Source organism: Pelodiscus sinensis, unplaced genomic scaffold, assembly GCF_049634645.1.
Source record: "Pelodiscus sinensis isolate JC-2024 unplaced genomic scaffold, ASM4963464v1 ctg39, whole genome shotgun sequence".
Taxonomy (NCBI): Eukaryota; Metazoa; Chordata; order Testudines; family Trionychidae; genus Pelodiscus; species Pelodiscus sinensis.
This window is the reverse complement of record NW_027466048.1, coordinates 1,332,100-1,472,579: the sequence shown is the minus strand read 5'-3', so window position 1 is coordinate 1,472,579 and position 140,480 is coordinate 1,332,100. Positions and strand designations below refer to the sequence as shown.

Sequence of the window (140,480 nt, the reverse complement as noted above, 5' to 3'; positions counted from 1 at the left end):
GTGAGGGGTGGTCACTGACGGGTCCCCCAGCTCAGAAGTCAATGCCGCCCCAGCAGCAGCGCAGAGGCAGGGTGGCCTGGCATGTTGTTGCCACCGTTCCTTCCGCACTGCTGCTGGCAGGGCTGCCTTCTCCGCTGGGGACCACAGAGCAGGGGCCACAGGGGAGGTGCCCAGCTCGGAGGGCAGCTCCGCTCCCAGCAGCAGCGCAGAAGGAAGGGAGAGTGGCTGCCATTGCATCCTTCCCTCTTCCCCCTGCTGGGGGCATCGCTCCCTTCCAAGCTGGGTGGCCAGAGCGAGCGGGATCCCAGTGGGGTCAGTGCCAGCAGCAGCAGCAGCGCAGGAGAAGTGGAGGCAGCGATGCCGTTGCCACCCGTCCGTCTGCGCCGCTGCTGGCCAGGTTGGGGGCAGAGAGCAGCTGCCCCTCCAGCCGCCCAGCTGGGGAGGCCAGGAGAGATCAGGGACATTTCTTCTCATTTCCAAACTCCGCCGGGATGGGGACCTGGGGACTGAACACGAGGCCACGGCTGGGAAAGCCCAAACGTCCGGTGCCCCCGTGAGCGACCCTCCTGCTCTCGCCTTGCCGCCCCCTTCTGGGCAGGGACCCCCAGGGGGAGAAACGCTGCACTAGGGGATTCCTCTACGACCCCGAGGGCCCCCACGGCCAGGAGTTCCCGGCAGCCCCTTTCCCACCACTTCCACGGAGGAGGCGGCAGGTTCTCAGGGGAGGTTTCCCCGACTCAGAGATCTGCCTGGATGGAGAGTGGAGGAGCAAAGGGAGGGCCTGGCCAGGAACGCCCAGGGCCAGGGCAGGGCTCACACGGCAGCACCCGCAGCAGGGAACCTGTTGCTCAGCCAGGCCCAGAACTCTGTGTCTCCCGGCCACTGGGGCCAGCCCAGATGTATCCAGCCTCCTGATGACTTGAGAGTCCCAGCTGCCTCTTCCTGTGTAGCCTGGAAGAAGAAAAGCGACTCGAGACCTCCAAGAGATGCTCCCTCGATGCCAAAATCTCCACCCAGCTCAGGGGTAGCATCAGCAGGAGCCAAATAAAAAATTGTGAGATTGGTTTCAAATAAATACATTACAGAGAAATACACAAATTATGTTTTTATGAGCTTTGCTTTCTGGGCCCTAAGCGCACGCTTGGGTCCGTCTCAGCCATTCCCTGCAAACCGGAGGACTTGAAACACTTTTCCCATGACAGCCGAGGGGGCGGCTACACCCCAGGGCCTGTGGGGACAGAGCGGTGCCAGCAGAGCCCCCTCACTGGGATGCAGCCCACAGGCACAGCGGGGGTGTTTCTGTTGCCACGACAACAGCTCCTCCCCAGGGAAAGCCCTCCCAGACTTCTGGCTGGAGCAGTCATGCCTAGCAGTCAGAGCAGGGGCTGTGGGTCAGAGCTGGGCTCAGGAGTCCCTCAGCAGCTGAAAGGCCGGTCTCCCGGGCTCAGACTTGAAGGGCCGAAGGGACCATCATGAGCACCTGGTCTGACCCCTTGCACCTTGCAGACCCCAGAACCTCACCCACCCCTCCGGTCCAGCCCCACTCTCCCTGGCTGTGTTACTGACGCCCTCACGTCACGGCTCAGCGGTGGCAAGGGACGGAAAATCCCCCATTGACACAACTTGATCCCAGCCTGGGACCCTGCCCCACACTGCAGAGGGAGGCAGCCTCGTCCACCCTGCCCCCACGGGCTCTGCACATCTCCCCCTTGACAGTCCCTTCCCACCCCTAGACACGGGATCAGTCGGCGCAGGCGTGTTCTGGCCGGAGCCCCCAGCCACACGGCGGGGAAAGAATTGTCTGGAGCCGCTCAGCACGGGGAGCCCACGTTTCCCTCTGCGGAGTGCGGGGCAGCCGGTGCAATTCCTCCCACTCACGTGAGTTCAAGGGCTGCGGATGGGAGCTGGGCAGCACAAACGCTCACACTGACTCCCAGTTGCCTGAGCCCCCGTGTCGGGGGCACAGCCGGGGGGTGGCTACCCCTCGAGATGAGCCCTTCCAAGGGCGTTGTGCTGCCTTTACTCCAAGGCCGTGCCCTTTCCCCACACTCAGTGTTAACCTGGCTGGTCAGCCACGTCTCGAGGGGTGTCTGCTAACACCTATGTGACTCCGCGGCCTGGCACCCAGAGGGGTCCCCTCGGTTAGAGGCTCCCAGGCCCAGAGGCCTCGTTGAGAAGTGAGTCTCCTCTCCCTCCTGAGACATATGGCCAAGAGGTCCAGTCCATAGGTCCAGTCCCTTCTATCAGGAGCAATAGGGCCTAGCTCAGAGGTGAGTGCAAACTTCCAGAGAACTCTCTTGCTTCGGGTAGTGGGGTTATCTAGACCTGGGCCCTCCCGCTACCCTGGGTCCAAGTCCCGGGCCCTGTTGGCCGTGGAGCAGGGACTCCGACTCCGACTGCAGCACGCTGAGCTCTCAAGGAACAATCCCAGCTCTGGTGCATCTCTCCTGTCGTGCAGTCTCTGGGCAGCATCCCGTCCGAGGGCTTCCGTGGCTGCTGCTGGAGTCTCCTGCCACCTCCTGTTACACAGAAATCCCGCCTGGCTGCAGATGAGCATTCATGGCTTCCCCCTCCTGAAATAGCATTTTCCAAGGACCCTTTGTGGAACCCTCCCCATCTCCAGGGTGAAATCAGATTTCAAGTGTGTTCCAGCACCAGCTGACGGGGTCCCATGTCTCTGTGCCACAGCTAGGGCTTCCAGGGAAAACACAAAGCCATTTCCAGATTAGTGCTCTGAGCACTGGGCCGGCAAGGTCCTTACTCACCATGAATGGCTGTGTCTACAAGACCCAGATTAATAACACAGGTATTGGGGGAGTGGGAGCCGTGTCAGTCTGTGTCTATAAAAACAATGAGGGCTCCAGTGGCACCTCAGACTAATGGATTTATCTGAGCATCAATTTTTATGGGCAAACCCCACGTCCTTGTTACTTTCCTACGTGTCTCCAGCGTCCATCCAGGACCCATCACATGCTCCATGTCCAACGCCAAGCCCTGAGACACACCCACACGGGCTCCACTCTGTCAGGGTATGTCTACACTACCCTCCTAGTTCGAACTAGCGGGGTAATGTAGGCATACCACACTTGCAAATGAAGCCCGGGATTTGAATTTCCCGGGCTTCATTTGCATAAGCGGGGAGCCGCCATTTTTAAAACCCCGCTGGTTCGAACCTCGTGCAGCGTGGCTACACGAGGCATGAACTAGGTAGTTCGAACTAGGCTTCCTAGCTCGAACTACCATTACGCCTTGTGAAATGAGCACTTGAGGTGTGGATGCTCCACCGGTTTTTGCACAAAAATTGCAGAAGAAAATTGACAGAACAGAGGACTTTTGCTGGTAGAGTTATTCCTCTCCCCACAAGGAAAAGGAAGTTACTCACTTCGTGCAGTAACGAATGTTCTTCGAGGTGTGTCCCCGTGGGTTCTCCACTTCTGGTGTCGGGCTGGTCCCGGCGCCGCAAATCGGAGCTTTACAGAGCTGTGTGTGTGTGGTCGGGCAGCGCGCGTGCACTCTCGTTTCGCGCCTTTCATCTACCGCGCGCTGCCTGGCTCCCGCCAGTTCGTCTCACCGCCTATCTGAAAGACAGAAAGACAAGATTCCGAAGCAGGGAGGAGGGCGGGTCGTGGAGCACCCACGGGGACACACCTCGAAGAACGATCGTTACTGCACGAAGTGAGTAACTTCCTTTTCTTCTTCGGGTAGTCCCCGTGGGTGCTCCACTTCTGGTGACTCCGAAGCAGTAATCTCGGCTAAACGTGTGTTTCGGAATCGGTATTCTGAGCAGCAGGCAACACTGCCAAGGCTACTGCTGAGTCAGAGGCGAAGTGCTGAACAATTGCATAATGTCTTGAGAAGGTAGAATTTGAAGACCAAGTCGCAGCACGGCAGATGTCACGAAGAGGGACACCTTTCACGAAAGCTGTAGACGCAGCAACTGCTCGTGTTGAGTGAGCTCTAGGTTGCGAGGTGAGAGACTTCTTACGAATAGTATAGCACGTCGTGATACAAGAGACAACCAGTTTGGAAATGCGCTGGGCGGATAAGAACTTGCCCCTAGAAGGCCCCGATGTTGAAATGAAGAGGCGGTCTGTCTTACGTAAAGCACGGGTTCTGTCTATATAGAAAGCCAGAGCTCTACGGACATCAAGCGTATGCAGGAGAGCGTCTCGCTGAGATGCATGCGGTTTTGGGTAGAAACATGGCAGAACGATTGGTTCGTTTATGTGAAATTCCGTACAGACTTTAGGTAGAAAGGCTGGATGAGACCTCAGTATCACTGATTCCGGGTTGAAGACTGTATAGGGAGGTGTTGACATTAGTGCGGATAACTCGCTCACCCTGTGTGCTGATGTTATGGCCAGAAGAAAGAGTACCTTCATTGTAAGCATCGGTAGTGGTACCATGGCCAACGGTTCAAACGGTGGCCTAGTGAGGACATCAAGTACCAGGTCAAGACTCCATGCAGGTGGCGGAGGCCTCCGTGGTGGGTTGAGGTTAGCCAATCCTCTGAGAAATCTAGCCATCATGGGGTGAGAAAAAACCGACTTGCCTTCAACGGGGTGAACTATCCCTATAAAAACTCCTATCCTTGTCCCAAGAAAACTGTTCTGATACCTGGACTTAAACTGCATCAGTTCCATTGAGACTTCTTCATCTCCTGTCTGATCGTGCTGGGGGCTCTGTCCTGCTTTTCTCCTGCCCTCTGGACCCCCGGCTACCATCATCATCTGGGAACCCCGATCAGTGCAAGCTCCGTGGAGTGGTGAGGTCTCTCTCTCTCTCTCTTTCTCTCTCTCTCTCAACTATCTCTCTAAGCATAGCCTCCTGACCCTGCCCTGTGTAAACTGTTATATGGTTACCTAACATTTGTAATCAGCTTCAATTTAGATTTAATATTGTAATTGTTAGATTTAATATTGTAACTGTTTGATATCTATTCAATACTCAGAAATAAATCACTTTCATTGTTAAACTGGTTGCTTCTCTCTCTTTCTTTCTCTTTTGCTCACTCTTCCTTAAGGGGTGTTGTTTTGGCTTCCCCATTCGCTCTGCAACAACACTTCTTGTACCCAAGCAAAAGATCCCTGTAGTGCCCAAAATCCTGTGGGGTTTGCTCATCGTGTGGTTTACCTGAGAATGACTGTGGTGTGAAAGTGGGGATAGGGGGTGCTGAACCTGGGGGCTTATGAGGATAGCAGCTTAAAGTGCTGTTTAACCCAGCCCATGGAGTCCAAAGGCACATGAGGGTGCAGTGTGGCATTGCTGTGAAACCCAGCCAGCTGAGTCCAGGGACATATGAGGGGGTCAGCTTGTGAGTGCTGAGTACCCAGTCCTCTCAGACGTGCTCTGTTAGTGGGTATGAGTGTCTGTGTGTGTTGCTAAGGTGGGAAGAACCCCATCCTGAGGAACCTAGTTCCTGCAGGAGAGCTCCAGTGGGAGGGGGAATTGGCAGCAGGGAGAATTCAGCTCCATATGAGAGCCCAAGTAAGCACCAACAGCACACTGATAGAACTGTTAACCTCCCCCCAGTCCCATAAGGGTAACCCTGATAAATGAGCATACCCCAGAGTATTGGGAAAATCTGGTAACAAATTGGTGGAGGAACGTGGGCAGCACGTGATCCTGATCACGGGGTACTTGCTGAGTAGTTGCTGCAAAGTGGGGAAACTGAGGCACAAGACTGAGCCAGGTTTGTTTGTTTGTTTCCTCTTTTCTCTTTCCTGTTTTTGTTGTTGTTGTTTGTTTTTATTGAGCTGCTTCTAGCATTTCTATAGACTACAGTTCTGAGTAGTTGCTGCAGAGTGGGGAAACTGAGGCACAGGTTTTTTTTTGTTTCCCCTTTTCTCTTTTCTTTTTGTTGTTGTCTTTTAGTGAGCTGCTTCTATCATTTCTATAGACTACTTGGTGAAGTTCTGAGTAGTTGCTCCAGAGTGGGGAAACTGAGGCAGCGGCCTGAGTCAGGTTTTTTTTTCTATCTTTATTTATTTTATTTTTTTAAGCCTTTTATTAAGCTCCTTCTATCATTCACATAGAATACTTAAAGTTCTGAACTATGCTTGGAATTATTGTAGCTGAACTGTGCTTGGAATTAATGTGGTAACTGGTCAGAATTGTGCTTGGAATTATTGTAGAATTATTGCAGAGCTGTGCAAATAGGACTTAATGTGGTAAAGATTCTGAATTATGCTTGGAATTATTGTAGAACTGTGCATGTAGGAATTAATGTGGTAAAAGTTTCTGAATTGTGCTTGGAATTTTTGTAGAACTGTGCGAATAGGAATTAATGTGGTAACAGTTCTGAATTGTGCTTGGAATTTTTGTAGCTGAACTATGCTTGGAATTATTGTAGTACTGTGCATTTAGGAATTATTGTAGAACTGGAACTAGGAATTAATGTGGTAACAGTTCTGAATTGTGCTTGGAATTTTTGTAGCTGAACTATGCTTGGAATTATTGTAGTACTGTGCATTTAGGAATTATTGTAGAACTGGAACTAGGAATTAATGTGGTAACAGTTCTGAATTGTGCTTGGAATTTTTGTAGAACTGTGCGAATAGGAATTAATGTGGTAAAGTTCTGAATTGTGCTTGGAATTATTGTGGGACTGTGCAATTGAAAGTTAAATATTGGGCTTGAAAGTAAATGTTTTAGAGTTATATTGACTGCAGGTAAAAGATAACTAGTGAAATAAGGAAAGTAGAAATGTCTGAGAGAACCCCTTTGGCTGCTCGCTTGAGACAGGAGAAAACCAATAGGTTAGAGAGATGGGTAATGAAGAAGGGGAAATGTCCCTGGGAAAGAGGATGTTTTAAGGGTGTGGATCCCCTGCTTGAAGCAAGTTTGAGCTTTGAACAATACTGCACAACCATTAAACCACGAGGTAGTGCAAAAGATGCAGCTGCTGCATGGGCATTGTTTTATGCATGTCTGGACATGGCCGAAATGGTAAAGGGAAGGCAGGAATTGGAGCTGGAGAAAAAGCAGTTACAACAGTGTTTGGACAAATGTGAGATGGATGGATGTGAATTTATAGCAGAAAAGCTTAAAATGGTGACTTTACTTAGAAATATGCAAGAGGAAAGGGACAAGGCCAATATGGCTGCAGAACAGTATAGAAAAGAGTTGTCTCACACTAAAATGTTGTTAGAGGAAGCACGAGCAGCAACTCGCATTCTAGCAGATGAAAACAAGGCAGCTAGCCATCAGAAGTGTGAGGCAGAGATCAGTAAACTGCATGCCCAACTTAGTGCCCATAAGGGGGTGGTAGCAGCTGTAAGGTTAAGAGAGGACTGTGATTGGGAACCCCCTACAAAAATAGAAATACTCCCTGATACTGAACCCCAAGCCCCATTTAACCCCCAGTGGTCCCACAGGCACAATGTTGCCCCTGTTTCCACAAGGGAAGTTAAACACATAGTTGCAGGAGCTGACCTTCCCACAACAGAGCTAGTCACCTATGTAACAAGGTGGTCTCCTAGCCAGGCCAAGGCTATTGCTGAGAGGCTGGGACCACTGAACCGTGACACGGCTGTGGCATGGATGGCTCGCATTTGGCAAATGTATCCCTCTGTTGATGGCATGGACCTTACCCAGTTGGCCCAGTTATGTGCTTCTCCTGGTGATGCAGATGCTCTGGACATAGGCATAGGTTCATGGGAGCGGACTGCCCCTGGGCCCCGGGAATGGATGATAAGTGCTCTCAAAATATTACTGCCTGCTTCTTCCCTTAAAAAACTCTATATTCTGGAAGAGCAGAAACCTGGAGAGGCCCCTGAAGCTTACCTAATTCGCAAAAAGATGCTGGCAGCTCTCTCTGATTCATTGCCCCAGACAGAAGAGAACGGAATTATCACTTACCATTATCAGGGACATGAATTGGTACAGAGCACATATGCAGGTCTAAATTCCCAGACAAAAATGACCATGGGGGCTGTGGATTTGGAACACCTCACATGGAATGAGCTAGTGGCAAAAATTAAACAGGTAGGAGATTTGTTGAGAGAGACTGGTGTTTTAAAAAAACAGATCAGCAAAAAGACTAACTGTGAGCCTGTACAGGCTATTACTTTTGCAAATAATGGTCCCCATTCTGCCAGTCGCACTCCCAGTGGTAGTCCCCCTACTTCCCACCGTATTGGGCAGCGCCGACCCAAGGAGACCCTTAGGAATGTGATCTGGATGGAGCTAGTAAAGTTAGGGGAAGACATGAGGAAATATGATCGCCAGCCCCTCAGCACTCTAATTAATGCTTTGTCTCAGGTTACGCGGAGAACAGAGTTGATGGAGGGAGCCCCACCTCGGCCCACTGCTCCAGTGAGGAGTGAGTCCCCAACACTCACTCCCTGTCAAAACCAGAATCCTGCCTCCTCTTCTGAGTGCAGGCTTTCAAGGGAGTCAGCTGATCAATAGGGGTGCCCTGTTCCCCGTGGGCCTCCCCAGCTGATTGCAAGACTTCATTGTGACAGGTGGGGGAGACCAACTGTAAGGGCTACAGTGGGGAATCCAGGGACGTTAGCCCAGCTGCTAGTGGACACAGGAGCCTCAGTAAACATTCTGAGTCCTCGGTGGATCTCGGGAGGGAGACCCACCACTAAACAGGCTCAGCTCAGTGGGTGTGGGGGAGAAATCCAGGAAGCACCTGTTTGGCAGGATGGTCCCTTGCTAGTAGACAGACTACAGGGACAAGTAGAATGCTGTGCTCAGGAGGGAATTGACATGGAAAGAACTGGAGACACTTGGGTGATTCACACCAAGGGGCATCAGAAAAATCCCTCAGAGGAAGCACACTGGAACAACAGAGCTGATGCCTTAGCCAAAGCTGCTGCTATCAGTGACCATACCAAAGACACAGACCAGGTGGAACAAACAGAGGCCGTAACTACTCAGGGAAAACCTTTAGGCCACGGAATAGATGCCTTAGAGTTAGGTACTTTTCAAGATGGGGATACAGAAATTCAGTCCTTAGCCAGGAAAAGGAAAGATCACACAGGAAAATCCAGGATGGAGCAGGTTGAAGATGTCTGGTGGGCAGAGGGTGCAGGCAGTGAAAGGCACTGGATAGTCCCCAACCAGATACAGGGGGACCTGATTCAATTTGTGCATGATCAGGGACATAAAGGGAAACAAGACAAAAAAGTACATTGGGGAAAACCTCTGGTAATATGGGAATTAGGCCAACCAGTAATGTACAGAAAGTTTTCAGCAAAACAGCATTCTCTGACACACACCTTCTGCATGATTGTGAATTGGGCTAGCCCTAGGGTTGACCAGGTAGAAATCCTGAATAGGAAAAATGGGAAACTCTGTCAGAAATGGTTTCATTCTTCACAAATCAAAGAGTGGAAAGATAAACCACCTGACCTGCAAGGAATAGCATAACTGACTTCTCCATCCTGCCACCCACCCTTCTTGATTAGCAAGAAGGAACAGCTTGGGGCTGTTAAAAAAAAAAATACATGTCAGCTAGGCTTGTCAGTGCCTACCCTGATGCTGAAGCAGGAACAGGCCCAAGAAGTACTGGACTTATTATGGCCATTCTTATATAGGCCACTATTTCATGTTCACTCTGTAATAATAATTCCCGATTCTCCCCGTATATACGGGGGGAGTGTGGAGTTTGTTTTCTCTTTTCTGCCCTTTCACAGATCCTGAACAAGAGCCATGACAGCCCACTGTTGCCCCAGCACTCTGCTGGCCCTAAGTATCTGGAGTCTGATGCTACACAAGCTCTATGCTGGACCTGTGATCCCCCTGAACCTATGGAGGTGCCTGCCTGCTGAAATGGGAGCAACCCCCTGGCCCTGCAGTGTCACTATCAATTCCATGCTATTGGCAACTCCTCAGGGTACTCCTGGGAAAGTATGGCCAATTGTACACAGGTTGCCACCGGAAAGTCACTCAAGTTTTGCTATGAAACTAAGACCACACCGGACTCCATCCCCTTACTCTGTAAGCCGTTGTGGTCTCGAAAGGGACACCTACCATCTGATGCCACTAATGACAGCCATCCAGGTGGTGAAAGGTACTGAATAATTCTGGTTTCTTCAGAAGTTTGGGTACCAGCCATGCCCTTGCATGTCATCATTGTCACTGGCATCCAGACACCTCCATTACCTGCAATGGAGCTGCAGCGGTCTCTAATCACACCCACTGGCAAGAATATCACACGGTCCCTTGTAAACTGGGAACCACTGAACTGGACTGTAGCGGGGCATGACCTGATTCAGCAAGGTCCCCCAAACGGGGTTGTGGAGACCAAGCATTGGAGGAACATGATTGTTTCTTCCCACAACTGGGAAATAAAATCTCACTGTTCCTTTGATGTTATCTAGAAAGATGGGTTTGTTATTGTCTATTGTTAAAGCATGTGTGCGTGTAAAAACAAGATTGTACTAATTACATTTGTAATTATTGTACTATTGTATTAATTAATGGACATTGGATCCAACTCATGGTGCCTTACATTAATCGCAATTTCTGTGATATAACTACAATTGTTAGATATAACCACAATTGTTAGCTGCGATAGCAAGTTTACTGTGCCTATATGGACTGTACAGCATCTCAAAGCCTACCCTGAGTTATACAAAGAGCTCTCTCCCATTGCACTGGGAATGGGTCTCAATGTTATTAAGGTACTATTAAATCATCCCTCCTTACAACATGAGCTTCAGAAGCTCCAAACTCTGGAGATCTCTAGGCTAGCAACTACAGCTGCAGACACAGGCCATCACTCCTGGTGGGAGACATTGCTTGGGTGGAGCCCCAGTGCAACTGGTCTTTTAAATATTATGCTTCATCCCATTGTGGTGATCATTGGTTTCCAAATTATACTAGTAATTGGTCTGATTCTACTGGTTTGCTGGATCCAACGACTGATGCGACAACTACAATGGATTGAAGACCAGACTCACTACCATGGACTAAGGATGTGATGGGGATACTTGCTCAGCGCAAGCACCCCATCAACGGGGGGACTTGTTACCCACCAACTCTGTGATTCTTGGGGAACCAGAACATGGTCGCCTGTCAGCCTTGTGCTCTTGGGGAGTCAGGGAGTGACATTCATGGAAAATCATCCCCCTCCCTCAGGCCTCTGCTAGAATCAAAGACAAAGCAAAGAAAAGGCCAGGGAAGACACACCTAAACTGCTTCAGACAAGGGTGATACAATTAAGGAAACACCCCAGCCTCATTTACATTAAAGATGGAACAGAGGGACATCTCATTAGCATACAGAATGGAGAGCAGCTCTTCCAAGGCAGGAACCACACTGAACTATGGGACACCGAAAGCAGAGAAGCACTGCCTGATGGGAAATCCCTGCTCCAGATGCTAATGAACCTAGGCCTGCTCACACCCAAATTAGTCATTATCAGACCAATTCTAGTAACGATCCTATTGACATCCAAAATACTGAAACTGCCTAGTTGCATTGTGAGCTCGTTCAAGGAACATCACCCATAACCAGGTGTGATCAGTCTCTATTGTCTCTCCTCTTTCTCTTTGAACTATCCGTATAAAAACTCCTATCCTTGTCCCAAGAAAACTGTTCTGATACCTGGACTTAAACTGCATCAGTTCCATTGAGACTTCTTCATCTCCTGTCTGATCGTGCTGGGGGCTCTGTCCTGCTTTTCTCCTGCCCTCTGGACCCCCGGCTACCATCATCATCTGGGAACCCCGATCAGTGCAAGCTCCGTGGAGTGGTGAGGTCTCTCTCTCTCTCTCTTTCTCTCTCTCTCTCAACTATCTCTCTAAGCATAGCCTCCTGACCCTGCCCTGTGTAAACTGTTATATGGTTACCTAACATTTGTAATCAGCTTCAATTTAGATTTAATATTGTAATTGTTAGATTTAATATTGTAACTGTTTGATATCTATTCAATACTCAGAAATAAATCACTTTCATTGTTAAACTGGTTGCTTCTCTCTCTTTCTTTCTCTTTTGCTCACTCTTCCTTAAGGGGTGTTGTTTTGGCTTCCCCATTCGCTCTGCAACAACGCTTCTTGTACCCAAGCAAAAGATCCCTGTAGTGCCCAAAATCCTGTGGGGTTTGCTCATCGTGTGGTTTACCTGTGAATGACTGTGGTGTGAAAGTGGGGATAGGGGGTGCTGAACCTGGGGGCTTATGAGGATAGCAGCTTAAAGTGCTGTTTAACCCAGCCCACGGAGTCCAAAGGCACATGAGGGTGCAGTGTGGCATTGCTGTGAAACCCAGCCAGCTGAGTCCAGGGACATATGAGGGGGTCAGCTTGTGAGTGCTGAGTACCCAGTCCTCTCAGACATGCTCTGTTAGTGGGTATGAGTGTCTGTGTGTGTTGCTAAGGTGGGAAGAACCCCGTCCTGAGGAACCTAGTTCCTGCAGGAGAGCTCCAGTGGGAGGGGGAATTGGCGACTACCATGTGCTGAGCCTCTAACTGGGTGCGTGCCTTGATGAGGCAATCGTCGAGGTAGGGGAAGATAACGACTCCTATCCTTCGAAGATGGGCAGCCACTACCGCTAGTGTCTTGGAGAACACCCTTGAGGCCGAAAGGCAGGACCCTGTATTGAAAATGGTCGTCGCCCACTACGAATCTGAGAAAACGCCTGTGCGCTATGTGAATTGTTACATGGAAATATGCGTCTTGCAAATCCAGGACTGCGAACCAATCTCCTTTGTTTAGTGCTGGCATGATCTTGGCCAGGGTGGTCATTTTGAAGCGCTGCTTTCGGATAAAACGGTTCAGACCCCTCAGATCGAGGATGGGTCTCCACCCCCCGGACTTTTTGGGAACCAGGAAATACCTGGAGTAGAACCCTTTGCCTCGAAATTTGTCGGGTACTCTCTCTATGGCTCCAATCTCGAGTAGGTGAAGAACCTCTTCTCGAAGAGCGGCCCCATGAGACGGGTCCCTGAGAAGGGATGGGGTGGGAGGAGTGGTAGGAGGGATTGATGCGAACGGGATTGTCAGGCCCGATGATATGACCTCTAGGACCCATCGGTCCGAGGTAATGGTGGCCCATTGATGAAGAAATGGCCTCAGGCGGTGGTGGAATAAGGTGGTGGTGGTGATTGCAGGCTTTAGAGTGTTGACCGGTGGAGACATGTTCGCGTCCTCCGCACGGGAGTCAAACCTGCTGCTTCTGGGAAGGCCGAGCAGCAGAGCGGTTCTGTTGTTGACGTTTGCGCTGAGGGCGCTGTCTGAATCTAGGCTGGTCGGATCCACGCTGCTGTTGCTGCTGCTGCTGCTGCTGCTGCTGCTGCTGCTGCTGCTTATAGGGGAAAAAATCATATCTCCTCTGGAAGGGGTAGTATCGTCTGCGTTTAAAAGGTGACGTGTACATCCCCAGAGAACGGAGGGTCATACGAGAGTCCTTGCCAGAATGGAGGATCTCATCGGTAGTAGAAGCAAACAACTTCTGGCAATCAAAGGGTAAATCTTCCACTTTGGAGTTCAACTCCTTAGGGGCTCCCGCTGACAATAGCCAGGAAGCTCTCCTCATCGCAATGCCTGTTGCCATCGCTCGAGCGGCTGTGTCGGCAATGTCCGCGGCTATCTGAAGGGCTGTCCTACATGCGGTGAAACCTTCCTGGACAACCGATCTAAGGAGAGACTTCTTACTGTCAGGGAGGTGCTGCATAAGTTCCGGTAACTTAGAGTAATTATCAAAGTTATGGTTCGATAGCAGAGCAGCATAATTGGCAACCCTCAGTAGCAAGGTTGAGGAGGAGTAAACTTTCCGACCAAAGTGGTCCAATTTCTTTGTCTCCCTATCTGGTAGGGAATTCTTAAATTGGGGCATTTTGTTCTTGTGATGAACCGCATCCACTATCAGGGAATTCGGCTGGGGGTGATTGAAAAGAAAATCCAGACCTTTGGATGAGACAAAATACTTCTTATCAATTTTCTTATTAGTGGGCGGTATCGATGTTGGCGTCTGCCAGATATCCTGTGCCACTTCTAAGATGGCTTCATCTACCGGGAGTGCAATATTTCTCTGTTGTTTAGGGTGCAGATTCTTAAACAACTTATGCTGTTTAGCTTGAGACTCAGTGAGCTGCACTTCCTGGGATTGCGCTACACGTTTAAACAGGTCTTGGAATTCCTTAAGATCGTCCGGTGGTGACTTCTCGCCCATAGACAACGGTTCATCCCTAGAGGGCTGTGGTGAACTGGTATTAGGGGACATATCCTGATCAGCTTCCGAGAGTTGCCCTTCCTCTAGGTCTGACATTTGTGAACAATGCGTGGGGGAACGAGAAGATACGGGGCGTCGTAGCGGAGAACGTTTGGAGATCTCCGAGCGGCCAGAGCATGGACTAACTGACCTACAGGAACATGGAGACCTGCGATGAGATCGAGAGTGACTGCGATGAGATGATTCAATATAGTCCGGTCTATAACGATGGGTATAGTGCCGGCCAGACCTTGCAGGGGACAAGCGTCTAGAAGATCTAGTGCTGTCATACCTGACGTAATATGCACTTCTAGATGAATGAGTTGGTGATCGTGAGCGTCTCGCAGGAGAAGGAGATCTGGAATATCTCTGGTGTGAACAGCTACGCTCTCTATCATAATAGTGACGAGATGAGAGACTGCGGTGGTAATAACGCCCATGGTCTCTTGCGTGGTGCGTAGAGGCACAACGGTAAGGGGATGGCTCGTGGTAAGACCTTGGCGAGGTACTCTGGGAGATTCCCTGGGCATTTGATTTTTGTACTGTGACGTAGTGGGGGTACTTGCTGGGCTGTGGTGACCCCTGCTGTCTGGAGCAAGACCCAGCAGGGAAAACCTCGATAGGCAGAGGTAATGCCAAACTTGTTGAACCAGTGGCCAGACACCCCCCATGGAGAGGAACAAAGGAAGGTGGAATGCTGCCCTGACTGGGGGGCAGGGCTGCAAGGGAATTGAGTTAGTTCTGTCGGAGAGCATGGAGGAGAGCCTAGGAGAAGGGGCTGGAGTTTAGGGGCCCAGTCTCCCCCATCTCAAGGGGGCCTGAGGCATCCTAGCCCAGCTCTGTGACCAGACTACATCTGTGCTGTGCTGTATCCTGGAGAGGCAATAAACTTCCTCTATTCCACCGGCTGGTGAAGTCTGTTTGTGCCATTTCGGGGTGCAGGAGACGGGGAACCCCCAACGCGCCGTCACACTGGTGTCAGAAGTGGGATGCACTGCACCCCGTGGATGGAGCTTCCAGCGGCAAGTGACAAGGCGCAGTAGAAGCAAGAGCCCTGGAGCCAGGCGTGCTGGAGACAGAGCGAAGCGGTTCCTGGGGATCGTGGGGCGCTGCAGCACTAGACTGGTGAGTCTGCACCAAGGGGACCAGCGGGCAGATGGCCTACGCCCGACTCTTGAAGGCAGAGCTGGTGGGGCTGTGCAGAGAGAGGGGCTTGCCTGTGCAGAAAGCAACCAAGGCCCAGCTGATTACCCAGCTGGAAGATAATGACCAGCCACAGGGCCAGGATGTTGTCCCCAGGGGAAGCAGCCAGATCCCCCCTGAGAGTGTGTCAGGCTCAGAGAGGGGGAGGAGCGCTGGAACCCAACGGAGAGATGAGACAGCGTCTCCCGGGAGGCCTGCAAGCCGTAGCCCATCTAGGGCAGGGGCCAGCCCAGCGGAGCTGCGGCGGCTGGAGATCCAGCTGCGGATCAGGGAATTGGAAGTAGAGGACCGAGAGAAGGACCGCCAGGACCGAGAGAGGGAGCGCCAAGATCGAGAGAAGGAGCGCCAAGATCGAGAGAGGCAGCGACAGCATGAGCTGGCCATGGCAGAGTGGAGAACCGGCGGGGCACCGGCTGCGCCAAGTGCGGATGGGCCCCAGGGTCCCAGGACTGCCAGATGCTTGGAGAGGCTCGTGGTGGCCCAACTGAAGGACATGGGTGACATAGACGGGTTCCTCAGTGCCTTTGAGAGGGCCTGTGGACTGCAACGGGTCCCCCCGGCTGACTGGCTGCAGGAGCTCATCCCCGCACTGAACCAGGAGGCGGCCGGAGTGCTCAGTCAGCTGGAGGACCTACAGCCAGGGGATTACAACCGAGTCAAGGAGGCCCTGCTGCACAAGTTCGGGCTGACCCCCGAGATGTACAGGAAGAAGTTCCGGGGGGTACAGAAAGGGCCACGGGAGACCTATGTGGACCTGGCTTCCCGCCTGGCGCAATACTGCCGCAAGTGGGTGTCTGGAGTCGGGGCCCAGACTGCAGAGGAGCTGCTCAAGCTGGTCATGATGGAGCAGTTCTATGAAGTGTGCCCACCCAAACTGAGGCTGTGGCTCAAGGACCGGAGACCAGAGAACCCCCAAGAGGCCGGGAGACTGGCGGATGAGTTCACGGAGAGCCGGTCCGGGTGTGAACGGGAGTCCCGGAGAGAAAGGGAACCGCGCAGAGACCGGATCTCGGCTGAGCGACGGAGGGAGTCAACTACGGGGCGAGAACAAGGAACAGGTCGTCTGCGCCCCAGAGAACCAGCCAGGGCCTGGACACAGACAGCCCAAAGCCTAACTTGCCATCGCTGTGGGCAAAAAGGCCACAAGAGGGCTCAGTGCACCAGGTCCCAGGACCGGGGACTTTCCAGGGTTAACTGGCTGGGGCCGGAGGAAGGGCAGGCTGCCCCAGAGGCAGGGGCTGGCAGGCAAACCTCAGCTCAGAGAGAGGGGAAGGATGCTCAGTGCACCTCCCCTGGGAGGTCTGATTCTCAGGAGGCGGATTTCTCCGTGTACCGGGTGGGGGCAGGACGGCCCCTGCGGAGCGAGTGCCTCATACCCCTGGAGGTGGATGGTAGGAAGGTGACGGGCTTCTGGGACACGGGGGCGGAGGTGACTCTGGCCCGATCCGACATAGTGGCCCCGGAGCGGATACTACCCCACGCGCAGCTGACCCTGAAGGGCATAGACGGGTCCCCGTTTAAGGTGCCTGTAGCCAGGGTGCATCTGAAATGGGGGGCCAAGGAGGGCCTCAAGGAAGTGGGGGTGCACCCGCACTTGCCCACCGAGGTGCTGATGGGGAATGACCTAGAGGAGTGGCCCCATGAATCCCAGCGGGCTCTAGTCACTACCCGGAGCCAGAGCCAGCGGGGGGCTGACAACGTGGGTCCAGGGAAGGACTCCTGGCAGCGTCCTCAGGGTCCCATCCCAGTGGACACGGGGTCCAGCCAGGCTGGGACTCCGGACCTAGGCAGAGGTGGGGGACAGGTCCCGATCCCTGCCTCAGCAGCTGAATTCCAGGCTGAGGTGCAGGCAGACCCCTCCTTGCAGAGGCTGAGGGACCAGGCTGGCCTCCATGCAGCTCAGCCCCGGGGGAGAGGTGGCCAGGAGAGATTCCTGCGGGAGCGTGGGCTCCTGTTCCGTGAGTGGCTCCCCCCCAGGAAGGCGAGGGCATGGGGGGTCCAGCGGCAGCTGGTCGTCCCCCAAAAGTATCGCCTCAAGCTGCTGTATTTGGCCCACGATGTCCCCGTTGGGGGCCACCGGGGGATCCGGAGCACCCGGCTGAAGTTGCTCCAGCACTTCTATTGGCCGGGAATCTTTACAGCCGTGCAGCGGTACTGCCGGTCCTGTGACTCCTGCCAGAGGGGCGGGAAGGCCCAAGACAGGAGGAAAGCGGCTTGGGGGTCTCTACCCCAGATAGACCCTCTGGGCTTGCTGAGAGAGTTATGGGAGGGGAAGACCTCCCTGGATGGAGCTTCGGGGGTGGAAGCCGCCCTGGTTGTCCAGAGAAGGCTCGCTGGGGTCATGGCCCCGGCCCGAGAGACCCTGGCCAGAGATCAAGGCCAGCGGAAGGGTGGGTGTGACCCCCGAGGACAGGCCTGCGCCAGTCGCCCTGGAGCGGGGTGGCGAGTGGACAGAGGGAAGCCAGCTCATGTGGGGCCTTGCCACGGCCGGCCTGAGTCAAGGGGAGCACCCATGTCCCCGGGGCGGGTTCCCACGCAGAGGACCCGAACTTCCCTAGGTCACGAGCGGAGTGACCCTGCTCAGTTCGCTCTCGGAGGGGGGAGAACTGTGACGTAGTGGGGGTACTTGCTGGGCTGTGGTGACCCCTGCTGTCTGGAGTAAGACCCAGCAGGGAAAACCTCGATAGGCAGAGGTAATGCCAAACTTGTTGAACCAGTGGCCAGACATCCCCCATGGAGAGGAACAAAGGAAGGTGGAATGCTGCCCTGACTGGGGGGCAGGGCTGGAAGGGAATTTAGTTAGTTACGGTGGGAGAGCATGGAGGAGAGCCTAGGAGAAGGGGCTGGAGTTTAGGGGCCCAGTCTCCCCCATCTCAAGGGGGCCTGAGGCATCCTAGCCCAGCTCTGTGACCAGACTACATCTGTGCTGTGCTGTATCCTGGAGAGGCAATAAACTTCCTCTATTCCACCGGCTGGTGAAGTCTGTTTGTGCCATTTCGGGGTGCAGGAGATGGGGAACCCCCAACGCGCCGTCACAATTGATGCTGCTGGCTGTGTAGAGCCTGGAGAGTGAAGGGTTAAGGGCTGTGAAGCAGACATCTGAGTATGGGCAGGCTGATCCCCTGCCGGTGCTGAGGACAGCTCCCTGTGAGGGGCCGTGGTTAAAAGCCCTTCAGCAGCCGGCACTGATACAACTGGAGCCGCTGCGTCTGTCTCTTTAAGAAGTCCCGGTGCCGGGTGAGGATCCCGAGCAGGGGGCTGTCGAGACTCTGAAGTGCAGGCCGGCTTATTGACTGACGGAGCGCGGGTTACCCTCGAACGAGAAGTGCCCGGCTTGTCACCTGCGCTTGCCCGCGACTGCGGAGCAGCTGGCAGGGAGTGAGCAGGAGAGGCTTTCCTCTTTTTTGGAAGGAGCCTTCCGCTTATCAGTGGTGGGGTCCGAGGCAGAGGATCCTGAGGCAGTGGAAGGCATGAGAGCCTTGTCAAACAGGATCTCCTTCAAGTGACGTTCCCGCTCCTTGTGGGCTCTAGTCGTCAGGCTGGCACAGTGGGTGCACTACTGGGGGATGTGAGTCTCCCCAAGGCAGCGAATGCAAGCCGAGTGCCCATCTGCATTGCTTCAGCACAGCCTTCACATTGTTTGAAGCCGGGGGAGCCCGGCATTTTGAATTGTGGGGACTGAACGTTACCGCCGGCTAAGTGCAGCCGCTTGTATGCGTCCCCAGCTTCTCTGAGTTACTTTCCTTCTGTTTACTCTATTTAAATTTTATTTCCTTTCTCTTTTTTTTTTTGGTAACCAAAGCAGGCAACAGAAAAAAACGCCAACACTATATATGTAGCACTGCTCTTACTCGTTTTTTTTTTAAACCGCGTCTGCCAACGGGGCTAGACGCGCTATGTATTTCAATATTTAAAGCTATGAAATTTCCCCACGGCAAGCAGCCGAAGGGAAGAAAGGGGAAATTTTGAGGAGAAAGTGGGGAAGCTCCGTCTGCGACCCAAGGCGGATGAGAAGAACTGGCGGGAGCTGGGCAGCGCGCGGTAGATGAAAGGCGCGAAACGAGAGTGCACGCGCGCTGCCCGACCACACACACACAGCTCTGTAAAGCTCCGATTTGCGGCGCCGGGACCAGCCCGACACCAGAAGTGGAGCACCCACGGGGACTACCCGAAGAAGAATAACTCCTTTTTTGCACGACAGCTCTTGCACAAAAAGGCAGGTGTAAATGCTCTGCAGGGGTTTTTGCACAAAGCAGAAGTTCTCTAATGCCCATTTTGTGAATGGCAGTCAGAGCTTTCTTGTGCAAAAGTGTCCATGCAGTGTGGACACTCCCTTGTGCAAAAGCACATTACATTTGCAATGCACTTTGACATCTGGATGCGCGTTTGCACAAGAAGTGTTTGCATGAGAACTCTTCCACAAAAGGCTTCTTGTGCAAAAACCCTGCAGTGTAGACTAAGCAAGGGGATTGAGCTGTCATTGATTGCCACTCTTGGGTTAAACCAAAGGGGAGTGAACTATCTCTCTCACCCACACAAACACAGACTGTGATGGGACTGGGCTTATGGACATGAATATACATAACTCAAAGGTGGTTTGAGCAAATGGTTTCATCTAACCTGTCCATCTTCATGTCATGATCCACTGGTTCTGTTTATCTTACTCTGTTGTATGTATCTGCGACGGCGCGTTGGGGGTCCCCCGTCTCCTGCACCCCGAAATGGCACAAACAGACTGCACCAGCCGGGGGAATAGAGGAAGTTTATTGCCTCTCCAGGATACAGCACAGCACAGATGTAATCTGGTCACAGAGCTGGGCTAGGATGCCTCAGGCCCCCTTGAGATGGGGGAGACTGGGCCCCTAAACTCCAGCCCCTCTCCCTAGGCTGTCTCCTCCATGCTCCCAGCCAGCCAGCAACTAACTAACTCCCTTCCAGCCCTGCCCCCCAGCCAGGGCAGCATTCCACCTTCCTTTGTTCCTCTCCATGGGGGGTGTCTGGCCACTGGTTTGCATAGTGACTCATCCTGTTTTGCTGGGTCGTGGTACCCACGGCAGCCAGTGGGGGTTACCCCAGAGCCAGCAGCATAGAAACCAGCCAGGTACCCCCACTACGTCACAGTATCATTTGAATGTATAAAATTAGACAGGTGGAGTGGGGAATACTTTGTGAGTTTCAAGTGTGCGAATGGGAGACGTGGAGGGGGTTACCTGAAACTTCTTGATGAGCCACTGTAAAACAATCTTTTGTCCTTAAGTCTGAGCAGTGGTTGGAAGGGAGCGGCCTCAACTCCTTAACAAAAAGAGTAGGAAAGCAAAGGGTCTTTTGGCTGGGCTGTACCTGAAGGAAGAAGCCAGGCTCCATGGTGTGGATGAGAGCCCTGGTTTAGAGTGGCAACTGGAAAAGAGGTTTTAGGGTGAGTTTGTGCTGAGGCGTCAGTGTAGAAATAGCCAAGCATTTTTGTTTCTTTTGATTGTAACTTACTTTGCTCTGCCCTTTGTAATTTACTTTGCTCACTTATTACAGCTTAAATCCTACTGCTTCCACTTAATACAATAATTTTTGTTTTCTATCAAACCCGGTGTAAGCAATTGTTACCTGGGGGGAACAACCAGTGTGCACATTCCCACCCTACCCCCACCACGAACAGTGTAGCATGCTGGGGAAACTGAGGCAGACACCATCTTCCTGGAAACTATTACAGCAAATTCTCACCCCCACCACGAACAGTGCAGCATGGTGGGGAAACTGAGACACACCGTGCCTGGAAACTATCACAGAAAATTCAAGCCTGGAAGCCACCTTCTGTGCCTCAGGTCCCAGGGCAGCCATCACATTGGCAACACCCCGTGCCCAGGCAGCGCGTGGGGAAGGGCTGGTCCCAGGACTGACCTTGCCAGGCCCCTCTGGGAGACACTGGCAGGTCCTGCATACTGGGGAGAAAAGGGCTGAACAGCATCCTCCATGCGCCCCCACCCATGCCTGGTCCCTGGACCTCCGGGACTCCAGTTCCTCTTGCCGATGGAGTCTATTGCGCCTCCGTCAGGTTTGGCACAAGCCAGGGCCCCGTGTGCAGCAGCAATGGCCCCAGCTGCTGATGCAGAACAGACAACGCCCACACCTGGGCCCCTCCTGCCCAGCTGGGTCCTGACCCCCTGGGTCCTGTTACCAGTGGGGCCGGGACCCCCTGCACTTCCCGTCCCAAACTGCTGTGCCATGTGTCTAGGAGGTGGCTGCCGTGCTGCACCCCAGCTACAGCTGCATTTGGCACCAGGCCAGGAAGTCCCTGCACCAACCGCCCCGCCCTGCCCCAGCGGTGGCTGCATCTCTGTCCCAGGTGAGCAACGCTAGCTAAAAAGCCCCACACCTGCGCCCATGGGATGGCTGCCTCTCAGTGCTGGGCGAGGGGCCCCTGTACCAACAGCCCGACCTCTTCCCCAGAGGTGGCTGCATCTCCGCGTGCAGGTTGTGGGGAGCAGCTGGCAGCCGATGGAGGCCTGAGTCACAGCAGGCTCTGGGGTGGAGGGGAGGGAGGGCGGGCGAGTGTCCAGAGGGGTCAGGGGCAGGAATGGGAGGGGAGTGAGAGGGCAGGTGCAATGAGTGTCTTTGGCCACCAGGTGGCGGCAGGACCCTGGGAGGGTGGGTCAGGCTGGAGTTCGGGGCTTGTGACTGATTTTGCTGCCTGCTTGGAGACCCCCACACCCCCAGCTGGCTGGGCACAGGGAGGGGGCACAGTTAGGCTAAGGGCCTGGCTGTCCGGCCCCCAATGACATGCTCACTGCTGCAATGAGTGCGTCTGTTCTAAGCACCCCGGTGGGTGGGTGGGCGTGGACCAGAGACGGGCGGACGTCCTGCTTCCTGCAGGCAGGGCTCCATGGGAGCGGAACGTGGGCAGTGTGATGAGTACCCCACCCCGTTCTGGGGCTGCAGGGGTTCAACCTGGCTCCCTGAGCGAGGGTCCCCGCCTGAGATCCCTATTGGCCATGCTCCAGCGGAAGGCAGCTATAAAAGCAGGGGGAGGGGGAGCAGCTCAGTGGGGCTGGTGTTGGCTGGACTTTGTGTCCGGGAAGAGCTCTCGGGGGGGAAGACGGGGGGGTCTGCCAGAGGAGTCGGTACCAGAGGCGGCCGCTTGCTTTTCTCTCGCCTCTCACAAGCTCTTTGGGGGACACAGAGCTTGGGGTGCCCCAGGGTTGGTTTCCATTGTCTGCCCCACTTGTGGGTTCCAAGCACTTGATGGAGGCAGCGGGTCCCCCAAAATGTGGGTATTGGGATTTGGGGAAGCCTGCAGAGGCAGGGTTTGGGGTGCTCTTGCTGGCCCCCAACTTCTGCATTTATTGTGCCAAAGTGGGGCATAGCCCTGACAGGGGCTCCTGGAGGTGGGGCTAATCTGGGGCTGCCAGATCTGTTAGCTCCCGGGGGAGGGTCACCCCTTGACGGGCGGTGTCCCCTCCTGTCGCTATCTCGTGTCCCGGGATGGGGTTGGAGGTGCTGAAGCTGGAGCACTGTGGAGGGCTGGACGTGCTTGCCCAGGGCTGGGGGGTGCGGATGTCATAGGCTCCTTCCCCACTCTGGCATGATAAATGCGGAAGTGGGGCCTGCAAAAGTACCCAGAACCTGATCTCTCCAGGCTGTGGTAAAAACTTCCCCTCAAAAACTTAACCTAGATTTGGGGGACAAAATCCGCTGCCACCACCCAAGTGATGAGAAAAAAAACCTGGGGGAGAGCACTTGGGAAATCTCCCCCCTAAGGAAAAAACCAGGACACAACAATTAACCGATGCCAGGTTAATACAAAGAAACGAGAAAGAACGTTTATTATGGTGACGGCGTGTGGGGGTTCCCGATTCTGCCCCCCGTAGCAGTGGGAACAGGCTCCGCCAGCCAGTAGAACAGGGGGGCTTATTGCTTCTCCAGGGTACAGCCCAGCACAGACGTGATGTGGCTACAGGAGTCAGGGCCAGGCAGCCTCAGACCCCTTGGGGTGGGGGGTCAATCGTCCCTGGACCCTCGCCCTCAGCTTCGGTTGTTCCCTTCATGTTTCCCAGCCAGCAACTGCCCCTTCCCCCCAAAACCTCCCTCCTTTGTCCCCTCCCTGCCCTCCACCGGTCGGACAGGTTGGGTCTTGGCCTAGGAAGGTGACCGTAGGCAGCCGTCCTGCTGGGCCGTGCTACCGACACCGGCCAGTAGGGGTCACCCCCAGCCCACACCGCCACCAGTGGATGTCCCAAGGGTACGGCTGCCCAGTGCACCACAGTCATCACCACAAGACTCCTGTTGCAAGCAGAGCGACCAGCTAGAAAAGTCCCCCAGTGATGTCCCCATGGAGGGACCCGCCCCGGGCCAGGGCTGGGTTACAAAGGCGAGCGCGGAGCTTTGGCGCTGAGCAGGCTGGAGCGAGGGGAGAGTCCAGAGCCCGGCAGGAGGTTCAGTCGGGACCCTCCGCGGCTGCAGGGCCCACGGCTCCGTCAGACATTAGGAACTGGGCAGGGAGAGGCAGGGTCAGGCGGGCAGGGCCGGTCACACTGTACGGCTCACGGGTGCTCAGGGGAGGGGGGGCTCTGACCGGGGCCCACGTGGAGGGGAACGGACCCCGCAAGCCGGTCACCCACCACCGCGCTGTAGCCACCCTGCTCCCGGTGCCGGCGCCATCTCCCGTCCGAGCCAGACACGCCCCCACCACCACCCCATAGCCTCTCCTGCCTGGGACCCGCCAGTCTCTGGCCCTGACCCCCCCCGGTCCCTCGTGCCAGCATCCCTCTGCCCCAGGGTGGGTGTGAGGCTGCCCCAGGTGAGAGGCTGCACTGAGCCCTGAGGTGTGGGGCGACGCAGGGAGGTGGCGGAAGTCGGGGGAGTTACACATGGGGCTGGTACCTGCTCCCTGGGCTAAGACCCTGCACCACCCCAAGACTGGGCACATGGGGTGGGGCTTTCAGAAGCACCTTGGGGACTCAGGAGCCCAAACCCCAGTAAATCAGTGGGGCTGAGGCTCCTGCCTCCCTCCCCCTCGGTGTAGGACACGTCCCACCAGTCCCCAGCCACAAGGCCAGGAGCCAGGCTAGACACAAGCCAGACACCCCCAGAGCCACAGCTGGCCAGATGCAGCCGACGGGAGGGGCGGGGGGCAGACTGCTGAGCCCCAGAGCGCACAGTGAGCCGCACAGGGATGGGGGAACGACTCAGCACTTACCTGCGGCTTGTCTGCGGCAACCTCTCTACTTCCCTGCGGAGGGAGACAAGGCAGAGCAGTGAGTGCGGGGAGTCTGGGGAGTCCCACCCCGCAGCGTCATCCCCAGGGCGCAGGGAGCCGGGGGCAGGTCCGGGTGCCACGGAACAGACAACAAAGCCTGTCCAGCCATCCTGCTTTGGGGGGTCCTGTCTGTGGGGCTGGGCCCAGCTCCCCGCTCTGAGCCCTGCGACTGGGCACAGCAGGGAGAGGAGAAGGAGCCTGAAGCAGGAGCCTGTCGCGAGGCCTGAACCCAAGTGAGCAGTAATTGTGCTAGGAGCAGGAAGTCGGCGCCTGGGACGTGAACTCGGCCCTAGCCCGGCTAAACCGCACAGACGTGCAATTGCCTCCCGCCAAGAAGGGCCCCATGAGGGAGAGGAAACGCTGCTGGGGTGTCTCCCCTGGGCCTACAGCTTCTCCCCAGGGAGTCCTGGGCCAGTGCTGGGGACGTTGCTGTGGGCTCAGTCCCTGGCCCGACTGCAGAGCTTGGTGGGAAGGAACACGCCAGGGCCTCCTGCCACTCCTGCATCTGCAGCCACTTTGTTGCGGAAAACGTGTTTCCCAAACATAGCCCATGTACACGGGGCCAAAGTTTGGGAAAACCTGTTCTGTTGGAGGGGTGAAACCAGGCACAGCAGCTCCCCTCCCGCAGTCCCTCTGAGCCCCTCACAACCTCCTCCATGGGCGCCGCGCCCTCGGTCTGGTCCCAAGTTCACACCCCCAGCCCCACCGGGAGTCCATTTGAGCCCTCTCCTAGCCTTGCACGCAGCCCCTCTGCACAGCTGGTGTTCCACTCAGACCCCCCGCTTGAATGCCCCGCACTCACCCCCGCTCTGGCTGAGGGGCTTACCCCCGGTCTTTCGGTCACTGTCCACTTTGGGCTTCTGCTGGAAGAGTTTGCAGATCCCTGTGTCGAGAATGCAGGGGGGTATCAGGAAGGCAAAAGCACAATTGGAAGTGCAGCTAGCAAGGGATGTGAAGGGGAACAAGAAAGGTTTCGACAGGCATGTCAGCAAGAAGAGGGGGATCAGAGAGGGGATGGGCCCTTCCTGGATGAGGGAGGAAACCTAGTGACAGACGATGTGTGGAAAGCAGAAGTACTCAAGGCTTCCTTTGCCTCTGTCTTCTCAGACAAGGTCAGCTCCCAGATGAATGCACTAGGCTAAGCAGTATGGGAAGGCGGAGGACGGCGCTCGGTGGGGAAAGAACAGGTCAGGAACTATTCAGAAAAGCTAAACGTACACAAATCCATGCGCCCGGATTTAATGCATCCGAGGGTACTAAGGGAGTTGGCAAACGTCATGGCGGAGCCTTTGCCCGTTATCTTTGAAACGTTGTGGAGATCGGGAGAGATCCCGGACGACTGGAAAAAGTCAGATGTAGCGCCCATCTTTAAAAAAGGGAAGAAGGACGATCCAGGGAACTACAGGACTTCCGCTTCCAGCCCGGCAGGCAGCCGTGCCCTGAGCCCAGTGTGTTGCTTCCCAAGCCCCAGGGCTGTTTGCGCCATTTCTGGGAACTATTTGGGCTTGTCCCCCCTAGGGAGCGACTTTGGACCCAGGGAAGTTTGCCCCCAGCAGCAGCTCAGGCGGGGGGCTGCTGACAGACCCCAGGTCCCGCACGTCCCCTGCCAGGAGTGCACCAGCAGCGCAGGAGGCAGGGGAGAGGTGCCAGGTAGCCGCAGCGGGCGCCGTTTTGCCTGAGCCGCCATCACCCCTCCCGCACGAGCTCTGCTCTGTCGGAGGGACTGTGGGGGAAGAGGAGCAGCCCAGCCCCAAAGGGCCATGTCCCTGGTCCAGCTGCAACGCGCGGCTCTGCTCTCACCTGCGCTCTCCAGAGCATTCAGGAACAGCTCCATGTCTTCAGGTGACCAGCTGATCTCCCCCGCTCTAGGCTGCCTGCACAGGAGCTCTGCCGTGGCCTTGCGTTAGGCTGAACGGAGACGGGGGGGTCAGAGCCACCTGCTGCAGGACCCTGCATCCCTTCTCCCCCCTTCCCACCCCGCCCCCAACATCGCCCCCTGCACCGCCTGGGCTACAGAAGGGAACCCGGCAGAGCCTGGAATCCCAAGACCAGCTGTTCGGCGCACACGGACCCGCCCCCTGCTTCCACCGGGCCCCGCCCCCCGAAGAGCCATTGAACACTGATTGGGGGAGAAATTTGGAGGGTAGGACCAGACCTCCTCCCGCCCAGGCCTGGCTCCCCACGCCCCTCCCCCCAGCAGTGCCCTCGCCAGGCACAGGAGCTGGTCCCAGCCACTAATGCCCAAGCAATTAACACCCTGCTGGGGCTCCCCCCACTCACCCACCGCCCGGCGCATTTAATGTGTGGGCAAGGGCCCCATGGTCCTGTCTGTGCCCGTTCCGGAGACCTGCCACCCCCGTGTGGTCACTGCCCCCCACACCCAGAGGCAGGGAAAGACCCCAGGAATCCTGGCTCCCAGCCCCCTGCTCTAACCACTGGCCCCCACTCCCCTCCCAGAGCCGGGGGAGACCCCAGGAGTCCCGCTCCCACCCGGCAGACAGCCATGCCCAGACCCCAGCATTTGGCTTCCCAAACCCCAGGGCTGCTGGCGCCATTTCGGGGAACTATTTGGGCTGGTCTCTCCGGGGGGTGGCTCGGGACCCGGGGCAGTTTGCCCTGAGCAGCAGCTCAGGCTGGGGGGATGCGGGTCCCAGGCTCTGTCTGCCCTGCAGACTTTCTCCAGGGGGGTCTCTGCTGTGTCCAGGGAATGCAGCTGCCCCCCACTTGCCGGGGAAGGTGCGGGGGGGTCGGGTGACCTCTGAGCGAGGGGTGTCCCAGACAGGGAAACCAGGGGAGGTGGGCCAGACACGGACCAGTTGGGGTATGTCTACACTACAAAGTTAGTTCGAACTAACTTTAATAGGCGCTACACTAGCGCTCCGCTAGTTCGAATTTGAATCGAACTAGCGGAGTGCTTAGTTCGAACTAGGAAAACCTTATTTTACGAGGATTAAGCCTAGTTCGAACTAGTGGGAGGCTAAGGCTTCCCAGGTTTCCCTGGTGGCCACTCTGGCCAACACCAGGAAAACTCTATGCCCCCCTCCCGGCCCCGGACCTCTTAAAGGGGCACGGGCTGGCTACGGTGCCCGTGCCAGGTGCAAGCCTGCCAGCACCCAGCCAGCAGACCCTGCACCTGGCACGGCACAGAGCCACGCACCCGATGTCCCCCAGCCCACCCCCTCTTCCCGGGACCAGGCTGGCGGCTCCCGGGAGCTTGCCCTGGACCGCAAAAGGCGGGCACCTTCCTGGGCTAGTGCGGACATCGTGGACCTCATCCACGATCTCCGCACTAGGCACAGGAAAGTGGCCGGCTAGGGCAGGAGAGCTGCCAGCCTGGCCAGCCAGGAGCAGGTGTGCATGAAAATCAAGGGGGTCCACTGAGACCCCCGACCCTGAGCCATGAGCTTACAATGGCCGTCCTGGGTCAGACCATCTAGCCCAGTAGCCTGTCTGCCGACAGCGGCCAACCCTAGGGACCCTGGAGGGGATGGACCGAAGACAGTGACCAAGCCATTTGTCTCGTGCCATCCCTCTCCAGCCTTCCACAAACTTTGGGCAGGGACACCACTCCTACCCCCTGGCTAAGACTACTCCATGGACCCAACCTCCTTGACTTGATCTCACTTCCCTTTCAACTCTGTTCTAGTTGTAGCCTTCACAGCCTCCTGCAGCAAGGAGTTCCGCAGGTTAACTATTTGCTTTGGCAACAACAACAACAACAACTTTCTCTTACTAGTTTCAAGCCTGCTACCCATTCCTTTCCTTTGGTGTCCTCTAGTCCTTCTTTATGGGAACTCAGGAAGAACTTTTCTGAATGCACCCTCTCCACCCAACCCCTGCTTTTAGAGACCTCTATCCTGTCCCCCCTCCGTCTCCTCTTTTCCAAGCTGAAAAGTCCCAGTCTCTGTAGCCTTTCTTCATCGGGGACCTGTTCCCAACCCCTGATCATGTTAGTTGCCCTCCCCTCTCCCAGCCTTTCTCTTCCCCTCTCCCACCTCCTTTTCCCAGTCTCCCCCAGTTTTGTTCAATAAAGACAGAGTCAATGTTGGAAGAAACATTATCTTTATTTTGTACATCAATAAGAAGGGGGGCTAGGGAAGGGTAAGTGGAAGGATGTGAGGGAGGTATGGGGTACGAGCCCCCGATGGGGAGGACTGGGCTGGCTCTGCGGGCTTCTGGGGGTGGAAGCTCTCCTGCAGCCCCCCAATTACCCCCTCTCCCCAGATGGCAGCCTGCGGCAAGTGCAGGTGGTCTGATGGCCGAGTGCTGTGATGTGCCCAGTGTGGGCAGTCCGGGAACTCCAAGCCAGGACTGCTTTGCAAGCGGGGCACCCCTGAGAACTGTCTGTCCGGGGTGGGGGTCGGGACCCTTTAAGCGCAGCTCTCGGCTAGCCTGAGACAGCATCTCCACGCTCTAAGTCCTCCTCTGATGCCCTGCCGGCACTGCTTCCGGCCAGCCTTAAGCGCTGTTCAGAGTCCACTCAATGTGGACTTGCTAGTTCGAATTAGCAAAACGCTAATTCGAACTAGTTTTTAGTTCTAGACGCGTTAGTTCGAATTAGCTTAGTTCGAATTAACTAATTCGAACTAAGTTAGTTGGAACTAGCGCTGTCGTGTAGACGTACCCTTTGGTAGTGCGGGGGACTCTCTACTGTGTACGATGGGCCCACATGCCAGAGATGGCCCAGGGCACCGCTGGGGGAGAGTCTGGCAGTGCGGGGGTGAGGACACACCCACCCCACGGCCCCCACCCGGCTAGAACTGGAAGGCGCCGAGTGGCATCGAGCCCAAGGCCCTGGTGTGGGCAAGGGCAGGATTGGGGCCTTACAGCCCTGGGGGAGGGGAGATTTCCAGAAAGGGCCCCGTGAGGCAGAGGGGACACTGGGGCATCTGCCCTGGGCCAGATGGGCCTGGATCCCGGCAGGAGGGTCCAGGGGACAAGTCCCAGACCGGAGGAAAAGGACCAGGCAGGTCTGTGGCCTGGTAAGCACAGAGCCCCCCCCGCCCCACTGCCCTCCTCCCCTGCCTGCCTGGGGAGGGAAGAGGGAGCAGCCATTTGCTGGGACGCACTTCCACTGCCGGGCAATGGGCGCAGCCGGAGGGGGGAGTGACGGTGACTCGCCGGGGGGGGGGGGGGGGGACTGGAAAGTGGCCAGGCCTTAAAGGCCATTTCCCTGTTCCTCCCCCCTCCCCGGGCCTGCTCTCACCCCCGCTCTGGCCGAGCCGCTCCCACAGCTCCTCCAGGGTGTGCTCGTTGTCCAGGGACTTCAGGACCGAGGCGACAGCCTTCAGGGTGGCTTCGTCCGGCAGCGGGAAGATGAACTGGAACTGGGGTTGCTGCTCCCCACGCTGCTCCGCTCCGCCCTCCCCACCAGCAGGCCGCCGGCACAGACAGCCCGGCTTGAGCATCACTGGAGAGAGATGGGGGGGTCAGAGTTACCGGCCCCCCACGTCCCTTCCCCCTGCACCTCACGTCCCTCCCCGCGCTGCCCTGACTCACCAGCGTAGCCCCCCCGCAGCGCCAGGGCCATGTGGCTGCCAGCACCAGACGCTCGTAGCTGGCAGGCCCATGAACGCTGATTGGGGGAGAAAGTTGGAGGGCAGGGATGAATCCCCCCCTCCAGCCGCTGGCTCCCCACAGCCTCCCCCCAGCCCTGCCCTGGCCAGGTACAGGAGTGGCAGCCTGGCACAGCCATTAACATCCAAGCAATTAATGCCCTGCCTGGCCTCCCCTCCCCCCCAACCGGTGGATTTTCTGTGTGGGCAGGGGCCCATGGTCTTTTTTGTGTCCCGCCGTCCCCATACTGGACACCTGCCACCCGTGTGATCACTGTCCCTCTGCCCCAGAGCCAGAGGAAGAACGCAGAGGAGTTCCTATCCCAGCTCCCCTGCTCTAACCACTGGCCCACACTCCCCTCCCAGAGCCAGGGGGAGACCCCAGGAGTCCCATTCCCACCCGGCAGGCAGCCGTGCCCTGACCCCAGTATTTTGCTTCCCAAGCCCCAGGGCTGTTTGCGCCATTTCTGGGAAGTGTTTAGGCTGGTCCCCCCTGGAGAGCAGCCGGCCCCGCCGGCGAGGGGAGAGGACCAAGCCCGGGCAGGTTTGGCAGGACGGGGGGGGGGGGGGGGAGGTCCTTCCCATTGGCACGATGGGCCCACGCACCAGAGCTGGCCCAGGGCACCGCTGGGGGAGAGTCCGGCAGCACAGGGGTGAGGACGCACCTGCCACACGGCCCCCACCCGGCCAGATCCGGAAGGGACTGAGCCCAGGGCCCAGGAGCAGCTGGGGCAGGATTTGGGATCTTACAGTCCTGGGGGAGCGGAGGGGAGGCTGCTGGGGGGGGGGGGCTGCTAAGAAGGGCCCCGTGATGCAGAGGGAAGGCTGAGGCCTCTCCCCCGGGCCAGATGGGCCTGGATCCAGGTGCGAGGGCCCAGGGGACACGTCCCAGGTTGGAGGAGAAGGACCAGGCAGGGCTGGGGCCTGGTGAACACAGACACCCCCCTCCTGTTTCCCCCTCCGCCCGCTTGGGGAGGGAGTTGGGAAAGCGTCCGGACCCCAAAGTCAATTTCCCTGCCCCACCTCCCCGCGCCCCCCGGGGCTGCTCTCCTCTGCGCTCTGGCAGAACTGCTCACCCGTCTCCTTCACCGTGCTCTCGGGGCACTGGACCTCTTGATCCGCAGGCAGCCTGTACAGGGATCCTGGCTTGAGCGTCACTGGAGGGGGGGGGTCAGAGTCACCGGCTCCGGGACCCCACGTCCTTTCCCCCCGCACCTCACGTCCCTCCCTGCGCTGCCCCGACTCACCGGCGTAGCCCCCCTGCAGCGCCAGGGCTGTGTGGCTGCCAGCACCAGACGCTCGCCGGATCCCCCCAATGCTGCCCTGGCCAGGCACAGGGGAGGCAGCCTGGCACAGTCATTAACGCCCAAGCAATGAACACCCTGCCCAGCCTGCCCCCGCATCCCCGGCCTGTGTATTTACTGGGTGGGCAGGGGCCCCACGGACCCTTCTGCGCCCTGCCCCCCATATGGTGGGGCTGCGGCTGGGCACCAGCCCCCCCCCCCCCAGGTCTGGGGAGAAAAGGGAAAAATCTGCTTGCTGGGATGTGCTTCTGCTGCTGGGCAGTGCACCCACAGCTGGCAGGGAGGGGAGGGGGAGGGGGAGAGGGAGGAGCCGGGCCTCAAAGGGCCGCATCCCTGTTCCCGCTGCCCCCACCCCCCGGACCTGCACTCACCCGAGTCTTGGTTGAAGGACTCGTGCTGGGGCTGCAGGACCCATTTCGCCTCTGGGCCACTCCAAGATGCGATTGCTAGCAAATAATCCACTTGGATTTACTTAGTAAATGCTGCAAGCCATAGTTTCAGCTTGTCTGCCACTGTTATTACTTGACAATGTCCGACTGCGATAGCTTTCTTTGATGGGATAACGAGTCTTGTGGATAAGGGAGAGGCGGTGGACGTGTTATGTCTAGACTTTAGTAAGGCGTTTGATATGGTCTTGCGTGATATTCTTATCAATAAACTAGGGAAATACAACTTAGCTGGGGCTACTATAAGGTGGGTGCAGAACTGGCTGGATAACCGTAGTCAGGAAGTAGTTATTAATGCTTCTCAATCCTGCTCGAAAGGTATAATAAGTGGGATTCCGCAGGGGTCTGTTTTCGGACTGCTTCCCTTCAATATCTTCATCAGCGATTTAGATATTGGCATAGAGACGATTCTTATTAAGTTTGCAGCTGATCCCAAGCTGGGAGGGGTTGCAACTGCTCTGCAGGATAGGGTCAGAATTCAAAATGATTTGGACACACTGGAGAAATGGTCTGAGGTAAATAGGATGAAGTTTTATAAAGACAAATGCACTTAGGAAGGAACAATCAGTTTCACACATGCAGAATGGAAAATGACTGTCTAGGAAGGAGTACGGCAGAAAAGGATCTAGGGGTTATAGCGGACCACAAGCTAAATAGGAGTCAACAGTGTCATACTGTTACAGAAAAAGCAAACATGTTTCTGGGCTGCATGAACAGGAGTGTTGTGCGCAAGACACGAGAAGTCATTCTTCCGCTCTACCCTGAGCTGATTAGGCCTCAGTTGGAGTATTTTGTCCAGTTCTGGGCACCGCATTTCAAGAAAGATGTGGAGAAATTGGAGAGGGTCCAGAGAAGAGTAGCAAGAATGATTAAAGGTCTAGAGAACATGAGCTATGAAGGAAGGCTGAAGGAATTGGGTTTGTTTAGTTTGGAATAGAGAAGAGAGCAGTTTTCAGGTATCTAAAAAGGTGTCATAAGGAGGAGGAGGGAGAAAACTTTTTCATCTTGGCCTCTGAGGACACGACAAGAAGCAACGGAGTTAAACTGCAGCGAGGGAGTTTTAGGTTGGACATTAGAAGAAAGTTCCTACCTGTCAGGGTGGCTAAGCACTGGAATAAGTTGCCCAGGGAGGTTGTGGAATCCCCATCTCTGGAGATATTTAAGAGTAGGTTAGATAAATGCCTATCATGGATGGTCTAGACAGTATTTGGTCCTGCCATGAGGGCAGGGGACTGGACTTGACCTCTCGAGGTCCCTTCCAGTCCTAGTGTTCTATGATTCTATGATTCTTAACCCGTGAGCTGAGATTTGACATAGATTCCTCTAAGATCTCTTCCTGTGTTGCCTGGGTAGGGAGGGAAGTCAACAGACAGGATGGGAGGCTTTCCTCCTTGCAAAGCATGCTAATCCAGGCTGCCCTGCTGCCCTGGGGATGAGAGCCTGTGTTGCTCCCCAGTACTGAGGAGTTGGGGAGCAGCAGAGGGCCCAGCAGGGCTGGATTTGGAAGGAGGCCTGCAGAGCTGGGAAAACATGATGTCCGGGGGGGCTTGGTCTGGGGTGACCATTAAACAGTCTTTCCATGCCTCCTCAAAACCTCCTCGCACACAGCCTGGGTGCACTCTTCCCTCGGGGGATCCAGTACTTGACTGAGCACAAGGAGCTGACCTCAGACTTGGGAGAGATCGCCAGGTTCCTCTACAAGGGAGAGGGCCTGAACAAGACAGGCACTGGGGATTATCTGGGGGAAAGGTGAGCAGGGGTGTAGTGAGGATGTTACGTGCCCAAGGGCAAAGAAAACATTTAGGCACCCCCCTCCCCCCGCGCGCCATGTGACACGGCCCTGAATCTGGTGCACAGCTGAGGAGAACTTCTACTGCATCTTCCCCCACCCTCTACAGCAGTGGTTTCCAACCTTTTTATACCCAAGATCACTTTTTAAATGACAGACCAAGCCAAGAGCTACTGCCCCGCCCCTTCCTTGAAGCCCCGCCCTCTCTATTCTCCTCCTCTCCATCACTTGCTATTCCCAATCCTTATACTGCTACTTTAAAAAAAATTCCCACCATTCCTCGCAGCTACTCACCTGTGCTGTTGCTCGGTGAGTAGCTGCTCCTCAAATGAGGAAATCTAATGTAAATGTACTGCGCAGGCGCACAGTTCAGAGAGGGCTCAGGAGCTACTCTTAGAGCCTCCGAGATCTACCGGTAGATCGCGATCTACTGGTTGGTGACCACGGCTCTACAGTTTGAGGCCGGGCTCCCCCATGCACTAACCAGCCAGTGGAGATGGAGGAGGGTCGGGCTTAGAGCAAAGAGGCAGGGAGGAGGCTCCAGGTGCCAGTGGCAGGCGGAGTAGGAGCACGTGAACTCAGGGACGACAGGGGGAGCAGAATGGGATTAAATTGGTACCTCCCTAGCATGGTGCCCAGGGACAACTGACCCCTCTGGCCCCCCCTCTACGCCACTGTCCCCACCCCCTGCAGATCTATCATCTTATGCATGTGCAAGATCTGTGAGAGCGTCCCCTGAATCTGCAGTTAGTGTCTGTGGCGCCTGCTTCTGGGTGGTGTCTCAATGCTGCCACATTCACCTCCAAAGAGGGGGCTTCCCAAAGCAGGCCCTTGCTGCTGACCCCCAAGGCATCCACAGGTCCAGTCTCCTTTCAATGGGCCCACTTCCCAGGGCTCATTGATCTTGGATCTGGCTTCCATCCCCTCTCCAACCTTTGCAACTGCCCAGAGGTGCTCACCTTCTGCCTTATCCCTTCCCACCTCATTCACCCCACAGGGACAGTCTTTGCCTCACTTGTCTTGTCCTAGGGACTATTCTACCAAGACGTAATACAGAGTTTCCATGTAAAAGTACTCCCTGCAAAGCTAAACATTTCAATGAGAGAATGATTAATACAGAGATGTGTCTACATCTGCCACAGGGAGACACCTCTGCCTGCCTCCACCCCTCTTCCCCCAGAGTCTACAGCCCCATTGCAAAGCAGGGGAGGGGAAGGAAAGAGGCTGAGGCCCATCAATGACACTGAAGCAGTCACAAGCAAGCCATGCCGGGAGCCATTCTCCTGTTCATTGTACATCAAGAAGAGGGGCTAGGGAAGGGTAAGTGGAAGGAGGTGAGGGAGGAATGGGGCACGAGCCCCCGATGGGGAGGACTGGGCTGGCTCTGTGGACTTCTGGGGGAGGAAGCTCTCCTGCAGCCCCCCAATTGCCCCCTTTCCCCAGATGGAAGCCTGCGGCAAGTGCAGCCGGTCTAATGGCCACGTTGTGTGATGTGCCCAGTGTGGGCACTCCGGGCAATCCAAGCCGGGACTGCTTTGCAAGCGGGGCAACCCTGAGAACTGTCTGTCTGGGGAGGGGGTCAGGACCCTTTAAGCACAGCCCTCGGCTAGCCTGAGACAGCATCTCCACGCTCTAAGTCCTCCTCTGATGCCCTGCCGGCACTGCTTCCGGCCATCCTTAAGCCCTGTTCAGGGTCCACTCAATGTAGACATGCTAGTTCGAATTAGCAAAATACTAATTCAAACTAGTTTTTTAGTCTGGATCCGTTAGTTCGAATTAGCTTAGTTCGAATTAACTAATTCGAACTAAGTTAATTCGAACTAACGTTGTAGTGTAGACATACCCGGAGGAAGGCTGGCTCGCCCTCTCCACATATGTTCCATGAGTCACTGCTTAGCACCTGCCAGTTTCATGGAAAAAGTCTTTGTAAGACTCTCTACCCAGCCCAAGTGGTTACCCCTGCAAGGTGGCCTGGAGGGCAAGAGAGAGCAGGTGTGAGTCCCAGGATCTCTCTCTCTCACACACACACACACACACACACACACCCCTCATTGCTGCATTGTGCAGACTCAGGAGGAACTGGAGTCCTTCTGGTGCCTCTCTGGTACATTTCCTCCTTTCTCCCTGCGTTACCTTTCTCACCCCCCTTTCCTCAGCCTCTCCCTCCCTCGCCATCCCCGTGTGCCTGGCTCCATCCTCTCAGCAGAGAGGGACGGCAGGTTTATGGGGCCGGTGAGGCTCTCCCGGGGGGAGGGGAAGCAGAGGTGCACTGCTCTGAGGAAGTTGTTGTGGGAGCTGCCCCTCCCCCCACCCCGCCGCCTGCCCCGGCCTGTGACGGCGATTGCCCCACCCAGGGCCCGCCCCGTGCTTCGGGCAGGGCCACTATCAACGGAGGCGCCGCCGCTCATCTTAGGGTGCAGCTTGGACAAGTGCATCTGTGTGCAGTGATGGGGCAAAGTAGGAGGACTTGGGGGGTGGCAGGAGGAGGGCATATAAGAGGTTTCTGAGGGGGGCAGGCTGGGAGCCGGGACTACTGGGGTCTCTCCCGGGTCGGGGAGGAGAGTGAGGGCCAATGTTTAGAGCAGGGGGGCACTGGGAGCCAGTACTCCTGGGTTCTCTCCCGGCTCAGTGCGGGGAGTGAGGGCCAGTGGTTAGAGCAGGGGGGCACTGGGAGCCAGTACTCCTGGGTTCTCTCCCGGCTCAGTGCGGGGAGTGAGGGCCAGTGGTTAGAGCAGGGGGGCACTGGGAGCCAGTACTCCTGGGTTCTCTCCCGGCTCAGTGCAGGGAGTGAGGGCCAGTGGTTAGAGCAGGGGGGCACTGGGAGCCAGTACTCCTGGGTTCTCTCCCGGCTCAGTGCGGGGAGTGAGGGCCAGTGGTTAGAGCAGGGGGGCACTGGGAGCCAGTACTCCTGGGTTCTCTCCCGGCTCAGTGCGGGGAGTGAGGGCCAGTGGTTAGAGCAGGGGGGCACTGGGAGCCAGTACTCCTGGGTTCTCTCCCAGCTCAGTGCAGGGAGTGAGGGCCAGTGGTTAGAGCCGGGGGGCTTGGAGCTTCCCGGCCAGTGGTGGCCAAGGGGATCCCGTGTGATTTCAGCCTATTGTCCCTTCCCTGCAGGCACCAGCAACAGCGGCAAAATCATTGGCAGCATCATTGGCAGCAGCAACACCCACAACACCATCGTGGTCCTGGCGGCGCCATGCCCCAGCTGTGAGCAGTGGGGGGCGGGGAGGTGATGGGGGTGTCTCCGGCGGCGCCGCTGACTCCCCGGCTCTCCGCAGTGTTCCTGGGCTCTTCCCACCCGGGGCTGACGGCCGACCCGGAGCAACTTGCCTCTTGGAGCGGCCCAGAGGAGACATGGGTCCTGCAGCCCCAGTCCCGCAACCAAGACTCTGGTGATTGCAGGTTCTGGGGGGCGGCAGCTGCAACAGGGACATGGCCCTTTGAGGCCCGGCTGCCTCCCCACAGACAGAGCAGCGAGTGTGTGGGCAGGGGCTCTGCTCCGCTGCCTAACGTCACTTGCCCCCCCCCCCCCCCGCCCCACAGTGGCGCACTGCCCGGCAGCAGAAGCTTCCTCTTCTCTCCCCTGGCGCGGGGGGTGTGTGTGTCTGTGCTCACCTGGACGCCCAGCCACACCCCCGGCTCCTCCTCTGCCCTGTGACATTTCCCCTCCCCCCCTCCCCCAACCTGGACCCAGGCCCAACTGGCCTGGGGGGAGATGCCTCAGTGTTCCCTCTGCCTCACGGGGCCCTTGGCAGCCCAGCCTCCCCTCCCCCCCAGGGCTGTAAGGTCCTCTTTCCTGCTCCCAGGCCCTGCACTCGGTGCCCCTCAATCCCTCCGGGTTCCAGCCGGGTGGGGGCTGTGGGACGGGGGCGTCCCCACCCCCGCGCTGCCGGACTCTCCCCAGGCGGTGCCCTGGGCCAGCTCTGGCATGTGGGCCGCTCGTGCCGGGGTGAGGTGGCCCCCACCCTGCGGACCCCACCCATGCCTGGCCCCTGCCCTCACCAGCTGGGCCGGCTGCTGCCCAGGTTGGGACAACCCTCGCTCAGCAGGCCCCTGGCCCTGCCCCTCCCCTGGCAAGTGGGGGGCAGCCACGTTCCCTGGCCATGGCAGAGACCCCCCGGAGAAAGTCTGCAGGGCAGACGGAGCCTGGGACCCGCATCCCCCGGCCTGAGCTGCCGCTGGGGGCAAACTGCCCCTGGACTCAGAGCCACCTCTCAGGGGGGACCAGCCAAAATAGTTCCCAGAAATGCCGCAAACAGCCCTGGGGTTTGGGAAGCAAAACACTGAGGTCAGGGCAGGGCTGCCTGCCGGGTGGGAGCGGGACTCCTGGGGTCTCCCCCTGGCTCTGGGAGGGAAGTGGGGGCCAGTGGGGTGGGGGGACAGTGATCACATGGCTGGGAGGTGTCCAGCATGGGGGCATTGGGACACAGAAAGGCCTGTGGGGCCCCTGCCCACACAGAAAATCCACCGCTTTCTGGGGGTGAGGGGAAGCCGGGCAGGGCATTAATTGCTTGGATGTTAATGGCTGTGCCAGGCTGCCACCCCTGTACCTGGCCAGGGCAGGGCTGGGGAGAGGCTGTGGGGAGCCAGTGACTGGAGGGGGGATTCATCCCTGCCCTCCAACTTTCTACCCCAATCAGCGTTCATGGGCCTGCCAGCTGCGAGCGTCTGGTGCTGGCAGCCACATGGCCCTGGCGCTACGGGGGTGTGACGGCGAGTTGGGGTCCCCCGTCTCCTGCACCCCGAAATGGCACAAACAGACTGCACCAGCCGGTGGAATAGAGGAAGTTTATTGCCTCTCCAGGATACAGCACAGCACAGATGTAGTCTGGTCACAGAGCTGGGCTAGGATGCCTCAGGCCCCCTTGAGATGGGGGAGACTGGGCCCCTAAACTCCAGCCCCTTTCCCTAGGCTGTCTCCTCCATGCTCCCAGCCAGCCAGCAACTAACTAACTCCCTTCCAGCCCTGCCCCCCAGCCAGGGCAGCATTCCACCTTCCTTTGTTCCTCTCCATGGGGGGTGTCTGGCCATACTGGTTTGCATAGTGACTCATCCTGTTTTGCTGGGTCGTGGTACCCACGGCAGCCAGTGGGGGTTACCCCAGAGCCAGCAGCATAGAAACCAGCCAGGTACCCCCACTACGTCACAGGGGGGGCTACGCTGGTGAGTCGGGGCAGCGCGGGGAGGGACGTGAGGTGCAGGGGGAAGGGACGTGGGGGGCCGGTGACTCTGACCCCCCCCCTCCAGTGATGCTCAAGCCGGGCTGTCTGTGCCGGCGGACTGCTGGTGGGGAGGGCGGAGCGGAGCAGCGTGGGGAGCAGCAACCCCAGTTGCAGTTCATCTTCCCGCTGCCGGACGAAGCCACCCTGAAGGCTGTCGCCTCGGTCCTGAAGTCCCTGGACAACGAGCACACCCTGGAGGAGCTGTGGGAGCGGCTCGGCCAGAGCGGGGGTGAGAGCAGGCCCGGGGGGAGGGGAGGTTGGGGTGCAGGTGGAACAGGGAAATGGCCTTTGAAGCCCCGCCTGGTCCTTCTCCTCTGGCCTGGGACGTGTCCCCTGGACCCTCGTGCCTGGATCCAGGCCCATCTGGTCTGAGGGAGATGCCCCAGTGTCCCCTCTGCCTCACGGGGCCCTTTCTGGAAATCTCCCCTCCCCCACGGCTGTAAGGCCCCAATCCAGCCCCTGCCCACACCAGGGCCCTGGCCTTGGTGCCGCTCGGTCCCTTCCAATTCTAGCTGGGTGGGGGCCGTGGGGCAGGTGCGTCCTCACCCCTGCACTGCCGGACTCTCCCCCCAGCAGTGCCCTGGGCCAGCTCTGGTGCGTGGACCCCTCGTGCTGGGGGGGAGTGGTCCCCCGCCCTGCTGAACCCACCCGTGCCTGGCCCCTTCCCCTCTCCAGCGGGGCCGGCTGCTCCCCACGCTTGATCAGAGGACACCCAGCCCCCCCTTCCCCCGGCAAGTCGGGGGCAGCCGCATTCCCTGGACACGGCAGAGACCCCCTGGAGAAAGTCTGCAGGGCAGACGGAGTCTTGGAGACCCGCGTCCCCCCCCCAGGGCCCCAGAGCCGCCTCCCAGGGGGGACCAGCCCAAATAGTTCCCCGAAATGGCACCAACAGCCCTGGGGTTTGGGAAGCCAAACACTGGGCTCTGGGCATGGCTGTCTGCCAGGTGGGAGCGGGACTCCTGGGGTCTCCCCCGGCTATGGGAGGGGAGTGGGGGCCAGTGGTTAGAGCAGGGGGCTTTGAGCCAGGATTCCTGGGGTCTTTCCCTGCCTCTGGGTGTGGGGGGCAGTGACCACACGGGGGTGGCAGGTCTCCAGACTGGGCACAGACAGGACCATGGGGCCCCTGCCCACACACTAAATGCGCCGGGCGGTGGGTGAGTGGAGGGAGCCCCAGCAGGGTGTTAATTGCTTGGGCATTAGTGGCTGGGACCAGCTCCTGTGCCTGGTGAGGGCACTGCTGGGGGGAGGGGCGTGGGGAGCCAGTGGCTGGGAGTGGGGAGGTCCAGCCCTGCCCTCCAACTTTCTCCCCCAATCAGTGTTCAATGGCTGCTTGGGGGCGGGGCCCGGTGGAAGCAGGGGGCGGGTCCGTGTGCGCCGAACAGCTGGTCTTGGGATTCTAGGCTCTGCCGGGTTCCCTTCGGGGCCTGTGCTGAGACCAGGTCTGTAGCCCAGGCGGTGCAGGGGGTGATGTCGGGGGCAGGGTGGGAAGGGGGGGAAGGATGCGGGGGCTTGGTGTTGGTGGCTCTGACCCCCCCGTCTCCCTTCAGCCAAACGCAAGGCCGAGGCAGAGCTCCTGTGCAGGCAGCATAGAGCCGGGGAGATCAGCTGGTCACCTGAAGACATGGAGCTCTTCCTGGGTGCACTGGAGAGCGCAGGTGAGAGCAGAGCCACGGGATGTAGCTGGACCAGGGACATGGCCCTTTCCGGCTGAACTGCACCCTCTGCCCCCCCTCCACCAGACGGAGCAGAGCGCTTGGAGGCGGGGTGATGGCGGCTCAGGCAAAATGGCGCCTGCTGCAGCTGCCTGGCACCTCCCCTCCCCCCCGGCCCCTCCGCGCTTGCTGGTGCAGTCCCAGCAGGGGATGCACAGGACCTGGGGTCTGTCAGCAGCCCCCACACCTGAGCTGCCGCACGGGGCAAAGTGTCCCAGGCCCAGAGTTGCCCCCAAGGGGGACCAGACCAAATAGTTCCCAGGAATGGCGCAAACAGCCGTGGGGATTGGGAAGCAACACACTGGGCTCAGGACATGGCTGCCTGCCGGGTTGGGAGCGGGACTCCTGCGGACTAGTGGTTAGAGCAGGGGGGCTGGGAACCAGGATTCATGGGGTCTTTCCCTGCCGCTGGGTGAGGGGAGCAGTGACCACGGGGTGGGGGACAGGTTTCCGGCCCGGGATCAGCAGGGCACAGACAGGACCACAGGGCCCGTCCCGCTGAGTGACACTGAGTGGGGGGTTGGTCAGTAACACCCTGCAGGCTGCTCCCTCGGCTGCTCCGAGTCTGTCACTGAAAGGGGCTGAAGGTGGTGGGGGGGCCCGGTCCAGCCCTGCCCTCAAACTTTCTCCCCCAATCAGCATTCATGGGCTTCCCGGCTGCCAGCTGTGAGCGTCTGGTGCTGGCAGCCACATGGCCCTGGTGGTACAAGGGGCTTCTTGCCTACAAGGGCGCCCTGCTGACCCAGTTTCTCAGATCCAGTTTTTCATCTCGTGAAATCCCCAGGGTCTGTTCTGCAGAACTTATCCCATCGGTCCCCGGCCTGTAGCAATGCTTGGGAATCTTACTCCCCATGGGCTGGACTCTGCACTTGTTTCACCTCATCAGATTTCTTGTGGCCCAATCCTCTAATCTGTCCAGGTCACTCTGGACTCTATCCCTGCCCTCCAGCATATCTACCTCTCCCCAGATTAGTGTCACTCCGCTAGAAACCGACTCCCAAGCTGACATCGAGCCGTTGATCACTACCCGCTGGGCCCGACAGTGTAGGCAGCTTTCTATCCATTTTACCGTCCATTTATCCAAACCACATTCCCTTAACTTCCTGGCAAGTATATTTCGGGAGACCGTATAAAAAACCTTGCTAATGTCAAGGTATATCACATCCGCTGACTTTCCCATGTCTACAGAGCCAGGTACCTCATCATAGAAGCAATCAGATTGATCAGGCAGGACTTGCCCTTGGTGAATCCATGCTGACTATTCCTAATCACTTTCCCCTCTTCCAAGTGCCTCAAAATGGATTCCTTGAGGATCCCTTGCATGAGTTTTCCTGGGACTGAGGTGAGGCTGACCGGTCTGTAGTTCCCTGCATTGTCCTTCTTCCCTTTTTTAAAGATCCAGTCATCCAGGATCTCTCCCAATCTCCACCACTTTTCACAGATAACAGCCAAAGGCTCCGCCATGACATTTTCCAACTCCTTCAGTACCCTCGGATGCATTAAATCTGGGCCCACGGATTTCTGTATGTTTAGCTTTTCTAAATAGTTTCTAACTTGTTCTTTCCCCACCAAGGGCCATCCACCTCCTTCCCATACTGCTTAGCCTAGTGCATTTATCTGGGAGCTGACCTTGTCTGAGAAGACAGAGGCAAAGGAAGCCTTGAGTACTTCTGCTTTCCTCACATCATCTGTCACTAGGTTTCCTCCCTCATCCAGGAAGGGCCCATCCCCTCTCTGATCCCCCTCTTCTTGCTGACATGCCTGTCGAAACCTTTCTTGTTCCCCTTCACATCCCTTGCTAGCTGCACTTCCAATTGTGCTTTTGCCTTCCTGATACCCCCCTGCATTCTCGACACAGGGATCTGCAAACTCTTCCAGCAGAAGCCCAAAGTGGACAGTGACCCAAAGACAGGGGTTAAGCTCCTCAGCCAGAGTGCAGGTGAGTGCGGGGCCTTCGAGCGGGGGGTCTGAATGGGGCACCGGCTGTGCAGGGGGGCTACATCAGGGCTAGCAGAGGCTCAAAGGGACCCCCAGTGGGTGGGGTGGGGGGGTGTGGTGGTGTGAATGTGGAACCGGACCGAGGGCGCGGTGCCCATGGGGGAGGTTGTGAGGGGCTCAGAGAGGCTGGGAGAGGGGATGTGAGGTGCCTGGTCTTAGCCCTCCAAGAGAGCAAGTTTTCTCAAACTTTGGCACCGTGTACATGGGCTACGTTTGGGAAACACGCGTCCCTTCCCACCGAGCTCTGCAGTCGGTTCAGGGCCTGAGCCCGCAGCAACGTCCCCAGCACTGGCCCAGGACTCCCTGGGGAGAAGTTGTAGATTCAGGGGAGACACCCCGGCATTTCCTCTCCCTCACGGGGCCCTTCTTGGCCGGAGGCGTTTGCACATCCGCGTGGTTTAGCCAGGCTAGGGCCGAGTTCACGTGCCAGGGGCTGAATTCCTGCTCCTGGCCCAATTCCTGCTCACTTGGGTTCAGGCCTCAGGCCTCACCCCAGTCCCCTGCTTCAGGCTCTTTCTCCTCTCCCTGCTGTGCCCAGTCGTAGGGGTCAGAGCGGGGAGCCAGGCCGAGCCCCATGGACAGGACTCCCCAAGGCAGAATGGCTGGACAGGCTTTGCTGTCTGTTCCATGGCCCCTGGGACCTGCCCCCGGCTTCCCGCACTCTGGGGATGGTGCTGACCACGTCTCCGTTTGCACCTGGCCCCTGAAATGTTGTGGGGTGGGACTCCCTAAACTTCCTTACAGCTCCGCTCACTCCACGTATTCCCTCCTCATCTCCCCTCCCTATGAGCTCTTGGTCTGGGGCTGCTCAGGCGCCCCACTCCCCAGCCGGTCAGCTGAGCTCCCCGCCATTGTGGGTGCTCTGAGCCTCTGGGAGGAGCTCACTAAACAGCTGTGCAGCCACGCAGCTTCCAGGGCACTTAGCTGTCACCTCCCTTGGGATGGGCCGTGGGCATGGAATGAAGCTAGGTCCTGTCCCGGGAGTCTCCACGCTCACTGCTCTGCCTTGTCTCCCTCCACAGGGAAGTAGCGATATCACCGCAGACAAGCCGCGGGTGAGTGCTGAGTCGTTCCCCTGTCCCTGTGCTGCTCACTGTGCCCCCTGGGGCTCAGCAGTCTGCCCCCCACCCCTTCCGTCAGGTGCATCTGGCCAGCTGTGGCTCTGGAGGTGTCTAGCCTGGCTCCTGGCCTAGTGGCTGGGGGTTGGTGGGACATGCCCGACACTGACGGGGGTGTGGAGGGGGGAAGCAGGAGCTTCAGCCCCACTGATTAACTGGGGTTTGAGCTCCTGAGTTCCCAAGGTGCTTCTGAAAGCCCCATCCCCGTGTGCCCAGTCTTGGGGCAGTGCAGGGTCTTAGCCCAGGTAGAAGGTATCTGCCCCATGTGTAACTCTGCCGACTCCCGCCAGCTCCCAGCGTCGCCCCACACCTCAGGGCTAAGTGCATCCACTCACCTAGGACAGCCTTACACCCACCCTGAAGCAGGGGGATGCTGGCACGAGGGACTGGGGGGTCATTGCCAGAGACTCTAACGCCAACTTGCCCTTCGCCCACCAGGCAGTAACCAGGGTGCAACCCCAGCACTCAGGGGAAGTGAGGGGGGAACGGAGGGGGGGAGACTCAGGGAGAGCCCGGGTCCCTTTCCAGAGTCCCCCAGGCCCTGCCCCTCTGACCTGCCGGCTGGGGAGCCAACCCCTGGTCGCCCACAAAGACGGGTCCCAAGAGGGTGGCTGCTGCACGGGGGTGGGTGACCGGCTTGCGGGGTCCGTTCCCTTCCACGTGGGCCCCGGTCAGAGCCCCCCCTCCCCTGAGCACCCGTGAGCCGTACAGTGTGACCGGCCCTGCCCGCCTGACCCTGCCTCTCCCTGCCCAGTTCCTAATGTCTGACGGAGCCGTGGGCCCTGCAGCCGCGGAGGGTCCCGACTGAATCTCCTGCCGGGCTCTGGACTCTCCCCTCGCTCCAGCCTGCTCAGCGCCAAAGCTCCGCGCTCGCCTTTGTAACCCAGCCCTGGCCCGGGGCGGGTCCCTCCATGGGGACATCACTGTGGGACTTTTCTAGCTGGTCGCTCTGCTTGCAACAGGAGTCTTGTGGTGATGACTGTGGTGCACTGGGCAGCCGTACCCTTGGGACATCCACTGGTGGCGGTGTGGGCTGGGGGTGACCCCTACTGGCCGGTGTCGGTAGCACGTCCCAGCAGGACGGCTGCCTACGGTCACCTTCCTAGGCCAAGACCCAACCTGTCCGACCGGTGGAGGGCAGGGAGGGGACAAAGGAGGGAGGTTTTGGGGGGAAGGGGCAGTTGCTGGCTTGGAAACATGAAGGGAACAACCGAAGCTGAGGGCGAGGGTCCAGGGACGATTGACCCCCCACCCCAAGGGGTCTGAGGCTGCCTGGCCCTGACTCCTGTAGCCACATCACGTCTGTGCTGGGCTGTACCCTGGAGAAGCAATAAGCCCCCCTGTTCTACTGGCTGGCGGAGCCTGTTCCCACTGCTACGGGGGGCAGAATCGGGAACCCCCACACGCCGTCACCATAATAAACGTTCTTTCTCGTTTCTTTGTATTAACCTGCCATCGGTTAATTGTTGTGTCCTGGTTTTTTCCTTAGGGGGGAGATTTCCCAAGTGCTCTCCCCCAGGTTTTTTTTCTCATCACTTGGGTGGTGGCAGCGGATTTTGTCCCCCAAATCTAGGTTAAGTTTTTGAGGGGAAGTTTTTACCACAGCCTGGAGAGATCAGGTTCTGGGTACTTTTGCAGGCCCCACTTCCGCATTTATCATGCCAGAGTGGGGAAGGAGCCTATGACATCCGCACCCCCCAGCCCTGGGCAAGCACGTCCAGCCCTCCACAGTGCTCCAGCTTCAGCACCTCCAACCCCATCCCGGGACACGAGATAGCGACAGGAGGGGACACCGCCCGTCAAGGGGTGACCCTCCCCCGGGAGCTAACAGATCTGGCAGCCCCAGATTAGCCCCACCTCCAGGAGCCCCTGTCAGGGCTATGCCCCACTTTGGCACAATAAATGCAGAAGTTGGGGGCCAGCAAGAGCACCCCAAACCCTGCCTCTGCAGGCTTCCCCAAATCCCCAATACCCAGTTTTTGGGGGACCTGCTGCCACCATCAAGTGTTTGGAACCCACAAGTGGGGCAGACAATGGAAACCAACCCCGGGGCACCCCAAACTCTGTGTCCCCCAAAGAGCTTGTGAGAGGCGAGAGAAAAGCAAGCGGCCGCCTCTGGTACCGACCCCTCTGGCAGAGCCCCCGTCCTCCCCCCCGAGAGCTCTTCCCGGACACAAAGTCCAGCCAACACCAGCCCCACTGAGCTGCTCCCCCTCCCCCTGCTTTTATAGCTGCCTTCCGCTGGAGCATGCCCAATAGGGATCTCAGGCGGGGACCCTCGCTCAGGGAGCCAGGTTGAACCCCTGCAGCCCCAGAACGGGGTGGGGTACTCATCACACTGCCCACGTTCCGCTCCCATGGAGCCCTGCCTGCAGGAAGCAGGACGTCCGCCCGTCTCTGGTCCACGCCCACCCTCCCACCGGGGTGCTTAGAACAGACGCACTCATTGCAGCAGTGAGCATGTCATTGGGGGCAGGACAGCCAGGCCCTTAGCCTAACTGTGCCCCCTCCCTGTGCCCAGCCAGCTGGGGGTGTGGGGGTCTCCAAGCAGGCAGCAAAATCAGTCACAAGCCCCGAACTCCAGCTTGACCCACCCTCCCAGGGTCCTGCCGCCACCTGGTGGCCAAAGACACTCATTGCACCTGCCCTCTCACTCCCCTCCCATTCCTGCCCCTGACCCCTCTGGACACTCGCCCGCCCTCCCTCCCCTCCACCCCAGAGCCTGCTGTGACTCAGGCCTCCATCGGCTGCCAGCTGCTCCCCACAACCAGCACACGGAGATGCAGCCACCTCTGTGGAAGAGGTGGGGCTGTTGGTACAGGGGCCCCTCGCCCAGCACTGAGAGGCAGCCATCCCATGGGCGCAGGTGTGGGGCTTTTTAGCCAGCGTCGCTCACCTGGGACAGAGATGCAGCCACCGCTGGGGCAGGGCGGGGCGGTTGGTGCAGGGACTTCCTGGCCTTGTGCCAAATGCAGCTGTAGCTGGGGTGCAGCGCGGCAGCCACCTCCTAGACACACGGCACCGCAGTTTGGGACGGGAAGTGCAGGGGGTCCCGGCCCCACTGGTAACAGGACCCAGGGGGTCAGGACCCAGCTGGGCAGGAGGGGCCCAGGTGTGGGCGTTGTCTGTTCTGCATCAGCAGCTGGGGCCATTGCTGCTGCACACGGGGCCCTGGCTTGTGCCAAACCAGACGGAGCCGCAGCAGCCTCCATCGGCAAGAGGAACTGGAGTCCCGGAGGTCCAGGGACCAGGCATGGGTGGGGGCGCATGGAGGATGCTGTTCAGCCCTTTTCTCCCCAGGGTGCAGGACCTGCCAGTGTCTCCCAGAGGGGCCTGGCAAGGTCAGTCCTGGGCCCAGCCCTTCCCCACGCGCTGTCTGGGCACGGGGTGTTGCCAATGCGATGGCCGTCCTGGGATGTGAGGCAAAGAAGGTGGCTTCCAGGCCTGAATTTTCGGTGATAGTTTCCAGGAACGGTGTGCTTCAGTTTCCCCTCTATACTGCACTGTTCGTGGTAGGGGTGGGAATTTGCTGTAATAGTTTTCAGGAAGATGGTGTCTGCCTCAGTTTCCCCAGCATGCTACACTGTTCGTGGTGGGGGTAGGGTGGGAATTTGCTGTAATAGTTTCCTGGAGGATGGTGTCTGCCTCAGTTTCTCTGACATGCTGCACTGTTCGTGATGGGTATGTGGGTGGGAATTTGTTGTAATAGTTTCTAGGAAATCCCTGCAGGAAACATTTCAAGGACACTGTAATAGAGGCTCAACTTAAATGTACCCCCAAATTAAAACACAGTGGCTGCGTCTAGACTGGCATGATTTTGCGCAAATGCTTTGAATGGAAAAGTTTTTCCGTTCAAAGCATTTGTGCAAAAGAGCGTCTAGATTGGCACGGGTGCCTTTGCACAAAAAGTGCTTTTGCGCAAAAGCATCCGTGGCCAGTCTAGACGCGATTTTGCGCAAGAAAGCCCCAGTCGCCATTTTGTGCATCGGGGCTTTTTTGCGCAAAACAATTCTTCCCTGTCTACACTGGCCCTCTTGCACAAGTATTCTTGGAGTATCCCCCTGTTCCCATGTGAGGTCCCAGAGACACAGACCCGGGGGAAACTTTCCCTGCCAAAACATAGGCCGAGAGCTAGTGCCTATGGCACCCACAGGGAGCACCCGGGGTGTTGTGCGCCAGAGTGGAGCCTGCCCCCAAGCCTGAGAAGCTCACCTGGAAGTGGGGTGAAAATTTCGGGGTGCAAGAGGCCCAGCCCGATGGGGGGCAGTGTTGTAGCACCACAAAAGGTCCCCTCGGTGCACTAGTCACCTCTGGGTGGAGGCATTGCAAACCCCTTGAGGCCTGACCCACAGTGTTTGGGTGGCTCTGACCTTCCCAGGCTGACAGTCCCTCAGGTGCGGCAGGGCTAACAACACACGTCGATGGTACAATGAGCTCTCGTGGGCACAGCCCGCTTCTTCCACGAGAGCTTGTCACCCCGGCTTCATGTGTGGTCAGCCTCTAAGGTGCTGCAGGACTGTCTGGTGCATCTGAAGTGTTTCTAGTTACAGGGGAACTTGACTCCCCCCAGGGGCTGTGTCCACACCACCAAGAGAATTCAGAAAAAGAGACGCAAATTGCAATTTGTGTCTCTTTTTCTGCTTTTCTTCTGAATGAGGCTTTTCCAACATTCGGCCAGTCTACATGGGGACAAATGCTGGGAAAAAACCCTCCTTCAGAACATCCCTTCTTCTTCCGACTATGAAGTTTACAGAGATGTCAAAAAAAATGCCTCTGTTTTTCCAAACAAATTTTCAGTAAAGCAGACTCACTCGGTCCTTGGACACAGCAGACCCTTTCCAGGATATCCTGGGAAAACTCTGCAGTCTAGATGTACCCTGAACTACACTGACTAGTTAGCTCCAGCTGTCACGCTCAGCGTGGTCTGCTCCACATCGGTAGGTTTCCCACGCCGAGCTGCCTGAGGATCTGGGGACATGCCAGCCCTTCCATTCTTCCACAGCAATGTGATCCTTTCCATTTCTCTCTCCATTTCCCCTGTTCCTCTACTGGTCTCCCCAATCAAAGCCCCAAGATGAGGTCCCTTCCCGAAGCTAGAAGCAGTACAGACACTGAACATCTTTATATCCCAGGAGAGTGCAGTTTAGGGCCCAGCCTCCTGCAAGAGCACTCCCCAAATGGGATCAAACCCCAAGAAATTAGATAAGCCAACTTTAACACTGAAAGGGGGAATGTGCACACTGGTTGTCATCCCCCCCCCCCCCCCCCCAGGTAACAATTGCTTACACCGGGTTTGATAGAAAACAAAAATTATTGTATTAAGTGGAAGCAGTAGGATTTAAGCTGTAATAAGTGAGCAAAGTAAGTTACAATCAAAAGAAACAAAAATGCTTGGCTATTTCTACACTGACACCTCAGCACAAACTCACCCTAAAACCTCTTTTCCAGATGCCACTCTAAATCAGGACTCTGTTCCACACCATGGAGCCTGGCTTCTTCCTTCAGGTACAGCCCAGCCAAAAGACCCTTTGCTTTCCTACTCTTTTTGTTAAGGAGTTGAGGCCGCTCCCTTCCAACCACTGCTCAGACTTAAGGGCAAAAGATTGTTTTACAGTGGCTCATCAAGAAGTTTCAGGTAACCCCCTCCATGTCTCCCATTCACGCACTTGAAACTCACAAAGTATTCCCCACTCCACCTGTCTAATTTTACACATTCAAATGATACATACAACAGAGTAAGATAAACAGAACCAGTGGATCATGACATGAAGATGGACAGGTTAGATGAAATCATTTGCTCAAACCACCTTTGAGTTATGTATATTCATGTCCATAAGCCCTGTCCCATCACAGTTTGTGTTTGTGTGGGTGAGAGAGATAGTTCACTCCCCTTTGGTTTAACCCAAGAGTGGCAATCAATGACAGCTCAATCCCCTTGCTTAGTCTACACTGCAGGGTTTTTGCACAAGAAGCCTTTTGTGGAAGAGTTCTCATGCAAACACTTCTTGTGCAAACGCGCATCCAGATGTCAAAGTGCACTGCAAATGTAATGTGCTTTTGCACAAGGGAGTGTCCACACTGCATGGACACTTTTGCACAAGAAAGCTCTGACTGCCATTCACAAAATGGGCATTAGAGAACTTCTGCTTTGTGCAAAACCCCCTGCAGAGCATTTATACCTGCCTTTTTGTGCAAGAGCTGTCGTGCAAAAAAGGAGTTATTCCTTGTGGGGAGAGGAATAACTCTACCAGCAAAAGTCCTCTGTTCTGTCAATTTTCTTGTGCAAAAGCACGCTTGAGGTGTGGACGCTCTGCCTGTTTTTGCACCAAAATCTTGTAGTATAGTGTAGCCAGACAGGAACCCCCCCTTGTAACATCCATTTTTGCTTGCCTGGAGCATACAGGGCACACAGAGCAGAAGGCCCAGGCTGTGTGACTGTGAATGGCTGTAAACAGAGATACGCCAATTGCTGACCAAGAGGCTGCCAAGGAGTGCCCTTGACTCAAACCCATATTGACACGAACACACAACCGTCCGCGGGGGGGAGGAATCTCTCGCCCAGTAAAAAATGTCTAGTGCTCACAATTTAGTTCTCTCTCTTGCAAGTGTAAATTAACTTGAAACTTGCTTGTAAGAACTGGCGCCACAAAACGGACCAGTAGAATTCGGCATCTTAGATAAGAAAGGATACGGGCCCCCAGGGGTATAAAGATAGGTCCAGCAGCGCATTTTCTCTGAGTGTCAATCTACCATCTATCTGCTGGTCGGGTTAGGTGTTTGATCTCCCGAGGTTCCAAGGGGACGCCCACCTCGTATTCGTCTTTCCTAGGAATTGAGAGACCGGCGCTGGCCTGACACGCTGGAGTCGAGAGGCACAGAAAGGGGTAAAAATTGTACCTGGATGTGGTCCTCTGCTTAAGTATATATATACATAGACTTAGAGCTCTTTAAAGATTAAGCTGTCACTTGGTACCATTATTTCTATTTTCTATCTTTACCTTTTTCCTGTGATCATTTTTAAGACCTATATATATATATATATATATATATATATATATATATTTGCTAGCATTTAAGAAATAGAGCAATAGCCATTGTAACCATATGCTTTTATAAGTCTTTTAATAAACCTGTAACTGTTTAAGCTTTAACCTGACTCCTCCAGTTGCTGTAACAGAACCAAGCACAATTTAAAAGAACTTCAGCCGGTCATAAAGGGACAGACATAGGGAGAGCTTGGGCGTTTGGATCTGTGTCACTCCCAGGTGACAAGATCCGTTGGGGCACCTTTCCAGCCTTTCCCAGGCTGCCCGCTGCGAAGGAACTTTGTGTTCTAGCAGTTAAAATCTAAGGTGTAATAAGCTCTTCCTATATAACGGGGCATCTGTTGGCCTTCTGGCCACCCTCTGCGACGGGACCCCGGTCCTAGCAGTAAAGACACGGACGTTAAACCTTTTCTCGGAAGCATACACACACACACTGCCCTGACCGTCGGCTGTCATATAGACATAGCCCTTGAATGTAACCCTGAAGTGGATTGTTAATTCCTCGTTTAATAAATCCATACTAGTATACCCCTGGGGTGGTCACCAGTGAAATGTGGGGTAACTTTCATCTCTGTCTGAACTGTGGGACTGAGCTGCTAGAGGAGGCTGGATTCAGGGAAATGTTTTACCCAGACACATGCTCGCCCTTGTACAACATTGACACTGTTTATGCAACTTTTGGACACTTCAGAGAATGGCTGGTTATTTTCTGTAGCCACCACAGGCCTGCACGGAGCCCCCCAGCAGCCCAGATTTAAGCGCTGATAACGATTGTCTGTGAGCTGGAAAAACGACCCAGGGGGCAGCAGTGAGCAGCCTCACTCCCAGCCCGCTTGGCCGCGCACCTGAGGGGAGCGGAACTCTCGCCAAGGCGGGAAAATCCGGTTAGAACCGGTTCCCCAACTGTCTCGGAATGTTCCAGAGGGAGGGGGCAAAGCCCAAGATGGAGCCCCGGGGTCTAAGGAGACCGACTCCATTTTGTTTTACATTTTTTGAACATTAAAAGCACAAACATATAGTCATTAAACATGCTGTAACCCACACACCTAGCGTGGTTACTGAGTACGGCAAGTGGCACTGAGACCACTGCAACAGTTGAGATCAAGAGACCTGTACAGCATGGCCTGGGTGCCAGCTGGCTTCTAGCTCAGAGGGTAGACGCTCCTAGAGTCAGCTCCTGAGGTCCCAGGTTCAAATCCCAGCTGCTGATGATGGTTACAATACCGCACAATTACAGTATATATTCCAAATTAATCTCTAACATGGGCTGTGGAGGCACATGACCCCCACTGGCAGGGTCTGACCAGGTCCTTTTCCATGGAAGGGTTAATGCAGAAACAGAACCCCCCACAAAAAGAATCCAAACAGTGAACCCAGCTCCCAGAGCACAGGGGGAGTTTGAAGGAATTGTTGCTGAGCTGTGGGGTTCAGCATCAAACCAGCTCCCACCTGTGGGGCCTGGTGCCTGGAATTGTGGGGGAACCTGGGGACCTTGCACCTGGGCACCAGCCAACAGAGTCTGGCCAGCCACAGAGACCCCACCCTGCTGGGCTGACTGGGCCTAGGCCCTGCAGCTGAGCCAGTTTCTCACCTCCACACAAGCTCAAAGGGGAGGGAGAAGCCCTGTTGTCTTAGGGCAGGGGAGGAAACAGGCGGCTGTCTGCACTTTTTGGGCTGTGTGTGCCTGGCTTTGTCACGGCAGGTCTGCCCCTCAGCACAGTTTGCTCTTCTTGCTGCTCCCCTTGGTTCTCTCTCCTTTCCTCAGAGAGACCCAGAAAATCCCAGCTCACACGGAGGACGGGACGTAGCCTCCTAATTCCCTCATTGATCTGTCCAACTTGTCAGTGAGGCTGACCTGGAGCATTGGTCTCTTCCCATTGTCCCTGGGGTCTGTCGGTCTCAGGGCCCTGATTTCTCATGGACCCTTCCCCTTTTGATACTGGGAGCTGGACAACCAAACACTCCCACTGTGTTTTAGTAAGTGGCTAACAGCCCCCTCACATTCTGGCTGAGCAGAGGGGGGTAGTGGGTGGGGCTGCTAAAGGAAGCTTACAAAAAGTGGAAACTTGGACAAATGACCCGGGAGGAGTGTAAATGTATAGCTTGAAAATGCCGGGGGGTTATCAGGAAGGCGAAAGTGCAAATGGAATTGCGACTGGCTAAGGATGTGAAGGATAACAAGAAAGGTTTCTACAGGCATGTTAACAAGAAGAAGGTGATCAGAGAGGGTGTGTGGCCCCTAATGGATGAAGGAGGTAACCTAGTGACGGATGATGTAGGGAAAGCTGAAGTACTCAATGCATTCTTTGCCTCTGTATTCACGGACAAGGTTGGCTCCTGGACTTCTGTGCTAAGTGATGCAAGATGGGATGAAGATGGACAGCCCGTGGTGGGTAAAGAACAGGTTAGGAACTATTTAGAAAAGCTAAACGTATACAAATCCATGGATCCGGACTTAATGCATCTGAGGGAGTTGGCAAATGTCATTGAGGAGACTTTGGCTATTATCTTTGAAAAGTCGTGGAGATCGGGAGAAATCCCGGATGATTGGAAAAAGGGAAATGTAGCGCCCATCTTCAAAAAAGGGAAGAAGGACGATCCAGGGAACTATAGGCCAGTCAGTCTTACCTCGGTTCCTGGAAAAATCATGGAAGGGATCCTTAAGGAATCCATTTTGAGGCACTTGGATGAGAGGAAAGTGATTAGGAATAGTCAGCATGGATTCACAAAGAGCAAGTCCTGCCTGACCAATCTGATAAGCTTCTATGATTAGGTAACTGGCTCGGTGGACATGGGAAAGTCAGCGGATGTGATATACCTTGACTTTAGCAAGGCTTTTGATACAGTCTCCCACAATATTCTTGCACGCAAGTTAAGGGAATGTGGATTGGATAAATGGACGGTAAGATGGATAGAAAGATGGCTAGAAGGCCAGGCCCAGCGAGTAGTGATCAACGGCTCGATGTCAGGATGGTGGTCAGTTTCTAGCGGAGTGCCCCAAGGTTCGGTTCTAGGACCAGTTTTGTTCAATACCTTTATTAATGACCTGGATGAGGGGATGAATTGCACCCTCAACAAGTTTGCGGATGACACTAAGCTGGGGGGAGAGGTAGATATGCTTGAGGGCAGAGATAGGGTCCAGAGTGACTTAGACAAATTGGAGGATTGGGCCACAAGAAATCTGATGAGGTTCAACAAGTAGAAGTGCAGAGTCCTGCACTTGAGACGGAAGAATCCCAAGCATAGTTACAAGCTGGGGACCAACCGGTTAAGTAGTAGTTCTGCAGAAAGGGACCTGGGGGTTACAGTGGATGAGAAGCTGGATATGAGTCAACAGTGTTCCCTTGTAGCCAAAAAGGCTAATGGCATATTAGGTTGCATTAAGAGGAGCATTGCCAGCAGATCCAGAGATGTCATTATTCCCCTGTATTCAGCTTTGGTGAGGCCACATCTGGAGTATTGTGTCCAGTTCTGGGCCCCTCACTACAAAAAGGATGCAGACGCACTGGAGAGGGTCCAGCGGAGGGCAACCAAAATGATTAGGGGGCTGGAGCATATGACTTATGAGGAGAGGCTGAGGGAGTTGGGTCTATTTAGTCTGCAGAAGAGAAGAGTGAGGGGGGATTTGAGAGCAGCCTTCAACTTCCTGAAGGGAGGTTCCGAAGAGGATGGAGAGAGGCTGTTCTCAGTAGTGACAGATGGTGGAACAAGGAGCAATGGTCTCAAGTTGTGGTGGGAGAGGTTCAGGTTGGATATTAGGAAAAACTATTTCACTAGGAGGGTGGTGAAGCACTGGGATGGGTTCCCTAGGGAAGTAGTGGAGTCTCCATCCCTAGAGGAGTTTAAGTCCCGGCTTGACAAGGCCCTGGCTGGGTTGATTTAGTTGGGATTGGTCCTGCCTAGAGCAGGGGGCTGGACTTGACGACCTTCTGAGGTCTCTTCCGGCTCTATGGTTCTATGATTCTATAATGCCTGGGTGGGGTTAGTTGCCAGGGGAGTTAATGGCTGAGGTGGGGTGGGGGGAGCGGTTACAGGCCAGGAAGGTTAGTGGCTGAGATGGGGGGTGTGACGTAGTGGGGGTACTTGCTGGGCTGTGGTGACCCCTGCTGTCTGGAGCAAGACCCAGCAGGGAAAACCTGGCTAGGCAGAGATAAGGCCAAACTGGTTGAACCAGTGGCCAGACACCCCCCATGGAGAGGAACAAAGGAAGGTGGAATGCTGCCCTGACTGCGGGGGCAGGGCTGGAGGGGAATTTAGTTAGACTGTGGAAGAGCATGGAGGAGAGCCTAGGGGAAGGGGCTGGAGTTTAGGGGCCCAGTCTCCCCCATCTCAAGGGGGCCTGAGGCATCCTAGCCCAGTTCCTGTAACCAGATTACATCTGTGCTGCGCTGTGCTGGAGGAGCAATAAACCACCCTCAATTCCACTGGCTGGTGCAGTCTGTTTGTGCCATTTCGGGGTGCAGGAGACGGGGAACCCCCAACGCGCCGTCACACTGGTGTCAGAAGTGGGATCCGAGGCACCCCGTGGATGAAGCTTCCAGCGGCGAGCGACAAGGCGCAGTAGAAGCAAGAGCCCTGGAGCCAGGCGTGCTGGAGACAGAGCGAAGCGGTTCCTGGGAATCGTGGGGCGCTGCAGCACTAGACTGGTGAGTCTGCACCGAGGGGCCCAGCGGGCAGATGGCCTACGCCCGACTCTTGAAGGCAGAGCTGGTGGGGCTGTGCAGAGAGAGGGGCTTGCCTGTGCAGAAAGCAACCAAGGCCCAGCTGATTGCTCAGCTAGAAGAGAACGACCAGCCACAGGGCCAGGATCTTGTCCCCAGGGGAAGCAGCCAGACCCCCCCTGAGAGTGTGTCAGGCTCAGAGAGGGGGAGGAGCGCTGGAACCCACAGGAGAGATGAGACAGCTTCCCCCAGGAGGCCTGCAAGCTGCAGCCCATCTAGGGCAGGGGCCAGCCAAGCAGAGCTGCGGCGGCTGGAGATCCAGCTGCGGATCAAGGAATTGGAAGTAGAGGACCGAGAGAGGGATCGCCAAGATCGAGAGAGGCAGCGGCAGCATGAGCTGGCCATGGCAGAGCGGAGAACCGGCGGGGCACCGGCTGCGCCAAGTGCGGATGGGCCCCAGGGTCCCAGGACTGCCAGATGCTTGGAGAGGCCCGTGGTGGCCCAATTGAAGGACATGGGTGACATAGACGGGTTCCTCAGTGCCTTTGAGAGGGCCTGTGGACTGCAACGGGTTCCCCCAGCTGACTGGCTGCAGGAGCTCATCCCCGCACTGAGCCAGGAGGCGGCCGGAGTGCTCAGTCAGCTGGAGGACCTACAGCCCGGGGATTACAACCGAGTCAAGGAGGCCCTGCTGCACAAGTTCGGGCTGACCCCCGAGATGTACAGGAAGAAGTTCCGGGGGGTACAGAAAGGGCCACGGGAGACCTATGTGGATCTGGCCTCCCGCCTGGCGCAATACGGCCGCAAGTGGGTGTCTGGAGTCGGAGCCCAGACCGCAGAGGAGCTGCTCAAGCTGGTCATGATGGAGCAGTTCTATGAAGCGTGCCCACCCAAACTGAGGCTGTGGCTCAAGGACCGGAGACCAGAGAACCCCCAGGAGGCCGGGAGGCTGGCGGATGAGTTCACGGAGAGCCGGTCCGGGTGTGAACGGGAGTCCCAGAGAGAAAGGGAACCGCGCAGAGACCGGATCTCGGCTGAGCGACGGAGGGAGTCAACTACGGGGCGAGACCAAGGAACAGGTCGTCTGCGCCCCAGAGAACCAGCCAGGGCCTGGACAGAGACAGCCCAAAGCCTAACTTGCCAGCGCTGTGGGCAAAAAGGCCACAAGAGGGCTCAGTGCACCAGGTCCCGGGACCGGGGACTTTCCAGGGTTAACTGGCTGGGGCGGGAGGAAGGGCAGGCTGCCCCAGAGGCAGGGGCTGGCAGGCAAACCTCAGCTCAGAGAGAGGGGAAGGATGCTCAGTGCACCTCCCCTGGGAGGTCTGATTCTCAGGAGGCGGATTTCTCCGTGTACCGGGTGGGGGCAGGACGGCCCCTGCGGAGCGAGTGCCTCATACCCTTGGAGGTGGATGGTAGGAAGGTGACGGGCTTCTGGGACACGGGGGCGGAGGTGACTCTGGCCCGATCCGACATAGTGGCCCAGGAGCGGATACTACCCCACGCGCAGCTGACCCTGAAGGGCATAGACGGGTCCCCGTTTAAGGTGCCTGTAGCCAGGGTGCATCTGAAATGGGGGGCCAAGGAGGGCCTCAAGGAAGTGGGGGTGCACCCGCACTTGCCCACCGAGGTGCTGATGGGGAATGACCTAGAGGAGTGGCCCCATGGATCCCAGCGGGCTCTAGTCCCTACCCGGAGCCAGAGCCAGCGGGGGGCCGACAACGTGGGTCCAGGGAAGGACTCCTGGCAGCGTCCTCAGGGTCCCATCCCAGTGGACACGGGGTCCAGCCAGGCTGGGACTCCGGACCTAGGCAGAGGTGGGGGACAGATCCCGATCCCTGCCTCAGCAGCTGAATTCCAGGCTGAGGTGCAGGCAGACCCCTCCTTGCAGAGGCTGAGGGACCAGGCTGGCCTCCATGCAGCTCAGCCCCGGGGGAGAGGTGGCCAGGAGAGATTCCTGCGGGAGCGTGGGCTCCTGTTCCGTGAGTGGCTCCCCCCCAGGAAGGCGAGGGCATGGGGTGTCCAGCGGCAGCTGGTCGTCCCCCGAAAGTATCGCCTCAAGCTGCTGTATTTGGCCCACGATGTCCCCGTTGGGGGCCACCGGGGGATCCGGAGCACCCGGCTGAAGCTGCTCCAGCACTTCTATTGGCCGGGAATCTTTACAGCCGTGCAGCGGTACTGCCGGTCCTGTGACTCCTGCCAGAGGGGCGGGAAGGCCCAAGACAGGAGGAAAGCGGCTTGGGGGTCTCTACCCCAGATAGACCCTCTGGGCTTGCTGAGAGAGTTATGGGAGGGGAAGTCCTCCCTGGATGGAGCTTCGGGGGTGGAAGCCGCCCTGGCTGTCCAGAGAAGGCTCACTGGGCTCATGGCCCCGGCCCGAGAGACCCTGGCCAGAGATCAAGGCCAGCGGAAGGGTGGGTGTGACCCCCGAGGACAGGCCTGCGCCAGTCGCCCTGAAGCGGGGCGGCGAGTGGACAGAGGGAAGCCAGCTCATGTGGGGCCTTGCCACGGCCGGCCCGAGTCAAAGGGAGCACCCATGTCCCCGGGGCGGGTTCCCACGCAGAGGACCCGAACTTCCCTAGGTCACGAGCGGAGTGACCCTGCTCAGTTCGCTCTCGGAGGGGGGAGAACTGTGACGTAGTGGGGGTACTTGCTGGGCTGTGGTGACCCCTGCTGTCTGGAGCAAGACCCAGCAGGGAAAACCTGGCTAGGCAGAGATAAGGCCAAACTGGTTGAACCAGTGGCCAGACACCCCCCATGGAGAGGAACAAAGGAAGGTGGAATGCTGCCCTGACTGCGGGGGCAGGGCTGGAGGGGAATTTAGTTAGACTGTGGAAGAGCATGGAGGAGAGCCTAGGGGAAGGGGCTGGAGTTTAGGGGCCCAGTCTCCCCCATCTCAAGGGGGCCTGAGGCATCCTAGCCCAGTTCCTGTAACCAGATTACATCTGTGCTGCGCTGTGCTGGAGGAGCAATAAACCACCCTCAATTCCACTGGCTGGTGCAGTCTGTTTGTGCCATTTCGGGGTGCAGGAGACGGGGAACCCCCAACGCGCCGTCACAGGGGGTGAGTGGCTGGGGGGGGGGTCATGACAGAATGGGGGGAATGAGCAGTGTGGGGAGCTACTAATAGCTGAGGTGCGCTGTTAGCAGTGGTTAGCAGCTGTGCTTTGTGTGTGGAGGGATGTTACAGGCCAGGAGGGAAAGTGGCTGAGGTGGGGGGGTAAGTGTCTGGGGCATTTATTGGCTACTGGGGAGAGCTCGAGATCAGAGGGGTTAATGTCTGATTTTGGGGTTTCGAGGCCAGAAGGATCAATGGCTGAGTTGGAGGGGGTTAGTGGCCGGGGGGTCAATGGCTGAGTTGGAGGGGGTTAGTGGCCAATGGCTGAGTTGGAAGGGGTTAGTGGCCAATGGCTGAGTTGGAGGAGGTTAGTGGCTGGGGGGTCAATGGCTGAGTTGGAGGGGGTTAGTGGCCAATGGCTTTGTTGGAGGGGGTTAGTGGCCGGGGGGTCAGTGGCTGAGTTGGAGGGGGTTAGTGGCCAATGGCTGAGTTGGAGGGGGTTAGTGGCTGGGGGGTCAGTGGCTGAGTTGGAGGGGGTTAGTGGCCAATGGCTGAGTTGGAGGAGGTTAGTGGCCGGGGGGTCAGTGGCTGAGTTGGAGGGGGTTAGTGGCCAATGGCTGAGTTGGAGGAGGTTAGTGGCCGGGGGGTCAGTGGCTGAGTTGGAGGGGGTTAGTGGCCAATGGCTGAGTTGGAGGAGGTTAGTGGCCGGGGGGTCAATGGCTGAGTTGGAGGGTGTTAGTGGCCAATGGCTGAGTTGGAGGGGGTTAGTGGCCAATGGCTGAGTTGGAGGAGTTTAGTGGCCGGGGGGTCAGTGGCTGAGTTGGAGGGGGTTAGTGGCCAATGGCTGAGTTGGAGGAGGTTAGTGGCCGGGGGGTCAGTGGCTGAGTTAGAGGGGGTTAGTGGCCAATGGCTGAGTTGGAGGAGGTTAGTGGCTGGGGGGTCAGTGGCTGAGTTGGAGGGGGTTAGTGGCCAATGGCTGAGTTGGAGGAGGTTAGTGGCCGGGGGGGTCAGTGGCTGAGTTGGAGGGGGTTAGTGGCCAATGGCTGAGTTGGAGGGGGTTAGTGGCCGGGCGGTCAGTGGCTGAGTTGGAGGGGGTTAGTGGCCAATGGCTGAGTTGGAGGAGGTTAGTGGCCGGGGGGTCAGTGGCTGAGTTAGAGGGGGTTAGTGGCCGGGCGGTCAGTGGCTGAGTTGGAGGGGGTTAGTGGCCAATGGCTGAGTTGGAGGGGGTTAGTGGCTGGGGGGTCAATGGCTGAGTTAGAGGGGGTTAGTGGCCAATGGCTGAGTTGGAGGAGGTTAGTGGCCGGGGGGGTCAGTGGCTGAGTTGGGGGTGTTAGTAGCTAGGGAAGTTAATGCCTGAGATGGTGGGGTTAGTGGCTGAGTCGGGGGGAGGGTTAGCAGCAAGGAGGTCCATGGTAGAGGTGGGAGGGGGTGAGTGACTGGGATGGTTCATGGTTGAGGTAGGCGGGGTTAGTGGCTGGAGGGGTCAATGGCTGGGGGGAAGGGTTAATGGCTGATGTAGGGGGGGTTAGAGGCTAGGCAGGTTATGCTGGAGGTTGGGGGTTTAGCGGCTGGAGGTGGGGGGGTGGGTAATGGCTGAGGGGGACAGGTTAGTGCCCAAGGGGGGTTCTCAGATGACGGGGAAGGATCCGGGCTCTGGGGATGAGGAGCGGCTGGATTCCCAGAAGGGGCGGCACGTGTCCTTCTTCCAGCGCTGCCTGCAGACCCTGCCCAGAGACCCTCGTCCCTGGACTCCCCGGCTACGGGCCCAGCTGGGGAGGTGATGGGAGCGGGATGCCGTTTCTGTGGGTCCTGAGCAGCTGTTAGGTGGTGGGTGCGAGGCTGAGGGGGTCACCAGGCGACACAGACCAGGCTGAGGGGCTGCTGGAGCTGTCTCAGGGCCTGTCTGGAGGGGTGTGAGTGGGGGGCTGTACATGAGTGTTCTGGGGTGTTCTGTGAGTTTCCTTCTTGGGTCTGTCCTGCAGGAGGTGACTTCTGGGTGCATGTCTGGTCCTGTCAGTCTGTGTCCTCCCCTCCCCAGGCGCATGGTGCAGTTTGCAGAATGGCTGGCCCAGACCCTGGGGGTGTCTGTCTCTGACAGACTGGAGCCCGTGTGGGTGTGTCTCAGGGCTTGGCGTTGGACATGGAGCATGTGATGGGTCCTGGATGGACGCTGGAGGCACGTAGGAAAGTAACAAGGACGTGGGGTTTGCCCATAAAAGTTGACGCCCAGATAAATCCATTAGTCTGAGGTGCCACTGGAGCCCTCATTGTTTTTATAGACACAGACTGACACGGCTCCCACTCCCCCAATACCTGTGTTTTTAATCTGGGTCTTATAGACACAGCCATTCATGGTGAGTAAGGACCTTGCCGGCCCAGTGCTCAGAGCACTAATCTGGAAATGGCTTTGTGTTTTCCCTTGAAGCCCAAGTTACAGTCGGACCCACAGAGACATGGGACCCTGCCAGCTGGTGCTGGAACACACTTGAAATAGGATTTCAGCCTGGGGATGGGGAGGCTTCCACAAAGGGTCCCGGCCCTTGGAAAATGCTATTTCAGGAGGGGGAAACTATGAGTGCTCATCTGCAGCAAGGCAGGATTTCGGTGTAACGGGGCGGCGGGAAACTCCAGCAGCAGCCGGACGTTGCCCAGAGGCTGCACGACAGGAGAGATGCGCCAGAGCTGGTCGGAAGGTGCCCAAGGCGGGGATTGCTCCTCGCAAGCTCAGCGTGTGGCGGTCGGAGTCCCTGCTCAACGGCCAACAGAGCCCGGGGCTTGGACCCAGGGTAGCGGGAGGGCCCGGGTCCAGCTAACCCCACTACCCGTAGCAAGAGAGTTCTCTGGAAGTTTGCACTCACCTCTGAGCTAGGCCCTATTGCTCCTGATAGAAGGGACTGACCTATGGACTGGACCTCTTGGCCATATGTCTCAGGAGGGAGAGGAGACTCACTTCTCAACGAGGCCTCTGGGCCTGGGAGCCTCTAACCGAGGGGACCCCTCTGGGTGCCAGGCCGCGGAGTCACATAGGTGTTAGCAGACACCCCTCCAGACATGGCTGACCAGCCATGTTAACACTGAGTGTGGGGAAAGGGCACGGCCTTGCAGTAAAGGCAGCACAACGCCCTTGGAAGGGCTCATCTCGAGGGGGAGATGTGCAGAGCCCGTGGGGGCAGGGTGGACGAGGCTGCCAGGCTGGGATCAAGTTGTGTCAATGGGGGATTTTCCGTCCCTTGCCACCGCTGAGCCGTGACGTGAGGGCGTCAGTAACACAGCCAGGGAGACTGGGGCTGGACCGGAGGGGTGGGTGAGGTTCTGGGGTCTGCAAGGTGCAGGGGGTCAGACCAGGTGCTCATGATGGTTCCTTCGGCCCTTCAAGTCTGAGCCCAGGAGACCGGCCTTTCAGCTGCTGAGGGACTCCTGACCCCAGCTGTGACCCACAGCCCCTGCTCTGACTGCTAGTCATGACTGCTCCAGCCAGAAGTCTGGGAGGGCTTTCCCTGGGGAGGAGCTGTTGTCGTGGCAACAGAAACACCCCTGCTGTGCCTGTGGGCTGCATCCCAGTGAGGGGGCTCTGCTGGCACCGCTCTGTCCCCACAGGCCCTGGGGTGTAGCCGCCCCCTCGGCTGTCATGGGAAAAGTGTTTCAAGTCCTCCGGTTTGCAGGGAATGGCTGAGACGGACCCAAGCGTGCGCTTAGGGCCCAGAAAGCAAAGCTCATAAAAACATAATTTGTGTATTTCTCTGTAATGTATTTATTTGAAACCAATCTCACAATTTTTTATTTGGCTCCTGCTGATGCTACCCCTGAGCTGGGTGGAGATTTTGGCATCGAGGGAGCATCTCTTGGAGGTCTCGAGTCGCTTTTCTTCTTCCAGGCTACACAGGAAGAGGCAGCTGGGACTCTCAAGTCATCAGGAGGCTGGATACATCTGGGCTGGCCCCAGTGGCCGGGAGACACAGAGTTCTGGGCCTGGCTGAGCAACAGGTTCCCTGCCGCGGGTGCTGCCGTGTGAGCCCTGCCCTGGCCCTGGGCGATCCTGGCCAGGCCCTCCCTTTGCTCCTCCACTCTCCATCCAGGCAGATCTCTGAGTCGGGGAAACCTCCCCTGAGAACCTGCCGCCTCCTCCGTGGAAGTGGTGGGAAAGGGGCTGCCGGGAACTCCTGGCCGTGGTGGCCCTCGGGGTCGTAGAGGAATCCCCTAGTGCAGCGTTTCTCCCCCTGGGGGTCCCTGCCCAGAAGGGGGCGGCAAGGCGAGGGCAGGAGGGTCGCTCACGGGGGCACCGGACGTTTGGGCTTTCCCAGCCGTGGCCTCGTGTTCAGTCCCCAGGTCCCCATCCCGGCGGAGTTTGGAAATAAGAAGAAATGTCCCTGATCTCTCCTGGCCTCCCCAGCTGGGCGGCTGGAGGGGCAGCTGCTCTCTGCCCCCAACCTGGCCAGCAGCGGCGCAGACGGACGGGTGGCAACGGCATCGCTGCCTCCACTTCTCCTGCGCTGCTGCTGCTGCTGGCACTGACCCCACTGGGATCCCGCTCGCTCTGGCCACCCAGCTTGGAAGGGAGCGATGCCCCCAGCAGGGGGCAGAGGGAAGGATGCAATGGCAGCCACTCCCCCTTCCTTCTGCGCTGCTGCTGGGAGCGGAGCTGCCCTCCGAGCTGGGCACCTCCCCTGTGGCCCCTGCTCTGTGGTCCCCAGCGGAGAAGGCAGCCCTGCCAGCAGCAGTGCGGAAGGAACGGTGGCAACAACATGCCAGGCCACCCTGCCTCTGCGCTGCTGCTGGGGCGGCGTTGACTTCTGAGCTGGGGGACCCGTCAGTGACCACCCCTCACTCGCTGCTAGTGGGGCCCCCTCCGAACTGGGCCCCACAACAGCAGCCGCTGCTCTGCTGCCGCCCAGGTCCAAAGGCAGCGCCACCGCCTGCAGCGGCACAGAAGGAAGGGCTGAGATACCAGACCAGGCCTCCCTTCCTCCTGCGCTGCTGCTGGCGCTGACTTTGCAGCTGGGTGTCCTGCCAGCATGGGCCACTCGCAGGCCACTCAGGGTGTGTCTAGACTACAGGGTTTTGTTGACAAAAGTGAACTTTTGTCGACACAATTATACCTGCGTCTACACTGCTGCTTAGTTCTGTTGACTCCGCTGTTTTGTCGACAGCTGTAAACCTCATTCTACGAGGAATGACGCCTTTTGTCGAGAGAGTTCTGTCGCCAGAAGGCGCTATTGCATCTCCACTGCCCTTTGCGTCTACACTGTCATGTTGACAAAGCGGCTTGCTCTGTCTACAGAACTGGACGTAGTCTAGATGCTCTTTGTTGACAGAAGCTTTGTCCACAGTATCTGTCGACAAAACTTCTGTGGACAAAAGCCTGTCGTCTAGACGTAGCGTCAGTGTGGCAGGCAGGGCTGCCCCCAGCAGTGGCACGGAAGGGAGGGTGGCTCTGCTGGGTCAGGCGGCCTTGTGCACATGGTGCCTGCGCTCTCTAGCTGCCCAGCTGAGAAGTGAGAGGCACGGCCAGCAGCGGCACAGCAGGGAGGGTGGCGATACCAGACCAGCTCCCCTCCCTCCTGCGTTGCTGCTGGCGGTGGGGTTGCCATCCAGGTTGGGCACCTGACCCCTTATAACTTCCTCAGCCTCCCCATTAGTAGGCAGAGCCTCTGCCCGCAGCAGTGCAGAGGGAAGGGAGGCACTGCCACACCAGGCCGCCCTCCCTTCTGCGCTGCTGGTGGTGCTGGCGCTGCCTGCTCATGGGAAAAGGTGTGAAAAGGGGGTTCTCCAAAGGAGCAGCGCCGCATGGACCTCGGGGATGCCAGGGGTCTGAGTCCCCCGCTGACTCCAGGCTCCATGCAGGTGCTTCCACTCAGAAATGCACAAGAGCCTCCAGGATCCTGAGCCTTTCAAAGCGGAAGGACCCTCGTAAAGCCGAGTCAGTGGGATTTCCTGCTGGCCCCGGGCTGCACATGGAGTTCCCGTTTTGAAGTGCACAGGAGGCCCTGCTGGGGCTCTTGTCCAGTTCAAAGTGCAGAAAGTGCCCATCGACTAGTCGAGTAGCCAATGGAAATTCCATCGACTCCTCAACTTGTCCGTGAATCGTTATTTAACATCCTTACCCAGCAGCAGCGGCACGGAAGGCAGGGAGGCAAAGCTGCAGCAGCCCACCTGCCTTCTGCACTGTTACCGGAGACAGCACGGACTGTCCAGCTGCCCGGCGGGAGTGGCGGCGCTGTTGCCAGCGAAGGCAGAGAAGGACGAGGGGAGCACCGTCCAGGGCCCCCCTCCCTGTTTGCTGGGGATGTCAGACAGGGAGTCACTGAACAATCATGTCACTGCATCAAACTGTAGCAATTCCATGATTATTCGATAGTCCCTGGTGCCTGAGTCAGCAATGAGGGGCTGCACCGGCATCCCACACAGCAGACAGAGGCTGCACCGGCATCCCACACAGCAGCCTCTGTGTGACGAGAGCTTGTGCCAGCCCCGGACAGAGGCTGCTCTGCAGCAGCCTCCTCTGGAATGAGAGAGGGAGGAGCAGGCAGCTCCGCAGAACTGGTGCTCACGGAGAACTAGATTTTAAGTCAGCTCCCCTCGAGCAACCCCCCGTCCTCCTCGCCTCTATGGCTGTGTCCAGACTCCATGCCTCCGTCGACGGAGGCATGTAGATTAGCCAGATCGGAAGAGGGAAATGAAGCCGCGATTAAAATAATCGCGGCTTCATTTAAATTTAAATGGCTGCCCCGATCTGCCGATCAGCTGTTTGTCGGCAGATCGGGAGAGTCTGGACGCGATGCCCCGACAAAGAAGCCTTTCTTCATCGACACAGGTAAACCTGGTTTCACGAGGCTTACCTGTGTCGATGAAGAAAGGCTTCTTTGTCGGGGCATCGCGTCCAGACTCTCCCGATCTGCCGACAAACAGCTGATCGGCAGATCGGGGCAGCCATTTAAATTTAAATGAAGCCGCGATTATTTTAATCGCGGCTTCATTTCCCTCTTCCGATCTGGCTAATCTACATGCCTCCGTCGACGGAGGCATGGAGTCTGGACACAGCCTTGGTGAGACAGCGAGGGAGGAAAGGGGGCTCCATGGAGCTGGCCTGTGTGGAGAGCCGGCTTAGAAGATAGTTCCCCGAACATCTCATCTCATGTCTGCCCTGCCCCCACGCTGATAGGGAGGCAGCAGTGGAGGGGGATGGGTGAGACGTGGTTCCATAGGAGCTGATACACATGGGGAGCTGTCTTGAAAGCTGCTTCCCGTGTGCACCAGCTCCTGCCTGACTCCCTCACCCTCCGTGTTGCTGCATCTCTATGAGAGGCAGCAGCCCATGGTGCGGGCCAGGCAGCTCCATGGGATCTGGTGCTCATGGGGAGGCAGCTTAATAGCTGGATCCCCGCAGACACCAGCTCCCACCTTCCCCCCCTCTTGCTGCTTCTGTTCCTGAGGCAGCCGGGGGAGGGGTGTGTGGAGGCGACAGGATTAACCAATAAGCCCAGACGTATCGGTTAATCGTGTAGCCAGCTACACACGTTGACACCCCTAGTTTGTGCTGCTGCTGGTATCGGCGCTGCCCTCTGAGGTAGCCCCTGGCCAGTGGCACCCGCTCTCTGGTCACCCAGTTTGGGAGGCAGGGCTGACACCCGCCGCGGTGCTGAAGGAAGTGCTGCAATCCCGCCCCTCCTGCACTTCCTGCTGCACCGCTCTTGGGGCAGCACTGACGGCCGAGCGGGTGACCAGAGAGTCGTGGCTGCTCCTGGGGCGCCCAGCTCGGAGGACAGGGCCCCCGCCAGCAGTGGTGCAGAAGTAGGAGTGACACAACACGGAGCCACCCTGCTTCTGTGCTGCTGCTGGCAGGGACGCCGTCGTCTAAGCTGGGCCCCTGGCCAGCAGCCACTGCTCTCCAGCCACCCGGGTCAGAAGGCAGCCCCACACCCTGCAGCAGTGCAGAAGGGGAGGAGGCAAGACCTTATCATGCCCCCTTCCCTCTGCGCTGCAGCTGGTGCTGGCGCTGAATTCTGAGCTGGGTGACCTGCCAGGGGCCGCTGCTCTGCAGCCACCCAGATGGAAAGGCAGCCCCCCCGCCAGCAGCAGTGCAGAAGGAAGGGTGGCAACACCGGACCTGGCCTCCCTTCCTCCTGTGCTGCTGCTGTCAATGGGGCTGCCCCCAAACCGGATGGCCAGACAGTAGCCGCTGCTCTCCAGCCACTCAGCTGGGAAAGCCGGGAGAAATCCGACAGTTTTTAATATTTCCAAACATCTGCCCAGAGGAAGATTTGGGGCCTGAAGACGAGGTCATGGCTGGGAAAACCCAAGCGGCCAGTGACCCTGCTCGCGAGCCCCCTCCCCTGGCCCTGGGACCCCCTTTTGGGTGGGGAGCCCCAGCTGGAGAAAGGCTGCACTAGGGGATTCCCCAATGACCCTGGAGACCAACAGGGCCAGGAGTTTCTGGCAGACCCTTTCCCACAACTTCCAGGGAATACGCCGGAACTAGGGCCCCATCGCGTCCCCCTGCAACCTCGCCCATTTCACAGCCAGACCGTGTCCACGCTGCTCCCTGGCACACTCCCAGGGGCTTCCCTGGGAAATTTCCCGGCTCTCCGACCGGCTGGGTCCTGGCCCAAACTAGGATTGTGTGCAATGGGGGTGGGGGCGTCCCAAGAGTGCCAATTTCACTTCCCAGCAGCCTGTGGGGCAGAGCTTGAGCCGTTCCACCCTCACTTCTCCCTGCCCCTCAGGGTGGCTCTGATCTGCCCCCTCCGCGAGTGCCCGTGTCGGGGCAGAACAACTCCTGTCCCATCCCAGCCAGGTCAGGGAGCAGCTGACGCTCCAGGCCCCTCGTCACATGGGGAGCTCAGACTCCCCTCGCCATTCCCCCATCCCCTCCTCTCCCCCCGTTGCACGTCTCCTGGCTGTGAAATGGGTGGGGCCCTAGTCAGGTTCCCAGGGACCTTTACCCCCCACAGAGCAGGGGTGGGGAACCTTTGCTGGGTCGGGGCTAATTACCCAAAGAGAAATCTATGGGGGGCTGCCCACAAGTGAGAAACAGCCCCCCTCCTCTCCCCAGCGTGGGCCCCCAGTGCAGGGGGGAGCCCCGAGCTTCAGGGGCCGGATCCCCGCCAGCCGGGGCTGCATCCGGCCCCCGCACCTAAGGTTCCCCACCCCCACCGTAGGGATCTGCACTGGGTGGGAAGGGCCTGGCCAGGCCTCCGACGCCCAGGGCAGGGCTGCGAGGCGCCGTGGTTTCTGTGGCTTCTCTGCCTGGCGTCCTGGCTGAAAGGCACCGGTAACCCGAGCTCGGGTCTGGGGGAAGCGGCGCGACAGGGAGGCCCCTTCGTCTGTTCCAGCTACAGCAGGTCCCCGAGGTGAGCCCCCGTCTGGCCTCTCTGCCCTGGCCGGCCGGTTTCCTCCTTCGCTGCCCTGGTCCCGTGTGTGACCTCGCCTGGTCCTGTCTGCTGGGCTGGTTGTTCAGTCTTCAGTCTACGCCGTGACACCCGTCCCTGGGGCTGGAATCTTCTCTGTTGGGTCACTGGATCCAGACTGCGCCTGATTCTGAGGTGATGGCAACTTCTCCCGCCTCAAAGCCTGTGGGCTCCAAACTCCCCTCTGGAAGAGCTTCCCGTAGGGCAGGGCGGCCTAGTGGCTGAAGTCTGTAACTGGCCCCTTTTCTCAGGGCAGTTTGGCCCAATGGCCAGAGTCAGCACTTTGCACCTTTTCCAAGGGCAGTGTGGCCCAATGGCCAGTGTCAGTACCTTGCCCCTTTTCTAAGGGCAGTGTGGCCCAATGGCCAGAGTCAGTACTTTGCCCCTTTTCTAAGGGCAGTGTGGCCCAATGGCCAGAGTCAGTACTTTGCTCCTTTTCTAAGGGCAGTGTGGCCCAATGGCCAGAGTCAGTACTTTGCCCCTTTTCTAAGGGCAGTGTGGCCCAATGGCCAGAGTCAGCACTTTGCCCCTTTTCTAAGGGCAGTGTGGCCCAATGGCCAGTGTCGGTACCTTGCCCCTTTAGTCAGGGCTGTGCAGCCCAATGGCCAGTGTCAGTACCTTACCCCTTTTCTAAGGGCAGTGTGGCCCAATGGCCAGTGTCAGTACATTGCCCCTTTTCTAAGGGCAGTGTGGCCCAATGGCCAGAGTCAGCACTTTGCCCCTTTTCTAAGGGCAGTGTGGCCCAATGGCCAGTGTCAGTACCTTACCCCTTTTCTAAGGGCAGTGTGGCCCAATGGCCAGTGTCGGTACCTTGCCCCTTTAGTCAGGGCTGTGCAGCCCAATGGCTACAGTCCATAAGCTGGCCCTGACTCACTGGGCTGTGCAGGCCTCTGTCCAGGGACAGGAGTGGGGGAGAGGAGGTTCTATCCCCCGCGGGGGGGAGGGGCAGCTCCTCCTTCTTTCCTGGCTCCCGGCCCAGGGCCAGATCGTGTCCATGGCTCCAGTCCCTGCGTGAGGAGGAAAAGCTCCGACTGATGCTCCGGCTCCTGCTGGCAGCTCCTTCCCTGCAGGCAACACCGGCCCTGGAGCCAAGCTGGGGGTGGGGGAGCTGGTGCATCCCCGTGGCCGGGGTCCTCCTGTCCCAAGACAGCAAGGGCCTGTCATATGCGGGGCCCGGGACCCAGGGGGCAGTGGGGGCTTGGCCCTGGGTGGCGCCTCTCTAAGGCACCGAGGGCCAGACCCCTCTGGCCTATCACTGCAGGAGCTGCTACCGCCTCCCTCCTCCCCCCATGCCAGCTGTTCCCCCACAGCATCCGGCTGCCCCAGGGCTCCCATTCAGGGTCCCAGGTGTCCGGTGTTCGACCAGACAGTCCAGTTTTTGGGCCCCCTGCCCGGTGAGAACAGTCAGAACTCACCGGACATGAGCAAGGTCAGTGTTTTCTGGTTTTCCGGCTGGGCACCCGACGGAAGCCTGGCGGGGTAGGGGGAGTGCCTGGGAGAGGGGCACGGGACAGGCAGCGCCCCGGGATCTGTGTGCACCTGGGCCAGCCCCGCTCCCCACTGGCCGTTCCCCCCTTGGCCAGACCCCCTCCCCCCAACTCCATCCCAGTTAGCCCCAATGGTCCCTTCCCTGCCCTCCCCGCTCCCAGTTCTCCCCTTGTCAGCCCTGCTCCTCCCAATCTCCTCCCAGCCAGCCCTGCTTCCCACTGGCTGGTCTTCCCCGCCCCCGATCTCCCCGCGCCAGCTCCATTCCCCCATCCCCATCCCAGCCTCACTCCCCTCCCAGCCAGTCCCCCCCTTCCCGTTCTGAGATCACGTGTGTCTGGGAGGATTTCAAACCCATCTGGTAACCCTACCAGGGGACAAGGAGGGGCCCATGGCCAGAAAGGAACCTGGCTGGAGCCCAGGCCGGATCATGGGTCCTTATCGTCCCCAGGTCTCCCCTGAGCCAGGAGAAGATGAGCTGGACCCAAGTCTGGCTCAGGCCCGGCTCTGACTCTGTCCTCCCCAGGGGTCACTCCCAGCCCACAGCCCTGCCGCTGCCGCCCTGCGGCCTGTGGGAGCCGCCTGCTCACCCCGGGGCCAGAGAGGCTCAGAGGTCACTCACCTCCCATGCCGGGTGCGGGGGGGCAATTACAACCGGGCTCTGCTGCTCCCTGGGGCCTTGGCTCCCTTGGGACACTCTGGGCACGATGCAGGAGCTGACACGCTGGGGGGAGAGAGGGGGGGCAGGTCAATAGACCCGAGCCCAGGCTGTGCCAACGAGCCCCCATCCCCATCCCCGGGGCTGGGCCCTGGTGCTCAGGGGAGCGAGTCGGATCCATGGGCCTGGCTCTTGGGAAGGGCCTTGTCTCTCCAGACTAGGGCAATGTGGATGGATCCCATAGTGGGGGAGGGGGGAGTTGTGAGGGGGAGGGGATGGGATTTGAGGTTCTTGTTCCCAGAACCAGCCAGGCCCTGAGATCAACTTCCACTCCCAGCCCTGACCCTGGAGGGGGAAGGGCCCAACACAGCCCTGCCCAAGGGTCCCCAGTCTCCCCTTTCCCACCCCCCACCCCCAGTGCTAAAGGAAAACAGCCTCCCCCTGCTCGCCCATGCTCACCTCCCCGCTGTCTGAGCGTCCGTGTGGGGCTCTGCCCGCAGGTCCCCCCGCAGGGCCGGCCCGAGGCCAGACCCCGCCGTGCGGAGCCTGCAAAGGAAGAGGAGACGGGGTCACCGCTGGGAAACCTCCTCCCTCTCCATGGCCCCCTGCTCAGCCAAACAGCAGTGAGACTGGGAGAGGGGGTGGGCGAGAGGTCTCAGGGGACGTCCCAAGGGCTGGCCCAGGTCTCCCCCGAGGGGTCGGTCTCAGAGCGATTCCAGCCCCGCCTCTTTGGGGGGCTCCCACACAGCCAGAAAGGGCTGGGGAGGGGGGGTGTCTCTGAGGCTGCCCTGCCTTGCAGCTGATGTCAGGGAATCTCCATGAGCTCAGCCCCCCCCCAGCTCCTTCCCCCCCAGGCCTTTGTGGCATCACCATCCCCTCCCCCCACACGGCTGGTGTCCTGCCCCCAGCCAGCGCCTTGGGACACTTGGACAATCAGAGCCCAGAGCTGTACAACCAGCCACAGCCCAACCACTGCTCATGGGCCCTGCCCTTAGAGACTCAGGAACTGCCCAGAGATAGATACGGTAGAGAAACAGCTTGACCACCACCCCTCCCCTTCCCCGCCAGCCCTGCTGGTCTGGGACTGATCCGTCTGGTCTGGGAATCACAGAATCACAGAACAGTAGAACAGGAAGAAACCTCGGGAAGCCATCGAGTCCAGTTCCCTGCCCTCACGGCAGGACCCAGCACCGTCTAGATCATCCCTGACAGGTGTCTGTGCAACCTGCTCTGAAATATCCCCAGTGATGGAGATTCCACAGCCTGCAAGGGCAATTTGTTCCAGTGTTTCACCCCCCTGACAGGAAGTTTTTCTGACCGGCAGAAACATTTTCCTAATGTCCAACCTAAACCTCCCTTGCTGCAGTTTCAGCCCATTGCTCCTTGTCCTGTCCTCAGAGGCCAAGGGGAACAGTTTGTCTCCCTCCTCCTTGGGACACCCTTTTAGGTACGTGAAAACCGCTCTCATGTCCCCTCTCAGTCTTCTCCTTTCCAGACTAAACAAGCCCAGTTCTTTCACTCTCATGTTTTCTAAACTGTTCCACATTTTTGTTGCTCTTCTCCAGGCCTTCTCCAATTTCTCCAATTCATTCCTGAAACATGGTGCCCAGAACTGGAGACACGACTCCAAGTGAGGCCTAATCCGCGCAGAGCAGAGCGGAATTCTGACTTCTCCTGTCTTGCTCACCACACTCCTGTTAGTGCCTCCCAGAATCGTGGTTGCTTTTTTTTGCAAGTGTCACACTTTTGACTCCTATTTAGCTTGTGGTCCACTCTGAGCCCTAGATCCCTTTCTGCAGGACTCCTTCCTAGAGAGTCACTTCCTGTTCTGTGTGTGTGACGTGGATTGTCCCTTCCGAAGTGGAGCACTTTGCATTTGTCTTTATTAAGCTTCATCCTATTTACCTCAGACCATTTTTCCAGTTTGTCCAGATCACTTTGAATTCTGACCCTTCCTCCAAAGCACTTGCCACCCCTCCCAGCTTCGTATCATCTGCAAACTTAATAAGCGCCCTCTCCATGCCAATATCTAAATCACTGATGAAGATTGAACAGAGCCATCCCAGAACAGACCCCTGCAGAGCCCCACGTGTTAGGCCCTTCCAGCATGGCTGGGAACTATTAATAACGACTCACCGAGAACAGTTTTAAAGAGAATAAAAGGCCGCGAGTCTCCCCTGTCAGTAACCACCCACTCGACCAATCCGCAGCAAGACTTGGAGCTCCGAGGCAGCAGGGGGAGGGGAGAGGGCTCAACAGATGTTCAAAAGGACGGGCCAGGTCACCTCTGGCTCCCAGCGCTCTGCCAGCTCAGCTCTGAGTGAGGCCTCCGACCGCCCCAACACCCACCCACCGTGCTTGGTGGGGCAGGGAAAGGGGGAAAAAGCCCGAAGAAGGCGAGACAGAGGGAGGGGAGGGGGCAAAGGGGAACCAAACTGAGCAGGCTCCAAACCTCTCTGAGGCTCCCACTGTCTCTCCGGGTCCGGCACTGCCGGCCGCAGGGAAGTAGAAAACGCCGATGAGGCTCCTCTTGCCCCCGCCCCTCGGTCCCAATTCTCCATCTGGCCCCCGCAGAGACCCTGGGAAGGGGCCGCGCTGCTGCCAAACCGCGGGAATCTCTGAGCTTGCCCCGGCCTTGCGCCTCTGTCCTGAGTGGCTGTTGTCAGAGTCTCTCTGTGAGGTCATCCCTGTCCCCGATAGGCTGAGGTCCTGCCACAGGCCTTTGCTCCACCTTCCCCTCCCCTGCAAGGCTGATGACCTGGCCCTGGCCGGCCCCTCTGGGTGTTTGAGGGGTTCCCCTGGAGCCCCACTGAATGGCAGCTGGGTCTGGGGCCGAGCCGGCTGGCCACTAATGCCCCAGGGGCTGCTCCCTCGGCCCCACCCAGCTTGTCGGTCCTTTGCAGAGTGTAAGGCCAGACAAGCCCATTTGTGGGTCAGTAAAGGTTGCCCCTCCCTCAGCACCTCAGACATTAGGCCACTGTAACTGGGGGAGGGGGGAATTGTTAACAGGACTGGTGTAAGCACTAGCATGGACACTATAAAGGACCCTTCTCTTCCTAGACTTTAATGTTGGTCCTGAGCTGGAATCAGCTCCTGCTAGAAACTCTTTCACACGGGTGGGACCGACTCCCTGGTAGTTTTTTCCTTCCCCCACATTAACGACAGTTGATATATTGGCAAAGCGCCTCTAGCTTGTCTCATCTGCAGCGCTCAACCTACTTTCCAAAGGAAAGAAGGTTCATTATCCCCATTCGGCAGATGGGGAAACTGAGTCACAGAAAGGGACAGTGTCTTGCCCAAAGTCACCCCACTGGAAAGTGGTAGACCCAGGTCTGTTGAATCCCAATCCAGGGCTGGACATGTACCCCTCGATCAGGAAGTACCATATTAGTGTCCCTCTGAGCATGGGTTCTTCAGCATCTAGAGGCTGGCGACTTATAATAAAGGGCCCTGGAGGAACAGGAAAACATTCAGAGCCAGGGACCAGGGATGACAAAGCCCAGGCAATGGGTCCATAGGAGGAGCAACTAAGAGCATCAGGCTGCCCAGCTTAGGGACGAGGCAGCTACCAAGGGATCTGAGGGGCGTCTAGCAAAGAACGAAAGGTGCAGAAACACGTGGCTTGAGAAGTGGGATTGACCTGTTCCCACAATACAAACCAACAGCACAGAGGGAGCAGGGGTGTCAGCGGATGAAGCTAGTTATGCTTATAAGAAGCACACGGGATCTTTTTCAGGGGAGAAGGCAACACACTGTGTTAATTGAGAATATACTAGAGAAGCAGTGAGCATCTGCTTTATAAAGCCAGACACACACACTGTGGCCATGTCTACACTACGAGTTTTCTCTGCAAAAAATATACTAATAAGGGACTCATTTGCATGAGCCACAATCTCATTTGCATATTTTCCTGCAGATCTTGGTGTTCCTCATAAAAAAAAAAGATTGATGTTTCTCGGTCTTAAAAAGTTTCAGAAACACTGATTTAGACCTACGGCGCAAATGTGTTCTTCAAAAGAGTGGGTCCACATGGCCAAAGTGCATCAAAACAACCATCTGATTTTTCAACAGAGAGCATCCACACTGATTGGACACTCTCGCATTGTGATTACTGTGGACGGGGTGGCCACCAGGGCACCTATGCTTTTTCCTGGAGACCTCTTCTTTCAAAAAACCTCCCTCTTCCTTGTCCGCACACGTCTTTTTCTGAAAAAGGCGTCTTCCTTCTAGAATGAGGTTTACTACTGTCAGAAAAAACCCTCTGTTCTACCTGTCACAAGAACGCAATTGCAGTGTGGACGTAAGTGTTGTTTTTGCATAAAAACCCTGCCATGTAGATGCACCCTGTGGCTGCTGGAATGGGGTGGGGGATAGGTTGGGTTGTTACTTTTCCTTCTGGCTCTGAAGTTTCACAAAGTTTAAACCTTAAAATGTTCCCTCCAGCTCTGAGCTGGGTGTGTTGAAAGGGTGGGGCTGGGCCCTTGGACTGCAGAGTCCCAAAGCTGGCCTGCCCGTGAAAACACCCTGCCCCTCATGGCTTCTTGCTGACTGAGGGGCTGCTGCAGGAGATCTTGAAATGCTGCAGCCAGGTCAGTTTGATTATCCCCATTTCACAGATGGGGAAATTGAGGCACTGAGAGGGAAAGTGTCTTAGTCACCCAGCAGGTGTTTAGCATCCTATCCAGCAGCCTAGTGACAGGAGTTAACGATCGGTTAGGGCAGGATGGGCAGAGAGGTGTCAGGTCACAGGCTTGATGGCAGCAATGGAGGGGCCGGGGAACAGAGCTGAGAGTGGGACCTGACAGAGGTGCCAGGAAATGAAAAGGGGTGAAATAGAGGGGAAAACCCAGATCCCCAGCTGGTGCCAATGGAGCCGAAGCTCCCCTGGAGTCACTGGCCAGATGCCCAGCTGGGACACTCTGGATCTGGGCTGATTTACGTGAGCTGGGGATCTGGGGCAGACTCTTCTCTCCCCAGTACTAGGGGAGAGGACTAGAGATAACCGTCCCCAAGGCTCAGCACAGCGTGACACCCCTCAGCCTAGCCCTGTTGGAACAACAAAACCGGAACTTGGACTCACTTCTACAGACTGAGGGAGGGCTGGGAGCCAGGACTCCTGGGTTCCATTTTCCATTTTGTCACCAATTCTCGGTGTGATCTTGGGCAGGTGAGTGTCTGTGACTCGGTTTCCCCAGGTGTGACACGGGGATAATGGAGCCGTGCTCTGAGGTCTCCTCCATACCCTGCTCAGAGGGGGACGGCGTCTCGCTGGCAAATCCACTGATGTGCAGAGCTGCAGCCTTGTGAATGAATCTGATTCCCCTTCATCATCCCACAGCTGTTCCCCTCAGCTGGGCCTGACACCGGGAGCCTGCGACACACAGGAAAGGCCCCTGTCAGCACCTGTGGCCCCATCACACTCACTCGACAGCGGCTCTTCCCTGTGCTAACAGGATCCGCAGCTGCCCTGTTCTCCCGTCCAGCTCTGCCCTGGGGCTGCCCCTCCCCACCACTGCCAGGGCCAGCCCAGGGACTCTAACGGCCTCTCCCTGGCCCAAGCCCAGCTCCAGCTCCCTCCTCCCTGCTGGGCTAGGCCCTGCCCATCTCTCTCCTGCCCCACGGCTCCTCCTTGCTGGGCTGTGCCGACGCTGCCCCTCCTGGTCCCCTCCTGCCTCTGGCTGGTCCATGTCTGCCCCTCTCCTGCCCCCCTCTCTGGGGATCCCCAAGGCTCCGGCCTCACCCCTTTGCTCTGCTCCCTCCACAGACTGTCAATGGACAACCTCAGCGTCACCTCACCCTGAACATCCCTGCTCCTCCTCTGCCCTCCCCGTCCCTGTCCCCTTCTGCCCACACAGGGAAAGTGACTCAAGGAATCTCTCACCGGGTCTGATCCAGCCGGGATCCATCCAGCCAGGTCCAGGCCTTCTCCGGGGAGGGGTGGGACAGTCCCACCCAGAGCTGAGAGGGGCCTTGCGTCAGGTCCTGGAGGGCCTCCTGCAGGGAGTGTGACAGGCACCTGGTGACCAGAATGTTCTCTCGTGTCCAAGTCGTCATCAAGTCCAGCACCAGAATTATGGGGCTGTGAGCCTGGCAATCCCCATGTAGACCCTCCCTCCCTCCATCCGTCCCCCTACATCAGGGCTACTCAACTTTGGAAGCCCTGGGGGCCACAGTGATGCTCCGAGCACATGCTGAGGGCCACAACTTAAGCGTGGTTCATAGACATGCAAATCCCTTTTTTCACACCGACAGGCATGAACACAAAGACTACACAACACGCAGGCCCCATTTCAGTCAGTTCTGCTGATATGAACAAAATGCAACAATTCCCCGATTTCCACCCCTATGGCAGCACTTTCACTGAGCAATGACAGTCCAGGAATTTAACTCCGAAAATGCGCAGCTGCAGAACAGCATGACATCGATTACTTCTTTGTTCTGGCTTCCTCCTGTGGGCCACACGTTGAGCTCTGCGTAAACACAAACTACACTGCGGGCCACAAACAAACAGGCTGCGGGCCACATGTGGCCTACAGGACGTGTAGCCCTGATCTGCATCTCTCTTTCCCCCTCCCTCTCTCCTGGGCCACCCCTACCAATACGCAAGCTACACAGCCATGTGGGGCACCACGAAACCTGTGGCACCAAATTGCCCCTGATTTCATGGTGCTCTAGGCAGCCACATGGCACGTAAATGGTAGCCCCAGCTCCAGCTGACCTCTTACAAGCTGCACCCAGCAGGGCCGTTACTGGGGGATGCTGAGCTCCCCAGCATCTTGGCCCCATTTCTCCACCCTTCCTGCCCCCATTCCACCACTTTCCCCCAATTGAAATGGCCTGGGGGCTTAGTAGCACCAGAACAGCAGCAGGAGTCAAGCCTGCCCCCTTAGTAACCAGCAGCGAAGCGACCCCTCCCCAGACCACATGGCTCCACCAGTTCCCAACTGCTTCTTGGTACCAGCGACCAGGGGGTGTGTGTGTGAGGGGGTGACTCCGCCCTTTCCCCAAGTCATGCTTCTAGGAGCCTGGCGAGCAGAGCAGACTGGGGCCCCTGCTATCTGCCTCCCCTTCAGCCCTGGGACTGCCCCCCCCCCACACTCTGGCCCCCACAGCTGTTGAGCACAGCCCCTGCCCCAAATGAGGGGAGGTGCAGGTCGGGAGGCACTGGAAGGGATGGCTCTGTCTCTCTCAGGGTGTCTACACTGCAGAGGGTGTTTTTTTTATGGCCATTTTTCTGAAAAAATCTTCATTTACATCTACATTGCAGCTGTGTTTTTTTTTTTTAAATCATCGAAACAAAGAGGTTTTTCTGACATTGGAAATCCTCTTTCTACGAGGAAGAAGCCCTTTTCCGAAAGAGCTCTGTTGCATAAAGGCGTGTGTGGGCGGGGAAGAGGGAGTTTTTTCACAAGAGGAAAGAGGAAGAAGCCCAGGTGTCCTGGTGACCACTCCATCCATAGCAATCCCAGCTTACACGGGAGAGAGCGTCCGTTCAGTGCGGACAGTATCTTTACACTGACCACACAGCTCTCTGTGCTGTGCAGACGCTCTCTTTCGGAAGACGTTATCCGGAGGATCTCTTCCGGAAAAGTTTCTTCTGAAAGAAGCCTGCAATCTAGACAGAGCCCCACTCGCACTCCCAGCTGAGCGGGGTTCAGCACACGCACACAGGGGAGGCTAACAATGGCTTAGAGCTGCCTCTGTCACCTACCCTGTCGCTGAGACTAGTGATTTCTGCTGGGCCTGTCAAAGCTGCCTCAGGAGTTTGGACCCCCCTTAGTAACCAGTAATGGGAACAGGGACGTCCAAACCAAACCGCTGGGCAGCTGTGAAACTCCCAGTCCTCAAGTGTGTCTGACCAGGCTCTGTACCCAAGCCCAGCCTGGCAGAGGCAGCCCCAGCAGGGGGTTACCGGCCCCTTTACCAGCTCCTCCCGGTCCCGGATCACCAGCAGCTGGGAGCCCCTCGCGGCGCAGTCGCTGCGGCTCTTGTTCCAGGTTTTATTTTCTGTGGAGACCCAGTAGCACTTGTCCCCGCGCAGCCGCCAGTCCGAGGGGCAGAGTTTGCACCCGGCGTCCCCTGCAAAGACACGGGCACCATTAGTGCTCTGAGGCTCATTCCCAGCTACCCCCTTCCTGTGACGGGCAGGGATGGGGATAAATGGGTTTGAATTAGAGATGTTCCATAGTGGTTAACTGAACAGTCGAGTAACTGCATGAATTCGTATCCCTTACTCGATTATTCTATAGTCATCCGCCAGTGCGCTCCAGCCCCACTCCCGAGGAGCCCCTTGCCCACCCACCCTGCTGCCTCTGTATCAGAGGCAGCAGCAGAGGTGCTAGGCGGGAGCAGGTCTGCAAGGGGAACCCGTTTAAAAACCAGCTCTCCTCTTGGGACAGCAGCAGCCCCTGTCCAGGGGTTGGGGGCATGGCAGGAATCTGAGCTCCTGGACCAGCAGCATGTGTGTCTATTGGTGGTGCACATCCACACATGCCTCAGTGCACAGGGCATTCTGCACACGGCTGGAAAACATTAGAGGGAACATTGGCGAGGGACCCTTCCAGCAGCTCCACGCCAGCAGGACTGGTCTATCTGGGACCAGGTAAGTACCCACATTAAGACCCCTTTTCACAGCCAGAGTGGCCTAGAAGGTCTTGGAGTAACTGTGGGATAAACTCAGACTAGCAGGGAAGGCTGGAACCAAGGGGTGATGTGAAATGGGGGGGACATGGGCCCAGATGCCAGGGAATGGTGTGTGTGTGTGTGTGTGTGTGTGTGTGTGTGTGTGTGTGTGTGTGTGTGTGTGTGTGTGTGGAACCATGAGACAGTGTCTCTAATAATGAGTTTTGACCCCACCTCCCACCGAAAAAAACCCTGGATCACTTTGTATTACAGCTATTTCAATCTTCCCATGTAATACCAGAAAACGGACACTAGGTGTCACTGCCCCACAGCCAGGCCCTGCTGAGGCAGGTACATTCCCAGCCTGGCTCTGAGTGGGGATGGGGACTAGATCAGTGCAGCCAGCAGGGGGCGGCGTGTCCCTGCCCTGCAGGAGCCCCATGGCCTGGCCCCGCAGCTGGGTTCCCTCTGGCAGTGCCTGGGGGTGGGCGGCTCAGACACACATGAGCTGGGGTTACCTGCTGGGCCGGGCTGGGCCGGGGGGCACAGCTGGGATCGGACACGCTCCAGGCAGGCGCTGCAGGCTGCTGTGCTGGGGTCCCCACTCCCAGGGGCTGCCGGGGTCTGTCCCTTCTCTGACGCCAGGTGGGAAACTGCAAAGCAGCGTTGGGGAGAATGGTGACTGGTCAGTGTTACAGGAGGGTGTTAGACAGGAGAACTGACAGAGCCCTGTGGAGACAGAACTAAGTCTGTTCAGCCTCATCACTTCTGACTCCCCTGGGCTACTGGGTCTGAAAAAGTGGCTGGGACTGAAAAATCAGCTTGAGAGATACCTAAATCCCTTGGGCCTTTCTGCAAACCCAGCCTGTGTTTGCAGCTCTCTCAGTTACTCACCGCTCTCCTCCACAGTGTCAGAGCACCTCAGAGTCTGACCGGATTTAGCCTCCCCACCCCAGGTGAGACACAGCACAGAGCTGTTATCACCACTGTACCACTGGAGAAACTGAGGCACAGAGGGAGGACCAGTCTGGATCCCATGCTGGGGACAGACCATGTGATCTGGCCCTCTGGGGCTGCAGGTTCAATACAGTGCAGCTCTCCTCACCTGTGTCGGGTCTCAGAGGAAAGGCCAGGAGACATGGGCGGGGGTGTGAGATCGCACAGGAAGCTGAGGGGCTGGGCTGCAGCCCTGAGGGTGTCAGGCTGGTGGTCAGAGTGCCTGGGTCTCTCTGCTGCTACAGTCATTGCTTTGCTCACAGACTTCCTCCCAGGCTGGGATGGGCGCCCCTCCCCTTCGAGTGCTCCCACCTGTGAGGGGCACAGCCTGCCTGCTTAGGACTTTATCTGGCATCTGTCACTTCCCCTCTCTGCCTCTTGCCCACATTTCCTGTGATGCAGGGGAGGATCATGGGATAATTCAAGGATTTTAGGCACCTAAAACTGCAGCAATGCCTGAGGGAGGTTTTCAAAAGCACCTCGGCCCAGCTCCTCAACAGTATCCAGGTGCCTAACTCCCTTGGGTGCTGGGCAGAGCAATATATTTGGGAACCTAGGCCTTAAGGGCCCAATTCCCATTTATTTCAATAGGCTTAAAACAACCCACTAGGGCAGGGGTTCTCAAACTTGTGATACTACGACCTCCCTGTAAGTTGCTCTCAACCCCCCTTTCAGTTGCTGAAACCACCCTCTAAGTTGCTCGCAAGCCCCCCGGGCTGGGGGAGGGGGTTGGGACCCACAGTTTGAGAAACTCTGCACTAGGGGCATGTTTACACAGCAGCGTCATTTCTACATTTCAGACCCTTATTTCAATACTAGCCAATAGCGTGTCATAAGATGGGATTTTCGGGTCTCTCCTCTTCATCCCTCTCTCTCTCTCCTCCTCCTACTGCCTCCTCCCACTCTCAGCTCTCCTCCGCCTCCTGCCTCTCTCTCTGTCTCTGTCTTTCTCTTCTCCTCCCCCTCCTCCCTCTCACGTGGGGGACCATGGAGCCCAAATGGCCGTTTGGGCTCCGCACTCCCTGAGCTGCATGGGGTGTGCGGAGCCCAAACGGTCGCTTGTGCCACTTGCTCCCACTCAGCGGCCCGGCTGAGCGGTGCAGAAGTCAGCTGAGCCCCATGGCAGGAGGTGAAGGGGGGCACAAAGGGGGGCGGGGCAGTGATGCACACAGCCAGGCCCCGCCCCCTGGCCGTGTACGCCACCTCCCCCCTTCCTCTCCTGTCTTGGCGCTTGGCTGACTTCTGTGCTGCTCAGCCGGGCCGCCGTGGGGGAATAAGTGCAAGTGGCTGTTTGGGCCCAGCGCTCCCCATGCAGCACTCCCCATGCAGCACTCCTGGGGAACAGCCAGGGAGGCAACTCGCCACCCAGAGGCAACAGTCAGCATTTCAGCGTTACACAGTCACAGACATGGGGCTACTATAGATATGACTAGCCAATTAGCCCGGCATAAGACGGGATTTTCAGGTCTCTCCTTCATGTCGGTCTTCTCTTCTGAGCCTCCGGTCTCTCGCTCTGTCTCTCTCTCTCTCTCTCTCCTCATCCTACTGCCTCCCCCACCCCCAGCTCTCCTCCGCCTTCTGCCTCTCTCTGTCTCTCTCTTTCTCTTCTCCCCCTCCTGCCTCTCACTCTCTCTCCGCTCTCCTCTGTCTCTGTAGGGGATGCATGAGTGTGGCGGACAGCACCCTGGGATCTGCATGCGCCTGGGTGAGTCCGGCTCCCCGCAAACCAATTCCCTCTCCCACCAGCCACTTCCTCCTCCTGATTTCCCATGGCCAGCCTCACTGCCCCTGACTCCCACCCCCCACGCCCCACCAGCTTTGCTTCCCACCAGCCACCCAAGCTCCATTCTCCCCTGGCCAGCTACTGCTGCCTCTGCCCCTCCCCCCAATATCTGCTTCCCCCCCAGCCAGCCCGCTCCTCTCCCAGCCAGTCCCTCGATCAAGGGTGTCTGGGTTTTTTTACACCCTACCCCAGTGACGTACACAGCCAGGGGGTGGGGCCGTGTACATCACCGCCCCGCCCTCCTTCCCCTCCCGCTGTGGCGCTCGGCTGCCTTCTGTACCGCTCATCTGGGCCGCCGCGCTTGCACTGCTTGCTCCCCCACCGCAGCCCAGCTGAGCGGCACAGAACTCAGCCGAGCACCATGGTGGGAGGCAAGAACACCCCCCAGAGGCGAGTCTGTAACGCTACAGCTACTCTAACCAGTCTGGAACACCCCCCAGAGGCGAGTCTGTAATGCTACAGCTACTATAACCAGTCTGGAACACCCCCCAGAGGTGAGTCTGTAACGCTACAGCTACTATAACCAGTCTGGAACACCCCCCAGAGGCAAGTCTGTAACGCTACAGCTACTATAACCAGTCTGGAACACCCCCCAGAGGCGAGTCTGTAACGCTACAGCTACTATAACCAGTCTGGAACACCCCCCAGAGGCAAGTCTGTAACGCTACAGCTACTATAACCAGTCTGGAACACCCCCCAGAGGCAAGTCTGTAACGCTACAGCTACTATAACCAGTCTGGAACACCCCCCAGAGGCGAGTTTGTAATGCTACAGCTACTATAACCAGTCTGGAACACCTCCCAGAGGTGAGTCTGTAATGCTACAGCTACTATAACCAGTCTGGAACACCCCCCAGAGGCGAGTCTGTAACGCTACAGCTACTATAACCAGTCTGGAACACCCCCCAGAGGCGAGTCTGTAATGCTACAGCTACTATAACCAGTCTGGAACACCTCCCAGAGGTGAGTCTGTAACGCTACAGCTACTATAACCAGTCTGGAACACCCCCCAGAGGCGAGTTTGTAATGCTACAGCTACTATAACCAGTCTGGAACACCTCCCAGAGGTGAGTCTGTAATGCTACAGCTACTATAACCAGTCTGGAACACCCCCCAGAGGCGAGTCTGTAACGCTACAGCTACTATAACCAGTCAGGAACACCCCCCAGAGGCAAGTCTGTAATGCTACAGCTACTATAACCAGTCTGGAACACCCCCCAGAGGCAAGTCTGTAACGCTACAGCTACTATAACCAGTCTGGAACACCCCCCAGAGGCAAGTCTGTAATGCTACAGCTACTATAACCAGTCAGGAACACCCCCCAGAGGCGAGTCTGTAACGCTACAGCTACTATAACCAGTCTGGAACACCCCCCAGAGGCGAGTTTGTAACGCTACAGCTACTATAACCAGTCTGGAACACCCCCCAGAGGCAAGTCTGTAATGCTACAGCTACTATAACCAGTCTGGAACACCCCCCAGAGGCAAGTCTGTAATGCTACAGCTACTATAACCAGTCTGGAACACCCCCCAGAGGTGAGTCTGTAACGCTACAGCTACTATAACCAGTCTGGAACACCCCCCAGAGGCGAGTCTGTAACGCTACAGCTACTATAACCAGTCTGGAACACCCCCCAGAGGCAAGTCTGTAATGCTACAGCTACTATAACCAGTCTGGAACACCCCCCAGAAGCAAGTCTGTAACGCTACAGCTACTATAACCAGTCTGGAACACCCCCCAGAGGCAAGTCTGTAATGCTACAGCTACTATAACCAGTCTGGAACACCCCCCAGAGGCGAGTCTGTAACGCTACAGCTACTATAACCAGTCTGGAACACCCCCCAGAGGTGAGTCTGTAACGCTACAGCTACTATAACCAGTCTGGAACACCCCCCAGAGGTGAGTGTAACGCTACAGCTACTATAACCAGTCTGGAACACCCCCCAGAGGCAAGTCTGTAATGCTACAGCTACTATAACCAGTCTGGAACACCCCCCAGAGGTGAGTCTGTAACGCTACAGCTACTATAACCAGTCTGGAACACCCCCCAGAGGCGAGTTTGTAACGCTACAGCTACTATAACCAGTCTGGAACACCCCCCAGAGGTGAGTCTGAAACGCTACAGCTACTATAACCAGTCTGGAACAGCCCCCAGAGGCAAGTCTGTAATGCTACAGCTACTATAACCAGTCTGGAACACCCCCCAGAGGCAAGTCTGTAACGCTACAGCTACTATAACCAGTCTGGAACACCCCCCAGAGGCGAGTCTGTAACGCTACAGCTACTATAACCAGTCTGGAACACCCCCCAGAGGCGAGTTTGTAATGCTACAGCTACTATAACCAGTCTGGAACATCCCCCAGAAGTGAGTCTGTAACGCTACAGCTACTATAACCAGTCTGGAACACCCCCCAGAGGTGAGTCTGTAACGCTACAGCTACTATAACCAGTCTGGAACACCCCCCAGAGGCGAGTCTGTAACGCTACAGCTACTATAACCAGTCTGGAACACCCCCCAGAGGCGAGTTTGTAATGCTACAGCTACTATAACCAGTCTGGAACATCCCCCAGAAGTGAGTCTGTAACGCTACAGCTACTATAACCAGTCTGGAACACCCCCCAGAGGCGAATTTGTAACGATACAGTGTTATAGACTCTCAGACACTGGGCTACAATATATATGATAATGCTGAAATAACATGCAGCCAGAGGACTGCTTACAACTCCGACTCCTGTGACCGTCATTTCACGAGGAATAGGAGTAGGTCTACACTGTACAGCTATTTTGGGACACTGGAGGTATCCTGAAATAGCTACCACACATCATAACAAGCTGCCCATTATTTCAAAATATTTTTCAGACAACAGGCATGCTATTTTGGCATCCCAGTCACACTCATTCCATGAGGGTTAAGAGATGTCTCAAAATAGCGTGTTATTTTGAAGTCTGGTGCTGTGTCGATGCACCAAATTTCGAAACAGCCTATTTTGAAATTCAATCAAAATCAGATATGGAATTTGCATAGTGCAGTCTAGACAGGTATCTTTCGGAAAATAAATCCTTTTCCGGAAGATCCCTTATTCCTGATTTTAAGTAGGAATAAGGGATCTTCCGGAAAAGGGTTTATTTTCCGAAAATACCTGTCTAGACTGGCGCTTTTCTCCGGCAAAGCCCCGAGCTGGAAAAAAGCGGCAGCCATGTTCATACAAATGCCGGGGGAGAAATTTAAATCCCCGGGGCATTTGCAATTCCGACTGGTCTCATTAGCATCCGTTTTCTGGAAAAGGGTGCCAATGTAGACACAGCCATAGAGAGACAAGCCCTGCCCCAAAAAAGTTACAAACAGTACAGAGAAAGGAGGCATGAACTCCATTTTACATTTGGGAAACTAAGGCTCAGTGTAATTCTGTGACTTGCTCCCAGGTACAGAGGGTATGTCTACACTACCACCCTAGTTCGAACTAGGGTGGTTAATGTAGGCAACCGAAGTTGCAAATGAAGCCCGGGATTTGAATTTCCCGGGTTTCATTTGCATCTTGCCAGGCGCCGCTATTTTTAAATGCCGGCTAGTTCGGACTCCGTGCCCGCGGCTACATGCGGCACGGACTAGGTAGTTCGGATTAGGCTTCCTATATAGCATCTACATAGCAATTCTGTTATCAAAATACATTTGACATAACAGACAGCTTATTCTGATGTCTGTAAACTTCATTCCATAAAGAATAACGTTGATTCCAAAATAGCTATTTCGGAATAGCGGTAGTGTGGATGCTCCACTGCTGCTAATTCAAAATAACTCCTCCCCAGGGCCATTCAAAGTAATTATTCCCCAGTGCCTCCTGGGGGGGGTCTAAATCGAGACAGTGCATCCACATTAGAGAAGCCTGCCTTGGACTAATTGTGAGGCTTCCCTGTAGTGTAGACACGCTATTTTGAAATAAGATATTTTGGAATATCTCCTCCGGAATAGCTTATTCCAAAATAAGAATGCAGTGAAGACGTAGCCTCAAGGACAAAACTCTCTTTCACAGAGTCTCTCACTAGGTCTCCCTTGGTGCACCTCCCTCTCTCTCTCACTGCTGTGTGTCTTTGATAGAAAACAAATCAACTGGTAATTCCAATATTTCAACATTTGGTTTTGCCCCAAATTGGGCAAACATTGAAATGTTCGTTACTCTGATCAAAACTTTGTCAGCGCCCTGAACCCCTGCCCTGAATCCCCTCTCTGAATCAGCAGTTTGCCCTCCTGTATCCTGAACCCCCTCCTGAACCCCAAGCACCTGCCCTAGCCCTGAACTGCCTCCAGGAGCCAGCACCCTGCATCCCCTCCTGCATCCCCCCCCCCCCCCCGTCCCAGCCAAGTGAAAGGGAGGAAGGGAGGTTGGAATCCCACTTCCTTTTAGCCAGCTCCAGTGTGTGACAGGATCTAATTATCCCTCCATCCCCATGTGCACCCACCTACCTGGGTATCTGATTGTCTCTGTGCGACAGCCAAGTGCTTTGCAGTATGAGGGCAGATGCTTCCGCTGTAGCAGGATCACCGCCCTGTCCCACCCCCTCTGTCCTAGACAGCTCGACTGTCGCTCTGCTTGGGGACGATGCAGCACAAGGACAGGGGAATGGGGTTGGACCCCTGCCCCCAGTGGGGTAGCTCGTCTGCAGCTGAGAACCAAGGTACTGGCTGCAAGGCCCTCCCCTGCCAACCTTGGGCTCTGTGTCCCAGCTGGGGCAGGGACTGTCTCTCGCTGCGTCTGTGCAGCGCCCAGCACCGCAGGGTCCTGATCCCAGCTGGTGTGTGCGGCCACCACTGTTATGAGAACGGACTTTGCTCGTGCCCTGCACTCTGACAGGGATGGATTTCCAAGGGTGTGAATCAGGATAAATTCTCTCACATCAGTGCAGCACTTCAGGTAACTCCCAGCAGCTGGATCTGGTCCCAGGGTTGGCAGTCGGGCTGCAGCTGACTGACACGGCCTGCGATTGGGCGAGGAGCCTTTAAGTGCAGAAAACCAGTCTCTGTGCCACTGACCTGCTGCTTGTGAGCTCTGTGGGCTGGGTTGGCACCAGCTGTGGATCTGCCTCCAGTACTAGTGGTGACATAGCTCTGATCCCGCTGCGGCAGCTGCTGACCCTGTGCTCTGAACCCCTCTGTTCCAGCTCCCCCGCCTGCTCCCCTCAGGTACCGACACTGCCTAGTGGCGCTGGGCACCGGGTGCGTCTCTCTGGCCTTGGCTGTGATCGTGCTGAGCCGTGTGGGTAAGTGCCTGGGAACAGACCCATGCCCCGGTCTCTGGGCCTAGAGATGCTCTGTCCCACGCCTGCTGCCTTGAGTGCTGCCTCGGAGACACAGCATCTGGCTTGTTTTCTTTTAAATCACAATTTCTCCCCCTGTTCTCCTTGCAAATTCTTTTCTTTTTGAAACTGATTGGTCAGGAAGCAGAAATGGGGAAAAAAAGAAGTGGGATGGGAAGGGAAGAAAAAAACAAACCCACGAGGGAAATCGTACTACAGGAAACTGGAAAGTCTCCCCCAAAGTAAAACAAAGAGGGATCCTGCCCTGCCCCAAAAGGCATTTAAAACCAGGAAGAAAAAGTGAAAATGAAAAGCACAAAGAACCCCGCACGCCCCCCGGGATGGACGTCAGAGCCAGGCTGGACAAGGGCTGTCCAGGACCATCCACCTGCTCTGGGCAGAGGCTGGAGCACCCAAGAGCAGTCCCTAGCCTGTGTCCCCAGCCCAGGGCAGGCCAGTCAGGGCAGTTGGAGGGACTGGGCCCCAGGGGGGATGAGAAGGAGCAGGGGGCGTGGCCTCATGGTGAAGGGGCGGGGCTAAGGCCCAGCTAACAAACACCCGTGGGTGCCACAGGGAGACGAGGACACAAACTCTGCATTTCAGGACTGTGCACCCTGGGCTCCTCCCCTGCCTCATGGGGATTGTGGGCGAGGGACCCACACCACAAGTGACAGGGCCCGACACTTCCCTTTCAGACAGGCTGTGCCCCTCACCCTGGCATCAGGGCAGTGGAAGGGGAGTTGCCTGTGGCTGGCTGGGAGCCCTGTCCTGGCTGAGCAGAGCCCTTTAGCAGGAGAGAGCCCCTGATGCTGGATGCTCTGACACCCCAACCCCAACCTGAACACCCACAGGGCTGCAGCCTCCAGCTTCCTGTGCAAACTCCCAGCCCAGCCTGACCCCCAGTCGCTATGGCGATGGTCACCAACCCGTCAATCGTGACCAACTGGTCAAATTGCGAGGGTGCGAACAGTCGTTCATGAGCTGTTTGGGAGGCCCCCCTCTGATTTCCCCCACCCCAAGGAGTCCCACTGCCCACCTCCAGTGACAATGGAGATAGTGGCGGCTTCCCGTGAGGTGGATGGGAGTCCAGCCACGCGCCACTTCTGGGGGTTCTGGAAGTGCAGTGGCTGCTCCTCTCCCCCAGGTCTGTGGTGTGCTGAGAACTGGAGTGGCATGGTGTGGTGGGGGGGGGGTCTCCAGAGGAGGCGTGTACCAGGGCTTTCCCTCCTCTGGGGAGAGGGGGGAGTCATGCACAGAGGAGGCACACGCTGGGGCTTTCCCTTGGCTCCCAGGAATTGCATCCCCAGGCTGGGCAGGGGCAGCCCCAGGGACTCGCATGCACCTTTCCCACCCCTTCCCCTTCCCAGCCGGAAGCTGCAGCACAAGCTCCCTGCTCTGCGGTGGGAAGGGGCCACTGAAAATTGGCTCGTGTGCTGCTGGTGTCCCGCAAGCTGCAGGTTTCCAACCCCCAAAACCCTGCTGAGTGCTGGCCGCTCCGGGGGAATACGGGACAAAGTCAGAACACTGGGAACAGCTTTTAAATATGGGACTGTCCCCTTCCAGGAACATGGCGCTGCCTCCCCCCCCCCCCACACACACATGAACACCTTGCTTAGGGGGTTGTCAAGGGTGTCAGCTCCCCTGACTGGGGTTCAAAACCTTGAATCCTTCACAGCCGGATACTTGACTGTATGTTTTCATCACAAGGGGGGGACTTTTTTACACTTTGCTCCCAATATCCCATAAGGGCCTGTGTCCTAGTCTCCTGGGAAACAACCCTTGTGTTTTGGGAGAAGTTGTTTATGAACGTCACAGTGAATAGAAATTCATTCATTCATTCATTCAAATGCAGCTTCCATTTTTTCAAGGGAGAGAATATTTGCAACACGCACACACTATCCCGTGAGAACGGAGAAACTCACATAAACCCACCTTCACCAAGGCCACAGAGAAATCTAACAATAAACAATCCTAAGTCTCAACTACGTCTCCCAGCCAGGGAAAAACAACAGACACCTACCAGGTACTGCTGGCTTCTCTGCTCACTGGTCTCCTTTAACCCCAGCAGCTTCGCTCTCCTTTCCCTCAGAGTCGCCACATGGGCCTGGAGTTTTTTCCTGTACAACAGAAATGAGTTAGTGGGTTTATTTTGGAGCGGTGACTATGTTTGTAGGGGGCGTTTTCCCACCCAAGCTGCAAGACAATTCTCGGTCTCCCTAGACAGACTCGGTGGGGGAGGTGATATCTTCCACCTGTTGGTGAGAGAGCCGAGCTTTGGGGCTTTCACAGGGCTCAGCTCTGGGGAACAGACTCTTTCCTGCGCCTGAACATGTGGTGGCCATGAGACTCCCTCCCTGTCTCCATGCCACTCTGGGCCCCTTTGCACACATAGGCCCTTGCCTAGCTATGGGAGCTTCAACCACCGTGTTTTCAAAGCAGAGTTAGTAGAGCGAGCCCCAAACTGTTCCCTACCATGCCTACCACCAAATCAAGTCCAGCAGCTCCCTTAAGACCTCTGTGCTGTATCTGCTGCATGGAGCCTGCTTAAAGGACGCCTTTTGCCTTGTAACTAACACACGCCTGTTGTGTCGGACAAATGTTCTTTTATGCTCAGAGATTAGCTTCTGCATTCTGCAATGTGTCTTCTCTAGCGTCTGCCCTTCCCTTGTTTTCTTGGAGAGGATGCAACAGTGAGCTTGAGGCCCACTCCCCTGGCTCATCCAACTGTTCAGCTAGAACAGATCTGAAGGCGAAAACATAACGGAATGACATTCCATGAGCAAATGCAACCCACCCGCATGGGCAGGGTGCGGTTAAATGGGCAGAGGAGAACGATGCTGCAGAAGATGCGCGGAGCATGAGGAGAGGATAACGTGCATGGAATGTGAAACCAAGACCCAGGAGCAGATCTTGAGGCAGCAAACAGAGCGGCTGACATGCCTGTACAGGCATGGGAGGGGCCGGATTTCTCAGCAACAGTATGGTTATTGCTTGTGGTGCATGGCAGATCGGGGACAGGGCTGTGTAAAATATACAGGTCAGCACATTTAATATGCTCCTACCCTGACATAAAATTTTAGGGAGCTCACGGGAGGCTGCTACAACAATGGGAATGCTGCTTATACTGAGGTCTAACCCAGTCAATAGACGGCAAAACCTTCCCTTTAAACGTCCAAAAGCTCTTTCTACCACCATTCTGCATTTGCTCAGCCTATAGCTGAGCTGCTTCCTACTGATGTCCAGGCTGCCTGCGTACTGCTTCAGGGGCCACAGCAAGAAGGGGAGGCTGGGCTTCTAAGAATCACAATTGGCATTTCAATGCCTCCGATGCAAGATTTCCAGGTGGGAAGAAAATTCCACCTTGTACCTTTCTGACTAAACCAAAGTTCCTATAGATGCGCATGTCATGCTCCTTTCCTGACCATCCCATATTGATGCCAGTGAAACGGCCTTTGTGATCCACCAAAGCCCATGGCACCAGCAAGAACTACCACTTCCCAGTTATGAGCTCTTTGGGATAGTGGCCAGGAATCAAGATAGGAATGTATGTTTCATCTGCCACCCCACCACCATTAGGGAACTGCATTGCAGCAAAGCCATCCACTATGGCCTGCATGTTTCCCAGAGTTACTGTCCTTCGTTGCTACTTGGATCACTGGCTGCTTGGATCACAGCAGCCTCCCACCGTCTTATTCCCCCGCTCTGAATTAATTTCCAGCTGACCGGTAGCTGCCTGGCCTTGCTAACTTCCACATGGCTATTACCACTCGCTTCTCAACTATCAAAGCCAGTCTCATTCTGGCACTGCTGCACCTCAGGGAAGGAAACCTCCATGAAAGTCGCCTTATGCATGCACAAGTTTTGCAGCCACTGGTCGTTGTCCCATAGCTGCAGTCCTGCCAGTCTCTGCTTGTCGCCTGGGTCCAGAACTGGCATTTCTCTCTGTCAGAAGAATCGATTGCTGCTAGCATCTCCACTCAGGTGTTTCACTCACCTCTGTGTTCATGGCCTCCACACGTTCTTCTTGCTCTAGCGGCTCCTGGCTAGGCCCTGGACATAAGTTGTGAATTGTTTGCAGTGATGACCATCGCTCTTTACTGCTGAACGGGATCCATGTTTGCCTTGTGATGGTGTCTACCCAGATAACCTGGGGGAAAGAGTGTGAAAAGGTTGTTTGCCGTAAGAACATAAGAATGGCTGTACTGGGTCAGACCAAAGGTCCATCTAGCCCAGTGGCCTGTCTGCCGATAGTGACCAGCACCAGGTGCCCCAAAGAGGCTGGACCGAAGGCAATGATCAAGCAATTTGTCTCTTGCCATCCCTCTCTAGGGATGGCCGTCGACGGAAGCATGTAGATTAGACAGATCGGCATAGGGAAATGAAGCCACGATTAAAATAATCGCGGCTTCATTTAAATTTAAATGGCTGCCCCACTCTGCTGATCAGCTGTTTGTCGGCAGATCGGGGCAGTCTGGATGTGCCGCGGTCGACAAGGAAGCCTTTGTCGATCGGCGCAGGTATGCCTCGTGAAACCAGGTTTACCTGCGCTGATCGACAAAGGCTTCCTTGTCGACCGCGGCGCGTCCAGACTGCCCCGATCTGCCGACAAGCTGCTGATAAGCTGTTTGTCGGCTCAGCGCGGCAGCCATTTAAATTTAAATGAAGCCGCGATTATTTTAATCGAGGCTTCATTTCCCTTTTTCGAATAAACTAATCTACATGCCTCCGTCGATCTACCCTAATAGATTAGTAATACATGATTTCCCTTTACAGAACCCATGTTGACTTTTGTCCAACAAATTATGTTCTTCTACATGCCTCACCAATTTATTCTTTACTATTGTTTTGACTAATTTGCCCGGTACTGAAGTTAGACTTACCAGTCTCTTGCTATGTTTTTTAATTTGGGGTATACATTTAAGTTGGGCCTCTATTATAGTGTCTTTAAAAAGTTTCCATGCAGCTTGCAGGGATTTGGCTCTAGTCATTGTGCCTTTTAATTTCTGTTTAACTAACCTCCTCATTTTTGTGTAATTCCCCTTTTTGAAATTAAGTGCCAGGGTGTTGGACTGCTGGGGTGTTCTTCCCACCACAGGCATGTTAAATGTTATTATATTATGGTCATTATTCCCAGTCGGTCCTGTAACAGTTATCTCCTGGACCTGATCCTGCACTCTAATCAGATCTAAATCGAGTATTGCCTCTCCCCTGGTGGGTTCCTGCACCAGCTGCTCCAAGAAGCAGTCATTTAAGCCATTGAGAAATTTTCTCTCTGCTTCTCTTCCTAAGGTAACATGTATCCAGTCAACATGGGGATAATTAAAATCCCCCATTATTATAGAGTTCTCTATTTTGGTAGCCTCGCTAATCTCCCTCAGCATTTCAATGTCAATATCGCTGTCCTGGTCAGGTGGTCGGTAATATATCCCAACTGCTAATTTCTTATTATTGGAGCATGGAATTACTATCCATAGTGATTCTGTGGAACATGTTGATTCATTTAATATTTTTATTTCATTTGATTCTACATTATCTTTCACATACAGTGCCACTCCACCACCCACCCGGCCTGCTCTATCCTTTCGATATATTTTATATCTCGGTATGATTGTGTCCCACAGATTTTCCTCATTCCACCAGGTTTCAGTGATGCCTATTATGTCAATCTCCTCCTTTAATACGAGGTACTCTAGTTCACCCATCTTATTAGTCAGACTCCTAGCATTTGTGTAGAAGCACTTTAAAAATTTGCCACTGCTTATTTGTCTGCCCTTCCCTGATGCATTGGATTCCTTTGTATGCGGTTGTTTGTCTGCTCTGGCCTATGGTTTGTCGTCTCCCCTCCTCTCTTTCTGACTATAGCTTAAAGAATCTCTATCGATGGATTCTCCTCTAAGAGAAGTCTCCATCCGATTTATGTGCATCTCCGCACCAGTCGGCTTTCCCCCATTTCTTAGTTTAAAAAGTGCTCTACGGCCTTTTTAAGGTTTAGTGCCAGCAGTCTGGTTCCACCCTGGTTTAGGTGGAGCCCATCCTTCCTGTATAGGCTCCCCTTCTCCCAAAAGTGTCCCCAGTTCCTAATAAATCCAAACCCCTCTTCCCTACACCATCGTCTCATCCACGCATTGAGACTCTGAAGCTCTGCCTGCCTACCTGGCCCTGCGCGTGGAACTGGAAGCATTTCCGAGAATCCCACCATAGAGGTCCTGGATTTCAGTCTCTTTCCTAGCAGCCTAAATTTGGCATCCAGGACATCTCTCCTACCCTTTCCTATGTCATTGGTACTGTGACGGGGGAACTTACCCCCGCACTCCCAGCCACGGGGACCGCGGCCCCGTGCCCCGCGGGGAAGGTCAGCGGGGGCCAGGAACCCAGCCCTGCGCGCCGGAGCCGGAGGGGCAAGGGGAACCCGGCGTGATCGGCGCGCAGGCGCAAGACGGCACGGCTGGAACCCGGCCAGCACTAGGACCCAGGAGCGCAGGGCCGGCGCTCGGAAGGGCGGGGGCCGGCCAGACGCCGAGCGGGGAGTTCAAAAGGGGGGAGGAAGGAGCAGCAAGGGGGGCTTGGGGAGAGCAGGGAGGATTCTGCTCTCAGCCTCCTCCGCAGGACCCGAGCAGGACCCCACCGGGAGCGGCGTGGAGCCCAGCAGCAGGAGCCGACTACGCAGCGGGGACGCCCGGAGCGGGGAGGAGCCGGACGGAGCCAAGCCCCACCAGGGAAGGAACGGCCGGGGAGCGGACCGGGGAGGACCCAGCACCCGAGCCGAGGCAAAGACAGTGAGGCTGCCGGCCCCGGGAGGACCGACAGGGGGGCCCGCGTCCAGGGGGACGACAGGATAGAGACCGGGATCGGGAGGTGCCAGGCACACTAAGGCGAGGACCCTCGGACTCGGGGGGGGGGGGCGTGCCCGGTGGCCCCCGAAGAGAGACTCGGTTACAGGTACCTACATGTACCACAACCACCGGCTCCTCCCCAGCACTACACATAAGTCTATGTAGATGCCTCGAGAGATCTGCAACCTTCGCACCAGGCAGGCAAGTGACCATACGGGTCTCCCGGTCATCACAAACCCAACTATCTATGGGTATGTCTACACTACAAAGTTAGTTCGAACTAACGTTAGTTCGAACTAACTTTCATAGGCGCTACACTAGCGCTCCGTTAGTTCGAATTTAATTCGAACTAACGGAGCGCTTAGTTCGAACTAGGTAATCCTCATTCCACGAGGATTAAGCCTAGTTCAAACTTACTAGTTCGAATTAAGGGCTGTGTAGACCCTTAATTCAAACTAGTGGGAGGCTAGCCCTCCCCAGGTTTCCTTGGTGGCCACTCTGGACAACACCAGGGAAACTCTATTGCCCCCATCCCAGCCCCGGACCCCTTAAAGGGGCACGGGCTGGCTACGGTGCCCGTGCCAGGTGCAAGCCTGCCAGCACCCAGCCAGCAGACCCAGCACCTGGCACGGATCGAGCCACCCACCCGATGCCCCCCAGCCCACCCCCTCTTCCCGGGACCAGGCTGGCGGCTCCCGGGAGCTTGCCCTGGACCGCAAGAGGCGGGCACCCGCCTGGGCTAAGTGCAGACATCGTGGACCTTGTCCACGATCTCCGCACTAGGCACAGGAAAGTGGCCGTCTAGGTCAGGAGAGCTGCCAGCCTGGCCACCCAGGAGCAGGTGTGCATGAAAATCAAGGGGGTCCACTGAGACTCCCGACCCTGAGCCCTGAGCTTACAATGGCCGTACTGGGTCAGGGTCCATCTAGCCCAGTAGCCTGTCTGCCGACAGTGGCCAACACTGGGTACCCCGGAGGGGATGGACCGAAGACAATGACCAAGCCATTTGTCTCGTGCCATCCCTCTCCAGCCTTCCACAAACTTTGGGCAGGGACACCACTCCTACCCCCTGGCTAATACCACCACTCCATGGACCCAACCTCCATCACTTTATCTCACTTCTCTTTAAACTCTGTTCTAGTTCTAGCCTTCACAGCCTCCTGCAGCAGGGAGTTCCACAGGTTGACTCTTTGCTTTGTGAAGAACAGCTTTCTGTTACTAGTTTGAAGCCTGCTACCCATTCCTTTCCTTTGGTGTCCTCTAGTCCTTCTATTATGGGAACTAATGCAGAACTTTTCTTTATGCACCCTCTCTACACCACTCATGCTTTTATAGACCTCTATCATATCCCCCCTCAGTCTCCTCTTTTCTAAGCTGAGAAGTCCCAGTCTCTTTAGCCTCTCTTCATATGGGACCTGTTCCAAACCCCTCATCATTTTAGTTGCCCTCCCCTCTCCCACCCTCTCTCTTTCCCTCTCCCACCTCCTTTTCCCAGTCTCCCCCAGTTTTGTTCAATAAAGAGAGATTCTATTTTTGACCACACGTTTTCTTTATTTTGTACATCAGGAAGGGGGGCTAGGGAAGGGTAAGTGGAAGGAGGTGAGGGAGGAATGGGGTACGAGCCCCCGATGGTGAGGACTGGGCTGGCTCTGCAGGCTTCTGGGGGTTGAAGCTCTTCTGCAGCCCCCCAATTGCCCCCCTCCCCAGATGGCAGCCTGCGGCAAGTGCAGCCGGTCTGATGGCCGAGTGCTGTGATGTGCCCAGTGTGGGCACTCCGGGCACTCCAAGCCAGGACTGCTTTGTAAGCGGGGCACCCCTGAGAACTGTCTGTCTGGGGTGGGGGTCGGGTCGCTTTAAGCACAGCCCTCGGCTAGCCTGAGACAGCAGCTCCATGCTCTAAGTCCTCATCTGATGCCCTGCCGGCAGTGCTTCCAGCCAGCCTTAACCGCGGTTCAGGGTCCACTTAATGTGGACATGCTAGTTCGAATTAGCAAAACGCGAATTCGAACTAGTTTTTTAGTCTGGATGCGTTAGTTCGAATTAGCGCTGTAGTGTAGACATACCCCCATTGGCTGCCCAGGGCCCTGGCTTTGCGAGAGTCTCGGAACGTCTTCCCAGGTGTCTCTGGGCTGGACTCTGCTACGGAAGCTGATGTCCCTTGTGAATACCCACCCCACGGCCCAGCCCCGGCTCCAAAGAGCTGCTCCCGTGTGTTGTACGTACCGTGGCAGGATGAGGAGTCCTTCTGTGTCGGTGCCGCTCCCTAATCAAAACGCACCCCACACGAGGTTCGCAAGCTTCTGCAGCCATTTAAAATGTTCATTCAGGACGATCGCTGTGGTCCTGTCTGATCTTAACGGCACTTCCTGGAAAGCTGAAAGAAAGAGGAAATGGCTTGGAAAACTCACAGAGCTGCTGTCACAGGTGGCTGGGAAATCTTTGCTTCCGAATGGCCTTTGCCATGGGAACACGACAGCAACCGTAACTCTGGGATTTAGGTGCAGAGCCGCAAAGGGGCTTTGGCTCCTAACTTCTACCGAATCCTTTGTGCAATTGTGCCACCTTCAGTGCTCCAGAGGTGGCAGGGAAAGGTGTTTCCTGGGGGCCCACACGGGATGGCCTAGGAGCCAAGAACCCAACTCTGGGTGAAGGTCCCTGGCCTACAACCTCTCTAGTGGAGGGGAGCAGGTGGTGGAACTTTTTGTGACAGAGGGTAAGAATCCTTCTCCTCCTCCTACTGACTAGTCATCTTCAGTTCTGGGCGGCCTCCCTTGAGAGCCTTTGCGTTCTTATCCCCATTTTACAGGTGGGGAAGGTGAGGCACAGAGTTGCTCCTGGTGGCTCAAATCTCCTGACTCCCAGTCTTACATTGACCAGCAAGACCATTCTTCCCCCTTAAGCACTGTCCCCAGACAGAGACAGACACTGGGGCAGCTGTGTTCAGGCCTCATACTGCCCACAGATGCCCGAACGCCCAGAGCTGTTTCCTTACCTTCACACAGGCGGAAGATGCCATCTGCACTCACTGTCTCCGCCAACAGGTAGACGAAATGGTGGATGGTCTCTCCTAAACAGACAAGGAATACCCCGGAGCTCAGGACTTTTCAACATCATCCCTGAAAATTGCTAAAGATTCAGCCATTCCCACAAGACAGCCCTTGGGAAATTCAATACCCGGCCCTTCGATGTGGCACGAAGCACATGGGAGAAAGCATCCGACCCCAGAAGTCACTGAAAGGCCGATTGCAAAGGAGACTGAAATTACATCTTGCTGGTTTCCTGGAGATGTGGCCAAAAAGTTGTGGGCAGGAGAAGTTGGAAGGGACCAAATGGCAAAGTGGCTCCCTCCAGCTTGCAGTAAATGTGAATTCTGGCACACGCAGATCCCCACTGTCGGATTCTGGTGCTTGTCAGGCAGGGTGCGTTGATTTAAATCAAGTTTCCCACTGGTATTACTTTTCAAATTTCTTCAAACACTAGTGCAAATCTCCTCAGTGACACATCGTAATTTATAGCTGGGAGTAGCATTTTACACCAGCTAAGAGAGCACCCTGTGTGTCATTCTGGTAGATAACCTGACTTCTGTTAATTTAGGAAATAGCACATGATCACCAGTGTTAAGCTGCAGACCTTGAAGCAGCATGTTAGGGATGGGAAGGACTAAATCATACACAAAAACACAATAGGGCTGATATTTTATTCAACTAACTCTTCCATGTTATATCCATGTTTCACATTTGCAGTTGCAGGAGGCTCCTGAGTTGCTGGCTGATGCTTGTCCTGAAACCCCTTTCGGTTCATGTTCATTTTTTATTAATTCAAACAGACGTGTCCCCAGAATGCTAAATGTGCAGTGTCCTTACGACTTCTGCAGGGAGCTCTCCTCTTCCCCCCTCCCACTGGCATTGTGATGCAGCTCTTAAGCCAAGTGACCCAAAAAGCTAAGTTGTGCTTGGGAGACACTTAATTTGGCTGTAAGCCCACTGAAAGACGTATAGCGGGGGGGACCTTTGGGAAAGCTGAGTTCTGCCTGGCCCAGGCTCACCACCACACAAGCAGAGAACAAAACATATCGGATCCGGGCTATGTCTGTCTGTGCCCATGTGTCTCAGCGGGATGACAGACAATGAAAGCCCAGAACTGACAAGGAGGAAGAGATGCTGGTTAGGCTGGAGAGACTAGAGCCATTAATGCGATTGGATGAGACTGTCGGGATGGGCAGCGCATGTTTGTGATAACATCGTAACCTATTGAACTGATTGTTCAATGAAACTAGTGAAAATTCCCCCTGGTCCCAGAGAACGGAGTGGGAAGTGGAAAAAGAGCTTTGAAGGAAGCACGGGAAAAGCTCACGTGGGTTTGCTCTGCTTACCGATGAACAGGGCTGCAGAATGGCGGATGGACGGCTGGGAGCTTTCCAGATACTTTAAAGCCTGGAACAGGAGCCTGGGGATGTTCCTCTCGTTATTCTCCATCTAGGAACAGAGCAGGGAGAAATGCTCAGTGCAGACAACGTGATCTGCCCACAGCGGGCAGGCCAGGGCTGCTGAAGCTCAGAGGGAGGGCAGGGCAAGAGCCAGTAGGAGCCCAGACGATGGAGCTGCCCCTCTCGGAAGGGCCGGATGCAGAGGGTGCCCAGCAGTCCCAGTGTCTTAGGGCAGCAGGGGAGTGGAGGGCACAGCCGCTGTGCCCACCCCACAAGCAAAAGGGGCAGGACCCCACGGGAGCCCTTCTAGGAGGGGCTGCCTCTGATGTCCCTGCGTGACGAGCGGGGTGGAGAACCCCCTGGGTGCTCGGGGGGTGGGGCTAGAAAGGTCTCCCTGAGCTCCCCACTCACTGCTCTGCGGGCCCAAAGAACACACCTACCAGGCACTTCCCGACGCACGGCAAGAGCTGCGAGGAGCCGTCCCAGGCCAGGCTGCAGAAGAGACTCTTCCGATTGGCCCAGCCGAGGAACACGGCGCAGCGGAAGAGGGTCACTTTGCAGCTCTGCAGCACAAGGGGAGAGCGAGGGGCCTCGCTGAGAGAGGGAGCCTCTGGGGCACGTCCCCTCCTCCCTGCTCCTTGGGCTCCTGCTCTCGCTGCCAGGGGAGGTTCCTGCCCCTTGTTCCCAAAGGGAGGCTGCTCAGGGGAGGGGCTGAGAACTGGCTGGCGAGAGCCGGACGGGATCTCCACAGCTCAGCCCTTCTGCGCAGAGACGGCAACGGCAGCGCCAGGCCGCTCTGGGACCCCAAGGGGTCTGAGCCCAGGGGCCCTCCCCTGTGGCCCCTGCACGTCCCCAGTGGCCCTGGCTGGGCAGGGGCTCTGGAGACGGGTGGGGCCCAGGGGACTCTGGCGCTTTGCTCTCTGGAAATACCGAGCGCGGCACTTACCAGGATCACGCTCTGCTCCTCGTCTGCCAGGTGGAGCAGCAGCGGGAGCAGGCAGCTGGTGAGTTCCTGCTGCACGGCCGCTTTGTCTGGGTCCTTCACCCCGCTCAGCATGGTGCCCAGCAGGGAAATGGCGGCTGAGCGGACACTGCCCCTCTCCTGGCAAGGACACGCGGGGGCGGGGAAGCCGGTGAGAGCCGGGCCGTGTCCCTGGCCACAGAGGCTGCTCTGGGCTCCCCTCCCGGGGCCCTGGGGCCTGGCGCTCACGCCTGCCCCCTTGGGGAGCAGCAGCAGGCGGGGGAGGATCTGGGGACAGGAGGTTCGGGGGGCGGGAGGCTGCAGCAGGGCTGGGAGCTTGGTGCTCAGGTTGGCCCAGAAGGGCTCTGCCAGGGAGGGGGCTGCGTCGGAGACGCCCCACCCTTGGCAGGGGCCCCCTTGGGTGCTGCGTGGCCGGCCTGAGGGGGGAAGGGGCTGGGCAGGGACATACCAGGGTGGCAGGGAGAGGAGGGAGGGGGAATGTGCTTCTCCGGGGTTCCCAGCCTTACGTGGTCAATGAGCGGGCGCAGGCTGGCTGCCATGTCCTGGGAGATGGAGCCAAGCCCCTCCCCGGCGAGCAGGTAGATGGCGTCTGCCGCCTCCGTCATGGCCTCCAGGACAGTCCTTGCGTCCGTGGCGCAGAACATGGCGATGGTCCCGGGCAGCTGGGCCCATATCAACTGCCCCTGTGGGAATGCAGAAGGCAGCTCCCCACTGTCCTGGGACGCAGCCTGGGGCAGGGGCTGGACCCTCCCTCCCCATCGGCCAGTCCCCAGAGACGGCCCAGCCCCCAGCCCCCAGCAGGGGAGAAAGTCCTTCTCCTGCCGCTCCGCCAGGTGCTTTGCACCCCTGGCCCTTGAGCAGAGCCTGCCCTGTCGCCTGCCGAGAGCCGCTCCAGGCCCCGCCCACCGAGCTCTGACCCCGCCCCCCGACTCCTCTGCCGTTGCCAAGTCTGGGCTTTGTTGCCCGACTCCCCTCCCCCCACTGCCCTGAGTGACGACCTGAGTCTCCTTCCCCTCCCCACTGCCTCCACTGACCATGCTCTGCCAACGCGCGGGAGCAGGGACACCCCCTCGTGCCTGGTTTGCTCAGTAACGCACCCCCAGGAACTGGGCGCTGGGAGCACCACAGGCTTCCTCGGTCCCCTGGTGTCAGATCGGGGCTCCCTGGGGCACCGCTGAGAGGCAAGTCAAAGGCAAACTCCTCAGAGACAGGGCGACTTCCAGCCCACGACTGGGGCCCTCCCTCTGAGGCACCAAACCAGCCACACAGAGCACTGCTGTTCCCCACACTGGCTGGCCAGCAGTCACCCCAGCAAGCCCTGAGATGTGCCCTCACCTTCCCCGGCCAGAAGAGAACACTGGCCAGGCCTCGCAGACAGAGCCTCCGTATCGCAGGGTTGTTGTCTCGGCTCCATTCCATCAGGTGTTCCTGGAGGTCTGATTTGGTGACAGTGCTGAGGATGGAAGGACTCTGGAGAAACTGGAAAGAGAAAATCAGCGTCAGGCTAAGGAGCAGAAATCTGCCTTTGCTCTGTGCCTGCTCCATCATCTTTGCCAACTGGCCACTTTCTGCTGCACAAAATCTCTGGAGAGAAGGAGCCAGTGGCTGGTGTTTGAAATGGTCCATTCCTAGAAGGGCAACTAATCCACAAGGGTATGTCTACACTAGAAAGTTAGTTCGAACTAACGGACGTTAGTTCGAACTAACTTTCCTATGCGCTACACTAGCGCTCCGTTAGTTCGAACTTAATTCGAACTAACGGAGCGCTTAGTTCGAACTAGGTAAACCTCATTTTACGAGGACTAACGCCTAGTTCGAACTAGCTAGTTCGAACTAAGGGCTGTGTAGCCCTTTAGTTCGAACTAGTGGGAGGCTAAGGCTTCCCAGGTTTCCCTGGTGGCCACTCTGGCCAACACCAGGGAAACTCTATTGCCCCCCTCCCGGCCCCGGAGCCCTTAAAGGGCCATGGGCTGGCTACTCACTTTGTGCCAGTTGCAAGGCTGCCAGCACCCGTGCCTGCACAGCCTGCACCTGCCACAGGATGAGCCAGCCATCCGAGGGCTCCCAGCCCTCCACTGCTCCCCACGACCAGCCTGGCGGCTCCCGGGAGCCTGCCCGGGGGCGCAAAAGGCGGGCGCCCGCCTGGTCAAGTGCGGAGATCGTGGACCTCATCGAGGTTTGGGGGGAAGCCTCAAATGTCCACGATCTCCGCACTAGCCACCGGAACGCGGCCGTCTATGGACGCATGGCTGCCAGCCTGGCTGCCAGGGGCCACCAGCGCAGCCGGGAGCAGGTGCGCTGCAAGATTAAAGACTTGCGGCAGTCCTACTCCCGGGCCTGCCTGCCAGAGGCTGACCCGGAGGCCTGCCCCCACTTCCATGCCCTGGACCGCATCCTGGGGCCTCATGCCGTCCCTGCCCCCCGGGACGTGATTGACCCCGGGGCAGAGGGACCGCTCCTGGACACCGAGGAGGAGGAAGAGGGCTCTGAGAGCCAGGAGCCTGCCGCCAGCCTTCCCAGGACCCGGGACCCCCGAGGCACCCCACAGAGCCGCTCACCTGCATCATCAGAGGCCGGGGAGGCGTCCACCTGTGAGTACCCTCGTGTTCCCCTTATGTGTACGGGGGGCTGGGGCGAGAGGGAGCCCCGGGACCGTGCGCCTGGGCCTTGCCCACTACGGAGCAGCAGCTGGGGATCCTGCAGGGGCCCTGGCCTTGCAGAGGGGAGCTGGGTTTCACACACCTGGGCCCCTGGGGTAATTGACCGCTGGTCTTCTTGCACCACAGCTGCAGCACCGGGGACTGCAGGGCGCACCACACCGCCTGCAGCAGCCGCCCGCGCCCGGGCAAGCAGGACAGCCAGGAACCAGGAGGACTACCAGAGGCGGCATCTCCGGTTCCTGGACCGACAGCTCCGTCTCCAGGACCACTGGGTCCAGGAGGACCTCAGGCTGCGCCAGAGGAGTCTGGAGGCCCTGGAGGAGCAGGGCCGTGCCCTGCGAGGCCACCTCCAGAGCCTGCTAGACCGCTTTCCATTTCCTCCTCCCCCTGCTCCCCCTCTTGCTCCCCCTCTTGCTCCCCCTGCTCCCCCTGCTCCCCCTGCTCCTCCTGTTCCTCCTGCTTCCGCTCCTGCTTCCGCTCCTGCTTCATCCACACCCCCTGTCCTCTCTGCCCCCCCCTCCACAACCATTCCCCACCGACGCCCCCGGACCCGCAGTGTGGCGAGACGGGAGAGGCACCCAGACTCCCACCCCTGAGCTTTCCTTTCCCTTCCTCCCTTCCCTCCCCTCCCCTTCCAGCTCCCTCGTCCCAGGTTTCCCCCTCCCTCCCCCACCCCAGTTCTCTGAAATAAACAGACGTTTTTGTTTGAAAAACAGGTGTCTTTATTGTACAGTAGATAGGGAGGGGAAAGGGGAAGGGGGGGGGGTAGGGTGGAAGAAGGCCCCGGTGGGGCATGCAGGGAGAGGTCAGTCCTCCTCCTCCTCCACCTGGAAGCTCTCCCGCAGGGCTTCCCGGATCCGGATGGCCCCCCGCTGGGCTTCCCGGACGGCGGTGGTGCGGGGCTGACCGTAGTGTCCAGCCATGCGGTCAGCCTCAGCCATCCAGGCTGGCAAGAAAGCCTCCCCCTTCCGCTCACACAAATTGTGGAGCACACAACATGCCGCCACCACGGGAGGGATGTTGTGCTCAGCCAGGTCCAGACGGGTGAGGAGGCATCGAAAGCGGGCTTTCAGTCGCTCGAAGGCCCCCTCCACCACGATGCGGGCCCTGCTCAGCCTGTTATTGAAGGCCTGGCGGGAGGGATTGAGGTGCCCCGTGTAGGGCTTCATGAGCCAGGGCTGCAGTGGGTAGGCGGCATCCCCCACCAGGCAGACGGGCATGTCCACGTCCCCGACCCTGATGTGGCGGTCGGGGAAGAAGGTCCCGTCCTGCAGCCGCTGGCACACGGAGGAGTTCCGGTACACCCGGGCGTCGTGTGCTTTGCCGGACCAGCCCACATTTATGTCCGTGAACTGTCCCCGGTGGTCACACACGGCCTGCAGGATGACGGAGAAGTACCCCTTGCGGTTCACGTACCGGGACGCCTGGTGTTCCGGGGCACGGATGGGGATGTGCGTCCCGTCGATGGCCCCCCCGCAGTTGGGGAAGCCGAGGGCGCCGAATCCCCGGATGACGGCATCCGGGTCGGCGAGGCGGACCACCCTGCGGAGCAGCACCCGGTTGATGGCCTTGACCACCTGCGGAGAGAGACACAGCAAAGCGTCAATCAGTGGGGCGCCCGGGTGGCTGGGAGCATTCATGCCCTGGCAGTGCCCCGCGCCCCACTCCCGGAAGCAACCCCCCTGGCGGCGTGTAGTACGGCCGGGACAGCCCGACCCCTCCGGTGCGGGGCGCCTTCGCCTCCTCCCGCCCCCCCCTTTGTCCCTGGGGCGGCCCATCCCCTCCTCGCAGCCCCCCTCCCCCCCGGCTCGGTGGCCGACGAGCGCCGTACCTGCATGAGCACTGCTCCGACAGTGGATCTCCCCACGCCGAACTGGTTCCCGACGGATCGGTAGCTGTCCGGCGTGGAGAGCTTCCAGAGGGCGATGGCCACCCGCTTCTGGAGGGGGATGGCGGGCCTCATGCGAGTGTCCCTTCTTTGCAGGGCAGGGGCGAGCCACTCGCAGAGCTCCAGGAAGGTGTCCCTCCTCATCCTAAAGTTCTGGGTCCACTGTCGGTCGTCCCAGCGCTCCAGGACGATGCGGTCCCACCAGTCGCTGCTGGTGTCCAGACGCCAGATGCGGCGGGGCACGCCGGTGCCGGGGCGCCGCCGCGGCTCCTCCATGGCCCCCAGGGCGGCCAGGCGGAGAGGCAGGGGGCTGACGTTCCCCAGGTGGTGCCAGGCAGCCTCGAGCCATTGCTGGCAGGCTTGCAGTAGCAAGTCCAGAACGTGCACCAGAAGGTGCAGGGCGAGCCGTGGCTCCATGTTGCCACCTGCGGCAGTCCCCCCCGAAGGGAAGCACCGACACAGACGGGCACAGAGACCGACGCTTTGCTGTCCCTCGGCGAGGTTGGCAAGCAAGCAGGAAAAGCTGAGAACCGGCTGTCCAGGGGGGGGTCCCTTTAAGCACGAGCCTCAGATAGCCTCAGACAGCAGCCACACAAAGCAACTGCTGACCTGATGCCCTGCCAGAACCGGTTTCAGCTGCCCTTAAATGCCCCCCTGCGTCCAATCAGTGTGGACGCGCTAGTTCGAACTAGCAAAACGCTAGTTCGAACTAGTTTTTAGTTCTAGATGCGCTAGTTCGAACTAGCTTAGTTCGAATTAACTAATTCGAACTAAGTTAGTTCGAACTAGCGCTGTAGTGTAGACGTACCCCAAGCGCCTAATGAACTCCAGGGACAGAGGACTCTCTGGGCACCGCTAAGCGTCCTGGGCAGAGCGCTGTGGCAGAGGAAAAAGAAACCCCAGGGGAAGGCGAGGAGAGAGGCCCGGGCTTGGGGTGCTGGAGAAACATCTCCTCTTGTCACATGTCCCAGGGAGGTGCATGCAGCCAGGAGCAATCTCACCCTGCCCCCCTCCACTCTGCCCAGTCCCGCTAGTATCTGCGTGGGCAGAGGAGCTGGCTGGCTGTGAGATTGCTGAACCGCTGGCCATGGGCCCCAGCCCCTATTGGCCCAGGAGGGGTCTGAGCTGCTCTGCACAAGCCCACGTGTGCCAGGCCGCTCCGGACTCTCACCTCGGTGCAGAAAGTCAGGGCGATTTCTCTCAGCGCCTCCTCCTCCTCCCGACTCTGCACGATGGCGATGGCCTCTCTGAGAACCACAGGGACCTGTGGGTTCCGGTGCTCGACCATGGTTCTGGAAGAGCAAAGGGAAAGTCCCCGGGATTACCAAAGGGAGAGACAGTCCCTCCCCCATTGCGGGGCTGAGAGGGCCGGCTGGGGCAGAGGAGGATCTCCCGCCCAACTCCCATTGCCCAGACAGGCCGCAGGAAGAGGAAACTTGAGACTCCTACCTTGCGATCAAGCCCACCCCTCGGGAGAAGTGATGGCGGGAGGCGATCATTTCCCAGCCCTGCTGTAACTGGATACTGGCAAATTCCTTCCAGTATCTGGGCATGGAAAAGAGGGTCTTCACGGCCTCCAGGGACGTGCTAAACTCAAAAAGAAAAAAAAATCCTGGTGTCAGAAATCTACTGCAGCCCAACCCGCTCAAGGCCTGGGGAACAAGGCATGGTCAGCAGTAGCCGGTTTCCCCCGGGATGGACCCAGCACCCTGTCGGGGCTCACTGAGGTTTTGGCAGGTAGTGACACTGCAGCTTCTGCAGATGCTCGGTGCCCTCGCTCCCAATGGTCCAACACCCGACTCTTCGCTGGGGCCGGCACCAGGTCACTGGGCACATGGGCCAGATCCTTAGTTGGTGCGAGGGAGCAAAACTCTGCCCGTTTGCAGCAGCTGAGGTGCCTTCGGGCTCCCCGGCTCCCCCCAGGGGAGTCCACACGGAATCAGCTTCATGGTCCCTCTTGCTCCTGCCTGCCTGTGACACGGCCCCCCTGCCGGGCCGGGCCCCTGTGCTGCCGGCCTTGCTCTCTCTGCATGTGCTCTGGCGACCCTGCCCTGGGCTGGGGCCTTGTGGGGCCGAGGCCCTAACACTTCGGCAGGTGGCGCATGGGGAGGTACCAACGTGGTCCCTGCCTGTGCTGGGAAGGAGCCGGCCTGTAGGCAGGGTCAGAGGAGTAAGCGTGACTCACAAGCACACGGGTGCCCAGCACCGCTCCGCCCAGACAGACCTGCCCAGAACTGCGCCTGGGCTCCGCAGGGGCCGTGTGTGACCTGCGGGTGCAGCAGATCAAATCTGTTCTTCCCCTTCCTTTCTGCCGTTACCTCAAGGGGCTGAGGCGGCTGGATCCCTCAGGGCTGGATTTCTGGCTGGCCGTCCAGGTCCCTGGCAGGCGCAGGTCCAGCACATGCTGCACCTGCCTGACGCAGAGGAGGAGCAAGTGGGGAAACATTTGCAAGATGGCTTCTCGGTATCCCCACAGGAAAAAGATCTCATAGAGCGTGTCCATAGCCTGGAGTCAGAACGAGACAGAAAAGTCACTGAGCTGACCCCACCTCCCATCCGCTCCCATGGCATTTTGCTGTCATGCTGGTGCCGTTTCTCACATCCTTGTGGCTTATGAGGAAGGAGGGTTAGTTCCTCAGGGGGAGGGGAGATGTGATGGCCCCTGACCCGTCTTCCATTGCTAGAATGGGTGCAGAAGGGAACCTCTTGGAAAGATCAGAAGAGTCCAGCTGACATTATTCCCCATTATCTCTCTCCATGGCCTAGCCCTCGCCCTTCGCCTTCCCAGGCCTGACCGGAGGAGGTGACACCATCATGAGGAGACCCAAACTTCTAGGCGCATGTACAGGGCATCCCACGATCCCTCTGCTGCCTGAGTAACTCCAGTGCCACAAGCAGCAGGGAGCCGGGGCGATGCCAGGAGGTCGATGCAGTTTCAGTCCAGACCCCACGTTGCTCCCGGCGACTGACTTTCCAGCAGCTCATGGTTTGCAGGTCCTCGTTTTCACTCCCCCATCGTGCAGGGCTGCTTGTGTGTTCTGGGCCTGTAGTAAAAACTAAGTGTGCTTCTTCCCCTCCATTGCTTAAGCTCGATACAGAGGATGAGACAACCTGACTGCAGAGGAGTCATCCATAACTATCAATGAGTACCCCTACTCATGAGAAGATGGGATAATTGGCAGATTGACGAGCCTTAGAGCGGAGCAAGCCCCCCGAAAGGACGACTGACAACAGGATGAACCTTCGAGAGATGTTCTGGGAACACTCACATCAAAAGATAACATTCCGGTCACAAGCGGACAGAGCGAGATCCATGGATTTTAACAAGAAGGAGGAATATATAAAGCAGGGCGCTTTGCTATGGAACTTTGCGTTCGTCTGCCACACTATCTGGAGAGGAGTATCAGATCGATCGACCGACAAGGCCCTGCTCCCCACTGTGTTCAATCTACGTGGCCACTAGATGGACACAGACTCTGGACTGGTAACTATATCATCTGGCAGAGCTGTGTATGCATGATGTTTTGTGTGTAGGTGTGTGTTTGAAAAGCATAAGCAACTGTTGTATTCTCAATCAATGCGGCGTACTGCCTTTGCCCCATAAAAGATCTCGTGTGCTTCGTTTAAGCATAACAGCGTAGCCCACTAGCAGGAGGGTAGACTAATGGCTTGTGCTGCTCTTCTAGAAGGGTGCCACCAGATCTAAGTTCCTTGCTGATCTCAAACCAGGACCCCTGGGGCCAGCACTGAGGTTGACCATCTCCCTGGCTTGTGTCTGCCCCTTGCTGCCAGGCCTTGGAGGGTTGGGTCACTCCTTTGCTCTTGGAGAACATCCCCCCAAGATCCCAAACTACTTCACCAGGGTCAATGGGAACTTCTGCCGGGTCGGGTTCCAATCCTCCTGCCCCAGTTAGAGGGACCCCGACCGTGCTGCTTCTTTGACTCTCTCAGATGCCCCGGCTTGGGGTCTGGCTTCCCTGGCTCCTCTGAGGCCACGTAGTCCTCAAGCAGGGAGACAGTTTCAGCGAGGGCACCGGGCGGTGTCGCTGCGCCCATTCCTGCCTGCCCCCGGCAGGATCCGTGTCACGGGCGCGATCACAGAAGACTCCTTGGGGGCGTTTCCCAGAGCGCTGGCAAAGCCGCTGACACTCGCTTCTTGGCACTCAAGAGCTTCTCGCTACACTGTCCTGCTGGGCCAGGTCTCCTGGTCTCCCCCAGCCGAGGCACAGAGCAGAGACCCTCCCCCGCCCCCAGAGCTATACAGACATTGAGTCTATTGTGGTCTGAGGTCACAACTGTTTACACAACGCTTGATAGTGAACAAAAGTGATTTTATTAAGCACTAGCTGTGGGATTTATGTGTTTGCAAGTGAGAAAGGGCAGAGCAAAGTGAATTACAAATGTCAAATAAGAAGAAACGCATCCGTAGTTTTAACACACACTCGAGCCTCTTACAAACTCACCCTCCAACTGTTCTTATTTGGGTTAAACCTCCCAGCAAGGGCAGGTCTTTTCCCTGGGGTCTCTGGCTCTCTCTCTGGGGAGTTCTATGCCTGGCACAGACACAGGGGCAGCTCACTTCTCTGGGGTTCATAAAAATCACTGTGGATGGGAATGTGGAACACTCTCCCCACCTTCTATGGAAAATTACTCGCTCAGACGTTACCCTTTGCACTTTGGGTATGGAAATGAAATGAAGTAAGAAAAGATCATGAGTAAATAAAGGGGGAAAGGGAATCTAGTCGTCAGGTGGGTATTTTTCTTTACTTTTGGCTGGTTTGAATTTCTCTGTGTGAATCTTTTTTTTTAAGTTTTCTTGCAGGTCCCCACGTTCTGTGCTCAGAGTGGAGATCAGCCCTGGCACGTGGTGTCCCGACCCTGCACTGGGGCTGCAGAGGTGAAGCCTGGCTGCCTAGCAGAGAAGGTTGCACCCCCACAGGCGTGCTGGGCGGGCTCCAGCTGGAGGTAGCTAGAAAGGCCGGTGGAGCAGCTCAGAAAGGGCAGACGCCTAGGGGCTCCCGAGGAGAAGCACATGTGCACCCGGACGCCGTCACCAGTCAGCAGGGAACCGCAGCAGAAGCCCCGGTTTGGAGGAAAGAGACGGCGCTCAGGATGGGAGAGAAGCTGGCAGGAAGCAGCCCAGGGCGGGTAGTTGAACCCCGGGTGCTTGGCGTCTTTCGGCTGGATTCCCCACCCAGCTAGTGGTGCCCCACTCCAACGCTGACAGGGTGCACTGGGACTCGGTGGAGAGGGTGGCCTGGGTCCCCCTGCCCCTCCACACCAATCCCACCAGGAGTTCTAACACACCTCTGGCTGCTAGGCCTGTGTGAAGGGAGCTGCCCTGTTGATGTGGAGCACAGGGAGTTAAGCCCTGTGTGCAGGGAGCTGCAGGGTTGATTTGGAGCATTGGGACGCACACGGGGTTGAGCTCCAAGTGAGGGGCCTCCGTGTTCGGTGGCGAGTTCGCTACGTGACAGCTCCAGTCTCACTTACGGCCAGAGACACGCTGCGGCTCCTCTCCTCCCGGTGGCTCTTCCGGAGCTTGTCCAGCAGCTGGTGCAGCACGTGCCGGGAGAGCTGTGCTTCTTCCCCCAAGGCCTTCCACAGCTCCCTGGCACCTCTGCAAGGTCAGAAACCGAAATCAGAGCGTCCCTGCTTGCCCCCCCTTGTCTCCCCAGGGAGAGGCTGGGAAGGCCGGCGGGAAAGGGGGCCTTAGAGGAGACGCCCGGGGGCTGGAAGGCTGAGGCGGGTGAGTCCCTTCCGCGAGCTCTTCATTTATTCCCTTCCCCAGAGGCCTCATTGCTCCTGCAGCCTGTGCCGCTGCTTCCAGTAACTGCCCTGGGGCTGCGCACAGCGTGACACCACCCAGCCCAGCCTGCACCAAAGGCTGCTCGGTGACATTTACGCTGGAGTCACGGCCCAGGGATGCTCCCCATAGCCTGGTCCTGCCCCTCTGGTGGAGCTGGTGGGAAGGGGGGTGACCCACAGAAATCAGGAGCCTGCTGGAACTCTCCAGGGACCTGTCACGTCTGCACTCTGGGCAGGGAAGAGGGAGGGGCTGGTTTCCAAGGGGCTGGGCCTGGGCATCTCCCCTCAGGAGGCAGGGACAGCCCCGGGCCCAGCAGGGAGCTTGCTCCATCGCTGTGGCCTGCCAGGCCTTTCCCGCGCTCTGCCCTGGAGGAGGAGGGAGGGGCAATCAGGGGCTGAGGTGATAACAGCCTCTCCCTACCTCTCCCATGGCGGCGCGTGGGCCACACAGGCTGGAACCACGTCCCGGGGGTGGGCGCGAGCCAGCAGGGCGATGGTTCCCAGCGCGGCTCTTCTGGCTCTGGGGTCCTCGACGTCGTCCAGCCAGGTGAAAATCTCTCCCACGACGTCTCCCACCTGGAGGCAGCCAGAAAGCTGAGGGGGGGGGGGGGATTGCCCAAGAGCGGCCTCCTGCCAGGTCACCCCTCCTGGCAGACGGCGCTCGGAGAAGGGCAGGAACGTCACCAAGTCACTGAGCCGCTCTTGGTCCCAGGTCCCCGTGTCACGCGGGTAGAATTCCTGCCTCCCCAGAGGGCGATGGAGCTCAACTGATCAGGGGAGTGACTGATGCTCACACCTCCTAGGAAGGGGCTGTAGAAATGGACTCGGGCAGAGCCCTCCCTGCACCAGTCTAATTCCCGGGGGGGGGGCACCGGAGCCGGTGGGGCCGGGCAGCAGGATCACACATCACAGGCACCGGGGCAAAGTGCAAAGCCAAATGGTTCCTGCTGCACCCGTGGGTCACACGAGGGCCCTGCAGGGCACGTGAGGAAACCCCGTCCGCTCCGGGAGCCCAGCGTGGCGCCCCCTCGGCAGACTCTGTCAGTGCCGCGCTCCAGGGCGGGGCTGTGACCCACCTGCCGTGGGGCTGGGCTGGCCCCAGGGACGTGTCCAAGCTCCAGCGCGCAGAGCTCTGGAAACACCTGCCCACCCCAGCACCGAATGGAAAGGGGCTGAGCCGACCTGCCAGACCGGGACCCTGTGCCCCAGGGCCGGTTTCCTCAGAGCCAGTTCTCCCAGCCCCTCTCCCCACACGCCCCTGCCCCTCGCCGGGCGTCTCTTACTCGCTCCATGCGGGCGCTGTGCTGGGACACGGTGGCTCTCAGCGCCTCCTCCGCCGCCCGAAAACTCTCCAGGGCGGGGGCCGGCAGAGCCTTCACGGCTGCCAGCAGCAGGGCTGTGGGCTGGGCTGAGGCAGGGGGCTCCCCAAGGGTCTGCAATGAACAGGGGCAGAGCCTGTAGGGACTGAGCATTTCCACTGGGCAGCTGCCCTGGGACACTCGCTCCCTGGGGGCTGGCAGGGCCTAGTGAGCATGGAGGAGCCTGCTGAGACCTTTGATTGAGCAGCCTCCCCCGGTGCCAGGCGAGGGTTTGGAGAGCTCTTGCAGAGCCCTGCTTCCACCCTCGGCGTGGTGCTCCCAGAAAGCCCCCATATTACACGGCTTTGCTCCAGGGAGCTGGTCACACGTAGGAGTGTTTCCTTTGGTCCCTGAGCCGGGGGGGGGGGGGGGGGTGTTCTCCTCTGAGACACCGGCTCCGGCACATAGTCACGTGCCCCGCAGGGGATGCTTCCCATTGGCTCAGTCACAAGCCTCATTACCATATTCATGTGGGCGCTGCTCTGTGCTAATGGGGTGGGCCGGCGGTCTGGTTCCTCCTCCTCTTCGCTCCCTTCCGCCCCGTTGGGCGTCTTCTGGGAGAGCTCGTTCTCCACCCCTGGAGCAGAGGAGACGCGCTGGTTTGAATGTGTTACCCTGGGCGACAGCAGGACACGGGGCCCAGAGCCCTGACGTGACTTGCCCAGGGTCACACAGCAAGGTGCTTGCAGGGCCGAGCAGAGAGCGCCGCTCCCATGACTCTCAGCTGGGGGCTCTCCCCACTGGGCTTCTCTCCCCTAGGGGCAGAGTCTCTCCCACGGTGCGTTCTCCTCTCCCCGGCCCTCGCCCCCTTCCTGCAGTGATGGGAACAGGCCTCGTTTCCCGTGTGACACCCCAGGAAGTGATGGCCCAGCCCAGCCCAGTTCCCAGTTGAGAGCTGCTGCGACCTTTGGACGGGGTGACCCCTGGTCCCTTTTTAACGGTTCTGTTCCCTCCTCTCCAGCAGCTGCTGCTGGCGCAGGGGGTTGGAGCTGCCCCTCGGCTCCCATCCAAGGATCCCTGGAAGCTGCGTGCGAATCCCTTTCCTGATTGGCTGGGGAAGGACATGGGGCACTCGCTCTCCTGTGGTGGAGGAGGGTGTCCTGCCTCCAGCCTCCACCCCGTCCCCCCACCCCTCCCAGCCCCCTGCAGAGTCCGTACTGGCTGGGGGAGCAAATCAGGGAGCCAGGACGTACTTGGGGGATCATGTGACCCAGACCATGCTGAAGGGGAGGAGGGATCAATTGTGCTGCATTGGCTGCCACCGCCCACATGGGAAAGCTGGGGAGGTTACAGGCGCCTTCAGATCAGGCCAACTTCTCTACTTTGCTCCAAGTCTTCCCTGCGCGGTGAACTGCGAACAGGGCAGCAGCCTCCCTCGCACCCTCCTCCTCCCCTGCCTCCCGCTGGGGAATTGGCCCAGCAGGGATCCTGTTTTCTCCCGTTACACTCCCCTGATGCTCATTTAGTTCTGTTTATTCTCTGCCTGCTCCTTTGCCCCTGCTCTCCCCAATTCACACCCAATATATTTTCTTCCACACCCACGGCCTATTGAAAATACATATTTATACCCACGGGTTTGGGTCCACACACCACACACCACCGCGATATTGGTGTTGCACATGAGAAAATTCAGTCGGCCCAAGGTTGGAAAATCTTAGCGGGAACACTGCTCCTACCCCCTTGTCTGACAGCCGGTGAGAGGGGACCTGGCTCCGTGGCCACCAGAGCCCTCTGGGAACAGGGGCTGTAGGGGAGCCCTCCTGGCACAGCACGTAGTTACCTCCTGTTCACACACAGCCCCTTGCTGCTCCTCTTTCTACACCCTGAGCTACCCCCGCCCTGCCCGAGCTCCTGTTTCAAACTTTTGGAGCTGAGCAGCCCCCTCCCTTGCTTGAGTCAAAATTTGTATTGTGGCTCCCCAAGCCATTTCCAGGAGAGGCTGGGTGGCCTGGGGGGAGATCGAAGGGGGGGGGTGGGGATTTGCTTGAGCCTTCTGGGCCCAGCTCCCAAAATAGAGGATCCAGGCAGAGAAAGATGACTGGATCTATAACACGGGGCTGGGAGGTGTATAACTGGTAAGAAAGGAAACATTATTAATCAAAATCAAAATAATTAACCAAAGGGGCCGGGGGGGGGGGATTTGGTGTTAGGATTCACCCCTCCACTGCTCCAGCCCCATGGAGAGCGGAGGGAGACAAGAAAGGACCAGAGTTCAAGGATTCCTATGGGCCAGATTACCTCTTTTCCATACCCGTGATAGTAGATTTGTATGACCTGCCCTAGCTTTTGGGGTGAGTCCAAGATGAGGGGTTCGGTGTGCGGGAGGTGGCTGCCAGGGCATGGGATAAGGATAGTGGCGCAGGAGGGAGTAAGGGTGGGAGTGTGGGTGGGGGGTAGGGTGCTGGAGTGGCCTGGGACTTTGGGTGCTGGAGGCGGTGAGGTCTGAACAGGAGGGAAGGTGCAGGAGCCGGCTGGGGTAGGGTATCTGGAAGGGAGGGAGGTGCCGGATTAGGTTGGGGATGCCAGACCCCCAGAGACCTGTGCCCTGCCATTGTCTGTTCTTCCCACTTCAGGGAGGAACCTGCCCCCCTGTACCAGAGCGTCTGGCACTCGATGGATTCCAGCCTCTGAGGAGCCCATCGCTGTCCCAGGAGACGGCCCTAATGCTCAAGGCTTGTACAGTGACTGGGGTCAGTGTCCCTCACATGCTCCCCTCTCACCGGGTGGGTTGTATCCTCACCTGTGGGATCCAGCTGGTCTTTGTCTGGGCTCTCCGGTGGCTTCTCCTCCTCTGGCTCCTCCTGCTTCTCCGCTGAGTTCTTCTTCCTCTTCTTCAGGGAGAAGCGTGTCCACCGCCTGGGAGAGGAAGCTCTTCTCTCCTCCTCAGCCTCTGCCAGGGAGCTGCCACACTGGCTGCAGGCACAGAGTCTTCTTATGCCTGACAGGATCTTCCAGGAGCCTCTGGTTCTCTTGGGCTCCTCAGGCAAGGCCTGCTCCTGCTGGCTGAGGCCGGCGCATGCCTCGGCTGCTGCAGGTTGGACCACCACCCGGAGCACTCGGCTGTGTCTGTGCTCCCTTGAGGTGAGTCTTTCAAAGAAGGAACACAGCCTGGAAGAAAAAGAAGGAGCCAATGGGTTTTTCTGCCCTGGAAAGGCAAGACATTAATCTGCCAGGATTCAGATACAAGAGCGCTCTATTGAAACCATCCGCTTCTCTAAGAGCCAGAACTGGTCCATAGAACCCAGTCAAAGGTGAAGACACATGGGGCTGTGGGTGACAGGAATTCTTATGGGGAATTTCTAGGGCCTGTGTGGTGCAGGAGCTCAGACTCGGGGAGCAGGGCTGTGCCTTCTGGCCTTACAGCCTGGGACTCTAGGGGCTGATGACCCTCAAGTTATAGAAGTGGCTGAAGTTCATCCTCCATTTGCTCTTAACGGCTTTGGGCCTGCAGTCGCCGTCCTACTGGTGGAAGGGAAGCTGTTGCTAGTTGTGGGTTCGGTGGGGGTAGGAGGCTGAGCCTGGCATCTCTCTGCTGTCCCCAGTGCTGGTTGTGGGGCCCGGGTGGCATGGTGGCTTCTGAGCTGCTCCCAGGGAGGGGCCATGTGGGTTAACTAAATTAACATTATTCCTACTCTAAACTGTACAGGATTTGGATTTGTTATTTTGGGAAGTCGACAAAGAGGCAGAAGAAACTGGCCTATCTAACTGGAATTATTTAGGATTCTAGCTGTGATTCACTGGGTAGTGCCTTTCTGGGCTTCAGCAGATGGAATCCAGATAGTTACTATCTTTTAGAAGCTACCACAGCAAATAGTAATTGTTCAGTGAAATCAGATGTATTATAGATTGTTCTTAAGCAGTTCTGAATCTCACTGGGCCTCAGAAACTGATCCCTTTGGAGTCAGTTTTGCTTTGTACAGACTTGCAACATGCTTTTGTGAAATCCTCCTGAGTGTTTTATACTTGATTTGCCTTTGGTGGCAAAACTCAATGAGCTATTTCCTTCTCTTCAGTCTGGTGTTTTCCATCCTGTGCTACTAACCCTTCCACTATCGCTCCAGAGAACTGTTATGTTGTTTTGAATAAGGGAGAGAAGGAATCACCCCTGAGGCACCCATCTGTTGCCCTGACATGTCATCTGGGGAGGTATGCCGCCTGCCAGGGGCCCATATCCCAGATATTACGGAGGCATTGCTGAGGAATATCCAACCTCCTGACTACTACCCCCTGCTTCTCATCCATGTGGGCCCTAATGATACTGCAAGGTGTGACCTTGAGAGGAGCTAGGGTGATTACGGGGCTGTGGGAGCACAGGGGAAGGAGTTTGGCGCACAGGTGGTGTTCTCCTTAGTCCTTCCTGTCAATTTTCGGGGCCCAGGCAGAGACAGGTACATCCTGGAGGTGAGTGCCTGGCAGTAAAGATGGTGCCACCAAGAGGGCTTTGGCCTCCTTGACCACGGGACGCTGCTCCGAGAAGAAGGACTGCTGAGCAGAGATGGGGTTCACCTTTCGAGGAAGGGGAAGAGAGTATTTGGTCACAGAGTGGCTAACCTAGGGTACGTCTACACTACAATTTTAATTCGAACTAACTTAGTTCGAATTAGTTAATTCGAACTAAGCTAATTCGAACTAACGCGTCTAGAACTAAAAACTAGTTCGAATTAGCGTTTTGCTAATTCGAACTAGCAAGTCCACATTGAGTGGACCCTGAACAGGGCTTAAGGATGGCCGGAAGCAGTGCCGGCAGGGCATCAGAGGAGGACTTAGAGCGTGGAGATGCTGTCTCAGGCTAGCCGAGGGCTGCGCTTAAAGGGTCCCGACCCCCACCCCGGACAGACAGTTCTCAGGGGTGCCCCGCATGCAAAGCAGTCCTGGCTTGGAGTGCCCAGAGTACCCACACTGGGCACATCACACCACTCGGCCATCAGCCCAGCTGCACTTGCCGCAGGCTGCCATCTGGGGAGAGGGGGCAATTGGGGGGCTGCAGGAGAGCTTCCATCCCCAGAAGCCCGCAGAGCCAGCCCAGTCCTCCCCATCAGGGGCTCGTACCCCATTCCTCCCTCACCTCCTTCCACTTACCCTTCCCTAGCCCCCCTTCTTATTGATGTACAAAATAAAGATAACGTTTCTTCCAACATTGACTCTGTCTTTATTGAACAAAACTGGGGGAGACTGGGAAAAGGAGGTGGGAGAGGGGAAGAGAAAGGCTGGGAGAGGGGAGGGCAACTAACATGATCAGGGGTTGGGAACAGGTCCCAGATGAAGACAGGCTACAGAGACTGGGACTGTTCAGCTTACAAAAGAGGAGATGGAGCGGGGACAGGATAGAAGGCTGGAGAGGGATGGCACGAGACAAATGGCTTGGTCACTGTCTTCGGTCCATCCCCTCCAGGGTCCCTAGGGTTGGCCGCTGTCGGCAGACAGGCTACTGGGCTAGATGGACCTTTGGTCTGACCCAGTACGGCCATTGTAAGCTCAGGGCTCAGGGTCGGGGGTCTCAGTGGACCCCCTTGATTTTCATGCACACCTGCTCCTGGGTGGCCAGGCTGGCAGCTCTCCTGCCCTAGACGGCCACTTTCCTGTGCCTAGTGCGGAGATCGTGGACGAGGTCCACGATGTCCGCACTAGCCCAGGAAGGTGCCCGCCTGTTGCGGTCCAGGGCAAGCTCCCGGGAGCCGCCAGCCTGGTCCCGGGAAGAGGGGGTGGGCTGGGGGACATCGGGTGGCTGGCTCGATCCGTGCCAGGTGCAGGGTCTGCTGGCTGGGTGCTGGCAGGCTTGCACCTGGCACGGGCACCGTAGCCAGCCCGTGCCCCTTTAAGGGGTCCGGGGCCGGGAGGGGGGCAGACGAGTTTCCCTGGTGTTGGCCAGAGTGGCCACCAGAGAAACCTGGGGAGGGCTAGCCTCCCACTAGTTCGAATTAAGGGGCTACACAGCCCTTAATTCGAACTAGTAAGTTCGAACTAGGCTTAATCCTCGTAAAATGAGGTTTTCCTAGTTCGAACTAAGCGCTCCGCTAGTTGGATTTAAATTCGAACTAGCGGAGGCGCTAGTGTAGCGCCTATGAATGTTAGTTCGAACTAACGTCCGTTAGTTCGAACTAACATTGTAGTGTACACATACCCCTAGTGAGAAGGGCTTTAAACTAGTTTTGATGGGGACAGGTGGCCAAAGCCCACAGGCAAATGAAAAACATGGAGACCTGGGAGATGGGTTGGAAATGGGAGGGAGCATGGGCTATAACAGCAGAGAGAAAGGAGGGACAAGGCAGAAGTGAGGGGGGCAAAATCCAATCGGTATCTTAGATGCCGGTGTACAAAGGCAAGGAGGACGGGGAATAGGCAGGAAGCACTTGAAGTGCTAATAAAGAAACACAAGGATGACCCAGTTGGTATCCCAGAGATTTGGTGGGATAATACACACAATTGGAATATTGATACCGAAGGGTACAGCTTGCCCAGGACTGACAGGCAGGGATAAAAGGGAGGAGGTGTTGCCGTATCTATTAAGAATGTACACGGGGCTGAGGAGAAGCTAAGCGTAGAAGACAGACTTGTTAAGAGTGTCTGGGTTAGGTAAAAAGAGGTAAAAAGAAGGGTGATGTCATGCTAGGGGTCCACTCCAGCCCACCAACCCAGGCAGAAGAGGGGACTGGACTTCAGAAAAGCAGACTTGGCTCCCTCAGGGAAGTGATGGGCAGGATTCCCTGAGGTGCTAACATGAAGGGGAAAGGAATCCAGGAGAGCTGGCAGGATTTTAAAGAAGCCTTAATGAAGGCACAAGACCAAAGCATCCCGATGCACAGTAAGAAAAGCAAATATGGTGGACAACCAGATGGGCTTAGCAGGGAAATCCTTCGTGATCTTAAGTAGAAACAGGAAGTTCATAAGAAGTGGAAACTTGGAGAGATGACTTGGGAGGAGTCTAAATATACTTGAGAATGCAAGGGAGTCGTCCTGAAGGAAAAAGCACAATTGGATTTGTAGCTAGCAAGGGATGTGATGGGTAACAAGAAAGGTTTCTACAGGCATGTGTCACGTTCCTGGATTTTGAGGGGAGCAGCCAGATCACTGCTGCACCCATGGGGGTGTGTTTGCCCCAAAAGTGGTATAAAGGGGGCCATGTGAGGTTGTGACGGCGCGTTGGGGTCCCCCGTCTCCTGCACCCCGAAATGGCGCAAACAGACTGCACCAGCCAGTGGAATTGAGGGTGGTTTACTGCTCCTCCAGCACAGCGCAGCACAGATGTAATCTGGTCACAGGAACTGGGCTAGGATGCCTCAGGCCCCCTTGAGATGGGGGAGACTGGGCCCCTAAACTCCAGCTCCTCTCCCTAGGCTGTCTCATCCATGCCCTCCGACAGCCAGCAACCAACTCCCTAACTTCCAGCCCTGCCCCCCAGCCAAGGCAGCATTCCACCTTCCTTTGTTCCTCTCCATGGGGGGTGTCTGGCCACTGGTTTGCATAGTGACTCATCCTGTTTGGCTGGGTCGTGGTACCCACGGCAGCCAGTGGGGGTTCCCCCAGAGCCAGCAGCATAGAAACCAGCCAGGTACCCCCACTACGTCACAGTTCTCCCCCCTCCGAGAGCGAACTGAGCAGGGTCACTCCGCTCGTGACCTAGGGAAGTTCGGGTCCTCTGCGTGGGAACCCGCCCTGGGGACATGGGTGCTCCCCTTGACTCGGGCCGGCCGTGGCGAGGCCCCACATGAGCTGGCTTCCCTCTGTCCACTCGCCGCCCCGCTCCAGGGCGACTGGCGCAGGCCTGTCCTCGGGGGTCACACCCACCCTTCCGCTGGCCTTGATCTCTGGCCAGGGTCTCTCGGGCTGGGGCCATGAGCCCAGCGAGCCTTCTCTGGACAGCCAGGGCGGCTTCCACCCCCGATGCTCCATCCAGGGAGGACTTCCCCTCCCATAACTCTCTCAGCCAGCCCAGAGGGTCTATCTGGGGTAGAGACCCCCAAGCCGCTTTCCTCCTGTCTTGGGCCTTCCCGCCCCTCTGGCAGGAGTCACAGGACCGGCAGTACCGCTGCACGGCTGTAAAGATTCCCGGCCAGTAGAAGTGCTGGAGCAGCCTCAGCCGGGTGCTCCGGATCCCCCGGTGGCCCCCAACGGGGACATCGTGGGCCAAATACAGCAGCTTGAGGCGATACTTTTGGGGGACGACCAGCTGCCGCTGGACCCCCCATGCCCTCGCCTTCCTGGGGGGGAGCCACTCACGGAACAGGAGCCCACGCTCCCGCAGGAATCTCTCCTGGCCACCTCTCCCCCGGGGCTGAGCTGCACGGAGGCCAGCCTGGTCCCTCAGCCTCTGCAAGGAGGGGTCTGCCTGCACCTCAGCCTGGAATTCAGCTGCTGAGGCAGGGATCGGGACCTGTCCCCCACCTCTGCCTAGGTCCGGAGTCCCAGCCTGGCTGGACCCCGTGTCCACTGGGATGGGACCCTGAGGATGCTGCCAGGAGTCCTTCCCTGGACCCACGTTGTCAGCCCCCTGCTGGCTCTGGCTCCAGGTAGTGACTAGAGCCCTCTGGGATTCATGGGGCCACTCCTCTAGGTCGTTCCCCATCAGCACCTCGGTGGGCAAGTGCGGGTGCACCCCCACTTCCTTGAGGCCTTCCTTCGCCCCCCATTTCAGATGCACCCTGGCTACAGGCACCTTAAACGGGGACCCGTCTATGCCCTTCAGGGTCAGCTGCGCGTGGGGTAGTATCCGCTCCTGGGCCACTATGTCAGATCGGGCCAGAGTCACCTCCGCCCCCGTGTCCCAGAAGCCCGTCACCTTCCTACCATCCACCTCCAGGGGTATGAGGCACTCGCTCCGCAGGGGCCGTCCTGCCCCCACCCGGTACACGGAGAAATCCGCCTCCTGAGAATCAGACCTCCCAGGGGAGGTGCACTGAGCATCCTTCCCCTCTCTCTGAGCTGAGGTTTGCCTGCCAGCCCCTGCCTCTGGGGCAGCCTGCCCTTCCTCCCGCCCCAGCCAGTTAACCCTGGACAGTCCCCGGTCCTGGGACCTGGTGCACTGAGCCCTCTTGTGGCCTTTTTGCCCACAGCGATGGCAAGTTAGGCTTTGGGCTGTCTCTGTCCAGGCCCTGGCTGGTTCTCTGGGGCGCAGACGACCTGTTCCTTGGTCTCGCCCCGTAGTTGACTCCCTCCGTCGCTCAGCCGAGATCCGGTCTCTGCGCGGTTCCCTCTCTCTCCGGGACTCCCGTTCACACCCGGACCGGCTCTCCGTGAACTCATCCGCCAGCCTCCCGGCCTCCTGGGGGTTCTCTGGTCTCCGGTCCTTGAGCCACAGCCTCAGTTTGGGTGGGCACGCTTCATAGAACTGCTCCATCATGACCAGCTTGAGCAGCTTCTCTGCGGTCTGGGCTCCAACTCCAGACACCCACTTGCGGCAGTATTGCGCCAGGCGGGAGGCCAGGTCCACATAGGTCTCCCGTGGCCCTTTCTGTACCCCCCGGAACTTCTTCCTGTATATCTCGGGGGTCAGCCCGAACTTGTGCAGCAGGGCCTCCTTGACTCGGTTGTAATCCCCTGGCTGTAGGTCCTCCAGCTGACTGAGCACTCCGGCCGCCTCCTGGCTCAGTGCGGGGATGAGCTCCTGCAGCCAGTCAGCTGGGGGAACCCGTTGCAGTCCACAGGCCCTCTCAAAGGAGCTGAGGAACCCGTCTATGTCACCCATGTCCTTCAATTGGGCCACCACGAGCCTCTCCAAGTGGCTGGCAGCCCTGGGACCTTGGGGCCCATCCGCACTTGGCGCAGCCGGTGCCCCGCCGGTTCTCCGCTCTGCCATGGCCAGCTCATGCTGTCGCTGCCTCTCTCGATCTTGGCGCTCCTTCTCTCGGTCCTCTACTTCCAATTCCCTGATCCGCAGCTGGATCTCCAGCCGCCGCAGCTCCGCTGGGCTGGCCCCTGCCCTAGATGGGCTACGGCTTGCAGGCCTCCCGGGAGACGCTGTCTCATCTCTCCGGTGGGTTCCAGCGCTCCTCCCCCTCTCTGAGCCTGACCCACTCTCAGGGGGGGTCTGGCTGCTTCCCCTGGGGACAAGATCCTGGCCCTGTGGCTGGTCATTCTCTTCCAGCTGGGCAATCAGCTGGGCCTTGGCTGCTTTCTGCACAGGCAAGCCCCTCTCTCTGCACAGCCCCACCAGCTCTGCCTTCAAGAGTCGGGTGTAGGCCATCTGCCCACTGGGCCCCTCGGTGCAGACTCACCAGTCTAGTGCTGCAGCGCCCCACGATTCCCAGGAACCGCTTCGCTCTGTCTCCAGCACGCCTGGCTCCAGGGCTCTTGCTTCTACTGCGCCTTGTCGCTTGCCGCTGGGAGCTTCATCCACGGGGTGCAGTGCATCCCGCTCCTGACACCAGTGTGACGGCGCGTTGGGGTCCCCCGTCTCCTGCACCCCGAAATGGCGCAAACAGACTGCACCAGCCAGTGGAATTGAGGGTGGTTTACTGCTCCTCCAGCACAGCGCAGCACAGATGTAATCTGGTCACAGGAACTGGGCTAGGATGCCTCAGGCCCCCTTGAGATGGGGGAGACTGGGCCCCTAAACTCCAGCTCCTCTCCCTAGGCTGTCTCATCCATGCCCTCCGACAGCCAGCAACCAACTCCCTAACTTCCAGCCCTGCCCCCCAGCCAAGGCAGCATTCCACCTTCCTTTGTTCCTCTCCATGGGGGGTGTCTGGCCACTGGTTTGCATAGTGACTCATCCTGTTTGGCTGGGTCGTGGTACCCACGGCAGCCAGTGGGGGTTCCCCCAGAGCCAGCAGCATAGAAACCAGCCAGGTACCCCCACTACGTCACAGAGGTGTTGAATAGAAGTTTACTGTCTGCTAATCCTATGTACGCTATTCATGTGATTGTACAATGTCTGTGTGTGAAATTATAAGCATGTACAGTAAACTTCTGATAATCTGGTACCTTTAGGACCCAGGGGATGCCGGATTATCAGCTATACCGGACTATTGGAAGGGGGGGGGCTATGACGGGTCGGATGGGGGGAGATGTCACCCCACACCCGTCTTAGCCCCCCCCTCCCATGGTCCGGCTCTGCTCCAGGCATCCCCGATTCAGCCGCTGCTGGTCAGTTTCAGCAGCAGCTGAATTGGGACGCCTGCAGCAGAGCAGCCGGGGTGCTGCCGGGTTGGTCCGGTAGCGCCGCCCCTTGGCGCTGCGAGACCAACCCGACAGCACCCCAGCTGCTCTGGGGGATGCCTGGGGCAGAGCAGCTGGGGTGCTGCCGGTTGGTCCCGCAGCCCCAAGGGGCAGCGCTATGGGACCTACCGGGCAGCACTCCAACTGCTCTGCCCCCAGCTACCCCGATTCAGCCGCTGCTGGTCAGTTTCAGCAGCGTCTGAATCAGGGAAGCCGGGGGCAGACCAGTTCCAATGATCTGGCTGCCCGGAGCACTTCCGGGTTCCTGATGGTGCCGGACCATCAGGAGTGCCGGACCATCAGATGCCGGACCAATGGAGTTTTACTGTACTTTGTATGGATACTGACTATTTCTCTGAATGTGCTTGAGCATTGGGCAGAGCCTGGCCTATGGACATGCTAATTAGTGAGGCTGTGTGGAACAATGGCACTCAATAGGCCAAGGACACACCTCAAGAATGAGGCCTGACACCTAAGGGCTGCCAACAGGGAACACAGGGATACTGTGCCAGGTGAGCTGCTGCAGCCAAGAAGAGCCCAGGAAGGAGGTATATAAATATGCCATGTGGTCCACTCCATCTTGGTACTCAGCTCAGCACTTCATCCCAGAGGCAGCAGTGCAGGGATTGAAGAGCCAGAAAGAACTGTGGACCCGTCCTGATCCTAGGATGTGCACCAAGGACTTCTAATCTCTGCTAGAGCCTGCATCGAAAACTGGGAGATTCGATGCATGGAACGTATGATACTTTAGCAACCTCACTCTCATGCTTTTCTTTCTGGTAGCAATAAACCTTTAGAAGTTAGATGCTAAAGGATTGGCCCAGCGTGATTTGTGGGTAAGGTCCAGAGGGTAAATTGACCAGGGATCTGTGGCTGGTTTATTGGAACTGGACAGAACTTGTTCAGGGTAGGTGGGATTGGGTTCTAAGACCCCTCACCTGTGTATGAGGCCCGGGGCCATGTGGGGCACGGATATCGCTGGGGTGTCGGAGGAGTTTTGCTCGTGAGGCTTCAGGCAGGCTGCTGAAGCGCTCTGTGGGACTGGTTTGTGGACTGTTTGGGAAGGTCTCCAGTCTGGGGGCTGTAAGGAGCACCGAATTTGAGCAATTCACCCTGAGCAGATGCCTTCAGCTGTGCCCAGACATGGCCCAGTCCGTCACAGCATGTTAGCAATTAGAAGGTGCTCAGAGATGGCGTGGGGCACTTACTGCATGAGGGAGGTAACCTAATGACAGGTGATGTGGGAAAAGCTGAAGTACTCAATGCTTTCTTTGCCTCTGTCTTCGCAAAGAAAGTCAGCTCATAGATTATTGCACTAGGCAAGACAGTATGGGAGGGAGATGGGCAGCCCTCCGTGGAAAATGAACAGGTTAAGAAATATTTAGAAAAGCTAAAAATACACAAATCTATGGATCTGGATTTAACACATCCGAGGATTCTGAGGGAGTTGGCAAATGTCATTGCAGAACTGGCCATTATTTTTGAAAACTCATAGGGTATGTCTACACTACCCTCCTAGTTCGAACTAGGAGGGTAATGTATGCATACCTCACTTGCTAATGAAGCCCGGGATTTGAATTTCCCGGGCTTCATTAGCATAAGCGGGGAGCCGCCATTTTTAAATCCCCGCTGCTTCGAACCCCGTGTAGCGCGGCTACACGGGGCTCGAACTAGGTAGTTCGGACTAGGGTGCCTATTCCGAACTACCGGTACACCTCGTTTCACGAGGAGTAACGGTAGTTCGGACTAAGACCCTAGTCCGAACTACCTAGTTCGAGCCCCGTGTAGCCGCGCTACATGGGGTTCGAAGCAGCGGGGATTTAAAAATGGCGGCTCCCCGCTTATGCTAATGAAGCCCGGGAAATTCAAATCCCGGGCTTCATTAGCAAGTGCGGTATGCATACATTACCCCGCTAGTTCGAACTAGCGGGGTAGTGTAGACATACCCATAGAGATTTGGAGCGATCCTGGATGACTGGAAAAAAGCAAATGCAGTGTCTATCTTTTAAAAGGGGAAAAGGACAATCCAGTGAACTACAGACCAGTCTGCCTTATCTCAGTCCCCAGAAAAAGCATGGCGGGCATCCTCAAGGAATCCATTTTGAAGTACTTAAAAAAGAGGAAAGTGATCAGGAATAGTCAACATGGATTCCCAAAGGGCAAGTCGTGCGTCACCAATCTGATTAGCTTCTATGATGAGGTAACTGGCTCCGTGGACATGGGGAAGTCAGTGGATGTGATATACCTTGACTTACCAAAACTTTTCATTTGATCTCCCACAATATTCTTGCCAGCAGTTAAGGAAGTATGGATTGAACATCTGGACTGTAATGTGGATATAAAGTGAGCTAGATTGTCGGGCCCAATAGCTAGTGATAAATTGCTTGATGTCTGGATGGCGATCAATTTCAAGAGGAAAGCCCCAAGCATTGGTTCTAGGGCCGGATTTTTTCAACATCTTTATTAATGACTTGGATGTGGGGATGGATTGCAAGTTTGCAGATGACACTAAGCTAGGAGGAGAGGTAGATACACTAGAGGACAGGGATAGGGTCCAGATTGACCTACACAAATTGGAAGATTGGGCCAAAACAAATCTAATGAGGTTCAACAAGGACGACTGTAGAGTCCTTCACTTGGGACGGAAGAATCCAGAGCACTGTTACAGGCTGGGGACCGACTGGCTACGTAGCAGTTTGGCAGAAAAGGACCTGGGCATTACAGTGGACGAGAAGCTGCGTATGAGTTAACAATTTGCTCTTGGAGCCAAGAGGCTAATGGCCTCTTAGGGAGCATGAGGAGGAGCATTGCCAGCAGATCTAGAGAAGCGATTACAGGCAGTCCCCGGGTTACGTACAAGATAGGGACTGTAGGTTTGTTCTTAAGTTGAATCTGTATGTAAGTCGGAACTTGCGTCCAGATTCAGCCGCCAGTTCTGACTTACATACAGATTCAACTAAAGAACCCCAAGCGTCCCCAAGTCAGCTGCTGCTGAAACTGATCAGCAGCTGAATCAGGAATCCCTAGGCAGAGCAGCTGGGGTGCTGCCGGGTTGGTCCAGTAGTGCCCAGAGCGGCGCTGCGGGATCAACCGGCAGCGCCCCAGCTGCTCTGCCCCAGGGTCCACAAGCCTCAGAAGCGCGGTACCCCGCCGTGGCTGCGGCTTCGCTCCCGGTGCCCCTGGTCTGCTGGAGACGGTCCCCAGCAGACCAGGGGCACCGGGAGCAGCTTTTCTCACCCCGGAGGTCGAGGTGGCGGGACCGCTGAGCTCTGGGCGGTCCCGCCGCCTGCGAGCTCCGGGGCGAGAAAGCCCCATTCGTAAGTGCGGATCCGACGTAAGTCAGATCCGCGTAACTCGGGGACTGCCTGTATTCCTCTTTATTCGACCCTGGTGAGGCCACATCTGGAGTATTGCATCCAGTTCTGTGCTACCCACTACAGAAAGGATGTGGACACATTGGAGAGGATCCAGCCAAGGGCAACCAAAATGATGAGGGGGCTGGAGCACATGGCCTATGAGGAGAGACTGAGGGATTTGGGATTATTTAGTCTACAGAAGAGAAGAGTGAGGGGGGATTTGGTAGCAGCCTGCAACTTCCTGTAGAGAGATTCCAAAGTGGATGGAGAGAGGCTGTTCTCGGTAGTGATGGAAGACTGAACAGGAGCAATGGTCTCAAGTTACAGTGGGGCAGGTCTACGTTGGCTATTAGGAAAAACTATTTTACTAGGAGAGTTGTGAAGCACTGGAATCCGTTACCTCGGGAGGGGGTGGAATCTCCATCCCTAGAGCTTTGTAAGCCCTGGTTGGACAAAGCCCTGGCTGGGATGATTGAGTTGGGGTTGCTCCTGTATTGGGCAGGGGGCTGGACTCAATAACCTCCTAAAGTCTCTTCCAGCCCTAGGATTCGATGATTCTAGGTGGATGAGGCTGTTTTAAAAGAATTCACAAAAACATCCCAAAGCACAGGATTTGGTGGTCATGGGGGACTTCAACGATCCATACACATGTTGGGAGACTAACACAGCAAGGCACAGATTAGCCAATACATTCCTGGACTGCATTGGAGACAATTTTTTATTTCAGAAGGCTGAGAAAGCTGCTCTAGATTTGATTTCAACAAATAGAGAGGAACTGGTTGAAATTTGAAAGTGGAAGGCAGCTTGGGTGATAGAGATCATGAAATCATAGAGGTCCCGATTCTAAGGTAGAAGAGAGAAAAGCAAAATAGAGACAGTGGATTTTAGGAAGGCAGATTTTAGTAATCTCGGAGAGGTGGTATGTAAATTTCGCATGGGAAGCAAGATGAAGAGGAAAAAGAGAGGAAGACAACTGGCAGTTTGTCCAAGGGACATTATTAGGGCCCAAAAGCAAACTATTCCACTGAGCAGGAAAGATGGAAAGTACAGGAAGAGACCACCTTGGCTTCACCAGGAGCTCTTACACGATCCAAAAATTAAAAAGGAGTTGTGTAAAAGGTGTAAAAGGTTGTGTAAAAGAAACTAGGTCAAATAACAAAGGATGAATACAAGAAAACAACACAGCTAGGCAGGGCCACATGAGAAAGGCGAATGCACAAAACTAATTCAGTCTAGCTAGAGACAGAAAGGGTAACAAAAAGAGATTTTACAAATATGTGAGAAGCAAGAGGAAGACAAAGGACAGGGTAGGCCCATTGCTCAGTGAGGAGGGAGAAACAATAACAGGAAACCTGGAAATGACAGAGGTGCTTACTGACACTTTGTTTCAGTTTTCACCAACAAGTTTGATGACCACGAGATGCCTAAGGTAGTGGATGCTAGTGGGAATGGGGAAGGTTTAGAAGTTAAACTAAAAAACAAAAGAAATGAAAAATTAGTAAGAAAAATTAAATGTCTTCAGGTCACCAGGGATGGATGAAACGCATCCTAGAATGCTCAAGGAGTTGATAGAGGAGGTATCTGAGCCTTTAGCTATCGTCTTTGAAAGGTCATGAAGGTTGGGAGAGATACCAGAAGACTGGAAATGGGCAAATACAGTGTCTATCTATAAAAGGGAAAATAGGAACAACCCAAGAAAGTGGAGACCACTCGGCTTAACTTCTATGCCAAGAAATATAATGGAGCATATAACAGTCATTTGTAAATGAAGGCAAAGAGCATCAACCAACACAGTGGGAAACCCTAAGAAATGCTGCCCCACGCTCAAAGGAAAATGGCTGAATGAAAGAGATGAAGCAGAATCTCAATGATCTAAAGGCAAGATCTGTGTACAGAGGAGAGACATGTTCCCGTACAGTGCTGATGTGGACTTGACCTTCTAAACTTGTGCTAAGGCTACAATATCCAGCTTCTTCTCCCCAGGCCACAAATGGGAATGGAGAGGCCGTTGAACTACAAGAGGAGGATTTTGCATGCCAAAGTCGTGAATCTGCTGTACATATTCTTAGGAGCAGAAATTCTCAACCCCTGGGATTTGACCTGTGAATTATGCTCTTAGAAACCTCGAATGAGAAACAGAAGAGACTGGAACTGAAGGAAAGAAAACATTTAAAGCCAGAAGAAATAAAAATTCTCATGGATAATTTTCTGCTTCCAATACAAATGAACAGCTCCACATGGGAACGCACCAGCATGTACAAGCTGGCACAGAAAAAACTCTGCTTTTGAGGTTTTGGAGTCAATTGACATCATTGTCCATTCAGAATCGTGACAGCTATTCACCTGTCTTCCTACCATACGCTTATTACTGATGAAAGCGCAGCGATTCCTGTCACCAACTTGCTTATCATTTGCTTCAAGTTCAGAGGTGTAGCATGGGCAGGGCAGAAGACTGTTTGGTGGAATTAGTCAATGATCTGCTTGTAATGCACAAGCTGTTACAGCTGCTGTCTAAGCCTCTGACAGCCTGAATAAGCGGGATGTGATGAAACAGTGATGTTCACTTCAGTCATACTAGGGAAAAACAATGGTGTTGCCACACAACTCAAGCAGGGCATCCCATATTTAACAGCACAACCCTGCGTGGCACATCGAGAAGACCTGGGTTTAGCGGATGCGTGGAACCAAGTGCCAATGCTGAAGAAAGGAGAGACCCTTTTTAAGACCGTTTATAGGGTCTTTTGCAGCTCCTCAGTCCAAGGAGGACAATTTGAGGAAAGAGCAAATGTCACAGAAAATGAGACTGTATCGTTGAAACCTCTAACTGAAGTACGGTGGCTATCTAGACATTTTGCTGTGTAATTATGAGCCCCTTCTTAAATATTTGGAACAAGAAATCTGAGAAAATAATGACCCATTAACAAAGTGCTGCCTGAATAAGCTCTCTGACACTAATTGCCACGTCACTGCAGCTGTATTAAATGATGTCTCACGCAAATTAGCAGAACTGACCAGACGCTGGCAGAAGTGAAGCTTTAACAACAAGTGAAGCTGTAAAATTAGCAAGGGCTCAGATCCACAGGATGAGAGGGCAGGATCTCGGTAAAACAGTCTCTTGGAGCAACAGTGTGAAAAATCGAACCAAATCAAGCACAACCGATGAACATTCAGCAGTGAACCTGTTCTATGTTTCATCTCCCTGCTGTGTAAGCCTCTGCATAAGAGGTTTCCAGAGAATGGACTAAATGAACGGGCAGCTTTGCCTCACTTTCCACACATCAATTCAGGGATGAATTTGGCACTGAAATCATTAGCAAGCGAGCTAACAAATACAGAACAATTTGGGGCAGTAGTCAAGTGAAATCATCAGCCGAAAGACCACAGAAGGAGTTCATTGCAAACCAGAACAAGGGTTACAAATAAATCATTGCAGAGACATAATGAAGCAAAGCTCATGACAAATTTGCAGGAAATGGGGACTTTATAGTGACAGAATGTAGGACAATGTGTGATGGCACGTTGGGGGTCCCCCGTCTCCTGCACCCCGAAATGGCACAAACAGACTGCACCAGCCGGTGGAATAGAGGAAGTTTATTGCCTCTCCAGGATACAGCACAGCACAGATGTAATCTGGTCACAGAGCTGGGCTAGGATGCCTCAGGCCCCCTTGAGATGGGGGAGACTGGGCCCCTAAACTCCAGCCCCTTTCCCTAGGCTGTCTCCTCCATGCTCCCAGACAGCCAGCAACTAACTAACTCCCTTCCAGCCCTGCCCCCCAGCCAGGGCAGCATTCCACCTTCCTTTGTTCCTCTCCATGGGGGGTGTCTGGCCACTGGTTTGCATAGTGACTCATCCTGTTCTGCTGGGTCGTGGTACCCACGGCAGCCAGTGGGGGTTACCCCAGAGCCAGCAGCATAGAAACCAGCCAGGTACCCCCACTACGTCACACAATGCAATGCAGTGTCACAACTAGTGGATACACGGGCAACATTTCAAACTTCCAGTGCTGTCTGTGAGCCTGGCTTTAGTCTTCTCTAGAATATCCAAACTATCTCTGCATAAACTTTTGTCATTTTTGTCTTAAGTGTGCCTCGGTGATCACTTACACACACACCCACACCCCGCACAGTGATCGATATCTGTCACACACACACAGTGATCACATACACACACATACTCTACAAGCCACAGTGATCTCACAAGCATACTGACATACACACACATTGCAGGACACCATGATCTCTCTCTCTCACTCACTCACTCACACATACACACACACAGCCCGTGCCTATAGGCATACTAGGCAGCTGTCTAGGGTGCCAAGTTGCATGGAGCGCCAAATTCTAAACTCTGCCCCTTCCATTTCCCATTCCCTTTGCTGTGCCTTACCTGGAGCATGGCTGCCCTGCGGCCAGGAGGGGGAAAGTCCTGGGAGTGGGAGTGCACGGGTGGGGTGGGGGTGTTTCCCCTGTGCCGTGGAAGGGTGGAGGAGGAGGAGGAACGCGTGGGGGCGGGGGGTTCCCCTGTGCCGCAGAAAGGGTCATCCCCAGGGGAGAAGGGATGCGGGGGGGTCGGTCCCGGGGGAGGAGGAACATGGGGGGTTTCTCTCTGGGGGGGGTGGGATCTTGGGAGGAGGCGAGTGCAGGGGACTCTGTCCCCCGGCTGGCACCCTGTTCCTTCTCCCCGGCCCCCAGGTCCCAAACTCCATCCCCAGGCCTGCAGCCACCAGCCCCAGCACTCCAACTCCATCCCCAAACCCCCAACCCCAACCTCCAGGCCCCCAGCCACAGAACTCCATCCCCAGCCCCCCTCTCCCCAGCACAGAACCAAAACCCTCAGTCAATATCTGCCTTTGGGGTGGGGGGGGGGGGGCGCCTACTGCATTGATCTCCTAGGGCGCCAGTTGGTGGCAGTTAGTCTAGGGCAGCCCCCCACACACACACTCTGCAGGCCACAGTGGTGTCACTCACACACCCAGAACTCACAGTGAGCTCTCTCTCTCTCTCTCTCTCTCTCACACACACATACACACACACACACATGCACACACACACACATATACACACACACACACATGCACATGCCTGCAGGAGCTGCTGCAGGAGCTGGTGGGGGCGGTCGGCACGTGCTCATGAGGGTCCAATTGAAAATCACGTGACAGACAGACAAGAACTGTGATTAGTGCTCTTCTACATACAGCAAATAAATGAAGTGATTTTTTGTGTTAAAACCAAATGATTTAGTTTTTGTTTCACAAGTCACAACAACAGAGACTCTCTAACACTTTTCCCTGTAGAAAGTTTTTTTCATGTGCATCAAGCCAAGAGACATAATCTTTAATTTCAAGCATAAACTGTAACACATTTTTCATTTAATATGTCAGTACAAATGATAACAGATTTTGTTTGCTATGCCAAGAAATAGCAGTTTTGTGTTATGCCTCAGAGGAACAGGACACCTGTAAGATACCAAATGGCTGCTGAAAACAACGTATTTGATTTCATAGTAAACAAACATTTAAAGTCAGGCACCTTGCCAACGATCCCTTGTTGTAGTATTCTTTCTTCCATAACATTTTAAATATATCTAAGGTATTTGTTAGTAACTGCTGGTGCCACAGTGGCACAAATCCAAACAAGCGCACACGACCTCATTCTTGGTGCACAAGACAAAACTCGTGGATGGAGAATCTTAAGAGGGATCACTGGTCCCATCTATTTTCTATGATTCTCAGCTGGGCCTTCTCTCAAACCTCACAGCTTTGTGCTCAGAATGTTGGGACTCTGGCTACAGATAGGGGCCAAGCTGAAAATGAGGAACCCTCTGTTCCCATCAAACCCAGTAAAAGGAATAAAAGATTGTTAAGTAGCGGGGTTGAAGCACTGGAAGGACAGAGTATCAGCTGCAAATGTGTTTAATTCCTGTCAAGTATTTCAAAATCTGGATTTTGTTAGCAGGGGGAAAAGAACCAGTGAGCATTCAATGAAGAGTTTTACACACTATTTAGAAGATCGAATCAGAACTGAGGTCACCAAAAAATTACAAAGAAAACACACCGAGACTCATGACAAAATGAGGTAGCAGTTTATTTCAACCCGTTACCTGGAATGGAATGTCAGAGGGAATTTACACAGATATTTTATAGGCTGGAGGGGGTAGAGGACAATTCCTATGGGGTTTTGAATTTCTGAGAGAAGCACCCACATGAGAGCTTGGGACTGGCTATGGAGCTGTAGCACTTTCAATATAATTCAAATAGCACTTTGTTATTCTAATTCTGTACATTCTGAGCTGGATGTTGTCTGAACACATCGATATTGGACAATCATTACTTGACACCAAACATTTCTCTACCCATCCTGAAGGCAGGGGATGCCTTAGGGGCACCTCCAAGAGGAATAAGCTCCATGGAGAAATAAACACAAATTCTACTCAAGTTTTGCTACGTTCCCTTTAAGTAAGAAACATGGAAATTCACCCCCACTGGTCGGCAGGGAGGGAAAATCATCCCCATCTGCCTCAGGAGCACGGGAAAGGCTGAAGCAGAAGGAGAGGGGAAGATGCCCCGAGTCAAATCAAAACGGAGTGTTGGGAACTGACTGTTGCAGCCTCTGCCCCCACCCGTCCTAGGCCGAGGAGGCTCCAATCTCCAAGGTGGGCTCTCGGGGGCAGGGAAAGACTCCGGGAATTACCTTCTGTACAGACTCATCCTCTCTCACGCCCGCGGGGACAGCGGCTTCCTGAGGTTCTTGACAGAGGCTCAGTTCACGTCTCTCAGATCCTTGGGCACCAGCCGTTGCCAACCAGTTGGACTGGAGGCAGGACAAGAATGCTGCAGCCACATTCTTTGTTGTTGTCACACATGACATCACAATACACTCAGGCCTCCACACAGAGACACCCCCCGCCCAGGTAACTCATCCCATCGCACGGCCAGGCAGGGGGCAGCGCTAACACCCACAGCTGGTTCATACTGGAAAGCTACTGGGAAGGGAGGCAGGAGGCAGAACCTTCCCTTGACCTAGCTCTGTCCCTTCTCCTCCATGCGTGCTGGGTACCAGCGGGTGACAACAGAAATTCACAGAGGTGGGGGATGTGATTTTTGCTAAGCTGGCTGCTGTGGGCTCCGGACTCTCTGCTTTTCGGGGAACATGCTTCACACACTTCAATCGTCACTTTACTTTGCCGTAGACAGGGGGAAATGCAGGTCTTTACTCCAGGTGGAATTAAACCCATGATCTCCAGGTCCGGTGACCCCAGGCAGGAATGAGGCAGGAAGCGAGTCAAGCTGAGGGAAGCAGGCAAAACTCATCTTGCCTCACAGGGCCCCTTGCAACAGCTTCTTCCTTGTGTGCTACGGTGGAGAGACTCCCCCAGTCACCTGAGGTGGTGACCAAAGCACCTGGGAAGCTCCTGCTGAGGTAGCTCAGTTGGGCCCATGTTAGAAGAGCAAAAGGCCCCTGCTTAAGTCCCAGGGCTTGGCTGGGCTCTTTCTCCCCTGACCCTCTAGGGCTGGGCTCTTTACAGCATCACAGCTGTGCCCCTGGCCTGCGGAGAATTCCTGCCCTTCAGCAGCTCTCTGGAAGCACCTTGCCTGCCCGGCTGCTCCCCCTAGGGCCCAGCATGCCCTGCCTTCCTTCCCCTGCCCTGCCTCAGCCAGGGGAGGGGAAAGAAACTCTCCTTCAAGCCGAACCAGCCACGTCAGGATAACTTGCTGTGACCCCACTACTGCTCTCCACGCTGCCAGCTGAGCTATGAAGGGCAGCTGTTGGTGTTGTCTCTGCTGCTTTGCCCTTAATAATGGAGAAGAGAGTTAGGCAGCAGGTGCAGAATCCAATAGCCTGGACTGGGAACCAGAGTGGCGGGGGGCCTGGGGCTTTCAGTATTGTGAGATACCTGCCCCTCCCCGCGAAATAACTAGATTGTGCCACGGCCGAGTCATGAAGAAGACACTGAAAGATCCCTTCTCCCTCGGAGCTTTGCCAGAAAATGGAGAAGAGGGATAAGGGATCTTTCGGAAAAGGCTTTATTTTCCGAAAGATCCGCGTCTAGACTGGCGCTTTTTTCCGGCAAAGCTCCGAGCCGGAAAAAAGCAGCAGCCATTTTTATGCTAATGAAGCGGGGGAGATTTAAATCCCTGTTTCATTTGCAATTGTGATATGTCTAATTTGCATCCCTTTTACGAAAAAGGGATGCAGTCTAGACACAGCCGTTCTGCTTCTTCCTCTTTCGATTCTTCTGCTGCTGCTTCTTTGCTCCTTCCGCTGCTCTGCCTTCTTCTCCTGCTGCTGCTCTTCTTCTGATGCTCATGCTACTTCTGCTGCTGCTTCTTCCACTGTGTCTGCTTCTTCTGCTTCTGCTTCTTGTTCATCTGTTTCTTTTCTTCTGTTGCTGCTGGTTTTTCTTCTGCTGCTGCTGCTGTTTCTTCTGTTGTTTCTTTTGTTGATTCTTCTGCTGCTGCTTTTGCTCCTCCTTCCTTTGTTGCTACTACTTATTCTGCTGCTAGTTTTCTTCTTCTGCCTTCTTCTGCTGAGTTTCTTCTACTGCTGTAGCTGCTACCGCCTATTTGTTCTGCTCTTTTCCTGTGCTCCTGTTTCTCCTTCTTCTGCTATTTCTTCTTCTCCTCCTGCCACATTTCTTCTGCTACTTCTCCCAATGTTTCTGCTGCTGCTTCATCAGCTTCTGTTCCTGCACCTTTCCCTGCCCCAACTTCTTTTCAGGCTGCTTCTTCTGTTTCTTATTCCGCTGCAACTTCTACTGCTGCTGCTTTTCTGTTGCTGCCACTGCTTCTTCTTATATTTCTCCTGATGCTTCATCTGCTTCTGCTCCTCTATCCTTTTTGTTGCTTCTTCTAGTATTGCTACTGCTGCTGCCAAGGGCGGATATAGGGCAGGGCGAACAGGGCGGCTGCCCTGGGCCCCGAGCTTCAAAAAGCCCCGCGCATGCGCCGTGGCGCCACCGCGCATGCGCATGGCATTACTGCGCATGCGCTGTGGCAAAGGGGGGGCCCCGCGAAATTATGCTGCCTGGGGCCCCGCAAAACAGTCATCTGCCCCTGGCTGCTGCCACTTTTGCCTCAATCTGTTGCTGTCTCTTCTGCTGCTGCTGCTGCTGCTGATTCTGTGGCTGTTTCTGTCCTGTTTCTGCTTCCTTTCAATCTGTTACTGATTCTTCTGCTACTGATGCTTTTTCTGTTCCTTCTTCTTCCAGTGGGGGGCTGGACTCGATGACCTCTCGAGGTCCCTTCCAGTCCTATTATTCTATGATTCTTCTGCTTTTTCTCCTGCTGCTGCTACTTTTCTTCTTGTGCCACTGCTGCTTCTTTTAATTCTTCTTCTTCTTCTGCTACTACGTCCTGTTTCTTCTACTATTCTTTTTCTACTACTTCTTCTGCCCCTGCTTTTTTCATGCTTCTTCTTCTTTTGTTTGTGCTACTGCAGCTTCTTTTCCTGTTGTTCCTCTTTCTGCTGTACCTTCTGTTGTTGTTACTTCTTCTGCTTCTTCCTCTTTTGCTGATGCTACTTCTGCTCCTTCCGCTGCTCCGCCGCCTTCTGCTGCTGCTGTTTCTGCTGCTGCTTTTGCTGCTGGTTTTACTGCTCTCGGGCTTGTCTACGCCGAGAGGTTTTTGCAGCAGAGAGTATGCTAATGAGGGACTGATGATTTTTGCGCAAGGGGGTGTTTGCACAAAAAGAAGCAGGGTAGTCGTTTCTGTTTTGCTCAAAACCTCCTTTTTGCACAAGATCCTTATGCCTCTCCGGATCTGGTGCAAAAGGGCTTTATGGCGAAAAACGGAAGTGGCTACACTGTTCCTTTTTGCGCAAAAACCCCTTGTGCAAAAAGCATCAGCACGAAATATGCTAATGACATCGCAATTCATGCTAATGAGTCATTAGCATACTCTCTGCTGCAAAAACTTGCAGCCTAGACTCAGCCTCACTCGATAAGGAGCAGCTAGAGCTCGTGACTCAGAGATGCTCCCCATAGCCTGGTCCTACCCCTGCAGTGCAGCTGGCTCCTCAGGGGCTGGGCCTGGGCATCTCCTCTCAGGAGGCAAGGACAGCCCTGTGCCCAGCAGGGAGCTGACTCCATCCCTGTGGCCGGCCGGGCCCTTGCCCTGCTCTGCCCTGGCTGGAGGAGAGGAGGGGAAATCAGGGGCTGAGGTTATAAGAGAACATCTCCCTCCCTCCCATTTAACACATCATTGACAGCAACAGCAGAGTGGGAAGGGCTTCCAAAGGATGTCACAGAACTAGTTTCAGAGGGGCAGCCCTGGGAGTCTGTAACTTTAAAAGACAAGGACTTGTCCTGTAGCACCTTAGGGTGTGTCTACACAGCTCCCTGAACTCAAAATAAGAGATGTGCCAAAGATACAAAGATGCTAATTCCCTTGCCCATTACAATGATAGCTTCCCCACTCATCAGCCCCTGATTAGCCATTCATTAACAGCTATTCCCTCCCTACCTCTCCCTCACCCCACCTTCTGTACTTAATCTAATTTGTCAGGTTAATAATGTGTTCACTTTTTTTCATTCTATTCCTTTGGTGTATATGGTAATGCCAACTGTCTTCCAGAATATGATCTGAGGAAGTGGGTCTGGGCCCAAGACAGTGAACACAGAGCACCACCAACCTTAGCGAAACATCTCCTTGGGTCTGACGTACTGGCTCAGACTTGCACAAGGACAAGGACCTGAGACTCCTCCCCATCAATGCCTCTGTCCTGCCAATCGGAGAGACTGAGGGAGGGCGGTGGAACGTTCTCACCAAAGAGCCCAAAGCATGGCCACATCATGGGAGTGATCCCAGTCAGAGCACTATTTATGCCCCACCTTTCTGGTTTGACTCCTGGGAGACCAGCTCTTCATGTGGGGTGGGGAGCAGAAGAGGACAAAAGAGACAAGAAAAGAAGAGAAATGCGGGCGGGACGGAGGGAAAGAGAAACCAAACAGGAGAAACCCCCACGGCCCCAGTGGTTCTAAGGGACAAAGCCCCAGGTGGGGAATAAAATTCCGACCCTTTCACCCAGTGTTCCGTGCCTAGAATCCAGCCGGGACCAGGTGGATCAGACTGAGCAGTTCCCACCCCCTCGGAGGCTCTTACCTTCTCCACAGGGATGTCTGGGTCATAGGCAAATCAGGAGAAGGAGGAGGAAGCTCGACAGAGGTTCCTCCAGGTGCTCACGTGCAGGAACCAGGAAGCTCTGAGTCCTCAGAGAGACATCGCGAGACAGAGACTTGCCTTAGCAAATGCCACAGGGGTCATCCCGGCCTTACCCCTCTTGTGCCTGGCTGATGTCACCATCTCTCAGTGAGGTCACCACCTCCCCACCATCTTTGCCTAATATGGGGAGGGCCTGCCAAAGGCCTGTGTGATGTCACTGCCGCCCCCTCCCCCCACGCTGCAGGATGAGTGTCCTGCCTCTGGCCACCCCTCGGGATGTTTGAGCCATTCCCTGTGCTCCCCCCACTCAATGCCTGTTCCTCCTAGGAAGTCAGCCGGCTGCACAGTCGCACCTCAGAAGTGTCACATTATTGGATTGTGAGGGGAGCAGCCGGGTCACTGCTGCACCCATGGGGGGGTGTTCGCCCCAAACGTGGCACAAAGGGGGCCATATGAGGGGGCAAACAAAAGCTTGCTTTCTTCTGATTCTGTATCTGCTCTTCACATATCTGTATAATGTCTGTGTGTGTAGTTAGGAATCTGTAATCTGTGTGGAGACTGGAAGTCTCTCTGAATGTGGCTGAGCAGTGGGCAGAGCCCGGCCTATGGACATGCTGATTAGTGAGGCCCTGTGGGACAATAGCACTCAATGGGCCAAGGACACGGCTCGGGAATGGTGACCGACACCTAAGGGCTACCAGCAGGGAACACAGTGATAGGCCACTGGCCAGGTGACCTGCTGCAGCCAAGAAGAGACCAGGAAGGATGTATAAAGATGCCATGTAGCTGACTCCATCTTGGTACTCAGCTCAGCACTTCATCCCAGAGGCAGCAGTGCAGGGATCGAAGAGCTGGAAAGAACTGAGGACCCGTTTTAACCTAGGATGTACAAGGACTTCCAAGCCAGCAGCTATAACATCTCTGCCAGAGCCTGCATTGAGAGCTGGGAGATGCAATGCATGTAGTGTATGATACTTTAGCAGCCTTACTCTCGTGCTTTTCTTTCTGGTAGCAATAAACCTTTAGAAGTTAGATGTTAAAGGATTGGCTCAGTGTGATTCGTGGGTAAGCTCCGGAAGGTAAATTGACCGGGGATCTGTGGCTGGTTTCTTGGAACCGGACAGAACTTGTTCGGGGTAGGTGAAATTGGGTTCTAAGACCCCTCACCTGAATATGAGGCCCGGGGCCATCTGGGGCACGGATATTGCTGGGGATTGGAGGGGTTTTGCTCATGAGGCTTCAGGGCAAGCAGCTGAAGCGCTCTGTGGGACTGGTTTGTGGCCTGTTTGGGAAGGTCTCCAGTCTGGGGTCTGTAAGGAGCCCCAAAGTTGAGCAATTTGTCCTGAGTGGACACCTTTAACTGTGCCCAGGCCGGTCCAGTATGTCACACCCCCCTTCCTGACACATCTATCCGTTTTCAAGCTCCTGCTGCACCTGAATTCCCTCCCAGAGTTTACATCTCTCATCCCTTCCCACACCCAAATCCCCCATTCCCACCTCAGAGCCCGCACCTCCTGTCTCAACCCAGGGAGAGTGCGTAAGGGCTGGGGACAGCAAGTGATGGAGAGGAGGGGAACGGAGAGGATGGGGCCTCAGAGAAGGGATGGGTACTTGGGGAAGGTGGTGGGTGCTTGGAGTAGATCTTTGCTTGCCCTGACATTGAAGAAGGGATCTTCGGTGTAAAAAGGTTGGAGAGAACTAATAACGAAACTGAGAGGCTCATTGAATCCCTTGACTCTGGGAGCTGGGGCTGAAAAGCAAATGACAAAGTTCACAGGATGCATGAGAAAAAGACGACAAATGGTCACACAGTGTGCAGGAGGCCAATGCGAGAAGTAAATGCTCCTGTTCCAGTCACAGGGCTCTGGAGGCAGAAGGTGATTCCAAACACACCTAGAATAGCTGAAATTCAAAGCTTGTTCCGGGAAGAATTTCATTTTGAAGAAAGGCCGTTTTTTTCCCAGCCGGGTCTCCTCCTGCCTGCCCCAGGAAAGCCAAGTTCAGACACTGGGGCGATGGTTTTAGTGGCTGAGAAGCTGTTTAACGGGCTGTGATGCTTCAGGTGCAGGAGCAGTGATCTACTGTCCCCCCCAACTCCTCAGCCAGTTTTCATCTCTGTCCGTGTCAGGTGGTGGGTGCCAGGCAAATGCTGCGGCTGCTTTGTCCAGTGCCAATGGGATTATTTCACTCGACATCATCAGTGGTGCCAGGGGAGGAGAATCACTTACACAGGGAGAATCACTTACACAGGAGAATCACTTACACAGCTGTGTCCACACTGGGGGGTTTCCACTGCCCCAGCAACACTTCCTGGTGCGGACCAGGCTCAGGGTGCTGCCTTGGCCCCCACTGCCATAGTGATCACCTCCTGGGCATCGCTGTACTGATCCTCTCACCTGCCTGTGAGGCAGGGCAGGGCTATTAGCCCCGTGCTACAGGTGGGGGGAACCGAAGCACGACACGACTATGGGATTCACAGAGCTGTGTAGGTGCCTGACACTGACTGACCTTAAGGGGAGTTGGGTTAGGAATCCCAGCCCAGTGACTTACCCCGAGTGTCCCAGGAACCAGGCCAGAGCAGGGAGCTGAACCCAGCTCAGTTCTCTAACCACTGACCCAGCCTTCCTCTGTCACCTGTGTCATGAATCATGGGTAGTGTGAATGGTTAGCACGAGTGCATGAGTGAATCAACAGTAAGTGAGCTGAAGAGAGGCCATGCTGAGGTCCAGGCAAGCGCCCCAGAGAATTATGGACTTGTTTGTTCTGGACAAAACCCCTGGAGGATCATGGACGTGTTTACAACTTTAAGAAGAAGGACCGTGGGAAATAAAAGAACTCTGTGTATGTGGCTGAGGCAGCGTTTCCAGCATTGCCAGATAAGAAAAGTAACAAGAGAAGAGTCTAACCAAGGACAGACCATTGTTTCTCACTAGTGGTGAGGCAAGTGGTGCAAAAACCGGATATTTCTGGATCGGTCGTGGACACACCAGTAAGAAGAAGGGGGTGTCACTAACGGACATCACCCCACCTGGACTGTGAGCAGCCAGTGGATGCATCCCACCGGCCTGGCCCCTGCCGAGGGGATATGTACCACACCATTTCCCCCCAGGAGTTGGAGTCCATCGATTCGGCATATTGGGGTGATGTGCACATTGGACTTCCACCTCAACCAAATTACCCAACATTCCCTGGGGTCTGGCCAGCCCCAGAGGGTGAGTGTGTGTGAGTGTGTTAAACTGAATTAAGAATTAAGCTGCTAAATTGGGTTAAGGAGTAGATGTAGATTGTTATTCCGTTCAAATATTGCTTTTAATGCCTTTTAATGCTTGTGATGCCTTGTATTGTTGTTTTAATTGCTTAGTACTAAATATACATGTAGCGCCCCTCTCCACCTGGTTACTTTCTTTAAGGCCAATCTGCTTACAGGTTTTGATGGAGAGGTCTGGGTTCTTCTGGATTCCGCCACCCACTCAACTTTATTTTTTCCAATGGATTTATTTGGCGGTGCCTCCACCCCCCTCACTCCTTCCTGGCAGGGTCACCAGGGCAGCTTGGGAGAAAAATTCTAACCCAGGGTAATCCCCATGTATTTGCCAGATAGTTGGAGACTCCCAGAAACACATAGGCTGTGCCTACACTGGGCCACTTATTCCGGATAATCAGCTGCTTTTCTGGAATAAGCTGCGAGCTGCCTACACCGGCCCCTTGAATTTCCGGAAAAGCACTGACGATCTAATGTAAGAAATAAGCTGCTTTTCCAGAAAAACTATGCTGCTCCCGCTCGGGCAAAAGTCCTTTTTCCGGAAAACTGTTCTGGAAAAGGGCCAGTGTAGAGAGCACAGTAGTCTTTTCTGCAAAAAAGCCCCGATCGGGAAAATGTTGATCAGGGCTTTTTTCCGGAAAAGCGCGTCTACATTGGCCACAGACGCTTTTCTGGAAAAAGGGCTTTTCCGGAAAAGCATCCTGCCAATGTAGATGCTCTTTTTCCGGAAATACTTATAATGGAAAACTGTTCCGTTTTAAGCATTTCCGGAAAATCATGCCAGTGTAGACGTAGCCATGCACTATAATAAACACAGTTATATTAAACAGGAGAC

At 56.4% G+C, this 140,480-nt stretch overlaps 1 protein-coding gene and 1 long non-coding RNA gene across 2 annotated transcripts; both read right to left on the bottom strand.

The window, feature by feature from the left end:
* Window positions 1-68,489: 68,489 nt before the first annotated feature.
* On the bottom strand, window positions 68,490-70,867 carry LOC142826426 (uncharacterized). Its single transcript, XR_012900556.1, has 3 exons — window positions 70,524-70,867; window positions 70,029-70,130; window positions 68,490-69,057 (listed from the first exon to the last, which is right to left on the bottom strand). It is a non-coding gene; the product is annotated as an uncharacterized LOC142826426 (long non-coding RNA).
* A 2,161-nt stretch (window positions 70,868-73,028) lies between these two features.
* LOC142826421 (maestro heat-like repeat family member 5) lies at window positions 73,029-112,961 on the bottom strand. Its single transcript, XM_075918673.1, has 19 exons — window positions 112,951-112,961; window positions 111,174-111,327; window positions 110,638-110,787; window positions 109,776-109,930; window positions 109,040-109,166; window positions 105,865-106,052; window positions 104,996-105,133; window positions 104,718-104,838; window positions 100,334-100,468; window positions 99,505-99,681; window positions 98,963-99,118; window positions 98,457-98,579; window positions 97,963-98,065; window positions 96,583-96,657; window positions 79,205-79,378; window positions 77,989-78,143; window positions 75,946-76,058; window positions 75,145-75,435; window positions 73,029-73,514 (listed from the first exon to the last, which is right to left on the bottom strand). The coding sequence occupies exons 1-18, from the start codon at window positions 112,959-112,961 to the stop codon at window positions 75,312-75,314; spliced, it is 2,379 nt and encodes a 792-aa protein (XP_075774788.1). The 3' UTR covers window positions 73,029-73,514; window positions 75,145-75,311.
* Between the last annotated feature and the right edge of the window lie 27,519 nt (window positions 112,962-140,480).

Coding starts and splice junctions, on each gene's coding strand:
- LOC142826421 (XM_075918673.1), bottom strand. Junction 98,580..98,962: donor AGGAGCAGAGCGTGATCCTG/GTAAGTGCCGCG, acceptor CTTGTGCTGCAG/AGCTGCAAAGTGACCCTCTT. Junction 98,066..98,456: donor CGTGCGTCGGGAAGTGCCTG/GTAGGTGTGTTC, acceptor CTCTGTTCCTAG/ATGGAGAATAACGAGAGGAA.